The sequence below is a fragment of the Hetaerina americana genome, unplaced genomic scaffold (genome assembly GCF_022747635.1).
Source record: "Hetaerina americana unplaced genomic scaffold, ioHetAmer1.1.p SCAF_48, whole genome shotgun sequence".
In the NCBI taxonomy this organism is placed as follows: domain Eukaryota; kingdom Metazoa; phylum Arthropoda; class Insecta; order Odonata; family Calopterygidae; genus Hetaerina; species Hetaerina americana.
Genome location: NW_027287073.1, coordinates 685,514 through 829,692, shown reverse-complemented (window position 1 = coordinate 829,692; position 144,179 = coordinate 685,514). Strand labels below are relative to the sequence as shown.

At 38.0% G+C, this 144,179-nt stretch overlaps 6 protein-coding genes and 2 long non-coding RNA genes across 8 annotated transcripts in view; 5 read left to right on the top strand and 3 right to left on the bottom strand.

The window, feature by feature from the left end:
- Nucleotides 1–39,801: 39,801 nt before the first annotated feature.
- LOC139693379 (luciferin 4-monooxygenase-like) lies at nt 39,802–55,191 on the bottom strand. The gene is made up of 8 exons (XM_071591507.1): nt 55,075–55,191; nt 52,121–52,349; nt 49,825–50,200; nt 48,130–48,298; nt 43,822–44,121; nt 42,785–43,012; nt 40,507–40,672; nt 39,802–40,267 (listed from the first exon to the last, which is right to left on the bottom strand). The coding sequence occupies exons 1-8, from the start codon at nt 55,189–55,191 to the stop codon at nt 40,146–40,148; spliced, it is 1,707 nt and encodes a 568-aa protein (XP_071447608.1). The 3' UTR covers nt 39,802–40,145.
- Nucleotides 55,192–58,498: 3,307 nt separating this feature from the next.
- Nucleotides 58,499–59,086, top strand: LOC139693363 (uncharacterized). Its single transcript, XR_011702043.1, has 2 exons — nt 58,499–58,697; nt 58,791–59,086. It is a non-coding gene; the product is annotated as an uncharacterized lncRNA (long non-coding RNA).
- A 5,864-nt stretch (nt 59,087–64,950) lies between these two features.
- Etfb (Electron transfer flavoprotein beta subunit) lies at nt 64,951–73,876 on the top strand. Its single transcript, XM_071591514.1, has 6 exons — nt 64,951–65,066; nt 65,514–65,672; nt 67,013–67,171; nt 70,168–70,248; nt 71,877–72,017; nt 73,376–73,876. The coding sequence occupies exons 1-6, from the start codon at nt 65,016–65,018 to the stop codon at nt 73,544–73,546; spliced, it is 762 nt and encodes a 253-aa protein (XP_071447615.1). The 5' UTR covers nt 64,951–65,015; the 3' UTR covers nt 73,547–73,876.
- Nucleotides 73,877–78,146: 4,270 nt separating this feature from the next.
- Nucleotides 78,147–95,992, top strand: LOC139693384 (uncharacterized). Its single transcript, XM_071591511.1, has 7 exons — nt 78,147–78,559; nt 86,594–86,747; nt 88,502–88,759; nt 90,631–90,772; nt 91,662–91,877; nt 93,081–93,199; nt 95,688–95,992. Exons 1-7 carry the CDS (start codon nt 78,342–78,344, stop codon nt 95,745–95,747), a joined length of 1,167 nt encoding a protein of 388 aa, XP_071447612.1. The 5' UTR covers nt 78,147–78,341; the 3' UTR covers nt 95,748–95,992.
- A 9,867-nt stretch (nt 95,993–105,859) lies between these two features.
- Nucleotides 105,860–115,157, top strand: LOC139693392 (uncharacterized). Its single transcript, XR_011702045.1, has 4 exons — nt 105,860–106,103; nt 107,011–107,167; nt 108,511–108,817; nt 114,981–115,157. It is a non-coding gene; the product is annotated as an uncharacterized lncRNA (long non-coding RNA).
- A 12,768-nt stretch (nt 115,158–127,925) lies between these two features.
- On the top strand, nt 127,926–128,366 carry LOC139693378 (uncharacterized protein C14orf119 homolog). The gene has a single exon (XM_071591506.1). The coding sequence runs from the start codon at nt 127,926–127,928 to the stop codon at nt 128,364–128,366; it is 441 nt and encodes a 146-aa protein (XP_071447607.1).
- A 2,128-nt stretch (nt 128,367–130,494) lies between these two features.
- On the bottom strand, nt 130,495–137,787 carry LOC139693365 (zinc finger FYVE domain-containing protein 26 homolog). Its single transcript, XM_071591490.1, has 3 exons — nt 137,678–137,787; nt 134,536–134,854; nt 130,495–131,790 (listed from the first exon to the last, which is right to left on the bottom strand). Exons 1-3 carry the CDS (start codon nt 137,755–137,757, stop codon nt 131,587–131,589), a joined length of 603 nt encoding a protein of 200 aa, XP_071447591.1. The 5' UTR covers nt 137,758–137,787; the 3' UTR covers nt 130,495–131,586.
- Nucleotides 137,788–138,372: 585 nt separating this feature from the next.
- The window catches only part of LOC139693377 (uncharacterized), an 82,686-nt gene continuing 76,879 nt past the window's right edge, over nt 138,373–144,179 (bottom strand). Inside the window, exons 28-31 of the mRNA XM_071591505.1 lie at nt 143,551–143,738; nt 141,533–142,260; nt 139,753–140,017; nt 138,373–138,377 (exon numbers count right to left, since the gene is read on the bottom strand). Coding sequence (XP_071447606.1) covers nt 138,373–138,377; nt 139,753–140,017; nt 141,533–142,260; nt 143,551–143,738 — 1,186 coding nt within the window. The remainder of the gene's footprint in view (nt 138,378–139,752; nt 140,018–141,532; nt 142,261–143,550; nt 143,739–144,179) is intronic.

Genomic DNA, 144,179 nt, shown 5'->3' with positions numbered 1-144,179 from the left:
GTTAATGACTTTCATAAGTGTTATCGGGTTTAAAATTTGACAATCGTTCTTCATGATTCGCGCGACATAATCTCGATATTTTCAAATGTTTTCATTAGCCCTTCAATAAGTAACAGGGTTGCGATCATTTGAAAACAAATTTTAAACGAGATCAGCTAAAATACGTCACGTCACGACTTCCTTAAAAAGTATTACCTTATTCATTATGGTGCTCAACTATGATAACTCTTTCTTGATATCTAATAATTCATTATATTATATGATTTTTATATCTTGTCTACTTTTTTCTGCTACTTTTTTCTCAATCTTCTCTAATGTTATTATTGCTAAATTAAGTATAGTATTTGTTCCTGAGGCGAAGGAAAAAGGGGTGATTTTTTTCTCATCCAGTGCAGTTAAAAGAAACGATGAATCTGCATATAAAAAATCTCAAAATTTTCTATCATTTATTTATACAAATAAAATCTAAACGTGTCTTCGTAAGAGGTACAAAAATGCTAAAAAAGAGAACATCGGAACACGCAAAAAATACGGATTTTATTTAGAGAAAAATTCTCGGGATTAGGAATGAAATAAAATTGTTTTTTTTTGTATTAATGCCTGTGCCCTGGGAAGTGATGATTTATCTGCGGTCGAAATGGCTCCGCGTGTTGAGGGATAAAAAAAAGGGATGGAACTGTTCGGTAAACTGATAAGAGATGCCATCACGGTCGTTTTGATTACGAGACGCTAATGAGGGCGATACAATGGATTGAAATTCCAATTTAATCTCTTGCACAATCGAAGCTTTGCACCGCCATCTGAGATTGGATGGCGGGGGGGGGATTTCGATTGGGGGAGGACGAAGGAGAGAGGTAGGCGGATGGCTTTTACGACGGACACCATTGTTCCGTTTGCGTTTGCATAGCAACTCGAAAGATACGCTCTCCCGCCCCTCCCCCCTTTCCCTACTCTCCGAACAAATAGCGGGCCATGAGTGACGTTTAATTACCACCCGGTCGCCGCCAGCCTTCGAAAACGCAGCCATTGTCATCAGGCCTCTTACCAAAATCCGAAGTTGGCATGACGACGCCGAACTGAAAATTCGACCACTCATCCGTGTGTTTTGTTGCGAATGGGTCACGTCTAATATCGACTCGATAAATTTTTACGTTTAGTCTGTAAAATTAAATGAATGGGAATAATCAATCAATCGGTCAAAAATGAAGTTTTTTTTTCTCCTCACTAGAAAGCGTGTAAAAAAAATACGGCCTCACAAATCGCCGGGAAATAAGTATGAATGAAATTAATTTTTAATGACTTCATTTTGAACGCACAACTTGGACGGTTACGGAAATAAATTTATTTTTTTCCCCCGAGCGGAACCGGTTGCTTCATCCGCTTCTGAGTGATTCATTCACGACACCTGCGACTTTCTAAAGCCCTTGGCAATTAGGCTTCCCGCGAACGGACAAGGATAATAAATTTCACTGCAACCGTGAGACAGAACCTCTCCAAAATGGTAGTGGTGCCTTGAAAGTATGAATATACGGTATTCCCTTCCCCTAAGCCAATATCAACCCCTCCTATCTCCTCCCTTTCCCCTCTGACTCAGGACAGTGAACGACCTCGGCTTTGCCATCTTACTTCCCAGTCGAGTTCTTGTCGTGTCAAGAAAAAAAGACGGATTTAGACACCTGCGCATTATGTGACGCGTCAACTACTATGAGATTTAATGCCTATTCACCCTCATTCTCAAGGTGAACGTTCTACACCTAATCAAAGAAAGTGAAACATGACTTTGAAACGAAGACCGGGCATTATTGTCTGGCACTAAATCTGTAGTTGCAAAGGAATAAGACACTCGCTGACTTGGGGTAAACGACGAAAAAGTTCCACCTGGGAATAATCATCATAAAAACCTGCGCCAACACTATTGTTACTTAAACTTTTTACGTAAATTAAATCCCAGGTCATTAATGCTCGTAGGTAGGGCCTAAATATATGACGGCATTGATGCAAATCTTAACCATCTAGTTGTGGTAGAAGTTGTTAGTGGTGGAGACCGAAAGCTGAGGTCATTAGGAATAAGTGGGGGTAATTTGGGGAAGGTAGGATTTTCAGGGAATGCGGGGGAAGGGTGAAGAGAAACGCGGCTTCGGTATTACCCTCCTCTATTGACGGAAGGCACCAAGGGGTCACAAATTTTAACGTCCCACCCGACGGACGGCGTACTGCACTTGAGGTACTCTTTCCAAAAGACATCCCGAGTAAGGATCGGGGCACTATTGAAAAGTTCTGTCACCTCTGGGATTCGAAACCCAGGCACTCGGGTTGGATAGCCAGTACTCTAGTCCCTACAGTGAGTCGATTCCCTAAAAACTCTCTGTACTATTTTTGATTGGTTTAGTGAGAATTACAGATTGGACCTTTTCGCTGTCACTTCTGTTATCTCGAATCGCATGGTTCGCATTAGAAAGAGTAGGTGCTTTGGAATCAGATTGTGGTACATGATTGGTGTAGATTTCTTTAATTTTCGGAGATTTTGAAAGCAAGTATTTCCATTTTTGTTAATATTTGCTCGCGATTATTTTTCTGGAGTCGTTTTTTTTCCTCGATATCAATTTAATATGTGTATAGATATTGCCCGCATTCTCCGACTGGTGCCTGCAGCGCTCACCTCCGATGCTTTCACTCCCCCACCATGTACGGCCCCCTTCCCCAGCACACCAACCATCCCACCCCCTCGGGACCCCCTCACCTCCCCATATCCCGGCAAAGGCGGCGGCGGTCAGCCAGAAGCCGAACGCTGAAATAGCTTTCCGAAAAAATCCGGTCCAGAGGAGCGTTCGAGTGAGATGAAGGGATGGAGGGGAGAGAGAGATATATAAGGGAAAGACCGGAAGGTGGATGGGGGATAGGAGACCGGACACCGACCGCTTCCACTAGGGAGAGGGGGATGGGTAGGTCGACACGTGAAGGGGAAGCGGCCATTTTGCGCCCCGTGCGAATGAGGGGACACATATGAATTTACGAATCGACCATTACGAGGCAAATTACTAATGGAAAAAATACCAGAAGGCGGCCGGAAGTTTTAGCTTCCTTCCGAAAAAATCGCTTTATTGCATATTAGATATTTTATCCATAATTTGTATTCTCATTCGTCTTCACACTCAATGAATTGGTATTTCACTCTATCTCTCTCTTTTTCTTTGGAATTGAACAACAACGACAGCGTTTTTTTAATGATTTAGTTCTAATCCGAAAAATACAATGTTGGAACTTACGCATCTGATTATAAACTCTAAATAACTACAATGACAATCGTAAACGCTCGAATTCTGATTGGGGGAAGGTCCACCTAGGCGGGAATCGAACCAGTGACCTCTGTGCAACTGAGGGGGTTGTTCCGACGTCATTGGGGTCGGCGAATACACAAAACTAGTTCTGCGCTCAAAATGGCCAATGGCCAGCGCAAGGAATTCTGACAAGTATGCATCTTCTTCCTGATTCCAACACAAGCCTCATTTTACTTATTCTCTACACGCCAATGTCGTATGCGCTAGCAAAAAGTATGCTATGCCACCCTTGTTCTTCTTTCTTAAATTCAAACTATTCAACCGGTCAAAGGTTGTGAACGCGATCAAGGGATTATTATTGTATACGTATCACGAGAACTTCCACAACCCTTCAACATTTCCTTCGCTAACTTTTTCCACCTTCTTTGGATTTCCCCCGGGAACTTTCCCTCTTCATCGACGATATTTCAAACACCATCCTTTGTCTACCATTCTGTCCAATTCATTTTCTTCATTCCTCACCGCATTCACATCCCAAGATTCTCCAATCGATATCCATCCTCCTGACTCAAAAACCATTTATTTTCACATATTTAAAGGAATATATTTTAAGCGTAAGTATTTTCTAGTCTTAGTCTAGTCTTTTCTTCACGAATTCTAAGTAAATATGTAAATGAAAATAGTAACTGCAAATTCAGACGCCAAATCGACAAAATCATATGGCGCTGTAAAATACCATACATGCCATGAACTCAAAAAAGTATCGGAACAAACAAGCAATAAAATACAAAATGTAAAACCTGCCAAAGTTGACTATCGTAGCGGAGATCAAAGCTCTCCAACCTGGGTTTTGCTAAACACTTGGGTTTTACAAAAGCTTCAAAAGATAACTCGTCTATGGGACAGAATATTGAGATGATATTCAACAGTTTTATTAATGAAACAAATATTCATAACTGCCTATAACAGAACTCGCCGTCGTGACAGCTGCTTAAGAGCTTGGCACTGCAGCGCTACGGTTTGGCGGGCGAACTAATTAAGTCATTTAACCTAATTGCATTGTACGTATATGTCGCTGTCATGGCAAGCTGATAGATATCTGCTATCCGCAGTGAAGCGAGCACGCCAGGCAGACCGGAACCCAACAAGGTTATGAGAGAGACGTTGTTTATGCTCCGCAGCCGTTAAGCATAAATTAAAAGTCTATTTATGTGTCTTTTTTTGCATCTTCTATGAATAGTTTAAATATTATTATTCACTACTCGAATAGGATACCGCTACGATGGATATTTGATTGAAAGAGGGGAAAAATCCATTTCAAACAACGCGGGAACTTGTTCTAACCTTGAAAAGGAGCAGCTGAATGTGAAACGGCAATAAATTTTAAGCGTACTACTACAAACATGTCCGATGATCCAAATGAATTCACTCGAAAAATAACCAAGGTGTGGTAAAGAAGGTTTTAATTTTAATTTCACTCTGACTGTTTATCCAAAATTACTGTGTTTTCAGTGTAAACAGGTGGTGTAAACTAGCGGTTAAAATTCTGCAAAAATAAAGCCATTCGGAAACGAAGAACCCATCTTCAAAGGACTACATTTTTGAGTATTTCAAAAGAATGTGTAAGGATCTGTATACAGGTATAGTAAAGAGCTGTATACTACCTTGATCAAAAATTTCCCGGAATTTATTCAGAAAATTAAAAATACAAGTTTATTCATCTAAATCTATATTGTCCCCTTCAAAGTAATCCCCATCGACTGCAACACACTTATGTCAGCGCTTGATCCAATCCTCGAAACATTTTTTATATTCGGTTTTCGGTATGTCCATCTGTGCTTCCTGCGATTTTTCCATTACTTCCTCTCGGCTGCTAAAACGCGTTCCCCGTAATGGTTTTTTAACTCGATTGAACAGAAAGAAGTCACAGGGAGCCAAATCAGGTGAATTCGGTGGCTGTTGGATGGTATTTGTTGCATTTTTCGTCAAAAAATTACGAATAATGATAGCACTGTGCGACGGTGCGTTATCATGGTGCAAAATCCACGAGTTTTCTGCCCACATTTCTGGTCTCTTTCGGCGAATTGCTTCACGCAAACGTCTCATAACGCCCAAATAATACTCTTTGTTTACTGTCTGGCCTTCTGGCAAAAATTCATGATGCACTACACCGTTGTAATCCATGAAAACCGTCAGCATTGCCTTCTTTTTTGACTGAAAACGACGTGGTTTTTTTGGTCTCGGCTCATTTGGTGAACGCCATTCACTTGCCTGATGTCTGGATTGCGTGTCGTACTCATAAACCCACGTCTCGTCTCCAGTAATGATCCTTTTGATGAATGTGGGATCGGATAGTATTGTAGTATAGTAAGCAAAAATTTATGAAATTTGTATATTACGATAGTAAGAATAGCTTTGGAAGTATTTTATCGGGTTAAGTATAGCATTGCTTTCACCCCATTGACGAAATATTAGTGAAACAATGTGCTAAAGATATAACTTCTTGCTTGATTGGAGAAAAACATAATACATTGGTGGGTTTTTTTGACTTTTTCGGATGTTATAATATCAAGGCGCATGAATGACGTCAGATTACTGTGGACTGGAACTCATAAAGCGTTTGAAAATTTCTGAGAATGGATTTATCGTTCAACTGGACGAATCCACAGGTGTCGCTAGATTAGCGATTTTGCTCGCTATTGTGCGATGTGCTCATGAAATGCTGCTCAATGAGATAGGTTAATTTGCGAAAGCTCTTCCCTGCGAAACAACAGGCGTAGAATGTTATTAATTGAACTATTAAGTATATATCGAACTTAATTAAGTACGATATATCTTTGGATTCATGTCATCGAGTACAAATAATGGAAGCTATGGCAATGCTTGGTAATTTGATGGGCGTGGTTGCATACAGAAAACAGAAAAATCTACACATTAGGAACACTAGTATTTTCCCGGTCAAAAAGAATATTCTTCTTGGGTTCCTTTCAAAGAATATTTTGATACCTCACAATGGCTAGTGAAAGAAAGAGAACAAAATATTGATATATCGAAAGACAGGAAGATTTGGAGACCCCCCTGGTGTAGGTGATCAGTAATTTGGTCCCAGGGAAACATTGTTGTTGTAATTAGGTAATTATTAGACCATTAGTCAATGATATAATGTCATTATTGAATAATCTGGGTGCATTTGACCGATATTTAAAACGTTTTTTGGATATACTTATTATCAACCAAGTAATTTCTTCAACTGTCCAGTATTAACTGGTGCCCTGTCTGTAAGGTATTTATTCTATAGTACAGTTGCAGGCGATACTCATAGTTACAGGTTTAGTGGACCGAAGTTATTCTAACAGATGTTAAAAATTACGTGAATTTTGAGACCAGGTGTCATATCAGTTGCGTATTTATTGACCATCATGACATCATAATTTGAATCAATGATATATATGGTTCAGTTAACTGCTGTATCAAATTTTACTTATTACAGGTGTCATATTCATTTGAACATTTTTTCAAAGAAATCATAGTATCCTTATTGGTGGAGCGTTCGGCTTGCGAAACGAGAACCTGAATTATAATATGAACGTAATTCCTCATAACATATTAAATTTCCATGCCAATTGAGGTATCAGATTTTTCTTTGAAACCGCAAACAGCAAAAGTGAAGGATATTGCATTCATATTCTAATTATTATATTCCATCGACTATAGGAATTGATATAAATTAAGCTAGTTCACGCCTTTCAAGCTAAGCGTCAGTTCTGTTAGCTTAGTCTATTATCTTTAAGCTACTGAAACTTTTTGGTGCACTATATTTCTATAACATTGATATACAACCCTTGTTTTGTCCCCATATTTTCTCAGGTCAATAGAACTATCCATACAATAGTTTACGTAACACCATAATTGAAATAATATCCATGTGGTATTTGTCCTTTAGATTCACTTTTCTGTCGTCATTATAAAAGTATATGTATGTTTGTAAAACGTATTATGCTTGAGCTAGTCATAATTAGCACATTAGTATAGTATATGGTAATGTATACGAAGGAAGATTGGGCAGAAAAAACACTGCAGACACTGGCTAATAGGGTGACAAACAGACGCTATTTAAAGCAATTGAATTAAATTTCAAAGGCGGATTAGCCTTATTAATCACTAATTACATTTTTCTCAAGGATGTGGATCGAATTTCTCACAAATATTGATAACGTTTAATGGTAAATCGAAGAGTCCCATTGTAAACATCAAGTATGGTATTACGTATCGAACGGCTTTCGTTATGTGCAGTTGGTGAAAGACTCATTCCTCTTCCGGGAGTTTCTATGTCATTATCTGTTTGGGTGAAAACTAAAGGGAAACGCCTGGAGGTTAAATTAAACCTTTATAAAAATGTTCAATGAATTTTTAGGGACCCAACTGAAATGAAATATTGATTTATAATTCCTTTTTGAAAGTGATGTTATTGATTTTTACTGGAACGCATTTCCTCGCTGCAAGGAACGTGAATTTTTGCCTTCCACTTCGCAGTCATATATAATTTCTCACAAAAAATGGATACATTAAAACCACCATATGGCGAACAAATCGAGTAGATCACGAGTGCAAAAATATTTCCTAGACCTGGACTTGAACCACGAATCTTTCGACTTGCCGGGTCGATGCCTCCACCTTCCTTAAATCTACTGTATTCGTCTTTTATGTGTATTCTTATCCCTTTTCCTTATATCTATTTACATGTGAATGAATATATATATATATATAATAAATTGGACACCGACAAACAATATAGAAACACATAAAAAGATTACTCAAACGTTATGTCTTGATCTTTTCGACAGAATTCTGCTCCGTCTTCATCGGAAGATAGAGAAGTAATCATTACTTCTCTATCTTCCGATGAAGACGGAGCAGAATTCCGTCGCAATGATCAAGAAATAACGTGTGAGTGATCTTTTTATGTGTTTCTATATTGTTTGTTGCTATCCAATTTATTATTCAACACTTCCGCGTTACGTCGATGAAATCATCTATACTGTTGCTATGAGCAATCACCCTGTCATCTTCTGTCAACGTGCTCTCTCTCTCTCTCTCTCTATATATATATATATATATATATATATATATATATATATATATATATATATATATATATTCAAACGCAAAAAACCCGCTGTGCGACGAACAAATATTCATTCACGTGGATGTAGATATAAGGGAAAGGGATAGGAGCACACATAAAAGACAAATACAGGAGAGGTGGGCAAGAAATCTGCCGGGGGGGGATTCATGCCAAGTCCCCCGCTTCTTTGGCCAGGAGATGGCGTTAGGAAGCTGTTTCACCCACCGAGGGAGAAATGGACGACACAAGAGGAAAAGGACGGTAGGGAAAGCAATCATACAACGTCAAAAAGGATAGGAGCAGTGAGTTTCGTGACACGCATAGCCAGGAGACGAGCCCATTGACCAAATAATTCAAGCACGATAAATCCGGCGCATATATATATATATATATATATATATATATATATATATATATATATATATATATATATATATGCGAGTGAATGTAATCAATTTGTTGAGTTTATAAATTCTAATACACGCAATGCACATGTCATGAGTGGGAATATGAACGCTATTTTAAGCGAAACGGTCTCTATTCAATGGCGCTGGTGAAAGGATTTCTCAAAGTTATGGTAAAAAATACATTTATCCGAGGAAAGATACTGTGGGTTTCCGAGAAAGATCTAAAAAGTAATGCATAAAATGAAAATGTGGAGAACAGAGGTGCAAAGTTAAATTGGAAAAGAAATCAGGGGCGTTGGGAAAGTTCTTAGGAAGCCTAACGAGACATCATTTGCCTATAGGGAACGGATTTCATTAGAAACTTTCGGATCGCTTTCACGAGAGTGGAAATTTCGAATTCAAATACTTCAGCTTAATTATTTTTCAGTGAAAAACTATAAAAGTTTGGAACTTCATTGGAGATAATCACTGAAGCGACGCAGCTTTTGTTGAATTATTATGCAATGAAACTTTAACACATTTAAATGAAATAACGGTTAGCAACAAGGGAAACAGTACACAATGCAACGAAAATTTTAGAGACCTACATTTTTTTACGTAATATTGTGCCAATAAAATTGTTTCAATACGGACGTAATTTAGAGAGCTACAAAAAATGCAGCAGTATACAATTGCGAAATGCAGGAATTTTATAATGCAAAAAACATTCGCCTAATCTAGGGTCCCAGTCAAGAATGTTTAAATGATTTTAAAACTGTGCAATCCTGCTTATATCTAATTTTCCATTGCATTCGCAGAAATCAGGTTTCAGTACACGGTTCAGCATAAATGAATGAGCAATAGAGAACAGAATTTTCATGAATAACGGAGAGGCAGCACAAAGATTGACAATCTAATGAGAAGAAATTAAACAGAGTTAGTTTTTTCTTCATGACTGCCAAACAGTTATAATTGCTGAAATTTGGTACAATTTTTTTATCGTTATTATGGCTCCAGGTGTTAATTTTCTACTCAACGTTACCATATAACTATAGATAAACAACATATAAATAAATTTGTTGTGCATTAATTCATGTCTTGTGAAAAAATGTATTGATTTTAGTGGAAAATCTAGTGATGAAAAAATTATGGGCATTTGAGGTTCAAATATTTTGTAGTTATTTTAAAATTTGGTTTCAAAAATGAATGCATGTAGATGGAATCTTGTTAAATGTTAATGTGTGAATAATCATCGCCTCGATCGTGCGGGGGCTAACGTACTGACTTCCCACCCAGAGGGCCCGGGTTCAAATCCCGGCGGTGTTGAATATTTTTCAGAGTTATCTCGATCCCTACTTGAGGTGCTTTGTGGAGGGCACTTTGAGTGAGTACGCCGTCCGTCGGATGGGACGTTAAGCTGCGGACCCCTTGGCACCTTTCGTTAAGAGTAGGCTAATGCCGACGCCGGGTTTCTCTCCACCCTTCATCCTTTCCTATCCATCCCCTATGGCGCAAATGGCCTTAGCTGGCGGTCGCCTCCCTTAAATACTAATAATACTCAAGCTTGTCACTGAATTCGTGGGATACACATTATAAAGTATGAGCCAAACATAGTATTCCTCTTAAATTACGAGTAGTTAGTTATTCTACCCGCTGTACTATAGTCGAGGGTAACACATTGTTAATATGAAAAATGTGTACCTCTTCAAGTATCGGATATAATGGAGGAATTAATTCTGATGAAGGTTTTAATTCGTAGACATACAGTTGGATATTATTCCGGAGTACTTATTCTTCTTCTTCTGTACTTCAAGTTCCAGAAAAATCGACTTTTTCGTCTTCGCATATGGGCTTTCTGCCATCTCTCCTTAAGTCAGCCAGCGTCTCTCTTTGCTGAGGTTTTACATTCGTATTAGCTTGGGTAAACCTAGGCCATCCATTCCATCGAAATGCTCCTTCCATCTATCCCTTTGTATTTTCCCTCCTTCAAGTTTCATCGCAAATTTTTAGCTCTGCTTTTGTCTTCATCGCGTATTTTATTCTTTCGTGAACGTACTTTGATCAATTCCGAAAATATCATCTCGGTTGCTTGAGTTATTTTTCATTATTTGCGATGGGGAACGTATGTTTCCCGGCCAATCGTCATACGGTAATTTGTATTGACTATATTGAAAAAGTAAAAACTATCAACGGCCATGCGAACGCGACAACTATTATTATGCGAAATTATTGCAACGTTTGAGGGTAGAAATCAAGCAAAAGCGGCCGTATTTGGATAAGAAGAAAGTGTTGTTTCACCAAGACATCGCCCCAGCTCTCAAATCCGTTATTTCAATGGCCGAAATTCATGAATTAAAGTTTCAATTGCTACCTCATGCACCCTATTCGCCAGATTTAGCCCCCTCATATTATTTCCCGTTCCCAAACTTGAAAAAATGGCTCGGTGGTCAAAGATTTTCCAACCGTGGAGAAGTGATGTCGGCAGTTAATGGCTATTTTGAAGAGCAAGACAGTTCTTATTATAAATAGGGTCTCTAACTTATTGAACATCGCTGGGTAAAGAATATAGAGCTGAAAGGAGATTATGTTGGAAAATAAAGACATTTTTTTCCAAAATATTTGTGTTTTCTTTGCTGGGTCGGGTACTTCTGGGATCACCCTCGTAGCTGGTGTTTGTATTGACATACAAACGTCGGACCTCACCTATTTGATTGGTTTATTATTCAATATTTTTGTGAATTTTCACGAGGAATAGTACTCATGAATTTGTTTATACTTGTGGTTTAATTCGCGTATAAATTTGTAAAACATAAGCTCCACTGGCGTTCCATCCAGTTTCTTCGGGTGAAAATATATTTATTTTTTCATTTCAGCTTTAGGTATTTAGTGTTCGGTCCGGCATGACATTATTGGCCTGCTCGTTTTAACTCCCGAGTTATTATTGTCATTTTTTCTTTTCAGAAGGTTACGAACGCATCCAAAAATTGGAAACGTGACTATGACCATAAAAGAAAGGAAAAAATGGAACTTTAATGGTGGTCAACGACAAAGGAAAAGGAAAAGAACGGATAAGGTCACGTTTGACCCGAAGCCAATATTATCCGGATTAAAAGAACAAATTGCACCACATCTAAAGAAGCCGACTGGACGGCGAGCGAAATTTTTGTTTTATGACATTACCTAACAGGGGGAAATTCTAAAAAGACAAAGAAAGTTGATTGAAATGATGAAATATTTAAAGATAATAGTATTTTAAAGGTCGAGATTGAAAGGAGAGGGATAGATGTGCCGGAAAGAGGAAGGAAGTGAGTAGACAGCATGAAGGCAGGCAAAAGTCGCGAAGAAATGAAGTGATAGATGATGCAGTGCAAATAAAGAGGAACGCACGATATTTAGAGGTAGTATATTACACGAGGTCGTTGGATAAAGTCCAAAACCTAACAATAACAGGCAAAATACCTTGAACGAATATAGCAGATGAAATCCAGAATGGAAAAGTGTTAATGTATTATCATTCAGTATTGATTATTAAATAATTATGTTTTATGGTTCCACTTATGTGCATCCTCTGATGTGAGTACTGATTTTTCGAAGGAATTGATATAATACTCAATTGGGAAAGCCCCTGTAACGGGAATAAGGACTCCTCTGTTCGGAGGAGTCCTTATTTAGCAACGACGGCATTCGGGAGGGAAAAGCGGGCGGCCACGGTGGGGAGTGGGGGGGTGGGGTGTTAGAGGGTGTAGTTCGGTGGAAGACTTGACGGTCGGTGGCGAAGGGATAAGGATGGCCGGGGAGGGGAGGGGGAAGCGAAAGGAAAGGGGAGATAGGTGGCCCTCCATCCAAGTTTGGATGGAAACGGGACCGGATAGGTTGGCGATTGCGGAGAAAGCGAAGGGGGGAGGGGACTGGGATAGGGATGGGAGCCCTGTCAAGAATGATGATTCAAACCTTCGGCGCTTTCGAAACGATAAAAGGAGCGCTGCCATGGAGACGCGGGTGGGGGGGGGAGGAATGAATCGCAGGGAAGAAGGAGGAGGAGGGGAAATAGGAGACGAGAAAGGGACAGAGGCTGAATTCCGAGGAAGGGAACAAAAGAGGCGGGAAAAACTAAAGGAACGAAAAGGAAGTTTGACGAAAATCTCCCCCCATCTCTCTCCCCGCGCTATCTCTCCTTTGTTCTCCCCGCCGGTGGGGGTGGTTGTGTGGTTCGGGAGTTTTGTGGGGGGTGGGGATGGGGAGAGAGGAGGAGAGGGAGAAAGGGGAGATGCCGCAGAGGCGAGTTCCTGCTCTGGGATTCGAGAGATGGTATCGCGCCCGTGGTTATGCTTTTGTTTCATTCGGTATTCGGAGCCTTTAAAAGTGGAAATGGGGGAGGAGTGGGCGATGTGGAGAATAGGAGTTTGGCGAACGGCGGGGGAAGGGGTGTATCGATCCTTAATGGGAGGACGAAAATAAAAAAAAAATAAATTTCGGGAGTGGGGCTGCACATTCTATTGGACGAACGGCCAAAGGAGGAAGCGATTAGGTTAATGATCAAATCGGGCGTCCCGTCCCTATACTATATATTCCCCACTTCCCCTTTGTCCCAATTTTTTTTTTATTGGATCCCTTTGTTTTTCCGCCGTCGTGTGCAACTTAATCATCATTATCATTTTCGGGTAATGCGTTTTTAATCCGGGTAGTTAGGGACGAAACCATGAGGAAACTCATTCAATGGCAAGTAAAAAAAAGAATGGGGGGAACTAATGCCGACGATTTCAACGTCTCGGTGGATAATCTCCATGGAAAATATCCAATTTTAGAAATGGGATACATCGTACTTGATTCTAATTTTAATGAGGGCAATTCCAGTCTGGAAAATTTAATATTTTCTTCTGCATCGACGGCATTTAATTGGCCATGATCATCTTTTGCTTTGGTTGTGTAAGTATGGTGCAACTCTCCACGCAGTTCCGTCGAATAACCTCCCCGAGTCCACAAATTTCTTCAACATCTATCAAGGCTCCCCGTTTGCTTCATTTGGTCCCTCAAATGACTTTACTTCTAAACAATACACGTCCGTCCACAAGAGTGGTATCGCCTTTCGTGAAATATTAGATTTCCACCCGAATTTTATGGCTAGCCGATTAGTCATTTCCAGTGTTTTCCTAATTACTTCGCTGCCCACAGTTCAATTATCTATGTCTAACCAATACTCCGCAAGCCGCCGCAAGGTTGTAAGGGGTTTTAAGACACCAGTATTTTCACTTCAATACAATTACTACTATATTTATATGTGTATATATACAAATATTTATTTATAAAATATATACATATATATATATATATATATATATATATATATATATATATATATATACACACACATAAACACAGTAATCAACCCGAAGGTCGGTTTGGTAGGTAATGGTAGAGTTCACCCAGTACTAAGCCCGACGGCGTGTGAAATTCACACATAAGGGTAGGGGGGCCCAGTTCCTTTCCCTGTGCCGGTTATGGTTTCCCAGGAAGACATGGTACCCGAAAAATCAAATAGCTTGGGTGGAGCTGCAGGTGCCCAGAGTGCCCTGCCCGGGAATCGAACCTGGGACCCTTTGGTTCCGCTCTACCCCCTGGACTACCACGACCCATTTATACATATATATATATATATATATATATATATATATTTATTTATTTATTTATTTAATAATATTCCATGCACACAATCTCACGAAAGATCAAACAATCTACTATGTGAGTGTCCTTTTATGTGTATTCTGTTTTCTTTTTCGACCTATTGTGCCGCTATATATATATACAATATTTCATGCACCCAATCGTATTTACACGCACAGATATGCATGCCTTCCTGCTATAATAGGTTTGTTCGAGTAAAGTTTTCAATTTTGTTTTTTTTTAATTTAGAAAGTAGAAGTGGTTACGTCTGATTTTGTATTGTACGAGCGTAGAGAGAGTACTTGACACTGTCAATACTGGTATCTATCTATCTTTTATTATTTTCTCCCTTTATTTCCTCAGTCAGCCAGCATAACTTGGGGCCATTAATCCCCTGGGTGTCATTAGTATACTCAAGCCTTCTGTACCTCTCTAATAATCTTAAGTCTTTCCTGCTCTCTTCGAGAATCGAGAAATCCCCAAACTAATTCCCCATAGAATACCCATCACACTTTTCTTCTCATTCCGTAGCAATTTTTAACAATTCTGGTGGATTTTGTTTGAGATTTTTCCAACTCTTTAATTAAAATATTTTACCCGAGGATCTCAATTACTTGCCATGGATTCCAAGCGCATTTCTTCTTTAAGGATTTTTTACGATTTTCGAGTCATATTTTTTATGCATCGATGAGTTTCCTTCTTGTACCATGGGGAAAAGGAGAATACTCAAATCTCAATTTATTCAAGTTAGCCTTCAAAATTCCTCCTTTTTTTCCATATTTTGTCATCCCAATTTAATATTTGTATTTCCCTCAGCTCACCTCATGTCCTTATCTTTCTTTTATCTCCTTTTGAACATTCCGATTGTACTTTCTCATCGGATTTCAAACATAAACAAGCCTGCTCTTCTGATCCTCCTCTTTTTCGGGCATCTCCTATGTTTTATATTGCGAAAAATGCCCTTCTCCTCCTCAGGAGTGGTTGCTGACTCTTGAAGAGATTTTCTCTGAAGTATTTATTGCTTTCTCAATCTGGACAATGAATACTATGAAAATGGAGTGTGCATACAAATTTCTTTCTCCTCGCTTCCTCACCCACTCCGTTCAGACTTCATTACAGACACCCCGTCTTTATGTTAAGGGTCATTGTGGATAATTCCTCCGTTAAATGGCACTCCTTTTGTGTCATTTGTAGGAATCATAATGTTCCAGTTCGTTTTCTCGGCTGCATCATCCAAATCTACTAATGTGGCTTCACTAACGTAAATCCATTAGGGTTCTTCATTTCGTCATCAGGCTCTTGGAGGGGCGGATGGGTGTACCATATCATTAAGTTTCCCTACTGGATGTGGGTGGAAGGGGATGAGGTGGAATCTTACTTAATTTTCATTTTTGCATTATTTCAATCATTTCTGATGAATGAGTAATTTTGAATGGCTTCGATCACCAAAGAACTAATGAAAATTTCGCTTCAGAATCATTTAAATGATTTATCAGTCCGTTGAAAGAGTTTGGTAATGTTTGTTTCTATTGATTTGTGAATTTTTTCATAATCATTTGGTTATTTGCGGTGGTGTAGTTTTTCAGTTCAAAACACGTAAATAGAAGACAATCTAAGTAAAAAACTCTTTTATCAAACCTGGATTTTCTCTTCTTTATTTTTCTGAAAAAAGTCATGGTTTAATATGTAAATGATTTCGCCTATAATATGAAGGAGGGAGGAATTTATATCTAAAGGGAGCGAAATGGGTTTTAAAAAAAGCTGTGAATGGCTTTTGAGAAATTTAAGGAAAGTCCCTTACTAATTAACCCTAGGGACCGAAATGACTTCTCTTGTGCTCCAGCTTACCTTAAAGCCAAATTGGCATCGATAAAGGATTCTGCCTCATTGCATACGCGTTATTCTTCTCTTTGCAATTCTTGTCAAGATCCTCGACGCACGGTGCCATAAGGGCTCTTGACCCTTGAGATTTCATTGCATTTTTCCCCCTCTTTTTTTTGTATAAAGTTTCTTTTTGTTTCCGTAGAATCTCACAACACATTTTTTGTAACATATTTGCCAATGATTATCTAGAAGATTCGTTAATTTTTGTTCCTCCTACGTTTTAATTAGCAACAAAGTTGTAAATTTGATTTTCCACCCTTAATTTTCTCAAAACTTGCCTAGGTTTTTTTGAATCGGTGTCAGTGTATAGTGAACTTATCTATCCCTTCTGGAAAATGTCACATCTTATCATTAATGCAAAACTTCCGTCCTACTTTTGTTCTCAATTCCTGACATAAGTGACCCCCGCCACACGCCCTTGCGGTGGCTTGCGGGGTATTACGTATATGATGATGTACCCTCTATTAGGGTTTATTTCCCTGACTTTGTCTTTTCCCATATCATACTTTTTTAGCCCACCTTGCAAAATGTGTCACTCTCCCCCTTTTGAAACTTTTAAAATATCGTTTTCCAAATATTCTTACAGCATTCCGAGGAATGTATTTCCAATTGAATCCCCAATATCCACTTTAAAATAAAGTGAAGTCCGCTTAAGGTAGTGTATTTCAAATAAAATTGATAAAATACATCTCGACTGAATTCAGAGAACTGTCAATGACGACCTCGTTTGAGTTTTCTAGGTAATGCCTGGAAATGGACAGGAGGGCTTTGAATGCTCGTCAAATATCGTTTTTCGATATTTTACGTCGGTGAGAAATAGTTTCAGAATTACTGAGCGGGTGGGGTGGGGGGAGTTGTGGTAAATAATTACTGGTGGAGGACTTCGTGGAATCCGCAGTATCCAGGTAGGTTGAGCGTCGGCCTCTGACAACTCAAGAGTCGATAGTTGCGATATCTTTAGAATTCGATACACGCACTTCGGTATATCGGAAAGCAATTGTGGGAGCACTGTAGACCTAAAAGAACATTACCATTTCATTTCCTGTATGTTCAAACGTCAAAATTCGTTCAGAGCCTAAAACTCATAGTCCCTTAGCTTCTTCGTGTTATTCAAAACTTTCCCATAAGTCAAGGAGATGTCAAGAAGGAGACAATGTGCGCTTAATTCTAGAAATATACTCTCGTCGTTAGGATAAGATAAGCAACACCATTCCTAACTCCGTTTATCCCAATGGGAAAAATACTTTCTCGTGTCTTCTCCTATATCTAATATTGCCATTAGTAGTTATCGATTAAAAATAAATATTTTTCATGAGAGACACACTACCTAATACACGAAGTAGACTCCACAGTAATAAAACAGAAAGTTGGTATAACATTAGATGTCAGCGTTGTATAACTTAAGTCCTCCAATAATAATAAATATGCATAATATCAGCGTAATCCTTTATGGTAATTCTATTTTTCATCCTACTTAATTAAGCAAGTTATACATGAATCAACAGTTGCTACCATACAGAAAAATGTCGCAGGAAAGAACCCAACTTCCGATGTTTAGTTTCCTTCGAATTTCCTCCCTTGCACTTGACGAAATTATGTGACTAACTGACTGTAAATCCTTCGTTAAACGTTGAATAACTTTGCCTCAATGTATTGTTTTAATTCTATATGACACCACTGCAAAATGCAACTGCTGAAAAAACCGTTTCCAAAATTAATGCTGCTTTTAAAGAATTGAAAATGATAGGAAGCATTTGAAGGAGGAGGACTTCGAGTAAATATGAAGTAAATCGAGAGCATAATATTAGAAGGAGATGAAGAAGATATTTAACTGTCAAAGGGAGCCATCAAGGTAGTAAAAATATTTTGGTCCCATTAGTCATGTATCGGCAAGGTGTTAGTATGATGTAGGTTATGGAGTAATTCAGGGTAGAGGGTAATCTTAATGTTAGATGTGGTTCTATGGAGCAGAGTTATATCTAAGGAAATAAATGATAGAATCCTGCCAACAGTTATACAGAACATACTGACTCATGAAACAGTGAGCAGAACTTAAATAATGAACGACTGAGAAGGAAAATACAAGCGTTGGAGATGGAAGGGGATAAGGAGAGGAGCCAGAATATCCAAGTTAGAAAGGAAAAATGAAAATATTAGACAAGAAACGGACATAAATAATCAGTGGTACAAAGAATACAGAGACGAACTCCCCAATGCAATGTTCTGAGAAAAAATGAGGAAAAATGGCAATCGACTCTTTTAGAATATCATTACCATCAGGAACATGGAAACGTGGACGGTCTACAACTACACCTACTTAATACCCCGCAAGCCACCGCAAGGGCGTGTGGCTGTTATGTTATGGGTGGTATTAGGACACCACCCATAATTAAGAAAGAAAAAAAACCGTATGCACAAGCCACAAATTTATAATATCCACAAACAAAACATGGCATGCATTCATGCAAGAACACTTACACCCCACACACATACAAACACTCAAACTCAGGATAACATAGTGAGTAGTAATTACCTTGATGATGAGAGATCGAGGTTTGGAGGAGGAAGGCTATTAACGGCTGAGAGAACTGGGGGATGTGAATACAGGGTAAACACTGAAAAGTGAAAAGGTTCTTAAAAGTAAGCAAGAGTAAGAATGTGATTGGAGAAAATGCTTCAAGTATGGCAACGATAGATACGAAAGAATATTGTAAAAAAGTTAAACATTAAAACTGTTTGAAATTAAAAGTAATGAAAAATTGCGACACTAGACTAAGTAATAGGTGCGGTGTGTGTATCGCAAGATGCGACGTTGTATGACTGTTGCGGGATTTCCAAGTAAATCGAGAGGTGGGCTCACGCTGAAGAATGGGGAAGAAGGGGGCGCGTCGACCCTCGATCGAGGAAGGAGACTGTGGTCAACAAACCCACACAACCCCGCCTCCTTCTTCCGAGGGGGACAATAGCGGCTGTCCCCTTTTCTTCTGTCCGCACCGCTTCCATGACCCACGGACATAAGCGGCGCGCTGTCAAGATAAAATTTGGGCAATCACTTCTCACCGCAGTTCGAGGTTTTACCTCTAACGGTTACGTCCGCTCGTTTAAGGCTAACAGCGGGCCTCGATCCGTTTGCTCAGAGCCCCAGGTAGGAGAGAGGACATTTAATGACCGCCGCCTCATGCATTATTGACCGCGAAATACGAGGAATCCGAAAACAATCTCTGCCCGTCGTTGCTGCCGAGAACTGTCTGTTTTCTCAAGACGAAAGAAAAGGCGACTGTGTAACGGGTCGACTTTGGTGACACACATTCAGGATTCCGAAAAGGGATGGAAATAAAACTCACTGAGTTGACTCTGACCCGGTGAAATTACATAGTTATGAAAACGTGAATTGGTTTTTAATTTTTGTTTCGTTTCCTTAACCACAAATACACTTAAATAAAGCTACACGACCGGTATCGACAAAAATTCGACGTCATCTGGTGTCATACCTTAATGGTAGGCCTTTATGGTATGCCTTTTCGACATTAATGGAAACATTGGTGCAAAAGGAGTCTGGTTATGTTTGCAGGTTGAAGGGGGAAAGGGGAGTGAGATGTTATTTATTGGAGTTGGATTCTAGAAATATTCATAGTCGTTAAGATGTGAGGTCAAAGGAAATGTACTGATTAGACCACGTTTATAATATGACGCTATTGCATCGGATCCTAAAGAAGTCGGTTCGGTTGTCGAATTGGATTGTATGTAGTAAAGTGTGCTTACATATGTGAAAAGTTGTTTTAATAAACTTCGTGTCATATCGAAAGTATTAGACGAACTACGTTGGGAATTATTCAAGGACGGAAGGTGCAAATTAAATATTTTGCATATATTGGAATCAGGTATATTTTACGATGATGCTAAATATATATAACTAGCCCCACCGTGCTACGATAGGATATATTATAAAAATAATATAAGAGAGATCAAGTGTATAAACGACAGATTAAAGATTTAGTTAAAAGAACGATAATATATTAGAATAACTACCAACAACCGTGATAAGAGAAGGGAGTCTTGGAAATGTTTACATACAGAGTAGCCTAGTATGCAGTTATTCCCCTATATTTTATTATTCTCTTTACCTGCATCTTGTCTTAAATGCTTAGTATTTTAAACTAGAAATATCGTTGTTCATGTAAACTGCTAACAAAATTATTTGTAATATTAAAATATTTAACATTTCTATGGATAGTGGGAGGGAGATTGGATGAATCGAAATGCGTATTTGTTCCTATTTCTCTATGCCTATATCGTAGCCTTCAAACCATCGTTAGGGTGTGTGGCGGGGGGTGATTCCACAGTATGTTTGCAATATTTTAATTAAATTTTCCATAAATATTAACATTTTAGTAACATACAGTAGAGACAGCTTGTCAGCTTGGGAATGCATGTTTGGATGGAAAGAAGAACGGAAAAAAGGGAGAAATATCATTTTAAGCCGGTACAAGGTGGAAAGTTATATAGGACGTTAGGGGGTGAATGAAATTTGAAGAGACATAGTCTATTTAGGGATATTCCTCAATCTGCAGGGCTTTTGAATGTGTCGGAAGGATAATTATTTTAAGATTGGCACAAGAAAAAAAATTTTGGTTGAAATCAGTTTTCTCCTCAATGCGTCCAGTTTGATGGAACTGGAAGTGAAAAGCACTTCCTGAGACTCAGATAAGCCTTCGGGCGAGTCCCCTCATCCGCTCTTCTGAACGTCGCCGAACGTCGCTCTCCTACCGCCTCGGCCAATAGGGTGGACTCGGTAGAGGAAGCAACCATCCCCTCCCTGCTTTCTCAGGACCACGAATCAAAGTATGACGCTAATGTTTTGTCTTTCTTGCATCAACTTGGCATCACGAAATTGATGAGGAACTTCAGAAAAATAATTCACTTCCTCCGAGACGGCGTTGCCAAAATGGAATGAGGAATAAAGCAAAAGAAAATCAATGTGCCCACACGAGTTTTGGGTTCTAGGTAATATTAATTGGAACTTAAAAAGGTTTTTTCTACTCCAATTATTTTCATTTAATATTTGTAACTTTAATTGTATCAAACCAAAAAAATACCCTGTGCAGAACGTAGCAACTGTACCATTGTAATTTTGAGGAGACTGGATTATTTGGCTTTGGGGACTAAAGAGAAATTTTGGATATTAACGGAAGCATTGTCAAAATATGGAATATGTCCCAATCTGGAGTCAGTCTTAAGCATACAGCGGGCATATGAAGAAGGCATTAACTATAGATTAAACAAAGGCCGTAAAGGTCATACGACAACTAAGTGGAATAAAGTGGAGCAAAAGGAATATAAATCCAGATTGAGAAAATACTATATCACAATATCATCGAGGGAATTGTCCCCCACCATTAAGAAGCTTGTGAAATGAGTAAAATAAAGACTGGGGAGTGAACTGCCAAGCCTAGAGATTGATTCAATGAGAATAAGTTGCAGAGTTCTGACATAACAGAATATTCCAAATGAAGTAATCGAGGTAAGAACCTCGAGGGGAGGAAATGTATTAGATAGTGTAGGAGGAAGAATATTGTCTTGACGCAGAATTCAATGAAGACTGAATGAGGAACGATAATCTTTGAAAAACTGATTCGGGAAACTCTAACGGAGAAGAGGATGACCAAGAAGAAAAAGGACAAAGAAGTGAAGGAAGTCATGCTCCGCAGACAATAAAATGAGAATGACATTTATAAGAGAATTAGGTGGCTAGTAAAAGAAATTCATCATGTGTGGAAAGTCTCGAATGAAAGATATTTTTCTCTCTTGATTATGGGAAAATTTTATTCCACACACATGTTTGCTAATCAAAAAGGTTCTCTCTCTCTCGCTCGTGGCTTCTGAAATAAACGAAGTGGCTGATGAAAACTTGGGCTCAGGAAAGCAAAGCAGAGAGACCCACGCAAGGCATCGATGGGCATTAATTGGTAAAAGTTGGGAAAAAAGATGAACATGGCAGTTTGATGATTAGAAAAGGGAAAAAGGGGGAAAAGACGAAAGGGAAATAAAATGAAATTTCAGAAGAAGATTTAACCTTGGGGAGTGGAGGAGAGACCCATGTGTAGCGTTGTGGATGTGAATGGAAGATACGAGGAAAAGGGACAAACCTTAGCGACGTCGTGACCCCAGGACTCAACTAAGGGCGCTCGTGAGATAATCCGTTCTGATGACCTCCCACTCTGTGACCAGGGCGGCCTGAGGCGGGGGGTGGGGATGGAAGAGAAGAGGAGAGAGAGACTGGAGGTAGAGGTAGGGGGAGAGTGGAAGATGAAGGGAGGAAAAGATTTTCCTTAATGATGGATCACAAGAATGCTTAATACTTGTCTCTTAATAGACTTGGCATTTAAATGCAACAATTTCAGAATGAAAAAATCATTCGCCTTGACCGGGATTCGGACCCGGATCCCTCGATGTCCGGCGGAGTGCTTCGGCCAGTTTACCTGCGGCATCTCCTGCAGTTTCTTGGAATTTTTCAAAGGTATAAACAGCCTAAGTGTTTAAAGTTGGCTTTATCCTCGTGGACTGTGGCGCGTCGCGCATGACTACGAATGCCGGTGACATTGTATCGTATGTACAGTATTTCGTCACATCATCTTGTTCCTTTAGAGCCCCCAAAATGCTAGAGAGTTTAAGAGGACGCCTCGATAATTTAACGGGCTAAAGTATTCGGCCGGATATCGAGCGTTCCGGGTTCGAATCCCAGTCAAACTGAATGATTTTTACACTCTGAAATTGTTGCATTGAAATGCATATTAGCGGATGACTCCGTTAAAAGATACTGTTGCGGTTTCTCCCGCAGTTTCTGGGAACTCGGGGATTTAGTTATCATGATGGAGGAAATAAAAGTGAGGAATAATCAAATAACAATAAATGAATAAAAAACAATACCCTAAGTATAATCTATAAAAAATAATCAATCAGAGCATTAAATTGCATCTCCATAATTCTCTTTGCATCTATTCTCCGTTCAAGGAAAGAATAAACACGAGATTTAGGGTCAAAAATCTCCTGGAGGCGAATTGAGAAGACTAAATGGACGGATAAAATGAGAAATGAAGAAGCACGTAGTAGAATATAAAGGGAAAATGTCATGGGAAGCACATTTAGAAAAAGAAAAAAACAGGTCGAATTTGCACCTTGAGACAGCGAATGCGTAAAGAATACTTATAATTTGAGGAGAATAAATGGAAACGTCCCAAGAGGAAAGCCAAGGGATAAATGGATCGCCCAAATAAATAGAATTATTGGATAGAAGAGCTTAAAGGGGTATAAAATAATTAGAATGCCAAAGGATAGGTAAGTATCTTGAGGTAAAGCTACAGTCAACCAATCTTCGAATTGAAGAACTCTATGATGGATTTGACGCTAAAAAAGTTGGACTAGAGGTATAATTCCACGATATTTTTTCGGCCTCTAATTGCAAAAATACATTAAAATTATTACATTGCTCAATATCCGATCGGAGGAGTCTAATACACTGCCTATACGGTGACCTTCATGGGGCACATGAGTGAGTGGACAGCCAGGCAAAGCGGATAGGAAGCGGAGACGCTTAGTGAAAGGGAAGGAAGGCGTTGAAGGAGATTACTTGATGCGAGCGATTGCTCCGTCTCGAAGGATTGAGCTTCAAAACCGTTAAACTATTGACCTGCGGAGTTGGAGGCGAAGAGAGATGAATTAGTAGGGAGAGGGGTATATGTTGTGCGGTGAGGTGTTGGGAATCCGTGGGAGCGGCCAGTCGGGCTCTCTTGAAGTACGGACTACGAGTGGACTCTGTCCAATAGTAGTGCCCCGTCCAAATAGGAATGGTTCCAAGGTTATTGGAGATGGTTTCCCAGGCGGGTGAAAGGTATGCTGGAACGGAACTTACGCCACATAAGATAACAATCGGTCTGAACAAAATAGTCCCCAACTTCCTCTACAGATTGCTCCACTTACTCACTCAACACTTACGGAATTTCAGAAGGGCTTGATTTCGGAATAGAACGGGATACCGAGAGAAAATATGCCCGTTTTGTGGAGAAACGTTATGGATGAACGGAAATCGTCGCGCTATTATTGAATGGCATTGGTTTGGGAGACAAGAGAAGCGCGAAGATCGTATCCACGACTTTAAACTGTTAGATAATCTCGAGTCAAATGGTAATTCGAGTATAATGCTGGCCCAGTGAGAAAATGATCTTAGTTCTGCATTACGTTGGTGGACCGCAATGAAATTTTAACTTGAAATTCACTGCCGAGAATATGCCAATGTCACTAACCCTTTTTCCCTTGCACAATTCGAGATGACTACGGTATGAAACAATAAGTAACGGCAACTTGAACTTCCCGTATGCAAAACTTAATAAAAATAGAAAACATCATTCTAGTTCAACGGTAACACGTAAAAAATCATTCTAGCGTCGAACTGCATTGGTAGGGGAGGTCGCAAAAGAAGGCATCGGCAAACTGACACCCGGACAGATTAATATTTTATTATTACTATTTTTACTATTAAAACATTAATATTATTATTATCAATACTACCATGGTTATAATTATGGCAAACTAGTCATTATAATCATCATTAACATAATTGTTATTGCTGTTATTATTACATATATTATTGTAGTCCACCGTTGATGGTACGTTGTTGATGCTGATAAACCACTGCTATATTTCCATTTTCGTTTACACTGCTCGAATCCAACCATATTTTGGTATAAACTCAGATAATTCAACTGGCTTCTTTATATCAAATTACAGAGACAGGAAAAAAACTTTTTCTCTGAATCATTTATTTAGGCCTGGATTTCTACATATCGCATCATCGCCATCGAATCCTAAATCGGAATATATATATATATATAAAATATCTTCGAAATGGAACGCTCTTCGGCGACACACAAATATATAAAAAACACAGATGTAGATTTTTAGAATATAGAGACACAAAGAAAGGACACTCACAATTTGTTATTTTACGTTGCGACAGCACGGCTGTCGTCTTCAGAATCTGAAGACGACAGCCGTGCTGTCGAAACGTAAAATAACAAATTGTGAGTGTCCTTTCTTTGTGTCTCTATATTCTAAAAATCTACATCTGTGTTTTTTATATATTTGTATATATATATATATATATATATATATATATATATATATATATATATATATATATATATATATATATATATATAATGCTATAGTATATATATATATATGAATTCCGTCGAAATGATCAAGAAATGACGTATGAGTGATCTTTTAATGTGATCTTACATTGTTTGTTGCTGTCCAAGTTTGTTATATATATATATATATATATATATATATATATATATATATATATATATATATATATTTATATATATATACACACACACACACACACATATATATATATATATATATATATATATATATATAATGGGCTGATACAATATAACACAAATAGAATAGAATAAATAGTAACATTTAAAAGGACACTCACACGGTAAATTGGAGCTTTCCGCCCTCTCAGAGGCCTTCTTCAAGTAGTCTCACTTGAAGAAGGCCTCTGAGAGGGCCGAAAACTCCAATTTACCGTTTAAGTGTCCTTTTAAATGTTAATATTCTATTCCATTTGTGTTATATTGTGTCAGCCCATTATTGTGCCGCTCGTGTGAGTTTTTCCGTACAATCGTTATATATATATATATATATATATATATATATATATATATATATATATATATATATAATTCTTAATAATGAAAGGGCTGTCGGATAACGGACGTTCAAATCTTGATAAATTCACAACTGTGCGAAAGGAGAGTTACTTTTTTAAATATTGTTTCACATCCTTTTTATATTCTATTTCTGGGTAGTAACAACAATTTATTTTACTCTTCATTTTCTATGCGTTGTTTTTACTTTTCTGATCTTTACAAATGCATAACTCCGCATGGACCAGATAAATATCATTCCAATTAATTTCGGTAGAATACACTTTAGGATGTATATTTTTTTCCAGATATAACAAATACGCTTCTGCAAAATCAGTTTTCCCCCAAAAACAAAACTGAATATGTTACTTCAATCGAAATTATCATCGGAAAGTATTTCTACATCAATCATTGCCAACATTCACCGTGAAAATACTATTTCCCTTAAAAAAATTGAAGCGGTGTTCTGATTTTATTTTTCCTGTGCAAATGACACAGTGGTTTGACGCAGCAATTTCAGACGAAAACCAATCCACGATAATAATTAAAAACAAATTTATCCAACGAAAAAATTGCGAATCCACGGTTGATCAGCTATCTCCGCTGAACACCGGGGGACACGAAGACAAGAGAAAATGAAACGGTGATTCTCTTTCATTAAATCCCATGTCAATTGGTAATCACTTGTTACGAATTCGTCATTTGTTTCGGTGACAACTAGAACATACAGATAAAGCTTTATCGCGCATATACCGCGCAAACACACCCCCAGCCGTACATCCTCGTGACGGCTTGCGGAGTAAGATGTATTTATTTCATTATTGTTGCATTCGTGCATTTATGTATTTGCAGATATAAAACTACCAAATTGCGATGTTGGCTAGCATGCGCATTTGAGTGTATATCTTTTGTTGAAAAAAGAAGCAATAAAAAATATGAATGTAAAATATGTAAAGCAATTATGCAAGAACAATTCAGAATGGAAGAGATTAATATTTAACATGTGAAAGATTAAATTGGTTAAAATGGGGCAATTTTTTAATTTACTTGCCCCAAAAGGGAACGAATTGTATAGTATGAATGGCTTTATACTGATCAATTATTATTTAGCAGTGCACCGTTTAAGGTAGGTCTTAAAAGACGCAAACTGAGCGCTAGTACTTTTCTAAGCCTCGCCAATAAAAGACATCCTGGTAGCCCACCCACACTGCAATAAACCCTTCCTCAATTCCTTCTGCGTCCTATGTCCATTCCGTCCAAAAGTTTTTACTTTTAACGCCCCCCAGTCAATCAATCCTCTATCACAATACCTATTTATGCTTTTGTTTCGGTATCCGTCCATCATTTCACCTTTTCCATTCTTCTCCACACCCTCATCACATCAGCATCCAACCTACGCCTTATATTTTACTTCAACGACAACGTTTCCGCGCCATTCAAAACCACGTTCCGCATGAAATTTTTTACTATTTTTTTTCTTAACATCTTTACTCAATATCTTTGTCTTAGCCTCCGTCTTCTCCGAAAAAGCTTCTTTGTAAAATCAATTCTTCTCATAAGGCTCCCCACTACCTTGAGCATCTTCGTCCAAAACAATTCCTAGATAGTGATATTATTCCACCTTCACTTTTTTATGTTGTCCGATTTTCACATTTAACTTGGCCCTCCCCTCTTCCTCCGATTAGTTATCAATAATTTCTTCTAAAAGTTATCGTCATGAACGCACCCGAAATAAACGGGACAGTAGGTCGTAGAGAGAGACAATGGAGAGATGGCTGTGAGGGACAGGTCGCTTCCCGGAACAAGAAAACTCGATATATTTATGGATGTGCCGTAGAACCAAAGGAAGAAAATCTCTCGCGTGAGTTGTCATCCCCCTGGGAGAAAGAACACTTTTGAAAGGTTCCCAGATTCCAAAGCAAGATAAGCATTGGCACCTGGGCTGTGCAGATAGTATCGCGCGCAGTTCTGGCACTTCGTACTCACCTAGCTTCGACTCCGTCTTCTCTCTCCTCCCTTCACAACCAACACACAACCCTCCCCACACTTTTATCGCCTCCTCCACGAAACTGGCTCCGCGAGTATTCCGACCTCTCTCACAATCTCGAAATCTGAATCAACCGGCATTCAACTGTCAGATGCAGCTGTTACCCTACAACAAAGAAACACGCTCTCGACTCCCACATCCGGTCCAACTCTTCCTTCTTCTTCTTTCCAACCCTTCCGCCCTCCTCTCCTCATTGCTCTGGGTCGCGATTTTAATTAAGAGGGCGCTGTTGGTGATTAAGTGACATATGTCCATTCTTGTTCTTAGAAAAAGAATATGACCCTCCTCATGCCCTCGGCTAAGGTGTGCCACGGAATTTTAGATTGATGGACAGAAAAACGAAATTCGCCTCCGTAGTTGGTTTGAAAGGAAATAAATTAGCGTTCTGATTGAACTGCGTGTGAAAGCAAGTTCAATCAGGGTAGAAATCGGGAAAGGAGTTGGAGATGTTGGTTCCGAAGATAATTTTAATGCCCCAAGAGGCTAAAGCGATAACAAATTGAGTCCCTTCTTCGTCCTTACCATCATTTTTTGTGACAATCATAATTAATAGTATTTTTTCTTCTATCTGCATTAATTCCGATTTAATTTTTCCACTGTTTTATGTTTTTGCTGTTACATTTTCCAGTGCCAGGGCTTGTGCTTTGATGGCTCATAGAACTGTGTTGGTGGGAGCAATGATATATTACCAACTTTGCTGGCAACGAAAGGTAGTCCGCGAAAATTTTTCTTTATCCCAGGCATTTTTCATGTACACGTGTACTATCATTTAGACTATATTTTGTTTAGGCCCAGATTTAAGGAACAGCGTGATTAATTCGCGCAGTTTACTAGGATCGGGTGAGATTACAGAACGTGATATAGTATTAATTAAGTGGCGTTTCAATAGGAAAAAACAGGGAAGGGTTGGAGAATGGGAATGTGGGAGAATTAATGAACGAAAAGAAAGGAGTAGCATCAGGATGTAGGGAAAATTATGAGTGAAGAAAAGGTACAACAGAAGAAAAATAGGAACGTACCAAAAAAGGGATATCAAAACCGCAAACAAAACTATAGATAAAGTAAATAGGAAAAGGACAAGAAAACCATTAATTACAGATGAGATGATTAGGAGGATATATGTATGTAAGACAAAGAAAACAAGGAAATGTTACCGTGGAGTTGGTTAGAAGAAAAGATGTACTGAATAAAATAGCAAACTTAGGCGGGAAATGTATAGTGCCGAAAAAGCGTGGTGAAAGACGCAGTACGAGGAAAGTTTACTAAGGGAAGGTTATATTGATGCGCTCTAAAGGAGGGTGGAAGCACTGTTAGGAAGAAAGAATGGAAATTTCGTGCAAACCATAATGATAATCAGAGCAAATATAATTTCAACAAGATAAGTTTCAAAATAGTTGAATAAAATGCCAAGAAGAATTATATGATAAATGTATTATGCCAGCAAGCTTGGATGTAGAGAGGGATCGAGATGGTACGGGGGCTAACGTACTGACTTCCCACCCAGAGGGCGCGGGTTCAAATCCCGGGGGTGTTGAATATTTGTCAGAGGTATCTCGATCCCTACTTGAGGTGCTTTGTGGAGGGCACTTTGAGTGAGTACGCCGTCCGTCGGATGGGACGTTAAACTGCGGACCCCTTGGCGCCTTTCGTAAAGAGTAGGCTAATGCCGACGCCGGGTTTCTCTCCACCCTTCATCCTTTCCTGTCCATCCCCTATGGCGCAAATGACCTCAGTTGTCAGTCGCCTCCCCTCAAAACTACTACTACTACTACTACTTGGATGTAGAGAGAGAATATGACTTATATGAGGATTTATTACGTCCTGGAATACTTGATGACGAGATAAAACAGGCCCCTATGGGAAAAGGAATACAATTAAGGGCGTGAGAGTAAATAAAATTCCCGCAGAGCCACTTATGGGTGTAAGAAAACATGGATGGATGAGTTTTTATGGGTTAATGCGTAGACTTTGTGGAGCGGGGATTTGAATAGAAGATTTCGTCAGATCAATGTTAGTTCCCATTCCGAAAAAGGAAAAGGCAGCCTGATATGAGGACTAGGAAATAATAAGCTTGAATCCTGCCGCAGCTTAAGTGGGACTTGGAATCATTAGTAAGAGGATTGAGAAGAGAGCAAATGATTACTTTTGGAGGGATCAGTTTAGATTCAAGAAGGGGAGAGGTTCGCGTGATACTGTAGGAGTAATGTGGTCTATGATTAAGACGAACGTGGAATGCAATCATGATGTGTTTGTCTCGTAGTTTTCGAGAAGGCATTGGATAGAGTGAATTGGTAGAATTAATGAATGAACTGCATAAAGGAGGAGTAGAACGTAGGCTTAGACGATTTATCCACAATATTTGTACGTCTCAGACCGCTCAGTTGCGAGTGGCGGACGAACAGTCCATATTTAGGAAAATTAATTAAGGATATTTAAGGTTTAGGATATTTAAGATTTAGGAAAATTAATTTAGGATAATTTAGGATATATACAACAATATTCAAGGCACCGAATTTCATCCCTTTTCCCAATTTTTCCCTCGCCTTTATAACTATTTTCTCCCCATATATGTTGTTATATATGGGGAGAAAATAGTTATAAAGGCGAGGGAAAAATTGGGAATAGGGATGAAATTCGGTGGAGAAGCAATAAAATCATCTAGGTTTGCGGATGATGAAGTTTAATCTTGTCAGTCATCCAAGGGGTTGCAAAAGTAGTATTGAGCGCATAGGAAAGTGATTGCGATAAGAATAAATGTAAAATGCAAAGTTAATACGTTTTTTCGAGAAAGAGGACAACCAAATTAAATACTAAAATCGCATGTCATAGGCTAGAGCAGGTAGAAGAGATCACCTACCTCAGAAGTGTTTTGGACTGATATAGTCAAAGTAGGGAGGGACATAGGAAGAAGAATTTCGTTGGGCAAAGTTTTCAAAAGGAGAAGGGTTTCGATGACAGGGACATTGAGTAAGGGTGTTTAGAAGAGTATCGTTTAAACTTAAAAAAAGGACAGGGTTTTGTACGGTGCGGAAACATAGTCGTTGAAGCAAGATTATAGGCACAGATTTGAAGTCTTTTGTAAAATCGGTGTGGAGAAGGATTAAAAATCAATACATACAAATAGGAAAATGAGGAAGTGCTATGCATATTGGGGGAGGAGAGGGTATTGTTGAGAGAAATCCAGAGACAGGAAAGACAGTTGCGGAGCACTTTGATTGGGATTAGGCTGTTGAAGGCTGTGATATAGGGAATAATAATGGAAGGCAAACGAGGAAGAGGTAGGGAAGGGTAGGGATTTTGGATAGAATTAAGGGAGGAAGAATAAGAAAGTATAAGGAGGAAGTACAAGAAAGTTTTCTTATAAAGTTGGATGTTAGGTCGTGTTTTCTTAAGAGAGAGGAAAAGATATATATTGCTTTATCGCTGTATACTCTGTGTCCATTCAAAAATCCCTTTAACTGATTACCAACTGATTACCAAAATTAAAAATATAGTTCTATTTACTACTAAAGGATACGTCTTAGATCACTTGCAGTAGCATGCTTATATTTTTTTCCAGATCAAAATATGGGTATTCTCTACACATGTTTTCCGTGTAAAAAGAGATTAAAACCTCAATTAGCTCTGTGTTTGAATATTTTTGTATTCATCCTCCTTGTTAAGTTATTTTTTTGGCTCAGTGTAACAGTTACCATGAACAACTTAAACAACACTTTCAGCCTTCTTAGATCAATTGAGATAGTGCATAGGATTTATAACGAGATCTCTTGTCTCCATCTATCAAACGAACCTTGAGTTTGATTACTTCTGTCGGTGAGTAAGGCAAATTTCCTGGTTGTCACCGCCTTTGAAATTAATGGCCAACCTGTTTCTCTTCCCAACCTTATTGGGTTTATTGGAGTAACCATTTCCCCACCTCCGCCGTAATTCTTGCACTTAATCTTAGTGCGCCATAAATTACTTAATTTTATTCCTCTCTTTTAATTGTTTCTGTCGAGAGATAAAAAATGTTTTGCGGGTGAATTTGGCTACGGAGAAAGACAAGAACGAATGCAGTTGTTGATTATGACGAGAGATCGGTTTCCAGTGGGACGTTCTCAATCACTCGATCAACTATCGGTATTTGTTATCTTCTCTGAGTTCTCCACAACGGAAAATGTTAGTACGGTTGTCATGGTAGGTCAGGTTGAAAACACGGGAATTGCCTCTAAATTCCATGAAGAATTCTTCAGTTTAAACTCTTGGGAGAGATGTCCCATTCATTAATCATGGATTAAAATACAAATTGGCATGAAATACATTGTTGAAACAGTGGATATAATCAATTCAGTGGGTGCTGGTCATGAGTTGATCGCGAGAATTGACAAATAGCTCTTCCCAAGAAGGATTTGCTTGAAATATTGCTTGCACAGATTCAAGTTTTGCAGATTCAATCGTTGATTATGGAACATAAACGTTGGATTATCCGTGTAATTAAACATTCCAAACTGGTTAGGGGTTACGATTTAAATGTAATGCTTAAAAATATTGTCCATTTACGAAATTACTCATTTGTCTGACGGAAGTGTGTACATTGATGTCAGGAGGGAAGTTACCAATTTGCTTAAAGATTGCGTATTAGAGCTTTACCTAGAGGCCTACCAGTGCCGCCCACACCTCTGGATCTGTGCTTTGCCCGTCGAAAGTACCATTTAATCAAGAATGTCGCCATTTCCAACCACACTTTGCTCTGTGATATTATTCCTATTCGCTTATTTTACCATATTTTTTCCCAAGAGCGTCATCTTGAATTATGGGAGAAGGACTATTCAAAACTGTTCATGCTGCATAGAGTCTGAGTGGTAAACTAAGAGACTAGGTGTCTTATTTTATCACTCAGGAGGTGTGGTCTGCCGATATAGTGCCTGGAGCATTATATCGGCAGTGCGTTTTAGGTAGGTTTTGGATGAACAAAGACCTAACAGCGACCTAATCTCTTAGTTAAGAGATGCAACGAACAACGATACATGATACTGAACAACAATAAAATTCTTAGCTAAGAGATAAAAAGAAATTTATTACAGTTCATTCTCTGTCCATCTAAAGCCTACCTTAAATGTTAGAATACCAATAATAATAATGCAAGCGTACACGCACAACACACAATTCAAGATCATGCTTGGGGCAAGTTAACTGTGATAGGAAAATTGAGTTACAATCTTGTAAATCACAACTTCATTCCTAATAGTATTTTGATTCACAGTTGATGAACCAAAATGGTCCATATTTGTTACATAGAGGAGATAGGTACGTATACCTCATAACAATTCTTATTAAAAGCCTACGGAACAGAAGACACATTGTCAGATTCAGATGAGCTCCGGATGGGTAAGCCAAACGCGGTACGTTAAAATTACTCTCGAATTGCGGAAGTTTTGATTGCTATTTAAATTAATAGGCTTAATAGAGAAGCATAGCATCGGATTTGATTCTCAATTTCAACTTAATGATTTCGACCGAACTGCTTCGCCTTAGCCTTCACCCGTGACCTCAACAATGGAGCTCGCGTAATGTAGCAAGTAATGGGGAATCTCAAATTATTGAAAATTTGTTTTAAAAATTGAGAGGAAATCTATATTTACTGCTCAGAAAAATCAATTGCCAAAATATATTTTATAAACATCGATATTTCGGAATTTAATTCTAAAGCATGTAAGTTTTGCCTTTTTCAGTTGTAAAAGAATACACAGTTGTTCTTTGGTAGTGAAAAATCACTATTTTAAAACTGAGAGACTCATTAACAAATGGCTTGTAGTGAAGGTGAAATGTCTTTTTTTAAATGCATAGCATTAAACAACCGAATTATAATAAAGGTGATATGCCTTCTTATTGCTATTATAATGAAGCTATAGCCATATATTACTATTATATTGCTATTACGAATGATAATTAGCAGCGTCCATAAAAAAAACTATGTTGAGCGTTCTTTTTTCTTTCTCCATAAGTAGAGAAAAAATCGTGAAAAAATTGGACTTCCTGATTTTGACGGAAATATGCTTTGGACTCTCCTAAACACTCTTTGAAAATTTGTCAAATTGTGTCTGCCTCTGAGTGATTGTTTCTTGTGAGCTCGTTATCTCAAAAACTATCAATCTGAGGAGCACTAAATGTTAAAAAATAACACTTCTATTGAAGGTAAATGATCTAACAGATTATGAGATTCATTCCGGTTCTCAGATTAAACATTTTTTTTCACGGAACTGGGAGTAAATAAACAGATATGGTTGGACTTAAAAGACGCGGGTATCTTTATAAATACAAGACAGATAACTACACATAATTACCCATTCCCTCCACTTACGAGTTAACATTTGTCTCCAATTGAATTAGACATGTGTTGATGGCGTTATGGATGTGTATAAAATGTGCGCTTATTGCAGCGAAATTTCACAGATGGCCGAACGTTGCATGACAATAATCAAAGCCTTGGCCACGTTCCGGCCGGTTTTTCCAGGGGTCAAGAGGAACTGCATGCAGAAGCGTTCTCGGCGACCATGAAACGACAGCGCCGACGTTGTTAAAAGTGTGCTTGGCTACAGAAATATTATGTTGAGAAATATCACAAATCTCAGCTTTCTAATACAAATATTTTTTCAGGAAAAAATTGGAAGACTTTAGAATTCGAACGAATCACGTAACTGTAAAAATCCAGTGGCTAAAACTGACTTTAGAAATTGACGCTCTAGTTGAAATTTTCAGATTATCCGGAGTTATTAGAACCACCGTTAGCGCGATCTCTCAGGGGACTGAGAGAAAATTTCCATCGACCCTAAGTTTCCACCTTTGACTATGTCTATTATCAATTTTGGTAGACTAGCCGTCGACAAGAGGTGAGTACCACCGGTACTGCTGCTCTCAAGGAACAGTCGCCCCAGGTTAGAGGACCGGTGCCCGGGAAGGACCCAATTGCGACGCATCGATGTTTGAGGAGAGAGGACCCAGATTGTCCGTTAGTGCGGGAGGTTTGCGGAACAATCGAAGTTTACCGTTCATTTTAGGGTGACTATTTAGCCGGGGTCGCAAAGTGGCTTATATAGAGTTGGTGCCCCGTAGTCAACGCGTCCGTAACTTGATCGTATCGCCTGTTTTGTGACTTGAAGGAAGATCCCAGCAAGAATGATGTGCGGTAGTTTGGTGTCGGCGGCCATCGCCCTCCTCCTCTTCGTGGCGACGGCGGCCTCCGAGGAACAGGAGTCGGCCAGAGTTGTGCCCATCCAACAATGTGAGTATGAGCACCACTAAGTGAACAAGTAATTTCTCATTTGCATAATTTAGAATATGCCCTTAGTGCACGGGATCCTCATGGAGTTGAAAAATTCTGGGAAACTGCAGGAGATGCCGCAACAGTCCCTAATTCTCCTAATTCGTATTACAATTCAACAATCCCAATAGTTTTGAAAAAATCAGTCGCCTTGACCGGGATTCCAACCTGGAGCCCTCGATGTCTCCGGTCAGTCGTGATGAAGTCATTTAAGCTACAGAGGCGTCCTCTTGTGTATTTCCTTCGGCCTCACTCCTTCCTTTGGGTTTTGGCTACTATGCCTTCACCACTTCTAAACGCTGCCTCGCAATTCTCGTACTAGGATCTTGGCTTTCTTACTTTTGATTTTCATATTTCATCCTTGAAGTAACAGGTCAAATAATTTTCAATGGTATTTGCAAGCCTTTTGTATTTTCTTCTATTTCTGCGGCGTGATCTGCGAAACGCTGTATGTTAATTTCTTCCCCGCTCACCATAATTCCATTGATTCCATATTACTCTTGCTCGTTATTCCCTCTTCTATTTACGATTGTACTTATACGTTGAATACTATTCCGTATGAGAGAGCCCTTGTTTAACTTCTTTGTTTATTTTACCTTCTCTTTTTCTTCCATCATTCGAATTGTGGCATCTTGGTCCTTGTGTAGTCAGTAGAAGTTCCTCCAGTCGTTATGATCCATGTCAAGTGTTTCATGAATTACACTTTCAATTGCATTGTTTATATTAGAAATAGTATATACATATTGTATAATTGCGACTCATATATACCAAAGTAAATTTAATCGGAGTTCTTTCAATTGTTTGACGGCTTCTATCATGTTGTGCAGGGAAAATATCAGTAAAAGTCACTGAATAAGTAAACTTACTATTTTTACAAAAAATGTATTGCCATATTATTTTACGATAAATTTCAGCGTGAAAAAATACAAAGTTTACTTACTAAGAGATCATGCATTTTCAGTACAGCCTGGCACCATTGAATTTATTAGTACAAGTGTTGAATTCTTTAAGATTATCATAAGGGGTTACTTTGGGAAAACATTTGACTTTAATTCAAATAAAATTGATAAAAATTACGGGTGGATTTGGATACTGACATAATTTCAAATTCAACCCAACCATTGTTCCAGAGCTTTCAAGATTTTCTTTAGTGAGTAAACTTGTGGGGTTTGAATGTGTCGAAAGAAGGAAGGGATTTGGGGGGGGGGTGGAAATGGGATAAGGATGAGGGGACGGAAGTTCGTAAAAACACAGAGGAGTTGATGAGTTGGGTGGGATTGACAAATGGGGGTCATTGTGCATGGGGATGAGGAAGGGGGACGTAGAGAAAAACTATGAAACTCATTTTCATAGGTTAACGATTTACGGACATTTCTGACAGCTTCCTCCTCGTATTAGCATGTAATTTAAACGGTAAAATTTTGTTGCAAGTTTCTCAAATTATGCAGTATTTTATGCTTTTTCAAATCCATTTGTTATCCTTTTCTTCTCCTTTGCTATTTGCTATCCTTTTCTCCTATAATTGCATATCGAATCAGATAAAACACTGATCCGATCAGTAAGATGAAGTACGAGGTAAAGTTTAAGCTCTAAGGTGACCTATTTTTTTAATGAACTACTTGTGTCTTTAAACTTTAAACCTCTTATACTCCTCACCAGAATTTTTCTGTAAACATACACATTTTTACGGCGTCGACATCATGAATCCACGGTCGCCGAGGGCGCTTCTGTAAAGGTTCCTTTTGCCGATCGGAAAATTGCTGATTTTCTGTAGTTGAAGCATATTGGGTTTGTTTTCACAAGACGTTCGAGCTTCTTTGAACTCTCACAAGCCCATGAACGTAGTTTTCACACATCCATTATACTATTACTGTCTCAGCCATTTGCCAATGAATTTCGATGCACAAAGGTCGATGTATAAAAGTAGTTTTTATAAGTAGATGTGGTTCGATTTATTCCAATGAGGAAAAATCGTCCATACTTTATTTCCCAATTTGAAGCTGCACTTGAGAATGGTCTTTCAGATTTCATTGGAGAAGTTGTAGCAGTCTCTCGAACACATATTAGGGAGTAATGAATGGTGATTGTGAAGCTGGGTGAAGGAGGGACAGTCACCCTCGCCAAATCTTCATGCATAAAAATTTGATGATTGACATTTAGAATGAGATACCATTTCTATGACATGTTTATGTATGTAGTACTATTTTCCATTGTCATCTGTCTACATTAATTGGTTCCCGATATTTCTCAGGTCCTAAGCCTGGCCTCTGCCCGTACGTGAAGCGAATCGTCCCAGAGTTCTTCCATCACCCCACGGTGTACGCTCTCACCCCCGCCTATCCCCACTACTCCCACCCGCATCCCCCACCCCACTATCCCCAGCACTACTACCCCACACACCACTACCCCTCGCACCACGCACCACCCCACCACCCCCCGGCACCCGAGCCGCACCACGCCGAGAGGAGGGACGAACCCGAGCACCACCACTCCTCGCACCATGTCCCCACGCATCACGTCTCCCCGCACGATCACATCGAGGCCTCCCTTTGCGGGAACCTCTGCATCAACGACGCCGCTTGCCCGGGACAAAAGAAGTGCTGCCCCACCGAGTGCGGCTACTCCTGCTTCGACCCCAAGCACCTAGCCGAATAAGTGACCCCGAGACGTAGAGAGGAGGCGAGCGTCAACTACGAAACATTTTCATGTAATTTATTTCCAAGGTGAAATAATGAATTCGTGAAAGGCTGCGGATGTCCATATTGTCGAGAATAATGATGAAAGAAAGTAAATATACTGAAAGGAAATGTTTAGCAGACTGGAGAGCTTGATAAGTGTCATCAAAGGAAAATCATCCACAAAAATCATATATACTAAATCATTATATTAATAAATATTTATTTTATTTAAGATATGTATTCTTCTGAAAATAAAATTTGTTTGAAGGTGAAATGGTTCATTGTTTATTTCTGACTTTCAACGTGAATTCTTTCATTCTCGTATTTCTTCAGCATTCTTCAGTATATACTCCAAGACAACCTACCACTGTAGCATCAGCTTGGTTAGGTACAATTATTTATAATGATTTAACTTTGATTTTCCATTCTTCTTGAAGTGATGAGTGGGTGTTCAAAGCACTTGCTGCAATAGAAAAAGTGTTGTGGTTCTTCATTTTCTAAACCATTTTTGATCTAATATACGCTATGGTTTCAGACTTCACTTTGTGAGAGTATTTAGAATCCATTTTAGATGATTTTGTACTTTTTCACAAACTTCATTTTATGGTACAAAGCTTTTCACAAAATTTCAGCATTATGAGGTACGATCATTTGTACTTGATGATGCCGCAAGTCAGCGGAATGCAATGAATCTTATTAAAATTCTGCAGTAAAGTACAAAATCTTTTAATATGGGTGTATCTCTGATCTATTTTCAAATTATCTACATTTTTAATCCATATAATGCTGCGCTCCATCCAATATAGGTCACTAACCACCCACTCAAATTTCATTTCATAGACTCTTCAGTTTAGTCTTCTCTTTTAGTACCTATTGTCTCTCATTCGATCAATTTAATCATATGTCTCAGTCGTCTTCCTCTACCTTAACTGCCATCCTTCCACATTGTCTTCTTTATTAGGTATTACTTTCTTGTTGAATTGAGTATAATATATTTATGAAGAGAGTTTTAATTTTGAGATTGCCATTACTTTTCTAATACCATTTACACTAATAAATTCAGTAACTACAGTATTAGTCAGAATGTAGTCCCTCCTGCTGAAAATATTTCCCATCCTCTCCTCACTTTGAAACCTAATCTTCTGAATTTCTTTCTGATTTATTTCACAGAAAAATAACTTCCCCACAAAATGTCCAAGGAAATCATATAGAAAACTAATGGGCCAAGAATAGGAAAGTGTCAAAATGTAGGCATTGCAACAGAAGTTAATTAGGATACAAGTGGAAATTGAAATAAATAAAAAGTGAAAATATCAATAAAAAATTCATCATCTTGGCAGACGAGTTACAGACAAAAAAAGTGATATTTTTTTAAAGTGAATATAAGTTTAATTCCTTTTCTGTGCAAACTGAGACAGAGGAAGTGAATAGAAATTATTGCAATGCAAAGGAACAAAGTTTTGAATAACTAGGAGGGACAGAGTTAAACAATGAACAATCACACTTGAACAGAAAATATTGAGCTGACATTTTTTCTCTTATAAGAGATTTCATTTTATATGATGATGCTGACGATTCTCTTGCAAGCATATTTGGACAAAACTGAGAGGTTCATGCAGCACATATAGGATTGTAAAACCAAGATAGTGTAACATATGTTTATAAATTCTGTATTTTTATTTCCATTTAGTTATTTCAGTAATGTTTATTAGCTATCAAAAATAAGAAACCAAGCCTCAATCCCCAATCATCATTTTCATTTAACATGGCAAGGGTTAAAGAAACAGTAATTCCACAAGTTTATACATTGTGACGTGACAATGGTGTGAAAGATGGTTGTCAGAGGCAGATATCACCTAGTGATAATGCCCAGTATTAAAACCAAAGTCATGATTCAATATATGATCTAGTGCCATTAATGTTTCATCTAACCTTATCATGAAGGCCTTCCACTTAGTATATCCTGAGGAAATCCCCTTCATTTGATGTGAAAATGGTACAAAAACATTAACACTGTACATATTTTCATTTACAAGGAAGTGACAGTAAATTTAAAGTGAAATACTAAATTTTTGATTTCACTAAGGTCCTGAGCTCTCTCCTTAATATTTTCCCACTTGCTGTTTTGGGAATGGACTCCAGAAATCGAACACCACCGCGGAGTCTCTTCGGAGATGATACCCTCTCTGAAAGAAAATATGATGCATCCAATTTACTAAAAATTTCCTGGTAACAATCTGAAAATCATTTTAATTGTAACAGATAACTTAAGATAAATAATGAGTAAATGAATTTGAATATATTGGTATGAATGCATAGCAATAAAACACTTTGAAACCACTCTTTCAAATTTCAGGCAATAAATGAATAATTTGGTTGAGTGAATTGGAATACATATATTCAGTGACTTAGCTGATGAACACACTTTCCACAAAGCTGATGACATCAGCCTCAGAAAGTTTGGCCCCTTTCTGTTTTACAACAAATGCCTTTGGAACCTCCCCAGCTACTTCGTTAGGAATACCAATGACCGCAGCATCTTGAATCAATGGGTGTTGAAGGAGCAAACCCTCAAGTTCAGCAGGAGGAACCTGTCAATTAATTAATCATAGATGTCAAACATTTTTCCAAGCATTTGAGATAAATATGTCATGAAACTTAATTCTGCATTTTTCAAACACAGTCATGAGTAGTGGCAAACTACAGCATAAAGATGATTTATAATTTAAGAGAACTAAAAGGTAATGATGGAATTTTTTTTGCATTCTTAATGCTTATTGTAATACCCAATCCTCATCAACTGCTTTCATGTAACAGGGGAATGAAGCCTACTGACTCTCAGTCACTTTTAGATTGTGATTATAGACATATGAAATCCTTGAGTTGAAGGAATTATATTCTTAAAATTCAAATTATTTTGTGTAGCTAGATTTCTTGGGATGCCATAAAGTATTCATTAAACAAAGTAAAATCATATGGACATGGTAGTTATTTTAAGCCCAATGCCTGTTTCAGCCTGTTGCATCCTCCTGTACCTGAGTCAACCTCTCCACTTCCATTTGGAGTGATTAGAAAAGTGGAAAAAGGAATAAAGAAGAGTTGTATTTTTACAATTAATACGGAACACAGAAAAATGACTTTGGCTGTCAGCATTTGATTCTTATCTTCTCATCAAGCCAAAGCCTTGCCTTTTCAGTGAGAAATTTTAAATACAAATGCGTAGCCCTTTTCACATGATGGATATGATAAATTGGTGAATTCATGCCTGCCTCTGTATTATGACCTATCTTCAGTAGTCAGCCTGGATGGGATTCCGTAACGTGCATACCAGAAGGTTGAACTGGATGGCAAGATGTTGGCGGAGTTATTCTCCAAGACTATCAGGAGAGATATAATGTATGGATGTATTAGCAGAGGGCCTACATCACAGTTAGTCCAATGCATATTAAGTTTTGCAGCAGCACCATGTGTGAGATGAAATGAAACATTTACCATTTATTTTGGAATTTTTTTTAGGTAGTACTTAACAACGAAATTTTAAAAATCTGCTGTTTACTACTGACTCAAAACAGTGATATTATCTAAATTCGTAATAAAGGCAATTATTTTCTATGCCAGATGTAGGAAACAATACTTAATAGTAGGTTTTTTTCCGGTGAATTGGCTCGGTCAATGTTATCCATATATACACGAAAGATGCAAGTTTATTTTTGAAAACATTTTGAAGTAAAAAAGGGGTATCATATGGGCCGGGAAATATGCTAATATATATTACTATGCCACAGGTTAGGACAAATGTATTTTTTCACTATGGACAATTTCCTTCATAATACAGGGCCATTTATAGACATTTTTCACTGTACTTGGATGTCTATCATTTAAGATGAGCTTTGGATGGACACAGACTGAACACTACCTTAACTAACAAGACACAATCTCACACCCCGCACAACAATAAACCCTTTTTCAATTCTGAATACATTCTTACCCCCTCCATCCCATCCAACATGGCTATCCTTTTCTTCCCCCTACCTCACATGTCTAACATTCACCCCTCTATCACATTTTCAATATTCCATCCCCAATTAAAATGCTCTGCGCCCACCTTTCCTGCCTCATTTGGATTTCTCCCAGCAACCAACCCTCTCCTCTCCCACACCATATTATCTCTTCAGTTGCTTTTCTATTTGTTCATTTGACCTGTTCCATCCTTCTCTATTCCTGCACCTGAATATGTGCATGACCATCCTTTTATCCTTTGGGAAATCAACTCGTTTTATGGCTCAAGTTACCACCACATTCCTATTATCAGTTCTATTTTCCTTGTAACATTTTATTTCCCAATACCATTCTTCTTCTTGTGTCCCAAACACTTTGATCACCTTGCTCCAAATACTTCCATCATAAAATGTTATCTCCCGCATAACTTTATGGAATTTACACAGCACATTGAAATAATTTAACTAACTTTGTAATTTCACAAACACTTCCAATTTAGGTCTCACATGCTCCAGTCTTTGCCCTCCAATTTTAATGTTTAGCTTAACCTTCCTCATTCTCAAAAACCTCATAACATTAGATTTGTTTGTGTTGATTCTCCAATATTATTTATATGACAAAAAATTACAAGTGAAATAATGATGATATCTAATAAAAATATCCTTAAATGATTCTCAAAATATATTTCTGCAGTAGTGGCTCACCTGAAAACCTTTATATTTGATAAGTTCTTTCAAACGATCAATTATATAGAAGTGTCCATCGCGGTCATAATATCCAATGTCCCCAGAGTGAAGCCATCCATCTTTGTCAATCATGTTGACAGTGGCTTCCTTGTTGTTAATATAACCCTTCATCATTATGCGCCCTTGGAAGCAGAGTTCACCTTCCTTATTTGGACCAAGAGCCTTTCCAGTCTTCAGATCAACAACCTGTAAATGAAAATAACTTGTGCTAGAATTATCAAACATTTCTATCTCAAATGTAAATCTGATTTCATTAAAACATCTAGACTAGAAACATTCATGTAGAATGAATATCATGTTAATTCACTTCCTAGCATTGAATATTTTCAAGCATAAGGAAAGGACCCACAATCATCAACCCAAAAAATGTGGCTGTTGAAATTGGTAAGCCTCCTTGCCTTCAGTGGTGAAGTCATGCGTTTGAGAAAGGGGAATATTTTTTTTTATCTACAAGAACTACCTGTGGTTTCACAGCTGGTTTGGCCACTGGTATTAGTAAGGTATCCCACTTGAATATGGGGCCACCATCAGGTGGAGGACTTGCCATGACATTAAAATATGTCTCACCATTTCAGAATTGACATTACATATCATGATCATTTTTCACAACCACCTTGGTTATTAATGAATGACACCATGCAAATTTAGATTACGTCATGATCACAACAATCAACCCAACCAGAAGGTTGCTTTGAAGGGTGATGTTGGAGTTCACCTAATATTAACCTCTGTATAGCATGTGAAATTCACACTAGGTGTTAATAGGGATCAATTCCTTTCCCTTTGTGGCCTATAATTTCCAAGCAAAATTTGATACTTGAAAACTCATACAGCTAGGGCAGAGTAACCAGAGGCATCACTTGAAATAGAACCCAAGCCCTTTTGTTAGTAGCCCAGAAATCTACTCACTAGACAATTTGGGCCTCAGATTATGTGATAAAAACTGCATTATTCAGGAACAGTCATTGCATAAGATGAAATCCTGCTATTATTACCTTGGCCTGTACTCCAGGAAAGAGGCATCCCACTGATCCAAGCTTTTTGCCCCCAGGTGGAGATGTCATTACTCCTAGAGTCATCTCAGTGAGACCGTAACCTTGACGGACAAAACATGGAGGAGCACCAATCCGTGAACGATGGCGATTCATAATGCTTTCTACCTTTCCTTCAAGGTCTCCTGCCAAATGTGCTGCACCACAAAGTATTTCACTCACACTCGAGAGGTCATACCTTTCAACTCGAGGGTCTTTGGAAAGGAACACCATCAGAGGAGGCACTAAAGGCAGTGTTGTTATCTGAAAAATGTTTAAAGAGGAAAAAATCTTATGTGCCTTTTTCAACACTGAAAAGAATCCATTCACATACTGACATTTCATAAACCAGTTCCTAAAACCAATAGGTGAAAAATTTTCCACAATGGTCAAAATTAATACTTTCAAAATTAAAGAAGAGATGTGAATTTGGTCGAACAACACAACTTTCCAAACTCCACATCCATTAATTCAACTAGCAAAGAATCATTTCCATTATATTATGTTTGCTTAGGCACGCTGATGAATTTCTCTTTTTCCATCATTCATTTTAATATCATTTAGAATAAGTTGGCAAATCCAAATAGATTGATTTCAAATTAAATCTACCAAAGGATATGATATATTGATGGAAATTTTTGATTTCCACCAATTATCTATTGTAGAAATGCAGTGTAGTGAAATCAGAAAATTTTTCATGAATGTGAGGCAATTCTGTTCACTAATTAAGGAATTACTTGACTTTAGTAGTCACAACATTTTTTTGTGAATTAATTGTTTCTCATGAAATAGCTGAAAAAGTTTTTCATAGAGACAGCCATGTTTAAATAAGGTGCATTTCAATCTTATTTCAATTATCTTTTGATAATGAGGTGTATTTCATGCAGAAATTGTGTGAATCCAATATCGAAATTTCTTGGCTCAGGATAAAAAATGTGAATCCTCTGAGGTAATCCTTAAACTGTCAGTTATAAATCGGCAGAACTCGTGGATGAATGAATTCCACCAAATTTTCACATGAACTATCTTGTCCTTCCTGATCAATTTCTCTTCCAATGAATAATAATAAAAATATGTCTTCACTTTGTATATGTCCATGCAATGAAGGTAATAAAGGTATTCATTATTACATTTGAAGCTGGCATGACATCTGCAAGATAATATTCCAAATTGTGTGCTCCCATTGAAACCATTAACAACACGATTTTAATTTTTTCTATGGATACCAATTATTCTCTAATTTGCTTTTTATAATAGCTGTGTGGTAGCTGTGATTATAGTAGAGGATGCTCAATAACTTAACTAGCTAAATCACTTGGACAGAAATGGATATCCAGATTGAAATCTTGGTCATGGGTTTTTTCACTGGAAATCCTGTATTTTGGTGTGCATCAGTGGCTTTCTTAGTTAACCCCTCAGGCCGGTATACGAATTTAAATGGTTGGGCCCTGCTCGCAGTACTTAATTTTTTTTTTATTTCTCTTTCTACAGCATCACTAAAAATAATTTATTTCTATTGAAAGATTTATTCTAAAAATTTTTTTTTAATTTATCATATGTTGAAATGCTTATTTTTTTATTAAAAATTTTACTAACATCTTATTTCATATTTTCACTTCTTCATTCGTCTTTAAGTTTGGAACCTCCATTCTAAAAGTTCAGTTTTGTGTGATATAATTTGGAACAATCCTCTAAAAGTAGGCCTGCATTGCAGTCAGGGCACCAGTACACTGTGTCCCCCCTTTTACCTCGTGCTGAGCACACCTGATATCTTCTTTGAGGCCTGGACTTCTTCCTGGTCAGTGGTAACTTTTCAATGAAGTACCTCTCAACCAAACTTCCTCACTTGAACTTGCACTATCAGATCCAATGCTCACTTCGTTTTCTCCATTCAAATCCTCAACTTAACTATCATTTTGTCTTCACTCATAAAAAGCTTATCCCTCTTTGAATCCATTGGATGTTATACACAAGGCGTTTATATATACTCTTTCTCAAAAAAGAAATCTAACAGCTGAGACTAGATGGTGGTGCGGCCTTTTGCCTTTGCAACTGTTGTGATGAAACAAAAAGAAAGAATGATGCACAAATGGAACCAGATAAATTTGATAGGGAGATTGTATCAAGCAATAAAGGCAAATAGAACCTGAGGACAAAGCATAAATGCAAAGAACTCCAAAGAAACTGCGGGAGATGCCACAACAGTAACTTTTAACGTAGTCATCTGCTAATGTGTATTTCAATGCAACAATTTCAAAGTGTAAAAATCATTCTCCTTGACTGGGATTTGAACCCGGATCCCTCAATGTCCAGTCAAGTGCTTTAGCCAGTTAAGCTATCGAGACATCCTCCTTAACTCCAAAATGTCAGCATTTAGGAGGATGCCTCGATAGCTTAACTGGCTAAAGCACTCGACCGGAACCTTGAGGGATCCGGGTTTGGTTCCCGGTCAAGGAGAATGATTTTTACACTCTGAAATTGTTGCAGTGAAATGCAAAGAACTCGCTTATCTCATAAGGCTGGACTTGCTAGATTTATCTTCCTTATAGAGTGCCTTTTCATGTAGTCAAAATAGAACGGTTAGGAAGACTCACTATACGAGAGAGGCCAAGGGCAGCCATATAGATATTAAAAAAATTTGATGGCGCGGCAGAGAAAAATTCAAAACCAAAAGAGTATAGCAGGACATATGGCTTATGTCGATTCACAAATGAGGGCCTGCTGACTGTGACGTACCACGCATTGAGAACTGCGCAGAGGGGTTAAAGTATCTAACTGTTGCAACATCTCCCACAGTTCTTTGAATTTGAAAATGAAACCTAGCACAACATAGACCAGTATCAACAGAATACGTAATTAATCAAAGGTACATATTATACCAATTAAAACTAGGTTTAGGATGCTCTGTAATTACAATTTACTTATGTGTACATATCACAAAATTTTCCTTTTGTTTGCCTAATACTATTTATTTCTTCATAACTTTTGCCTTCCTTCTTACGGTTAAAAAGGCTTATTCTTTCCCATGCTGTATCCTGATTAATCAACTCTCTTTCTTCCATCACAATATTCCATATCCAACTATAGTCAATATTTCTTCCATCTCCTGCGTCATTCTTGTTCGAATTTCCCCAAGCAGCTTGCCCTCATAATCAACCCTATTGAAGAGCTCATTTTTTTGTATTCCTCTTCATTTATCTTATTGACTCCATTCTTCATCATATTCACTTCTAATAAGCCTCCTATTTACCCTCATACTCTTGACTCAAAGACAATTATTTTTCACATCTTTAAAGATAAATGCTCTGTGAGTCTTTTCTGGTAATTTTTTCATATTTTTTTTGTAAAGATGTGAAGATAATAACATGATATCAACTACATATTCAAACATCCAATGAAAAATATGCGGCACATTATAATACTGTAAATGTTAAACTGGAAGTTTCAGGACATCAAAATAATGTACATAATACAACCATTATAACTTACCACAGAGGGGCTTGTTGTATTACAGGTAATTGGTATATTTGGCCCAGGGAAGCATTATTGTTTGTAATCATATATTCAGTCGGCTAATGATCATCAGTGCTAATTGTCATATATGTACATCCACACAGAATTTATCAGGCGATGTAGGAAGTCAAATTGGCTTATATTGTATTTAGATACATCATGTTATCTTAATCCGTTCATTCACTCTTTACCTAATATCACCATAGAAATTCCCTGTTATGACTCCTTGCCCTTTTCTGCAAAGGTCACATTCAGCATTAACTCTAGATCTTGGTTGCATAAAGAACCATATTTTCCCATTTTTTTTGTTAGGAAGCCCTGTTTTAGGCAACAAGCCTCTTCAGGGAGGGGAGGGAGGGGAGGGAGGGAGGTAGGGAGGTGGAGAGCCTAAGTAGCTGTCAACATGGTAAAATCATGAAACTACAGAATAATAGTTAACTTAATAAGAACATCCAGAATGTTGTCTAAAATGTAAAATCTTTCAATTATCTACTGCCATCAACAAAGTTGAAATTCATGGTGTTATTAAAAAAACAAATGAACAATGTCTTTCAACAATATAAGAAAACAAACTTTCAGGCTAAATGATAACATTAAAAGCACCCTGAAAAGAAGAGAATTTGATTTCATTTGGCCAGCCAATTTCAGTAATCTAGGTACGAATATATGCCCGAACTCAATGCTATATAATAGTTATTTATTTCAATTAATTTGCCTTGGAGTGAAATCAAAAAATTCCCAGAAAAAATATATGCCTACCTTGTATTTTTCAATGGCTTTGAGAAAGATATCAGCTTCAAAGTGCTGCATGACCACCACTTTTAAACCTATAGCAGCCAATTGGAGTATTGTTAGCAGTCCATAGGCATGAAAAAATGGCATAAGGGCTAAACATATCTTCTTTTCTTTAGCAAATAGGTTCATATGCCTTAAATGGAAGGAAAAATGATGCTGTCAGAAATTATTTCTTAAATACCAATATATTATGATGGCCATAACCAGTATTAATTGTTCTAATATGGATATCATACTTTACTCTCAAGGTAACTCTAAAATATGGTGAGAACATAACAAATATCAATGTTTTAGATTAAACTGTTGCATAAAATATATGAAATAATCCAGAGAAATTATATATATATATATGGAATAGGAATTGTGTGAGCAATGAGTGAAGACATGACACATATGAGGTCTGTCCGGAATAGATCCAGCCATTCAATATTTTGAGAAAAATAGCCTTCATGGAACAATGAGACCCTAGTTCCCTTACTCCCCTTGGGACCTCACACACTTATCCCAGCCCCTAGTTCAATTTTCAAAACAATTGGCCATCAGCTGCCTCGTTGCATTTTCCTTATATCATCAACCAACTACTAGGAAGACTGGGCTTTTGTTTCAGGGTCATGGCTATAGACCCAAAACTCATCTCCAGTCATGACCTTTTTAGAAAACCTGGATCATTGTTTGCAGCTTGGAGCAAGATCCCTGCATTTGCAGCATGAAATGTTTGAGGTTTACGAGGTAAAAGAGAATGGAACGAGACAGCTGATGACCATTCCAAAAAAGGACTTTGCCAATAGTTTTGAAAGGTGGAAGAGTTGCTGGGGCAAGAGTGTGAGGTCCCAAGGGATGAACTTCAAAGGGGACCAAGGCCTCATTGTTCCAAAGGTAGGCTATTTTTCTCAAAAATGGTGGAATAGTTTCCAGACATATCTCATCTAAACTGCTATTTCATGACTGATGGGAGCATTGACTATTTTCAAGAAATATTTCTAGACTTGAAGATGGTATTAGAGACATAGATGGAAATCTTGAATGAGTGAATGAATTTGATTCTAAGGCCTTGGATTTGGGCATGCCATGACCTGATACAAGAGGCAGATTAGTGATGGAAATGGCAAGGAAATAGTGCTTGTGCTGGAAATATAGCATTTAGATGCCTTAAGCACAGAGACCATTCAAGGTATCTCCTTTGTCTCAGAATACATAATATCTCATCTTCCGAAATGGCAGGTGACTGAAGACTCTACAGGAAGCACCAATGTATAACATTTGCATTAAAAAAAGAGCACAGATTCAGTAGGAACAGAATAATCCACAGTGCAACTTAGCAATATTAAAACATGTGAAAAATGTTTAAAAGTAAAGAATTAACAAGTAAACAAAACTTCTGAGGTCACCAAAATATTTTCTATCAAAATATTTCCCAATCACCCATGCTTGCATTAGACCTGAGGCAATCTCTCTATCCCAATACCATTCTCCCAAAGGCTTGCAAAGGGTCAGGCCAAATGCTGGTTACAATTTCAGCTCTTGGTGGAAGCAAAAGTAGTGAATATCCAATTCCATAAAGATTAGACATTTGCATACTGTTATCAAACAATTATTACTCTAACCATTGACCAATTAGCCATAGCTGGTGTTATGATAATTTTCAATACATATACTTACTCGGTTTGCAATATATAGGCATAAATGTTTCGATGAGTGAGCATAACACCTTTTGGGAGGCCTGTAGTGCCACTTGAAGACATAATGAGGGCCACATGCTGGGACTGGTTCACTCTCGGGAGATCCTTCTCAATTGGAATGGATGGAATGAATTTTTCCACTGGGTACAGCAAATCGTTAATACTCCTCACAATTCCATTTTTGGAGGAAATCCCAGTTCTTTGGCTGTCAATAGCAAAATTTTGGATTTCATCCATTACGACAACCAATTTTATAAACTCTAAAACCCTGGCTGCTTCCATCAAATTCTTTAATGCTGACTTTGAGGCAAAGACTATTTTTGGCTTTGATATGTTGAGTGTGTGCTCCAATTCTCCTGAAAATAAAGATAATATCAGATATGACTGTGATAAAAACCTGTCCATTGTTAGCTGGTTTAATATGCTTCTTTGAGTAATGGTTAGAATATAATGGATAGGGTTCTATTAGCTTAGCATACTCTAAACCTCAATCTGAAAAAGTGCAAAATCCTTCATTCGGCACTAAAAAATTTAAAAAACAATTGCCGCAAAATTATACAGTTATCACTGAAATCTTGTTTTCCAAGTCAACATTTAACTATATTTTTGTTACACAAATTATCTAAACTGTTGGCTAAAGAATTATGGCCAAGTTATGGAGGCAATTGACAGCCAAAGTGACAACTAATTAATATACTATATATCCAAATATAAAATTATAACATGTTTTCCTCATTTACAAATGCTTCATATTATCCAAGAGATAATTCTTCCCCAAACCATTCATTCAATATATCCAAGTTTTCAAAAGTCCTCAAACTCATCACTCCCCCAAGATAATGGCCCAGGGCAGTGGTCGGCAAACTCATTAGTCAACAGAGCCAAATATCAACAGTACAATGATTGGCATTTCTTTTGAGAACCAAATTTTTTACCAAAAATATACAGGTAGGTGCATTTTTATTAACTTAATTAGGGTACTCTCAAGCTAGCCTTTGCAACAAAACATCCTAAATCTGATTGAGATATGTCTGTGGAGCTCAACCCCTCCCAACTCTACCATCCACACTCATCTTGTGTACTTGTATCATCTATATCCTTTCACTAATCCTCTCTTTATGTCCAAACAATCTCTACATACCTTTCTCAATCATTGACACTATATCTTCTTTCAATCCACAATGCTCCCTAAAATTAACTTTATAGATTTTACTTAAAGTTTAGTCTTATTTAAACTATACGGTAAAATTAAATTGTAGGGCATCCATGAAATTAAATCATGACAATAACTGACAAACACTAATTTGAACAATGTCCTTGCATCTCCTTCTAAAGTTTTGTTAAGTCAAGTTTGTATGATATTGTTTTTAATTTTATGCACAATTCCAGGTTCTCATCAAATAGTCAATTCAGCGATTTACTCTTAACAAGCGCACTTGAAAATGATTGTTCGTATATATTTAGACCCAAATGAGAAAAAAATAGATAACGATTGTTTTTCAGCTCTCATATAAGTCATATTAAACTATTCCTGGTTTTAAAAATCAACACATCTTCCTTCCCAAGGTCTTTCAAAGCAGATCACTTGTGCAGTGGACTAAGTTTGCTATTTCTGTTTAAACACCAAGAATTTCAAATTTCTATGGTGGCAGAACTTTTGAGGGGAAGCAAAACGCTTTGGACAGAGGCAGGTGGAATGGCCAACTTCTGGGGTGCAGTTTTTTGCCTCAATTTTCATCTTTCTTGGGGGGATACGCGTTTGAAAATCACTCATTGTGAAGTGCGATGGAAAGATACAACTTGACAATATACGTCGACATTTTATCTTTCTAGAAATATTTCCTTGCTTATAAGTCGCTTCAGAGCACTTGCCTAAAGATAAAGACACATAAACTTCGACTCCTGTGCGTAGGTCATGTAGTTTCAATCGCACTGTGTGTGTGTGTGTGCCAGCATGTGGTACTGTGTCGAAGAGGCCAACTCATGGGGCCAAAGGCTTGTCCCTCTTGAGCTTCAGTTTGCCGGCCACTGGTCCAGGGCATTTATAACTTTCACTGCTTCTTTATGTTTATGTGATATTATCTGATAGCCTGCTATAATTTCAAATTTTCCATTAAACACAAGTTCCTTCCTCAAGGGAATACCATAAGAAATTCAACATTTCCAATTAAACTGATGTAAAGAATTTTCCTTTCAAATTCACACAAACAGTAATAATAACTGCATCATTTTTTCCATTCCAACTGTGAACTACAATCCCTTAGGGTTCAACGTACTAGTGGTGTAAGAGGAGTTGATTGGTGCCACTGCTGCTCCAAGGTAAAGGGAAGACAAGACGGGGATGCAGTAGTCGATTGTATTCTCGGAGCAAATGCCAACTATGTCCCCCGTTGCCAAGTGACACCTGTTGGTTTCCGGCCTCCCATACCTCATGGTTTCAGCTAGTCTTAGGCTAAGTGTACAAATTTCATTGTAAGTGTGGCTTTTTCCAGTGACTGCATCTACCTGAAAAGTATTACAGAAAAAATGATGATACAATGTCAAGCTAAATTTACTTGAGATTAGCTTTCTTTTCTAAGCTAACATTTATTATTGTCACAGTCTCTGAAAATGGCTTCTTTAAACCTGCATATGTTATTCTTAAGTTTGAATTTCAGATTAAATCTCTTGCATAAATTGGAAGGATGTCTCTTTAGCAATGATGTTGAAAATGTATTATTAGCCCCATCGTACTACAGTAGGCAAACTAATATAAATAAAATTAGAGAAATAAAGTGTAGAGTAAATACATTTAAGATGACATTTTTTCCATGAACAATAAGGGATCAGAATAATATTATCCGACCATGCTAGGAGGAGTAATATTCAAGTCAATATTTATCTGGTGTGTATTCACCCCCTATCACACACCATAGTGGTAGCTTGTAGGGTACTAAAAATACTAAAAAAATCTAATTGAACACTTCATCCAACCTCAGAAATTTTTTATACAAGAATGGTAGTATATATATTTTAAGAAGAATTTTTGTTAATGAAGATTTTACAAAGAGGAGGGAGTTGTTGACAAGAGCCATAAGTAATATGTAAAAAATATTTAAAGAAAACTGATAAGGAGCATAGTATTGAATTTCTCTGAGCCTTGTTCATTTAAGTAAGATGATGAGCTTAGATTGAAGACTTCAAAGATGTGAGGGAGGCCAATGAGAAAATAAAATTAACAGAAAGGAAAACGAATGTGTGAGCAATAAACATTTTAGGGATAGAGAGGAGGTTGCTGGCAGAAATTCAAAGGGGGCAGAAAAATTAATGCAGGAGATGACATTGAATGGCAATGGAATCTCAAAGCAGGTGATATAGAGGGGGAATGTTGGATTAATGAGGTGGAGAGAGGAATAGACTGAAGGGAGGTAGGAGTTTGTAGGTGAACAATGGTTCATTTTTGTGTGGGATGCTACAGCTATAGTAGCATGATAGGTTGAACCTGGAAGTGTAGTAGAGATAAGTTTTCCTGTCATCAAAAACCTTTCTTCACCAGCTGACTGCTATTATATAATAATAAATTGAATCCCTGTTAACTGAAGACAAATACAACAAAAGGTCAACATCCTTCAATGCCAAGCTTAGAAATTGTTGCACCATAGGGTGGACCTTAATTAGAGGCAAAAACATTTTTTAATTAATATCTTTCAGGCGCCTTTTGAATTTCCTCTTTTTGGTTAGCAAATAAATCGTGCTATATATATTATTATAATCGGATAACGGGAAGACGTGTGGTATTGCACTTGAAAGTTAAATTTTTGGTATTTTTTTGTCTTTATTCGGTTCCTCCGCCCGTTAGATTCTAATGAATTGTTTTAATACAAGTACCATCACTTAATTTGATATTGATAATGATGTGTTTTGAATATGTACATCGTATGCCCGGTAGATAAAAAGATACGAGCCGGCAATTGAGGACGTGTCTTGAGGTTCGTGGCGTGCCAATGTTGCTCATAGCCTCCCCGATACTCGTTTAAATATTATATTATTGCCTTTCAAAAATAGTAATTATTGCTGTTATTTGTAGCATTCTGGGCACAAAGTGGCCACTTTGATTGCATTCGAAACCTGGTTCACTTCGAACTCGTCTAGGGCATTCTTCTCCTATTGAGATTTAGCGTTTAAAATATTTCATAGAAATATGATTGGGTTATCACAATGAGGGTTCAAAGTGTAGCCGCGATAAAAGTTTCTCGATCAAAATACATTCAGTTTATGTGAGAATTTGCGGTACAATCACGTACTCGATTTATCGCGTAGACGTAAATTTTGAAATGGTGGGCACAATTTGGGGTATTGCCTTTGAGGCTAAACTAGCTGGGAAGTCTATCAAGACTGGAATATTCTCCCAGGGAAAGAAATATGAATCCCCGTCCTGCTTCTCGTAAAAAGACAGTCTGTGGCACATATGGAGGCAAATGCTACTAAAACTATAAGAAAACGTCGTCATTGTCGTGGATAATCTTTTGCAGGTTTATTCTTTTCATTCCGATTCAAGAAAAATATTGTAACAACGAGATAGTTTACCTGTTTGATACCTGTGCCTCAACCTAGTTTACATGTTCAACCTATTTTACTTCGGCTTAATGAATTCTGAACTAATAACTACCGCACAGACTGTAGAAAAATCTTTGAAAAAGCAGCAAACGTTTCCTACTCATTTTCATTCCCGATGATTTCCTAATTTAACTGATTCATTTCCTAAAAACAATTAAATCAACACCTGGTATTTCACTCATAACTGTAAAGACCCAAGTGCGGTTTTCGGATTAATGCGAGATACATAAATAACAGTCTGAAGCCAAGAATAACGTATAAACAAGTGAAAAGTTAATATCTGAAATTCTCCTTCTGGAATAAATGTGGTGCTCCTCAAGTTATCGAGAGAGTTCTCGGTTTCATGAGACGGAACATCTATGGTCCGTTTCTCAAAAGGCAAGCCAACATGCAAGTCACTCGTATCAGAGACTCTCTCCAAAGCAAATTATCTCCCCGAACAGTTATCGACGTTCCAAAACATAGACTTTCAAGATTCTTAAAGTTTTTCAACTCGTATCAATAGAAATTCTAAGAGAACTCCGCGGGCCGTGGTTACTCGAGCGATACAGTTAATAATTATGAATCATTTATTAGCTATACGATACGATTACGAGTGTTATATTGTCCAGGGTAGTTGCTGCTCAGCACTCACTTGTGCAATTCCATCCCCGTGGGTTTTCAGCTTCTCCAGGAGGAATTCACCCAGCGGTTTACTCGGGTCCGCGAGAGGAACAGCTGGAGGGCCACTCAAAATGTTTTCGCTCGCCATCTTCTGAGGTTTCTCGCCAAACTCTTCAGTAGCAATGAGCGCGAGAGCAAGAGTGCTGTGGAACCACGCCGGCCGGATCGCGATAAGAGAGAAATACGGTGGCCCAGAAAGTGGCAAATTTCAGTAGCCGATTGCGTTATCACGAAGGGAAATCGGTGCCATCGCATTATCCTCCAAAAAGGAGGGAGTATATGCACGGGAGGAGGGAGGAACAAGGCAATACGAGCAACGGAATTCAATTCAGTCGTCCGCTTTCGGATGCATACGGTTAATACGTGCGCCACGAAAATGGCCACGATGGCTTGTGGCATGGCAAAAGTCATTGGTGTAATGAGGATATTAAAAAAACCTTGGTAGATTTCCCAAAACTTTATGACAGTACGACTGGTTTCATCACATTTGTCCATATGAAAGTTTTGGCGAGCCTTTTCTTAGCATATTTTCTCAACGTCCCTGTCAACTATTCACTCCTTGTGCCAGCTTCTTTGCCGAACGTATTTTTGTCATTCTCCTCCTCCCTACTACTCTGACCAATTTGGTCCAAAACAATCTTTGTTGATATGTAATATGTGGGACGCAAATGTGGATCCGTTAGTGCGACCTGTTTATGCTTTAAATGTAACAGCATTTTCCCTCAAGTAAATTCTCATGTAGTATTCGATTCTTCTATAGTTTTACTTAACTCTAAAATTGCCACTGGAGCAGCTATGACTCCGTAGTGAAAGCGGCGTATACTTTTGGGACAAACCTTGTGCATTCAGGTTACATAAACTAGGAACTAGGTTTTGATTATATAGAGGTCAAGACAAATATTTTGAAAAATGCTGGTTGTCTCTTAAAATTAAGTTTCTGGAGAATATTTCGCATTAGGATTTCCTAGCCAAATTGAAGAAAAAATATTTGAATCAATTTTCAATAGTTTTTCTATGGAAAAACTATTGAATCGATAATTCTGTTTATTGTTAAACTCATTTATTACCGCATTGACTTTTTATCCTAAAATATGTTTATTAGAATATTTTTTTAAGGTAATCTACCGGTTAAGGTAGGTTTTTGGATGGACACAACTACCAAACAAATATTTTATTACTCCTAACAAAACACAAAATCCATCAGGTCCCTCTTCATCTCTGAGTATTTTCTTCCTCCCTTCATCCCGTCCAACATCCCTATCCTGTTCCTTCCCTTTCCTCTTTTGCCCAACATTCTACCCTCTATCACAGTCTTCAACATCCCACTGCCGGTCAACACCCCCTTCATCCACTTTTCCTGCCTCCATAGGATTGCTCCCAGCAAACCCCTCTCTTCGCCCACCATACCAAGTACTTCCTCATTTGTTTTCTTCTCTGTCCATTTCACCTTCTCCATTCTTCTCCACACCCACATTTCAAAAGCCTCCGATCTACGTCTATCCTCCTGCTTCAATGACAACGTTTCCGCACCGTACATAGCTACGCTCCATATCAAAGTTTTTACGAGTCTATATTAGAATATAGAAGCACATTTTTACTAAAGATAGTATTACATATCCATTTTTTCAATATACAGATTAATACGAATATTATCAGTCTTTATATCATTTAAACTAATCACAGTATCATACGAGGGTGGTCCGATAAGTTTCCGACCTCAGAAAATAATGTCTTGTATCTTTGTTAGATCGGAAACTTTTCAGACCACCTTCATAGACTAAACTATTTCATATATTCTTAAATAAAATGACACAAATTATCTTGAAACAATCACTTACAAATGATAGCCTTAAATAATTAAAGCTTTGAACACGAAGAATTGGCAGAATTTAAACTCCTCTATGAACCAGTAATTATTGTTGCATCACTTATTACACTTATTATTATTACATTATTAATGGGAAAACCTTCCTTAGGCCATGATCCGAAAACATAAATTAGCGTAGACTATTCATATTTGAAAAACTAGACTAATACCTTTTCCTCTAAGTTTATAGTAGCATCGCAATAGATTTTTTGGGATACCAAATGAATGCGGGTGGACTCAAGAAGCGACTCAATGAGTGAAGTCTAAATTTCTACTACCTCCAAGTTTGAAGTAAAATTGAGCACAACAGCACTTAAACAGAAGTTCGTTTTCTCGGTAAAGCTGAGATATCGCAGCCCTTAAAATTAAAAATGCTGATCTTAATGTGTCCGACGGTAGTAATGATCGCGCTGACTCACAAATTCCACCAGCAACTTTAATTATGTGACATACTTCAATGAAACATAGCATCCATATCTTTAGATTGTACCTAGTTTGGAGATTTGAGGATCAAATTGGTGTGTGCTAGGTAGTGTACTGGCTTCCCACCTCGAGGATTCAAGTTCGAATGCCGTGGTAACCGAATTTCTCATACGTATTCCGATCTCTTTTCGGGTGCAATGTTTAGAGCACTTAAAGTGGAGTGTATTTATTTATTTAAATACTTCAATGAGGTGAGAATGAGGATGTAGTCCCTTCTTCCACCTAATCCCTAAATATTACATGACCCCCTTGCCGAAAAGTAGACTGATGCTGACACCAGGGCTTCTCTCCCCTAATTCCGGAACATCCTTCCCCTACCATGTTATCCACCTACCCCTAATAGCATAACGAACTTAACCGTCAGTCAGCTCCCCTAATAACCATTCTCGCCCAGAGTAGACACAACAATTGGCATAGGTACACATGAAAAATGATGTGGGATTCAGGAAAATATTACTCATGAGATTATTTTGGTAACAAAATAGAATTAAAAAAGTAAGATTCTTCTCTCTTTTTCTATTGATTATGAATAAAATAAGTCGTTAATATATTATTATTATTAAAAATACACATGTGCTGATAGACATTGCCAGGTGGCACACAAGTCCCAAATAATCGCAAAAGATAATAGATAAAATCAGACTTCAAAACACAAATCTCTTTAACAAAACAAGCGAATCCCAATCCCATTTAAAACCATTAATCAGCAAGAAAAAAAAGATAAATTAAAAAAATTAAGCCATTACATATAATACAATACACCACACATCAATCAAATTATTACATATATACCTTACATCTATTCTTAAAAGTATACACTCTGTTAGGAAAGGGCTCGAATATTTTTGCAGGTATATAATACAACCTCCCTCTCAATTACAGTTTAAGGACCTAAAAAGAAAGTAGATTCTACAGTGACTGTGTTTTTTCCATGCGTATTTGTATTCATGCCAAAGTGAAGACCCCCTGACCCAGTCCCCTATCGTCACCCTGAATATCAAATCTGTTTCACCTTTCAATTGTTAGGCGCGTGTTGTTGTTTGTGAAAATGGCGGAGAGTCACATTACATTGAAGATACTCGACAAATCCGGTAGTACTTTATCGGAAACCACTTGTGAGCTTACAGAAAAGAATTTATCATGTTTGATTTCCGGCCTTAAAAAAGTTCAAGCTGAAGTAAACGAACAGCTGACACGTTTGGTCGACAACAATGAAAGTGATGCTGCTCCCACAGGATGTAACGGTAAGCGAACTTTTACTTTCTAATTTGCGGTAGCACGACGCAGACCAAGTTTCCTCGTACATGTATGATATTTATTCATTCATAATTATTTAGGTGATGAAGACGAGAGTGAAGACGATGAGGATGGAGACCAACCTCTCGTGAAAAAGTTGAAGACGAGTTGATGATGGAGAAATACTGTTTGCAATTATTCCCTCACACTTAATATTTGGAGAAAGAGGTTGCAATTCAATGTATGTCAACATTTGTGTCGTGTATTTATATATTTACGCTTCGTTAAGAAGTTCGATCAACCCTCTATCAGAGTGTGCCATGTCAAAATCATGTATTTTACGTGTCCCAGATTGGGCTGTCAGGCTACTGATATTAAACACTCTCATAAAACTTTTTATCGCATAAAAGTCACTTGCAAATACGAATTGGAGCGTGATAACTGTATATTTTCCTGCAATCCAAGTTCTTTTATTGCGGAATTGGGTTAAAATTTAAAAAAAATGTCGCCAGCGAAGCATAAGATTCCAGTAAAAGTCAATAACAAGTGTTCATTTCCATCAATTTCCATTTCTAGTAAAAAAAAGTACATCCAGAACACTCGCTGCTGAAAAGTGGAAGAGAATCGACGTTCGTGTTTGCCATGCGCGTGCGAAGTACTTATATTTACGCGATTAAGACATGTTCAATGTTAGGAATCGGGTAAGTCTCCTCTGGCCAAGCCGACGCCTAAATCTGGTATTTTTTTTAATCGAAGGACACTGGGATGAATGCATGCCTCTCCGATGGTGTGTGAATATCAGTACCTTTGTGACGTGACTCTTAGGGCCAAGATTCTAAGTTTTCCTTAAGCAAGATCTTGGATTCAAGTTACTCGGCGTGACATCCCATTAAGGCTACTTACACTGATTGAAGGGCACTCGTAATATCGTATTAAAATATTTATTTATAGCTATCTCCAAGTCTCATTTGTTGTGACTACCTCTTTTGAATGAAATTGGTAGCTTGTGAGAGCATGCAGCATCATGGACCGTTTTAGCTAGTGCTAGTCAGTTAGAAGAACCAGTATAGTTTATTTTAGCAGTGATAATCACTGGAGAAAATCTTTTATTTATGTACCGCTTAAATTATTTTCAGTATAATACTTTTATGAAAATAATGAAGAGGTGAGTGACCAGTGGCTGATATCTGGAAATTAACGTGGTTTAATTCCCTCCAATGTGGAATACCAAGGAGAAATTATATCAATCATGCTAATGCTCTCGTGTTCCTTAAGCCATTCCCAAGTACTCCTTCCATTTCCTGTGTACTCTACCACCTTGAGCGACATGTACAGAATTTATGTGACATTTGCACAGTGTTATTCAATCCCTCCAAGTTTCTGTATTATATAGGTTCATGATATGTGGATTTGTGTACAATGGCTGGGACGTGTATGGAGTTAACTTTTTGTGATCTGAATTATGTTTGTTGCTGTTGTGTAAGTTTTGAATGATGATTTTTAAAAATCTCTGAATGAAAATGTGGCGGAACTACCAAAACTACCCAGGATCTCAAAACATTTGAAGTCTGTCACTGAGGGAATTAATGGACACATCCCACATCATGCTTAAGGATTCCCCCTGAAGACTGGAAAATTCTCTGTTAATTTGACTTGTCAGATGACAGCATTGATGTGGTATCCGTGGAAAATCTTAATTTCTTCTATCTTTGAATGTATTTTAAATAGATTTTTGTATTGCTACTAGCTATACGGCATCTGATAAGCAAATAAAAGTGCTGAAAAAATATAATTATGCCTGTGTGTTTGGATGGCTCTTCTTTGGTTGAATTTTCCTGTCGTTATTTCCTTTTCTTACATCCTAGATATTCGTATGGTGATCGGCATAATCATGACATTACTCCTGTGCCAAGATTAGATAGCGATGATAAGAGAAGCAGAAGTTAACTGTTTGCAGCAAATTTCTTTTGAGAATGCAGATGTTGTTTAGCAATAAATTATGATTTGTTGTACCTGGGGCCCTAAATTTTTACTTGGTTGTTTGCCTGAATATAAATCCTTTGGAACCAAAAGATCTTAAATTTATGCAAAGTTATGGGACAATTTAGTTTATGCTGTCAAAAAATGGAACTGGCTGTCGTTATCACTACCCATTTATTCATAATCATTGCTGATGGTGAAATAGCAAATTTAACAAAATATCTTAATTCGGAGAGAATACCTCATCCGTGAAATTATTAAGTGCTAGTTTTGGAAATTTAGAAAACAACTCCCTGGCTGTTGCAAATAAAATTTAATTAAATTGTTAAGAAGACCCTTGTAGGAAGTGAGATCGATGCACTGTATAAAGTCCAAGTTACCTGAAAAATTCTAAGTTTGGATAAAAGTTATTATTCATATTTATGAACATTTTTTCAACGCACTATGTGTCAACAAAGCATTGTCATGAATGCTTAATATTTTTATTTTATATTCATTGTGTAAGTCAAGTTTATATATATGGATGGACACAAGCTACCAAATAATTCTCTTGCCTCTCCTAAGAAAACACAACCCAAAATCCTATTTTACAATATGCCATTGCAATTCCTCGTTTCTTTTTCTTTCTGTCCACTTAGCCTTCTTCAAGCACATTTAAAAAGCCTCCAATCTATGCCTATCATCCTGCTTCAATGACCATGTTTCCGCACCTTACGCGACTACTTTCCATGTCATAGTTTTAACAAGCCTTATCTTAACATCCTTACTTAAATGTTCGTGTCATCAGTTTTCTCCTTGTGAAAGCTTCTTTGCCTAATTCCATTCTTCTCCTTATGCCCCGACTACTTTGATCATTTTGGTTAAAAACACTTCTGAGATATGTAAACTGTTTCACCTGCTCTAGTTTTTGCCCTACCAATTTTAATATCTAACTTTCATTTCTCTTCCTGGAGAACTGCATATTTGTACGTTTCACATTTATTCACATCTCATATCTATAGCCCTAAATTCCCAGTGTCCAAACAAAAATGCGATGACAAACTTAAGCATGAACATCAGCAAACTTATCTGTTCTAATGAATTGTCCACCGATTTTCATTCTTGTCTCCAATTCTTCCCATGCCCCTTTCACTACTTCCTCAACATAGGCAATGAAAAGCACAGGTGATATTGGATACTATCTCACCTCTTTTCCTGACACTGCCAAACCCATATGCCACTCTCACCTGTGAAGTATGGGACATCTGCAGATTGCAGATGTCTCCTCCATCAAACTCTGCAGGAAACAGACAAATATATCCTCATTATATTCTATGTTCCTCTCTATAAGTGACATTACTACTATGGCATCGCTTGTACCTCTCCCCTTTCTGAATCCAAACTAATCTTACCGAAGTAGTCATGGGCTTTGCTCTCCATCTTTTTGATGAACCACTGAACTGCATGAGAAATCAAACCTATTGTTCTGTAGTCCTCTCGTGATATAGCCTTTACCTTTTCTGGAATAGGAACTAACACTGATCTGATGAAGCCTTCTGGCCTAAATCTTCTCTCATAGATGCTACAAATTAGTCCATAAAAACGCTTCCACATTTTCCTAAACCTTAAGTAGTTCCACAGGAATGTTTTGGCCTTCATAACCTTGTATGATTTCATTTCCCTCAATGCCCTTTCTATCTCACCCTTGAGTAAGGCTAGACCTAAGCTATCTTCCTCTACATGATATACTCTTTCTATATCTGACTTTGCTGGCCCAAGTTCTTTACGATACATTTCTTCTTTATATTCCTTCCATCTCTCTTGGAACTTTCCTGGTTCAACTAATATTTTCCCTGACTTATCTATAACTGTTAACACAGATTTCCCCTTCTTACTTCCCGAGAGTGTTTTAACCTTCTTGTGTAGTGCACCAATTTCACCCTTCTCCAGAAACTTTCCTTATCCTTGCACTGAGTCTTCCACCATACTCATTTTTCTCTATTTGTTACCGTCTCTATTTATTATTCAACTCTTTATACTTCCTCCTACTGTATTTACATTCATCCATTTCCTTCATCTCATCCGTAATCCATGGTTTCATTGTCCTTTTTCTGTTAGCAGTTCCTGTAGTTCCTTTTGTAGCTTTAGATATCCCTTTTTTGATGTGTTTCCATTTTTCCTCGATAGCAGTCTGCTCCTTTCCCTCACTTATGATTTTTCTCTACAGCCTGCAGATCCTCTCTCCTTTTTCAATCCATATAATGCTTCTACATGCCATTTCCTAACCCTTCTCCCCTGCCTTATCTTTTTTAATCGAACACTACACTTCATGAGTTCTAAATTGTGATCTGAGTCTGCATCTGCTCCCAGGAAACTGTGAATTGATCACTCTGTGCCTAACCATAGTATAATGTAATTGATAACTTTCTGAGTCACTTTCCATTTTCCATGTTTACCTATGTCTTATGTGGTGTCTAAACCAAGTTTTGATGATGATTAACCCGTTTTCTGCAGAAGTCAACGGCTTTCTCTCTGTGGTCATCCTTGTTCCTAAATTGTAATCTCCAACCGCACAACCATCTCTTCCTCTGCATACTGTCGTATGCCTATCCCCCATCAATATCAAATGCTTTCCTGCAGAAACACGTGATTGTGTCCTTTGACTGATCAAATATCCTATCCACTTCTTCCTCATCATGATTGCTTAATGGCATGTGTACCTGAACAATGACAAGTCGTTGGTTCTGTTTTTAAATCTACTATTAATATTCTATCCATTGCTTGCTCTCTGTTGATTATGCTTCTTCCTACATTTTTATTCAATATTATGGCAACTCCTCGTTGGCTCTCATCCCCTCCGCTGTATATTACTCTATAACTATTACTCCAGTAATCCTCGCTATCCTTCCGTCTCACCTCGCATAGACCTAGAATGTCTATATTTCCTCCTCATTCTATCTCTTGCTTTATATTCTGTAACTTACCTATCCTCAGCATTTTCTTAACATTCCAAGTCCCTATTTTAGCTAATTTGATCTTCTTCTGTGCCTCTGCTGTTGTTTTTGTTGTACGACGATTTTATGAGAGGACGACCATGGAAGCTCCCACTGCCAGGCATGACACTTGGTTGATTGGGCTGAGTTCTGTAGTTGACAGGACTCATTTTCTCTATGCTGTTCATCATAAAAATATTGGGATGAATAATTTTGGTGGAATCCCTTTGCCTTTCTCAATAGTGCATTTGACATGACACCATCACTCAATGGCCACCCCACTGGGGTCAGATGCCTTTGAAGCTGTCTCACCGAGGACAGACACTGCAGCCCACCATAAATCTGGCTCTTATCCTTTGATCTATCAGGCATGGGTGATCCTTCCAAGAGCAACTATCATTGATCAAACCTGCACAGATCTTGGGGTCATTGGAACACACTTGCCCTTTTTAAGGTTGTAGTCCATGGGAGGATTAATTACCCTAAAGGCATCTCAATTGACTGCCATTCATTCGGTAATTTCTTCATTAGACCAGTGAACAGTGTACTACTAACTCTGAATATGGTCTTCTCTACAGCGTGATTAAATTTCAATTTGCAGCAGCCAATGAGTTTCTTTCCAAACTGGGTAAATGTTTTAAAATGAGAAGAGTTGTTTGATATGGAGATTTTGAAGTATTTTTGCATTAGGACTGATATAAGTAGTATTAGTGATATTAGTATTAGAGATATTAAAGCTGAGATAAACGGACAAGTAAATGATTTTATTCATCTCAGAAGAGTACAATTGGGCTGATGGAGAGATTTGCATTTAATCTAGAAGAAACATTTATAGGTGTATATACAAGATGAATCAACTGAATGAAAATTAATCAACGGTAACAAACGTTAGAGCATCTGAAAGTGTACCCCACGTTACTGTATGGAATTGTGTCTTGGATTTGGTAAAATATTGGCTAAAAACCTTGGGCATTGGTTTCAAGCAGGAGGTTTGTGGAAGAAATAGGATAACAATAAGTGGGCAATGTAAGAGTAAGGATTAAATAATTCAGTTAAAGATGAAAAAGTAAGTCACACCGTATTGATAGTTTATAATTGATGAAATCTGAATCACCGGAAAATCATACTTGTGTAAGGAATCTTTAAGTTGTACATGAAAGTCGGAATTTCCCAAGACTGCGCCATTACAATGAACTGGCCTTGAACCAATTGGACCGAGTCGAGGTAAAAATAAATGTTCATACATTCGCATCTACCAATGATTAAAACAAACGACATCTATTGAATCTTGCGCCTGTGGCGCTTCATGTACTTCCATTTTCTTTCATTTCGAAACCTCTCCGTTCTTTCTGCTCTGTAGTGAAGTTCGTAGTCATGGCTCGTGTCTTAGTTGGAGTGAAAAGAGTAATTGATTATGCCGTTAAAGTAAGGAACTAGCATGGTTTACTTATTTCTTTGTCATCTCATTGTTCACTTTAAATATTTTTTGGCACTTTCCAGTAATTAATTTAACCTATGGTTCAAAGGTCAAGGATTATTGCTTCAATTAATGGATTAATGCCTTCTAGCCTTGATTTCAATGCTAGTATGATCAATTAATGAAGTTATTTGCTATTAAAAATCAATTTCACGACATGCTGAACGAAAAATCACTATCGGGAGCTTGGTTGAAAGTGAAAGAATTTATTATGCTCTCCATTTTCGCCGAATGTGCCAATCACAAACCGATCTCTTCCTTAAAGGAATATTTAACTTTTTTAAGTATTTTAGTTTCATACTCTAATATATGAACCGAATATTCCCTATGTTAAACACTTGCACTGCCCAGTTAGCAGTTTGGCCTTGTATAGCGTTCTATTCCATTTGAATTAGGTGCGAGTGAAACCTGACAAAACTGGTGTCGTGACCGATGGAGTCAAGCATTCTATGAACCCTTTCGATGAAATCGGGGTTGAAGAAGCTGTGCGGATGAAAGAGAAGAAATTGGCATCCGAAGTGATAGCGGTGTCATGCGGTCCACCTCAAGCGCAAGTAATATGTTTAGAATTTTGTCATTCAAAAAGTCACTAATGGGATTTTGGATTCCACCATGTGTGAAGCTGTCCCTGGAAATCAGTGGAATTACTGTAGCTACCCTCAGTGGAGTTAAGTCGTTGCAGTTTAGTGTATTAAAATGTTTTGGATTGCTCTTAGGTTTCATGTCTAGTTAATATCATAGCTTGTAGTTTTTATGATAACCTGTGGTAGACTCGCAATCATGTCACAAATAGATGAAGGCAGAATGCCCTAGTGAAGAGGTAATTTCTTCCGAGAGTACCAATTACTAGTGCACAGATTTTTACAGACTGGCGATTCTCAGCTAATGCTCAGATTCTCATTTTTGTTCAATGTAAATGCACAGGTGAAGGGCGAAAGCAGTAATATTCTAATAGAATGGGGTGATGTGTTGTGTCGGTTTTCGCTCATATCGTTTATTAATTCACTAAGTTAATAAACTGAAGTGCATGTCAAGGTACTAATATTTATTTCAGCACTTGGACTCGGTGAAATGGCGCAATATGTAAATTTCGTGACCTTTATGGTTGACATTAAGTTTGGATGTCATCCAAGCAAGAAGGGGAGAGAGGGTAGGGAGATGGTTTTGGGTTCTTTGCCATGAACAATAGGGGATAGGGCATATCGTACTGGCTGCAACAGGAGATGAAATTGTAAGTACGAATAGATCAACTTGGTCATTTATGGAAGTTTTAGGAACTTGATTTCCAATGGTGACGATTTTCCTGGTATGTGTAAAAAGTTGGAAGAATCCCTTATTTTGAGACTGTGGGAAAGAAAGCCCTCTTACCAAATGGAGAAAAAAATAACTACCTTAAATTGAATTAGAATTTAAGAATGAGTACATAGGTTTGATAGCAATAATTTTTATTCTGAAAAAATACACAATAGCCTAGCAAATACAAAAATAACACTAAAAAGAGTAATTTGTGTGCCCTAATTCTAAATGTAGTGAACCATGTTTTAACTTACCATTTCAAGTTACTTTTTTAATATATACTTTCAGGTCAAATCACTTAATAAACCATAGTGTGATAGCTTATGTTCATTATCTAAGTTAGTTAAACATAAACCTTATCTTTTTCAACTCTACAGTCCTTAAGGGTCAAATCAAAGATGTGCAAATATTATGTTTGATGTCGGATTTTCAAAATCGTGGAGGTAATTTAGTTCATCTCGGCGAGTCCTGGAATGATTCTTATAAATACTAATGAAGTTTCTTTTATATTTCCTTATAACGTCATCAAATAAGGGTGATTGTCATCTTAACTAAGGTCCAGTGTCATGGGATTAAACTTATTTATTTTCATTGACAGGAGACCCTTAGGACAGCGCTGGCAATGGGTGTTGACAGAGGGATCCATGTGGAAGTGGCTGGCAGCGAGTATGAGACCTTGCAGCCACTCCATGTGTCAAAGATTTTGGCAAAACTGGCTCAAGATGAGAAGGCAGACATAGTGATTGTGGGGAAGCAGGTAAACAAGGATTCCACACCACTTCAGTTTCTGTTGTCTGTGCAACATTCCCCCTTTTGCTATGGTATGCAGCTTCAGAATATAAAATATCATAATTTTTGTTAAATGGAAAGATTTATTACAAGGCATATTTTGGCTAACTGAGTGATCATCAGGCACAAGACAACAAAATCATGATAAATATGGTACAGTACCTGTGCGTATACTTGCGAAAGAGGGGGGTGGAAGGAAGGAGTGGGTGGGGAAGGGGAATTGCCAGTGGATATAGAGGATTGTGTCACTCTGTGGGTGTGTATGAAAACTGATGCTGCCCCGATTATATTATCTTTCATGAAGTATCTTTCCAATTGAAAGAATTAATGAAATCATATTTCCCTCTAATAACCTGGTTGAGTAATGTTTTCCTTGGAAGGAAGTCTGACATCAAATTTGACATTATACTCTGTGTTGAAATGCACTGAATAATTGTTGTTCTCAAACTAATGGCACTCTTTGAATTAACTTCGATCTGAGAACGGACCTCACTAATTTCTAAAATCTCTGGAGTAATCAAACAGTGTGACCCTTGCAAATTCAGGGATCACATCAGGGAATTCAGCAAATACCCTGGCCTACTATGAATTCTTGGTTTTGGCCGACTTTATAAATAAGTCTCTTGGAGTATTAAGCATCTTTGAGTCAGCTGTTTTGTATGGTTAGGTTAATTCTTGCAATTTTTCAACTGCAGTTGGGTTCTTTATGTAAGCTTTTATTGCTTGTTCGAAGAATGAACTGCCCAGTTAATGTGATGCCACAGTTGCAAACTTATAGGGAGGGTTAATCCTTGGCTGCCGTTATTTTTGTGATGGGGGCTTACTGCAGCAGAAAACATGAATCATTACCGTCACTCAGCGGGCTCTAAAAGTTGCCTCTATGACTTCTAAGTGGACAGTTGGAATCTTAATATGTGACTCTTCTTTTTTGCAGTTATTATAAAACCTATTACAATAATGGCCAATTGTTTTCATCTTCGGCTTTATTACAATAATGACCATGGAATAATCTTGTCGATTTCAATGCAAACAGAGCGACTGTTTGTCTAAAATGTTTTTTTGCCTAATTTTATACTTGAAGGTGAATCATGTACAGGGTTTTGAGAAAATGATGGTAGATATTTGAGGTGTTGTTACTTACAGGACGGCTCCATTTCCTCATCTCCATAATTCCTTCTCCTCTCCTTCCTTTTCTCTCTTCTTAATTTTTCCGTAACTCTTTCCTCTTTCTTGTTTCACTGTTACCACCATTCTTCATTTTACACTCACATTACAAAACAGGGTGTTAGACAAATGATGGAAAATACTATAGTAATGGCAATGCAAAAAATGATTTAAAAATTTGTTAATTACAAAATCAAATGCTCTATTGTTTCCATAAAAATCAAGATTTTTAGCCATAATTAATGAGGTTATTTATGCCATCCTTGTTTGCATAGTTTGGACCAGTACTCACTGGTAGTGGCTTTAGAAGCTCAATTTTGACACTATTTATTGCTCATGGAAAGTAATTTAAGGTGATTTGGTGTTTATTAGGTGAAAATTATTTTGACAGAATATTATATTGAAAAGAATGATGTGGTAAGGTTTATACATTAATAGTTAGTTCATTAATATTATTTTTGATTTTACTTAAATTATTAATTATTATTTGTTATCATATTCTTTCTTTACATTAGTTAATTAGTGCTTTTGTGTTCTGTCGCTTTGTGCTTCATTCTTTGTTGGCATACTTCTTGCAAAGTAAACTGGGAAAATTAGGTTGAATCTACTGTTTAAGAGAAATGGTTTTTCAAAATTGAAAACAATATTGATGAAATCGCTAATTTATTTTTTTTATTGAAAAGAAATGAAGGCAAATTGATTGTTGTTTGAAAGGCATTCAGGTTGTATTTAAAAATGGTTGGTTCTTACCCATCAAGGGACAGCATTTTATAGAAGTATGTATTCAACCAATGGGCATTAATAATTTGAACATAGCATCTTGATTTTTATGGAAACAATAAAGCATTTATTAATTTCTAATAGATCTTTTTCATTCAATTTTTGCATTGTCATAACTATATAACTAATGAGTTTGGGGCATGTTGCCTTGGGAGAAAAAGTGCTTAAAAATGCAAAATCTTTAAGTATTTACCATCACTCTTGCTGCACCCTGTATTGTCAGGGGAAATAGAATGCATATTGTTGGTGAGGGTAATGGGTAGTTGGTGAGGGTGAGTAAGAGGAAAGGAAAAGGAAAAATGAGGAGGTGAGAAAGGGAAGGAAAGGAGAAAGAAATATGGAGATGAGAAAGAGGAGGAAGCACTTAGAATGGGAAAAGGGATGAAACAGGGAAAACAGAGGCAGTCGCCAAACAAAGGCAAGAGAGGTTTGACAGAATCATATGTCAATTCATTAAGTGTTACCAGTTGACCCAGAAGATGAGACTGTAACTGAATATTTGACAGACTAAATCCCACCTGCTTTATCCTGGTTGGTCCTAGCAAAGACCCTAATAACTTGGTCCATAGTCCCTAATAACTTGGATCAATTCCTTAGATAATTGAAAATATTAGGCATTGAAAATTATTTTTGTAATCATTCGAATACATGTAGGGGTTTGCACCATTTGAGCATGATATTGCATTGATATTTCATTTTCTGCCCATATTGACATTATCTATCACCACCACCATCACAGCTATCAACTGGTTGGTCAGTTTGATATGTCAAGGTAGAAATCTCGCAAGGTAGTACTCGGCCCAAGAGTATATGAAATTTACATGTCATAGTAGGGGGCCAGTTTCTTTCCGTGCGCCAACTGTGAACCTGTGCCCTACATCCTCTTGTCCAATGCTGTGCCCCCTGGACTACCATGTCCCCCAATGGCATCATCTATTTTGGTTTATTGTTATAAGGTGTGCAGTTTCCTTCAGTTGGTCATGTGCAACTTTACTATTCTTTTGCATTTTCTCTTCGCAGGCCATTGATGATGACTCGAACCAAACTGCACAGATGGTGGCCTCACTACTTGACTGGCCTCAGGGAACTTTTGCGTCCAAGGTAAGCCCTCTGCCTTGTTTTAGTTCTAAGAAGCTGATGAGAGAGTTCATATTTTTTATGTGAATGCTTTTAAATCTCCATGTCTTCTGGATTGGAATGATGAATACATTTGAGTATTGAATATGCTTTATTAATGACGGTCCTCATCTGTGACATCAAACCAGAAATTTTTTTAAGTTCTTTGAGTCGCTCTGAATATATGAAGTTGTTATATGTACATAATTGATTCAATAATCTTTCAGAAGTGTTGAAAATGATTATGAATTCTAATGCTAATCATTAATGTACTAAACTTCATGACATTAATGTACAAAATTCATGGACTCATAACTCCAATTGACTGTTTGATTTATACCTTTATGTCCCTATTTAGTTGTTAAACATGTATTAACCTTCTTTGTGTTGCTTACTTTCAGTTTTACTCGTGAGAAATTCCATGGGAGTTTAAATAAAATTTATCATCTTAGAAAAAATATTATGCTTTGTGAAAGGAATATAATTATTTATATATATTAACAAACACTTGTTTTATGAAGTAGAAAATTTATTATTTTGCTTTTCACAAGTTAAACTCCCTCTAATTGTAATACATTTAATGATTAATTACTTTAATTATTATATATGGATAAACCGTTGTATTTGTCTGATTAGAGGGTTAAGAATAATCTTTTTCCATCTTTGTTCATTGCACTTGCAGTTTGTTTACGGGTGATAAACATGAACATCAATTTATGCTTGTTTGACCCACTAATATTGTTCCAAGCTGATAATCATATTTGTATATATTTAGGACAACGTTATTCTCACTGTGCCCTGATTCTTGGAATTGGTTCTTTGGAATGATATAATAGAGTAGGGAATCGCTTGTGCCACTTGAAAACTCATTCATTAAATAAGTCATTAACCACAGTTATTAACCTGAAGAATATCAAAGAAAGTGTGGGGGATGCCGCAACAGTGACTTTTAATGGAATCCTCCGCTAATGTGCATTTCAATGCAACAATTTCAGAGTGTAAAAATCATTCACCTTGACTGGGATTCGAACCCAAATCCCTCAATGTCCGGTTGAGTGCTTTAGCCAGTTAAGCTGGACTGTGGTGCGTCGCGCACGACTACGAATGCCTGTGAAATTGTATGTATGGTATTTCATCACAACATCTTGTTCCTTTAAAGTCCCCTAAATTTCAGAGTTTAAGGGTACACCTTGATAGCTTAACTGGCTAAAGCACTCGACTGGACATTGAGGGATCCGGGTCTGAATCCTGGTCAAGGCGAATGATTTTTACCCTCTGTAATTGTTGCATCAACCTATATGAATCTAGGGGGCCCAGTTCCCTTCCCTGTGCCACCTATGGTTTCCAAAGAAAATCTAGTACCCAAAATATCACACAGCTTTTTTGAAGCTGAGGGTGCTCGGGAGGTGTGCTTTAGGAATCAAACCATAGCCCTTTTGGTCAGAAGCTTACCTGAAAGTTAAGAGGAAGAATTTTTATCTAGAACTGGTTTTAATGGTCCCCAGATACTGTTTCCATTCAAGATCTGCTCCATGGTAAGGAGTGTATGATTGTGAAATGTTTAACTGTACGATTTCAATAATGGAAATTCTTTCTCTCCCTCAAATTTACAGGTTGAGAAAACCGGGGATGGGCTGACAATAATTCGGGAAATAGATGGTGGCTTGGAGACTATCAAGGTGAAGATGCCAGCTGTCATCAGTGCCGACCTTCGCCTGAATGAACCTCGCTATGCCACACTGCCCAACATAATGGTGGGGGCCTTTTCATTTCTTACTTTCTGAGATAGTGCATTTACAATGTGTACAACATTCATTACAGACAATGCATTTCAAACCTTTAGGGTGGTTTTTGATGTTTCCAAGTCATTCGATGAGACATAACTAGGCATAGGCATTAAGTTACTGCAACTTTTGTGAGGGCACTAGGCCATTTGAGAATGCATCCTGCTGCTTTGATATTGGTTCTGAAATAAAAAACGGGGGTACACAGCTGAACAGTAGGATCATTGGTGTGTCAAATTTAGTGGCATACATTTAAATAAATGAGGATGCTGTGCCTTAAGTAAACCAGTGAAGGTTTATCCATTTGGTCCTTCAATCCTAAGATTTGTTGAGCATTGCTCCCTCATTCCCGGCCCAATGGCTGACTCCTCTGTATTTTGATAGATTTTTCATCTCACTAACAATTTCACTAGGCTTATGCCACTTGGAAATGTGGTTGAGAAAAATATACAAGCTAGGTGTTTACATGCTAAAACTCTATGCATTTTTTTTAACAACATAGTTAGCATTGATTTAGAAGTGTCCAAACAGGCCTGATTAAATGAAACTTGTGTAAACAAGTTCCTTAAGCTCATATAACTGAAGAGTGCATGTGCCATTAAAGATGTATGGCTAGCTTGTAATTTGGAAGCACTAAAATGGACACAGAGCTCTGAACATCTATTGAGATGGTCAGTATACCTAGTCAAACATTTATGCTGTCAGTGTAGTAGTTAAGTATGTGGCACTAACTGAAATGGCTTAAAAATTATTAGTTCTGGATTATTTCTCTGTGTATATGGGTTATAACATAGTAAAAGGTTCTGCTTTCAAGTAAATGTTTGAAACATTGACTTAAATCCATATGATATTTGTTTTAATTGATTATAAGTTTTTACAACAGCTTACCTCATTTCTTTGTCAGCAATTTGTCCCAATTCCAGTCGGTGAACTGCATTGCTCAATGAGTGAAAGACTTGTCACATCATGGATGCAACTTCTTTGAAGGACTATATTAATGTCATTGGCGTGGGCCCCTACAATAAATGATTTTGTTTTAGATTGTCTACTGCTGACATATTCCAATTGAGCAGGTTGGCCCACTCTACATTACAGCACATGTATTTGCCCAAATTGTGCTATTTATTCTAGAAGAATAACATAGATTTTGTGTGTACAGAAACACTTAACTAAAATAGTAATTCATAAATTGAACTTCCATTTATTTAGCAATTCCATTGATGCTTGTAAACCCTCTGCCATGCACCCTAGCAATGGTATTTTTGGTGGGGTGATGTTGATGTGTGGACATTATTTCACACCCACTTAAATGTTTTCTTCTTGAGCAGAAGGCCAAGAAAAAGCCAATCAAAAAGGTGTCCCCCAAGGATCTAGGAGTGGACACTGGCGCCCGCATTGAAGTGGTGAGTGTGGAGGATCCACCCAAGCGCCAGGCAGGTGCTGTGCTGCCAGATGTTGATGCATTGGTGGCCAAGTTGAAGGAGGCAGGCCATGTGTGACGAGGGCTAGGGTTTGCTCAACAAGATGACGTGACGTCTTTGATGAATTTGCTGCAGGAATTGCGTAGTCTCTGTCTCTCTCTCTCTCTTTCAGCCTAGATATATATGTAAGGGAAAGGTAATTTGTGTGATTACAATTTACAAGATGAGTGCAAGAAGTAAGCATAACAGACTGTCTGAAGGTTCACTACTGCCTACCTTAACATTCAAATGTAAATGTGGGTGAATCTGTGAAGAATTTCATCAGAGCACCTCACAACAATCTTTGTATGAAATAAGGAATCTATTGTTGGTTGTTTTCAATAAAGAAGATTTAATTTGTGTATGCATTGTATTGCATTTGTTTTTTCTTGGTGGAGGGATATGATGTGTGTGAAGCTTCGTTGTTGATTTTGAAATGAATCATTCAAGTCATTCAATCTTGCTGATACAGATTTGTTCACTGAAATTGCAAAACTAGTTGCACACGTCTGAAAATTCTTGTATGCTGAATTCCTGTGCCATAATAAGTTGGTAATTTTTTTTGGTGTTTGCATATAATTTCAAACATGGAGGAGTGTGCTGCATGATACTGATTGTTTCAAGAAAATGTGTTTACTCATACATAAGATATTAGTTCAAAACTTAATGCATGTGCACCCTTTATTGGTCTCTCTAACTATGCCAGTGACTGATAAAATATAATGGATAAATTAATTGCTTAGGTACCTTAAAAAAGGCCCAAAATTGTTAGTTAAACGATTATTTCAGAAAAAACAATATATTTTGTAGATTAGGTATTCTGTTTTATGTGAGGATCTCAGACATTTGAAGCTAATAACAGTTAATTTGTGAATTTTTGAGTACCTTTACTTAGGAGAAGAAATGGGCAGTATAATCTCACTGCCCATTCAGCACGGACTACAACCTTGACATGGTGGATGGGGTTGTGTGCTCTGATGACCCCTAGAGCTTGTTGTTGGGAGCAATGATATTTGCTCCTTGTAGGGTCGCCCTTTCTAAATAGGTCAAAGGGTAGGAACCTAACGAAAGTTAGTCCATATGGCATCTGCTCCTTAGTGAGGTTGCTGCAAAGGTATCTAATCCCAGTGGGGTGGACATTTGAGTGATGGTGTCGTGTTGAAAACACTTGAGGAAGGCAATGGGAAACCAATTGAATCATCTTTTCCATGATAATATGAACAGAACCAGAGAGATAATGAAACCTGGTATCTATGGAACTCAGCCTGCAGTAGCTAAGAATCTACCTCACTGGTATGACCCTCGAGTAGAATACTTCAAAGGTAAGTTAGACCTTCATTATGCAGCATAGGGGAAGTGAGCCAGTGAGGGATGGAAATAATATTGAACAAAAAAGGTCGGAAGAAGTGTCGTTAGAATATAATTAGTAGAAATAAAAGCTAAACCAACAAATTTGGACACTGCTAAGCTCTACATGCCACCGAGCAATCATAGATAGGAAGAATTAGATATGTTGTACAATCAGAGAATAAAATCGTGAGTGTTCCTGTTGGGACATACCTGATAGTGATGGGAGACTGGAATGCGACAGTAGGTGAAGGAAGAGATTGTAGTGAGGGTAGGGAACTACTGTTTAGGAACAAGAAAATGCCCATGGGCAGTAATTATTAGAGTTCTGCAGAAGATAGGTTCATCAAAAAGAACATGATTAAAGCACCTCAATAGGTAATATGGATAATACCTGGGGATTAAGAATGGCATCTGTTAAAATTTACTATAATGAGGCACAGTTTATGGAACAGTGTTATCAATTCACTCTTCTGGGGTCAGATACAGATTTATGTAAAAATTAAGCAATAATGAAGTGTTGCATCTGGTAGTAGTAGTAGTTTTGAGGGGAGGCGACCGACAGCTGAGGTCATTTGCGCCATAGGGGATGGATAGGAAAGGATGAAGGGTGGAGAGAAACCCGGCGTCGGCATTAGCCTACTCTTTACGAAGAGCGCCAAGGGGTCCGCAGTTTAACGTCCCATCCGACGGACGGCGTACTCACTCAAAGTGCCCTCCACAAAGCACCTCAAGTAGGGATCGAGATACCTCTGAAAAATATTCAACACCGCCGGGATTTGAACCCGCGCCCTCAGGGTGGGAAGCCAGTACGTTAGCCGCCGCACCATCTCGATCCCCCCGTGTTGCATCTGATTAAATAAGATAAAGCAGGGAAGATGGGTTAGCAAAAGAAATGAAGTATCAATCCAAACAATAGAAAAGGAATATCAGCAGGTTGTAGAGGAAATAATTGGTGAGGAAAGGAAGCTGGGTAAAACAGTAAAAATGGAGCATATCAAAGAAGGGATAGCACAAGCCACAAATTAAACAACAGAAAAAGAAAGCAATGAATAAAAGAGAAGATTAATTAAAAATTGGCAATTTTCCACAAAATAAATTTTAATACAACCGGTTTCAATGTGACTTCATCATCATCAGGTTCACCTAATGATGATGTAGTTACATCGAAACCAGTCGCATTAAATTTTATTTTGAGGAAAATTGCCAATTTTTAATTAATCATGATATTCCACCATATCACGCCTGAAATGCCTCTTTTCATACAGATGGGATGATTAGAAATATAGACAATAGAAGGAAATAGAAGAATGTAGCTACTGCGTTAGTTAAAAGAGTTAAATAATTAATTGAGGTGGAAAACAAACGGAGTGAAAGATGAAGAGTGAGGGTATGGAAAGTTCAAAAATAATGGGTGAAATTGGTGTGCTGCACATGAAAGTGAAAGTGCTCTCAGGAAGTAAGAAGAAAAAATTTGTGCTATCAATGAAAGATAAGTCAGGAAAAACATGTTCAATCAGAGAAGATTTAAGAAAGGTAGAAGGAATATGCAGAGAAACTACATGATCTTTACGTAGCATTGTGAAGAACTGGGGGGATTATGGGTTGGGAAGGGGTTACAGTATGCCCAGATGGTGGGCAAAGGGTAATTAGACTGTAGGCATTATGAAAGGGAGTGAGAAGGGGGCAGGGAAAGGGAACTGGGGGAGTAGGCCAGAAGAGAAGGAATTCTTTTAATGTAGAGAGGGTAAAGGGTCATGTTGGAGGTGTGGCAACTGGTAAGGATAAAAAATGTCATTCACCAAGCAGTTTCACCTTTTTATTTCTAATGACATCGAGTTGCTCAAGAAGATCCAGTCTAAGTCTTGGTAGTGCAGTATGGTAACTTCAAGATGGCAATTTTTATGTTCTACAATCCTTCCTCATTGGTCTTCATATGTCCCTAGACAAATGTGGCACTTCAAGTCTATAAGCACCACTCTAGTATAGTTTTTTCATATTATCTTTAGTATGATAGTTGAGACTTAAGGTTTGCACCGTTGCAAAAGGCTAAGTCGTAGATAGGCCAGCAAGGGAGGATATAATCCAGCAAATTGTTAATTTTAATCCCTAGCATAATATTCATTCTGGGGGCTACCAATTTTAATAGCCACCTTCGCGAATGCTCTTTGCCCCAATTTAAGTCAAAACTCTTCCATTTAAAAATCGTGCATTCCACGGTCGTCCATGACGCCGCCATGCGGCCTTTGATTAAACTGATTGCGGGTAGCTCAGAAAACTCGCTATTGCTACCCTTTCCACACACACGTCCCTCCTCTCTCGAGTAGCGGTGGTCGCCATGGCGACGGGGCATGATAGTCACCGTGGAGGGGGCATCTCCCTCGGACGCCGAAAGTCACGGGGCAAGTTGCTCCAGTTCTCAAATTACAATCCCTCACCACTCCTGTCATATCCTCTGTAAACCCGCCGCTTATCTCCCTCTGGATATGTCTGTGAACCCCACATCTACCGCCTTGGACTAAACCCCAAACTGTCTCCTCATAACCCTCGACGGAACCACGGCAACACTTCCATCGCAAAATGACTGGATAACAAAGTTCAAATATTTCGTGGACAGACATATTTTCTGGGAACAGGAGACCAAACAACAGTGTAACCTGTCGAGAAACAGTGGGCAGGGAGACCTCGTAGCAAGCGCGCGTCGCTCTTATCAACTGCCTCCGCCGTCGTCCTTGAGAGAGAGGGGGGTTGGAGTGAAATATCTTTCGGTGACGCACACGCTCGCTCTCCCCCCCCCCCAATTCGCCCCTCCTTCCTACGCCGAGAAAACAATTGCTGGAATAAGAGAGTGTTCAGACTTATCTCTTTTGTGGGGCTCTTGCTCGATGGGGCGGTGATTGTTCCACTATGCCCCCCTCGCGAGAATTATAAGGGTGAGCATGTGGTCTGTGAGGGGGCGGGCCCCCATTCGGCCGCGCGCTGCTCTCCAGAGAGCGCCCTTGGTACGTGCATGCCAGCGTCATCCTGTTGTGGTTTTAAGTGCCCGGTTGAATGAATGTCCAAAACGACTGTCTGACTGAAGGGTTCTGGCGGAGGGAGTGTCGACGGAAGGGGAAGGCGCTCTACTAGGGGGGGGCGGCGGCGGGGAAACCGCCACCTCATTCGTGTGCGCTCAAGGGAACGTTCTCCCTCCCCATTGAAAGGGGGTTGCATCCATTCATCCCTTCCCTCTGTCGTTCGTCGGAGGTGGAGCGACTAGGGGGGGGCGGCGGCGGGGAAACCGCCACCTCATTCGTGTGCGCTCAAGGGAACGTTCTCCCTCCCCATTGAAAGGGGGTTGCATCCATTCATCCCTTCCCTCTGTCGTTCGTCGGAGGTGGTGGTGGCGGCTACCGCCGCCTTCTACCCCGCCACTATCGCCTCCTCCCCCTCCGTGTCCGCCTCCGGCACGTTGTAATCGTCGGGGAGTGTCGCTGGGGGCGCCACGATGGTTCGGCAGCCGGCCCTGCCCACCCACGCCACCTGCCTCCTCTTCGTGGGGCCCTCCCGCCGGCCCTGCTTCGTGGTCGAGCGCTGCAGGGTACCCTTCGAGGAGCTGGGGAACTCAGAGGTTCTCATCCGGGTACGCCTTGCCGGCCTCTGCCACGCCGATGCTCGCCGATTCGTCCATGCCCCTGGCGGCGCCGCTGACTTCACCGACGCCCTGTGAGTACTTACCTGCGTGACACTCCACCGAACGAATGGGAGGTTTGATCATGGGCTCTTGCTGTAGTCGTGCCCCACACCATTGAACCCATCGACTCCCCTTCTAACCTAACATCCCCACCTGTGTGGGGTTGTTAGAGGAGACTCGGAGACCCTACGACTCACCACAGTGGACAGGGGTTTACTAGGGCGATTCAGGACACCTTTTCCCTGAATATAGTTTTCCACTCGTCGAATGACTCTAATTGAAGAGTTGGTTCACCTTAAAAACGTTTTGCCTCCCTTAGAAATGTAATGTTTATGCAATGTTTATCCAGAGCACAACAACCGTATTTTACGTAATAGTACGGTCGTCAGATCAGCTTAATCAGCAAAATTTTTGTAAAAAAAGTTTCAAAAACTCTTTCCGTACGTTTTCCGTGAAAGCTTTGATTTTTGCCACTTTTTATGTTCGAAAGTTCATGCGCGTGAAGCGATCATCCAATGGAAATTCCACTTTTGAAGCATGTTGATAAAAATTAAAAATTCTAGGAATAAATTTCTGTTTTTGTTTGCTTTTAATCTGTGACTGGATGCATTAAAAAAAAGGGTTACTCACTGTTTCACCACAACATTTTTCTCTATATTTTTTTTTTAAATTATGACCGCTGCAAGACGCGATCGGGTCAAGTTTTTTTTTATATAAGAATGTAGAGTGAAATCTCGAATACGTTCTGAAAAAAGTAAATCTCGCTCCGAGCCGCGTCCCTCCCCCCGCGGCAGATAAGATGTGAATGATAAGAAAGGGCAACCAGGTGAGGAATGTGGTCGCGTAAATGATGCCCTGATGTGGTTCTTGATGATTCGAGCTCAGAATTAGTGTTTTACTACGCATGAGATGTTCATGCGACCGATTTGGGCATAGCGGAGATTGGGGAGAATCATGCCAATTTCCTCTCCCAAGGAGGTATTTAATGGGAGGAACGCCGCCACGGCCTCCCCCTAGTCGGCACATCGGAGTGGGAAACTATCGTTATTTGCAATGCTCTCGAGAAATTTTGAATGCCCGACTATTCACTCCTTTAATGCGTTGAGTAAGGATGTTAATAAAATGCTTTTACATGGAGAGTAGTTATGTACGGCGTAGAAACGTGGTCGCTGAAGTAGGATGGTAGGCGTAGATTGGAGGCTTTAGAAATGTGGGTTTGGAGAAGGATGGAGAAGGTGAAATGAACAGAGAAGAAAACAAATGAGGAAGTACTTGGTATGGGGGGCGAAGAGAGGGGTTTGTTGGGATAAATCCTAAGGAGGCAAGAAAAATAGATTACAGGCTTATTGATCGGCAGTGGGGTGTTGAAGACTGTAATAGAGGGGAGAACGTTAGGCAAACAAGGAAAGGACAGGAATAGGATAGGGATGTTGGACGGTAAGAAGGGAAGAAGGATGTATACAGAGATGAAGAGCGACTTATGGAGTGGGATGTTGGGTTTTTTTTGTCAGGAGAAACAAAATATTTATTTGGTCTTTGTGTCCATCCAAAACCTACCTTAACCGGTAGATAACTTTAAAAAATAAATGCATCAGTGTTTCCACACTCTGGTTTATTTCCACCTACAAGGTGTGATCAAAAAGAGATAGGTCTGATTTAATAACTAGTTTATTTCGACGAATACAGCTTAATCTAACCTGTCGCCCTCAAAGTACATGCCTTGGCTGAGGACACACCTCTGCCAACGTTTCTTCCAGCTCTGGAACCCTGCCTGGTAAGCCGCCTTAGGGTTCCTCTTCAGGTCCGCTGTACAATTAGTTTTAATGTCCGCAATAGAGTCGAATCGGCGCCCTTTCAAGGTTGATTTTAACTTTGGAAACAAAAAAAAGTCTGATGGAGCCACATCTGGAGAGTAGGATGGCTGCGGGATCACGGAAGTTCCGGTTCTGGCGAAAAACTCTGTCACGATCAGCGCCGTTCCTCTGTCACACACGCTGTTCCTCAAGCTCCTTCATTGCTGCCGTTGCACACGGCGACGAACAGGTTAAGACACGTACCGCTGCTGCTGCGTAACGACTCGACGTAAAAAAAAACGCAACACCTCTCGTTTTGGTCGTCAGATGTTTCTCTAGATGGCGCACTTTGTCTAGTTTCGATCTGTTGAATGGTTTGCGCAGAATAAAATCAGTCCGGTCTTTTTTAGATCACACCTTGTTGAGTGCGCGAAGGAATGTAAGGCGTTGGAGAGTTAAGAGTACGCGGTCACAACACGGCTCCTCCAGGGGGTGTTTGTGGAGATGGTGGATGAAGGTGTTCGAAGAGCCGTGGTGTGACCGCGTACCTTAAACTAACATTTTTGGGGCGATTCGTGAAGATTCCGCTGGTTACTGAACAAAGTCGTCACATTCTACTTCATTGGCGCTCTTCTTAAGAATTGGTTCTCCTTGGCAAGAGGGTGCATGGATCCTACCACATAAATAGATGGCGTATTTCCGGAAATCATGACTCCGTATAATTGGAGAAAATTATAGATAGGGAATCTATTGGATTTCGCGGAGTAGTTCGGTAGAATTTTAGTTTTTGCGCCATGTAAAAAAAAGGGAGAATTTGTCGCTAGTTCCACCATTTACGGTTTTGAAAATGTTTTTACCCTAGAGAAACCATGGGATTCGATGTCAGGACTCTGACCTGACTCTATATTTTCTGCGCTAATGTAGATTTGGCATCTCCCCGATTTTAGATCCATTTCAATCCGGGAACGGAGGAAATGCAAGTTAAGAAATTGTTTTATTTAGTCTCGTGGGTCAACAGTTCGCCACTAACCCGAGAGAGCGAGCTTGCCCTATTTTTATCGGCCCGCGAGCGACTTCCTTTTTTTGACATGAAAAAAAGGATGAGTTGTGACGAATTTCGAGCATCCACCCCGGGGGGAATCAAAGAAAAGAGCTGGGGATGCTGTAATTGGCACTGAGGCGTGAGAATGAGCGTAGGAATAGCCCGTGATAGGTCTTGGTTTATCTCTGCCGGCAACAGAGGCTCCATTCTTTAGGGCGACGGCGGTGGTGGGTGCTCGGATTGACGTCACGACCGCGGAAAAGCGGCCGTGTTGCGATTCGCCCCGCTTTCCATGCAATTTGCCCCTTGGGACGTCATTCCACACATCCTCGGCGGTCTACTCGGTCAAATCCCATCTCGGCGACGGAGTCTTCTCGGGAGGCGTCCTCACATCATCTCTTGCATTTGCGTTAATGTTCGAGCGTTTCCTGTTAACTTTTTTAATAGTGATTATCAGTAGAGGGAATCGACGGCTTAAGTGCACCATTAGGTGATTGTTGGGTAATTTGGTTGAGGTAGACTCTTCAGGAAAGTGGGGGTGGAAGGAAAGAAATCCGACATCAGTATTAACCTACCCTCTTAACAAAAAGACGCCCAAGTGCCCAAAATTTACTGTCCCATTCAAGGAGAGGGAGGCGACGTGAAGTGTGTATACGTGGAACTACGATTAGAAAGAATGGTACTTCTGAAAAATAGTGATAGAAATTGGACATGGGGCTTTGTATGAGAAGACAGTAAATAAGTCACCCCTCCAATGTGATCTACCACCCACGTTTTGGCTTGTGATAAATTTATTGCTTCGATATGAGTTCAAGTTCTAAGGTCGCCTAATTTTTCTGTCAAACTACGTTCGCCAGGAAGTTGACACTTCTGTTACTCCTCAACGTGTTCTCACTGTAGACATACTTATTTTTCATAGCTTCGACGCCACGATTCTATGGTCGCCGAGAACACTTCTGTGGGGGTCTCCTAAGCCTGCTGGAGAAATTGGATTGTCCGTGGCCGAAGCTTCTATGGTTCGTTTGTAACTTGACGTACGGCCTTCTTTGAGCCGACTCGCACCCAAGAACGCACATTCTTCAATCTAGAACTTCATCGGTCTCAATCAATTGACGACGCAAGTGAAGAAAACTGATGATCACGCGCTGTTCTTGTACACTAAAACACGCTTATTTCTTTAGTGAAAATTATTCTCACTCTAGCGGAAGCTATACCTGCACAGTGTACGGTGCAGCCATCTGTGCTATATACCTGTATTTATAATTATTACTAGTGTATTTCAAGCTCGGCAACATTTTTTTGAATCTAGTTATCTATCATTTTCTACATCTACATATCTACTTCTAGTCCTTCAGAGAAAATGGGGTGACTTTATTACTTGAGCGCTCCTCGTATTCTTCTTTAAAAGAGGATAGCAACTTTAATAGAAACATGTTCGTATACAGTGTTTTTATATTAATTTAAAAATAGTATATGGAGTTTTGCTCCTGGGATACTTCATGGGAATTACAATTAGCTCAGAAAGTAAGTATCGTGGATTAAGAGAGAAGAAATTTGGTTCCGCGTATTCATACTACTGTAATTTAACCTTCAGTGTATGGGTGATTCCCTACCTAGTTTCTCCAATGCTTTAGACACGCTACTAAGCTCATTAAAAGTGACGTTTTACTTGGTCCTCTTCGCTGTAAACGATTTAATTAGGCGAACAAACCCACTTTACGAGGATTTTATGTTTTTTTCATGTGACATTTCGACATCTTTGATCCTGGAGGTATTCGGAGGTGAATTACTCTTTTTCCTAAAAGACATCGTTTCAAACTTCTTTAATTGTAATTCCAAGAACCAGGCATCGCACCTGCGCTGCATTGCGTTAAGTTGCTGATCACACTTGCAATCTTCGGGGCTGCCAACACATATGTAAACGACTGCATCGTCCGCCAATAAGAGCCGTCCACTTTTAACCACGGTACTGTTGTCGTTAGTTTTAAAAAAGGAATAGAAGATGACTGTTACTTGCGAAACTTCTGGTGCAGCGTCGGTTGCATTATAATTAGCGCAATGTATGTACCACCCTTTCTTTGGATACGATCATGTCAAGACTTTCCATTCTGGCGGAGTTATTTTCATTCATCCCATGGGATTCTAACTGTGTGATTATCTTGCCATAAGATTTGTTGCCGAAAGCTTTAGTAAGTGTAGAAAAACGACGTCAACTGGAAGATTTTCCCCCTAATACAAAATCTGACGATTTTTTGATAAAGAGAGATGATAAACTTTTTATTATCATATTTTATTTTGGGCTAATTTAATTTGATGTTATGTTATTAGCTTAATTCTGAACTGATGAAGCGTTGGGACATAAAATTATAAAATAGAATATTACCTCTCTTAGCATGTGTCAGACAAGGTACCAAATACCGGATGAATGAAGAATGACCGTGATCAGTTCTTTGTACAGAAAAGGAGAAGGGATACAGAGAACCAAAGGGGCATTAATAATATGAATGTAGCTTATAAAATATACATACGTAGTAAAAGAATCAACGGGAGGCTTCAAACTGTCTCATATAATATATTGTTAGAAGAACAAACTGGATTCCGGAAGAGAAGATCTTGTAGAGACGATTTTTTCATGTTGAACGTACTGAGATGAAGAGAGTTTAACCTAGAGATGCACCTAGTTTTCATAGATCATTAAAAAGCTTTTGGCCATAATAACAGAAATATGATATGATCAATGATGGAAAAATAAAATATTCTAAACATCTGATTAAAGTGACTCAGAGTATTTATAAAAATACCAGAAATTCTCATAAATGGAGGTGGACAAGGATTATCATGTCATCAATGTTGCTACATATATTTGACCTTTGATAGATTGGAAGGAAGAACACACAGCTTCAGGGATTAAAATTGGGACCCTCGGAGTACCCAAACACAATGATATTTGCCGATAATCAGGTTGTTATTCAAAATAAATAAGACAAATTGAAATGATATTGCGCAAACGACAACTGAGTAGCACATATGAATTGAAAAACTCTATAACAAAAACAAAAAAATAATTGGGATACTTATTAATATGTATAATTATTTATTCCTAGGGAAACACACGATAAGAACAATAATTATGAACGAAGGTTACATGCTAGAATAGAGATCCATTTTCCTATATTTTAGATGTGAAATAACCAACGAAGTAGACGAAGGCAATTCATAAAATTAACGCTCTCCAGAGGGAATGCCGAAGGATGAAAAGACCCTTAAAATGTTACGACCGAAGAGAAACTCAAAATTTTACATATAAAGTAATAGCATTTCCTTCTCTGCCACATGTATGAATCGGAATCCCAACCAACGAGACAAAAGAACGTAAAACAAATAGAACATCGAAAATGGGATTCTTCTGATCAATAAAAGGTTGTATCTAAGCAGATGGACTGAGAATTGCAGACATGAGAGTTAATCTGGGTGTTCACTTCATTACATACAAAATAGGAGAGTACAAAGCAGAACGGAAAGAACAGTTAATGCAGATTTAATACAAGGGAAGCAATAGATTGTGGGTCATCAGGGAAGAGATGGGTCAGAATATAAAGGACAAGATGGTGAAATTTAAGCCGGAATAGGTATTGAGCCTGATTCTGGTTAGCTTAATGTTTAACGATTGTTAGCTTAATGTATAATCATTATTACCTTAATGTTTAATTTATGTGCAGTACAATTGTCATTGAATTAACCCCAGTATTGCGTGACATATACACTACAGTTTAGCTAAAAATTCAACAATTTAATTTTTCGTTCAATATAATGCAACAATTTCAGCGTGTAAAAATCATTCGCCTTGACCGGGATTTGAACCCGGATCCCGGTCAAGGCGAAAGATTTTTACACTCTGAAATTGTTGCATTGCAATGGACATTCACCGGATGACTCCGTTATAAGTTATTGTCGCGGTCTCTCCCGCTGTTTTTTGGAATTTTGCACAATAAATCATGCGAATAGGAAAAATTATGATCACCTCCTTTTTACCAGCTCTCATATCAAGGACGAAAATCTCAAGTTGGGTCTCTCAGCAAATTGTACCTATTTCTCATCAATAAATCTTTCTTATCTAAGTGTCTGATAATCGAATTAACAATTATTAGATTCATGAAACCGTGCATGGAAGGTAAGTGCTTATTATTATTATACTTGAAGGGAATTTAGAGCCGTAAATATTTAGCGAGAATTTGGTGAAAACTCTTGGCATTTTCTTACGGATTTCCTTGTTAATATGACCACTTAATGCTTTAAATATAAATTGTCAAACACTTTTAAGTCAATATCAAAACAGCAATAAACAGATTACCCACATACACTTCGGTGCTTTAGGAGGGACGAATATTACCGCAGATAAAAACACGGGTTTAAATAGGGGTGAAAAACCACAAGGAAACCTTCGTGTGGAAACCGCGGATCTTGTGGAACCCGAACTTTTTTGAAATCATGAGATGTCGCGAGAATCCTTGACGTGGGAGGGGGACTCCGTGTTGAGAGCATGTCTTCCAACAATCCCATCTCCTCCCCCACCATACCCAGCACCTTCTCATTTGGTTTACTTTCTTCATTTCTTTACTGTCCATTTCACCTTTTCCATCATTCCTAATACTCGCACCTCTAAAGCCTCCAATCTATGTCAATCATCTTGCTTGAGTGACCATGATTCCACGCCCTACAAAACCGCGCCCCACGTAAATGTTTTATCTAATCTATTCTTAACCTTTTCACTCCTATTCCATGCCATCGATTATTTCCTTCTTGTGAAGGCTTCCTTGCCTTAATGAACTTGTCTGATGCCCCTCGTACCAAATTGGTCCAAAATTCTTCCAGGATTAGTGAACTGTTCTAGCTGCTGTATTCGACGCCCACCTGTTTTAATGTTTAACTAAACTTTCATATTTCTCAAAAACTATTTTTTTGCGTTAATTCTCATCCCATGCCAATCGCACTGACACTCTGATGCTCTTAGCAATGCTTGCTAACCCGCTGGCCGACTGGCTAACTATATTTTCCATTGAATCCATTCACTGCAAAATTAACAAAAATGAATGGTGGGTAACCAGAAAACTAGATAAAATGGTGAAATTTTCATGTTGATATCTTCATTTGCTGAGCGAATGCGAGTGGCAGTTTGGCACCTTTGATGGTCCTTGTGGGTGCAATGGCTTCATCCTTCCCTCGTTCTGCAGGATCCCCGGCCACGAGGCGGTGGGCGATGTCGTCGCGTCCCAGAGGCCCGGAGTGGACGTGGGCGCCAGGGTGGTGTTCTCTGCCTTCAACTGGTGCATGGAGTGCGACTGTTGCCGGCAGGGAGCACACGTCGCCTGCGAGAACGCCACCAAGGTTGGTGATACCTCACTCTCATGGTACTTTCTCTTGATATTATTTTTTAGTTTATAAGTTAAATTTTGTATGCCGAGATACTATGATTGATACCATAAGTAATGTTCTGACGTGGGTTCTGAAGAGATAGAGTATGATATTTTTAATGTATGTGTAACGTATATGCATTAGTGAAGTATCTCACACTTATGAAGGCGGTTAAGACCATCGAAATAAAAAAATGAGTGTTTTCATTTATATTTCTTTATTGTGCTTATTATTGATGGTTTATCATTCTTGTGACAGAAAGTTTGTGTTCGTGGGTGCATGTGTATACATGAACGAACCGTATACACGATTGTAAGGAATGTTACCCCTAAGCCGCTCAACAGACTCGTTTGAAGACAGTGGTAGTATAGTAGTAGTTTTGAGGGGAGGCGACCGACAGCTGAGATCATTTGTGCCATTAGGGATGGACAGGAAAGGATGAAGGGTGGAGAGAAACCCGGCGTCGGCATTAGCCTACTCTTTACGAAAGGCGCCAAGGGGTCCGCAGCTTAACGTCCCATCCGACGGACGGCGTACTCACTCAAAGTGCCCTCCACAAAGCACCTCAAGTAGGGATCGAGATACCACTGAAAAATATTCAAAACCGCCGGGATTTGAACCAGGGCCTTCTGGGTGGGAAACCAGTACGATAGCAACCGCAACATCTCGATCCCTCGTTTTTAGACATATGGTGGGAAGGGAAGAGAAGTGTTATAAGTAAAAAGGGCGTTTCCGGTGTTAAACGATGCAACTATTATTGGGAGTGATTTCAATGCGCGAAACACCTACACAATTTAAATGCCCCGTAAACAATATGCAAATCGACGCAACATACATGCGAATGGGCGACTGACATCCAAAATATTAATAATCACTCCAAATGATCAGAACTGAGCGTATGAAAAGGACGTCATCGACTTTCTGATATTGCAAAATATCGGCAGAGGTGCCTTGAGAACCTCGCTGAGACCTTCATTGCAACTCGTCCAACGATCTTACCAAAGGCTAGATTCAACCCTAAGGCTTTGCTAGGGTTTAGCCGACTTGGGTTTTTTTCCCTAAGGATTGTTATCAATTTTCTCCAAGACGAATCACATCATATTTAATTACTACTGTCTCTGTACGTGTATCATACACACTGCGCGCACTGTATTAACGGCACCAAAAAAAAAATTTCCCACTTCTCTCTGTAACCAACTAAACTCCTGGCCCCGGTGTGTCGATACCTTAAACACTCAACTTGTATTCCTTCTTCTTCCCGGGAACATTTACCACTACATTTTAGTATGTACTCAAAGAATTACATGATATCATAAAATAGTGTCACTACCTCTTCCCTGCATCTCAATTGCCACTGTTCCTTAAAAATTAAGGAAGAGAGGGAGATGGCGTGAATTATAGTGCGCAAACCCGCTCGTAAAGTATATTTGAAAGTGGTCTTATCGCCTTGTGAAACCGTGAGATCCCGCCACGACAGGAGGTGTAAGGGAGGCTTTGTAGCGACGACAGTACCGAGGAGAAAAACATGGCTAGAAAGTCCTGGGATTGTGTGGCCTTGTGACCCATGGTAATGAAGTGAAGATAGCATTTTAAATGCAGTTGAGTACAGAATCGTAATTGTTTTCCGTTTCTCAAATGCGAGTGCGCGCACTCACGAGTGCGATTGCAGCAGCGCGCCGTTTTAATTCATTCAACTCTCTTTCTCTCTTCCTCTGTGCATTTGGCAGTATGGCGGGCAGCCACCGTGGGCTCTGGGAGGCACACTCTCGTCGCATGTGCTGCTGCGGGGCGGCACGGCCGTGTGCGCGGTGCCCCCCGCCGTGCCGGACGCCCGGGCCCTCCTCGCCGCCTGCCCTTTGGCCGCCGCCATCGCCGGAGTACGTCGCCTCCTCCTCCTCCTTCCCGGGCGGGTGGAGGGGGGGACTGCGGGCCAGAGGGGTGACGACGGGGGAAGGCCGGCACCACCACCCACCGCCCTCGTGCAGGTCTGTCCACCCTTCCCCCTATCCCTCCCTCTATCTCTCACTGATGTCATTGTGGGTACTCCTAATCAAAAGTCCTTCGGCAGTCATCGATACACCCGAGAATTGGAGATAGGTGAAAACGTTCGCGATGATGGCATTCGATGGCCTACAAACATTCTAGCCTTTTGCAGTAACGCATTCCAATCACAGCCTAAGTGTCTGACAACAATTGAATCCAAAAATAACCATCGTTTTAACCAATTTGAATTATCGGCGAGCCATTGGCTGCTTATGGACTTGGGAAACGATCGCACATTACTATGCTTGTGCAAAGGTGGACTTGGAGGAACTCGGCAAAAAGGAAGATTAATCATAAAACCGTCTCAGTTGGAGTAAACCTTTCAGGTCTATGTTATAACAACAGCTGGAATTTGTAATACACGCCGAGTTCATAAAATTTTGAAATAATTTTCGCAACAGTTGTATTTAGAGGTCGTTAATCCCCTATGGCGAAAGGTAAAGTTAGTGTAAGGGTGTAAGACAGAAATATCCGTTTAAACTATCACCCATACAACGAGTAGAATATTAATCAAAGAAGGAGAAGCTCTGAAAAGATAGAAAGCCCATCTGGCTTAGATAGCCAACAAGGCAGATAGTTTATGTAGAAATGGAATATGATGTCGATAAGAATAGCTCAGGGCTGCGAATACTAGACTGCGAGATTAAAAGGCATTACAGGAATTGCAATTGCAGAAGGCTGTTGAATAGACAAATTCCCTTGAAGGACTTCTAAAAAATTTAGGGAAAAGTAGGAGACATTTTTGTGGGTTCATTCGTAGTAATTGTGGGGAAGAAATTGGGCCAGAAGAATATGCTAGATCCATTTGATACTGGGATACTGATAAACTGGGAACAACTAGTGAGCATTTTGTAGAAGATAGCAATAGGCTGGAGGGATAGGCGACTGATCTGGACTTGTCATATATCTCCGACTTCACGTTTCAGCTACTATATCTACTCGTACATCATTCTCTGCAAGGCGCCGCAATTACGTGCGGCGGGAGGTGTTAGGTCACCAGCACAGTCGACCTGTGACGGTTATGGTTTCCTGGGAAGATCTGGTGCCCGTAAAATCACATACCTTGGGTGGAGCTGTAGGTGCCCAGAGTCATTCCCGGGAATCGCACCCGGGTCCCGGGTTAATCTTCCTGGGAAACTTTAACCGGCACAGGGAAAGGAACTGGCCCCCTACCCTGATGCGTGAATTTCACACGCCGTTGGGCTTAGTGCCGGGTGAACTCTACCATCACCCATACCAAACCGACCTTCGGGTTGATTACTGTGTTTATGGTTTATCGTATATATAGGCTGTAGTTGGAAAAAAGTAGGTGGGGAACTCTTCAAAATTAAATTCCGGAACGTTAGTTCGCTAGTCAACCAAAGCATACTAATATCCTTCCCATAGCCTCAATATAATTCTATCTGGGCCAATATCCGAATGCCGTTATTTAGAAAAAAATTGATTTAATCTAGGCGTTATAGTAGTTAGCACGAATGATGACGTCGCTTGCCCACGCAATGGTGTGCTATTATTATTCCCTCTCTATATGAGCGTGTGACTATTGGGAGGGGGGCGTCATTCAATTTTATGAATACTTCAGGGGAAAGAGGGTACATGGGACGTAAGATCCGTTGGAGAGCGTGTATGCCTACTTTGGGGGTTGGAGTCAACCAAAAGAAATGATCAAGCGAATTTTGGACATTATTCTTAGCAGACCGCTATCCATTTCATTCGCTTGATTGGCAGGGGGGAAACTGTGCCTTTCTCGCCTCGACTCCCTAGGCCCTGGTGTGAGAATTTGTGACGGTTGATCTACTCCCACCGTTTCAAGGACTGCGGAGGCGGCCTCGTGGGCATCCTGGCGTGCGCCGTGCTGGCCGAGAGCGGCTTCATGGTGTTCTGTGAGGGAGGAGACGTATCCCGACTACGCCTGGCTGCCAAGTTCCGCGCAAATCCCGTGTTCAAAGACGCCGGTGAGTGAGTGCCTGTGCTTCCCACCCTCGAAGATTGAAATTTGGCGCGGGTCACGCTTGCGGTGCATGCGCTCTCAAAAGACGACAAGCGATGATGCTGTCCTGTGTCATGTCGAACGCGGTAAATTTCAGATCACGGCAATGTATACATAAATAAGTTGCTTTTCGCTTCAATTATTAGAAACTCCATTCTGAACCTTTCCAAATTAATCCGTAAGCCATTAATCTTTCTGTTGAAATAATTACGATTAGGTTAAAATCATGGGTTTCCAATTCATCCTTGAACCCTAATGCTTTCCCTATCAATAATTATGATATAAGTGCCCTAAAATCATAGGTTACGCCATAGGGTGTAAACCGAGTCTCTGCCAGTCATTAACTTTGTTGTTTATTTGTTCCAATTATCCCCTGAAACTTATCCTCTTGGTAACATACATAATTATTCCTCTGATTTTGCCATTCTTCGAGCTAATTGTATCGAAATAAACCAAAAGGTTTGATAAGTGCCAGCTGAGGTGATAGCATGCTAAATTATCATGCATGTCATCGCCGCAATGTCGTAAAAATTGATTGCGCATATCATTCAATGGTTGATTGGTAGGGATATCAATATGATTGCGGCCAACATTATCGTGTTAGATGTTGCCTCTTGAAAAACGAATGAAAGAACTAATTGTATGAAATGAACCTCTCTATACTTGTTTGCTCCCATCTCTTGCGAAGGAATGTCAGTGACAAATACGAATTCGATAATTATTCCCATGGGAAAATGAACGTACTCCGTCCTCCCAAGGCGCTTTAGAATGGCGTGACAGATCATTATTAGAGGCATTTCTTTTACCGTAAATGATTCCGTCCTTTTTAAACAAGCATCATTGTTGTTTCACAGGTCCGCTGACACCATCGGCTACCCTCCCTGACAGACTGGACGTTGTGGTGATGGCCTTCGGGGTCGATGGGGCCGGTAGTCCGAGGACAGCGGGCCCCCACGCTAGACTGAGGGCCGGCGGCTGTCTCCTCCTACTTGGGCAGCCACCCCCTGGTGGGGGGTCGGGCACAACCCTGGAGGCGGGCGCCATCCTAGCGAAGGGCCTCAGCGTCATAGGTGTGTATTACAACGTTTCAAATGGAAACTGTGATAAGTATCTCAAGGATAACTTCGGTCACTGGCTAACGTGCGCATAATATGCGAGCATTTTTACATTTTTATTTTTACTAATTCCTCAGAACATCTTCGGCCTTTGGAGTTCTTATGAATTCACAGTGTAAGGGGATGTTGAAAAACTGACTAAAGCGCTAGGCTGGAAATCGAGGTACTTGGGTTCGAATCCTGTGCAATCCAATGATTTTTTGACAGTGATATTCTCTTGAATTTTTAATATGTAACTGATGGGTTGCTTCCATTGACCTTTTAGAATTCCAATGCCAGGTTGAAGGAATCGCCTGAAGTCACACTGTGACTGAAGGGGCATGAAAGTAAAAAACTCATTGGTCACGCTTTCACGTTCGTATTTCATCTTACACATCACGTTTCGTTCTTCGGAATGGGGGAACTGCTCTTGACAGTTGGCAGCAACTCATTTAAAAGAATGTTAAATAAAACGGGAAAAGTAGTAATTGTCATTACCAGTAATCCCGAGAAGGCGTCATCGCTCTTCGCCCTCTTTCGCGGTGACACGCAGTGGGACCAAATCCCAAAAGTGTGCCAAAATTAAATTGTGTTTCCACAAAACTGGTAAAATATTATATTTGAGACCCTTCATTACGTATCTAGAGTGTGTATGTTAAATATATAATATACAGACTGACGTATCCAATAAGGTCACCAAAAGAGGATTTTGTCCTTTTATACAACTGACCAATGATCAAACTGTGTTCTGTTCGTTGCTATCTGTGTGCTACTCTCTCGTGTCAACTATACATCGTCCTCAATATGATATTTATGCCTTCCTGAAGTTGTAACTGAAAAGTTAAATTTCTAAAAAATTACAGGTTGGGAGCTGTTGTGGGATAGCATTCCAAATAGATTGGACACTAACGATCTTTGCAAAAATCTCCTTTAATTGCATTCAAAAAATGAAAAAGTACTAGCAATCGAGAGAATTGGTTGCAGTAGCACGTACGCCGTGATAGGAAAATTTGGATGGACGTTAATAGATAAAAAGCGATTTTGAGCGCTACTATCACGTGATAGATTTTTTTAAGACTGTATATTTTATTATGTAGATTGATTGTGATTTAAATTAACGAGAAGTTAAGTGTCCAAAATGTCCTCTTTCCTTTATGATGGACCGCTCATCTGTCGAAGGTAACTCCGAATACGAGCCGGATAATCTCCAGGATGCTGTGCAGTTTCTGGAGGCTACTGGAGGGAAATTCCCTTACGACGAGCTCCTCAGTCCGGTCTACGGAATGACCGACTTCCAGGTGAGGATCCCAGTTTTCGTCGTTTTTGGTATCAATAGACATGCCAGTTCAGTGGTCATAATGCTGAGCTACTAATTCGATGACCCAGGTTTGATTCCAGGTGATGCTTCTGGACAACGTGAAAATCACCCAAGTTATGTGATATTTCGGTTAACAGAATGCCCTGGGAACCCCCTCCCCCTACCTTGATTTGTGTATTTTACACGCAGTTGGTCTAAATACAGAGATTCTTAGCCAATGGGGGAATGCACACTGGGGGATTTTCAGGGTATTTAAGAGAGGAATAAGATCACTATTCAGCGTAATGTAATATTCTGTAGATGGTGTAAGAATCTATAAAATTGCAGTTGTTTTAATTTTTTCTTCGAAGTTCATGTAAAATTTCAATGCCATTTATGACAATCGTTTTTATAAGATGCGAATTATTTTTTAATCAATTTAAGGATCAAATTATTATTTAATAACCAGAAAGTGCAGCAATAATATTTATACATAGAATAAGATATTTTTCTCTCGCGTTTGCTTGCTAAGACTCAGCTTTGGCGTCGTCTGTGTCAAGAGAAAATTTTCTAATCAGATTACGTCAAACCTTAGTTCCCACCTGGGAGAAAACTCGAACGAGGTGGACACTGCAAAGAATGAAAAATATATTCACAATGCAGCAGTCAAGGACATTATTTATACAGTTATTCTTTTAAAGTCATCCCTTATCTAAAGGTCATATGCTATCGTAATATTTTTCATAACTATTTTAGAGACATGCCCAATGGGAACGTGCGTCAGGTTAAACGGAGATCAAGTCTGCGGCATGTGGTTTATTTTCAATTGAACTCGACTTAGGCATGGTGCCTCGGAGGCATGGTTTTCTCAGTACTTGTTTATTTTTTAATATGCTCACGCGGATTCATTGAAAGAGGATTTTCTCTTTTGTTCTCCTCATTAAACAACTACCAGGGCCCCAGCTGCTTTGGGAAATTAGTCATCGTTCTTTGAATCAGAAAATATTTTTGGGCAAATGAGATAATTTGGAAAATGTGATTAAATGTTTGCCCCTGCTGTAGAGATGGAGATCCAGTCGTGTTTAGGGCAACATCCGGATTTCAATGCAATTGGCCTCAGTAATTGAGGCACTTTGGAATTAAATTACTGCGAGTATCGGATTTCTTGCTTGAGTAAAAATGAGAGCTCTGGAAGTGACAGTAATATGATCCACAGTTAAGTACTAATCCTAAAAAACACTTCCAGCTTCATTGGAGGTTTTGGAAGAAGTAATACGAACTGTAAACTTTGTCAAAGGTGAGCTCTAATCGCAAGAATTTACAAACAGTTATGTATTGCAATGGATTCAATCGCTTATTTTACCCAAAAACTTTCGATTTCCTTCGAAAGGAAATGTAACTGAGGGAGTATTTGACCATAGAGATGAGCTCAAATTATTTTTTTAAAGTTCAGCATAAGATGAAATGTTACACTGTCTACATAATGTGTAATGGAGAATGCGCTTTGCGTTCTTCACGGCCTTTTTGTTTAGCAACTGAATTAACTGGTATGGCTGTATCAAAATATATTGTTTTTTCTCATTTTTTTTATTTTGTAAGTCTACTATACGACTATTTAATGACACTGTGATATGTTTTAAGAATGACTACTGTTTGTTATATCATGTCATTGCCACCCGGCTTATCGCCTAACAGCAATGTATCCCAAATAATAATAATAATAATAATAATAACTGAATCGATGAAGGGATACAAAAATCGTAAAATTCATGTCCCTTGAAACCTTTCATGAGCAAGCTGTTAATTTGAAAGATTAAAGCCGGTATCGAAAATAATTTAATGTTTGAGAAACTTTTGTCATGACATATGTGCGCGGTGAAATATTCCGGATGGTGCGACTTCTGACTAACGTACAGGTAGCTCAGAGGAAGAAAAGAACTCCTCCCTTAAATATTTGGCTTAAAATTCAATCAATCACAACTCAATTTCCAACTAATTTTACAGGTGAGCTTTACCGCTGACTATGAAAATCTGATTATTGTCGTTGTCAATATTTCAGTTGTGTTGGTTACGGTCCCCCGATTTATAAGACCTCCCCTGGTGGAATAATATTCCCGAATCCTTGCGTGTTCAAAAATGTGACGAACAGCTTCCCAAACTCTCAGTCGTCCGGGAGAGGCTTGTTTGCTCTTCCTTTAGCACACTTATGAAATATAGTATTTTGAACATGCCTCAATCCCTTTCCCATTATTTCGCAATGCATACGCATATTTCATACAGAGCTTTCTTACTCGTTTTGTACGTGCTTTCTGTCAGCGGAGAGACTTTCTATGTTGCTGACGATATCGCTTCAAGTGATAATGTATCGGGAGGTTTTTAAATGGAAGCTTTGCTGACTCATTTGTGTATTCATAAATATCGATGCGTCGTTGTGCCGTAGTGCACCGTCGTAAGGCCCACCCCACATTCCGCTTTTTTTTCATTTCCAGAGCGCTCTGGCCTCGGCACTGGACGGGAAATTCCTGCGGGTCGTCGTTCGTCCCAGCTGAACACTGCCGTCACTGCCTTCGCGAGAGAGCCCATTACAACCGAAAACCAGCATGGAATCCATCGGTGCTGATTTATTATTTGACGTGAAATTATCATTGCATTCACAACGACGCACATCGTACTTATGCTGTTTAAAGTTTTCACGGGGTATTACTTCTTGCTTGCCTCCTGGTCGTATTATGTCGTAAGATATTATTCTTCTAATATGGCTGCTCTTTAAGAAAATAAAATTGTCCCTAATTTATGCATTGTGTGTGACAGTTGGATCTCTGTTTTAACTTAATATTACGTGTAAACCCTCTTGGAGTCTCTTCCATTCTCTTTTCCTCTGCAGTGTTTTCGTAGAATGTTTGCTGAACGCTGATGAGGACTAAAATTTTCCGTTATCTCTGGCATGCTACTAAATACGCCGTCCGCTACGTTATCCCTCGCCAGATTTTAACTCGAGAAAGGCATGGTCGCCGCTGTCGAAATAGATACGTCGAAATTTGATGGAAACTCGTAAGAATAGGATTTTCTGCAAAAATTACTCTAAATGCATGAAAATGTACTGGTTCGAATTTTACTGTCATTTTTAATATTTTTGTCTATGAAACTGAAGGATTTAAATGGTTCCTAATAATAACGGTAAGTCTTTTAGCTTTAAGGGAGCTTTAATCACTGAAATATTTACTGAAACGTTATCCAGTAATAAATGTGAAACTCCAATAGCTGTAAACAGTTTACCTTTCTAAACAAAGTAAAAATGAAATTAGTTGGCTAGCGCCACAAGTCAAGAAGGGGTAAAAGGTAAAAAAGGATAATGAGGTAGGTAAAAGGGGTAAAAGGTAAAAAAGGAGAGGATAAGAAAGGTGAATACGAATACGTATTTCGGCCACAAAGTAGCCCTCTTCAGCGTACTGAAGGGTAATCGTCACTACAACTCAAGTCGAAGTGAGGAAGGGTAAGGGCAATTCGAAGAAAACCGATTCTTCCTTAATGGACGAGTGTTCGTTGGATAGGGATGAGATTTATGAAGCTGTTAGAATTGCGCCAACCAACATGCACGGTCACAGACATCGACAATTTTCTTTCCAAATTTTTCGAGGAAAATGGATATTAACAAATGTCGTACTCAATATTTCTGGGCCATCCTTTGAAACGTATAAAACGCGTCGGAAGCAGTCGATAGTAGCCTGAATGACGAAAATTCTGAAATAGCAATTGTTCAAAAATTTATCATAGTGACCCGTTGCTTTAAAATGTAATAATTGCACAATTTAATGAAGTAAATTGTTTAAAATCCTTTTTCAATGGTAACCACGAGTGTACGAAATGCTTTGCAAATATGATGAAATAAGATTTTTACGGAAACAGTCATCTTGAAGGTACAGCACATAATGAAGGATTAAAAACTGGAACGATCCATATTGATGAAAACCGAAAACTCTTTAAAGTTACGTAATATAATACCTAATTTCAAATACATATATGCATGTATGCATGTAAGCCTTTCGTTTCGAAAGAAAAACTGTCAGATAAGTTTTAGTTCCTATTCCGAAAAAGGTAAAAGCTACACCATGTGAGCACTACAGGACAATAAGTTTGATATCCCACGCAGCGTGAGTTACTCTCAGGATCATAAACCAAAGGATTGAGAGTAGGGCAAATGATTACTTGGGGATTATCAGTTTGGGTTTAAGAAGGGAAGAGGTACGCCTGATGCCATTGCAGTAATGAGATTATTAATTGAGAGGAATATTGAACAAAACCAGGAGGTATTTGCCTGTTTCGTAGATTTCGAAAAAGCGTTTGATAGAGTGAATTGGGAAAAACTAATGAGTATATTTCAGAAAAAAGGAATAGATTGGAGGGAAAGGAGGCTAATCCGCAACCTGTACATGTCTCAGACTGCTCAGGTACGAGTGGGGAACGGGGAGTCCGGTTGGGCAGTGTTAGGAAGAGGTGTAAGGCAGGGTTGCCCACTATCACCGTTGCTGTTCAACCTGTATGCAGAAGAAATGATCAAAGAGGCATGGGAAGAACTGGAGGTAGGAATTAAAGTGGGCGGGGAATTCGTAAAATGAGTTAGGTTTGCTGATGACCAAGCTTTAGTTTGTCAGTCAGCCAAGGGGCTGCAAGCATTGCTGAGTGAATTGGCAATTCAGTGCGACAGGTATGGGATGAGAATCAATATTAATGAAACAAAGGTTATGCGATTTTCTAGAAAGAAATAGGCCAAGCTCAACATTAAAATAGGTGGGCAAAAACTAGAGCAGGTAGAACAGTTAACGTATCTCGGTAGTGTTTTGGACCAACACGGTCAATGTGGTAGGGACGTAAACAGAAGAATTGCGGTAAGCAAAGAGGCATTCACAAGGAGGGAGGAGTTGATGACAGGGAGGAGTTGATGAGTAAGGATATTAAGAAAAGACTCGTAAAAACTCTGATGTGGAGCGTAGCTATGTACGGCGTGGAAACGAGGTCATTGAAGCAGGAGGATAGTCGTAGACTGGAGGCTTTGAAATGTGGGTGTGGGGAATAATGGAGAAGGTGAAATGGACAGAGAAGAAAACAAATTAGGAAGTACTTGGTATGGTGGGCCAAGAGGGGGTTTGTTGGGAGAAATCCTATGGAGGCAAGAAAAGTGGATGCAGGGGGTATTGACCGGCAGTGTGATGTTGAAGGCTGCGATAGAGGGGAGAATGTTGGGCAAACGAGGAAAGGTAAGGAATAGGATAGGACTGTTGGACGGGATGAAGAGAGGAAGAAAGTACTCGGAGATGAAGAGGGACCTGATGTAGAGTAGGATACTGGATTTTGTGTTTTGTTAGGAGTCACAAAATATTTATTTAGTAGCTGTGCCCATCCAAAAACCTACCTTAACCGGTAGATTACCTAATAATAATAATTAGTCGTATGATAATTTAAGAATAATGAGTTGTCAACGATCGTGTAAAATTCAGCATTTACACGTAGACTTTCTATGATGATGATTTAATCGTTGGTTGAAAAAGAAAGTTTTTAGAAGTCGGTGAATTCGAGCAGTAGTGTTGTTCGTTAAAGATTCTCAAATATATTACGGACGGAAGCATTGCCTGTAATTGATACAATGTTTTACCGAATGGTCATCAGCGGAAAAAGCGGTCAATGTTCGACGAAACAACCGGGAAGGTTATTTATAATTAATGAATTGAAGGAAAGATGGGAAAATTCTTATCTTCAAGGTGATGAATTGGCAAAATGTACGGTTAAAGTCACCTCCATGCAGAGTAATCAATCCTACAACGAGTACGTTGCAGAAACGTCAGTGCGGGCATCTTTATTACTCCCTTCATTTACATGTGTGTGAGCATTCACGCTTGGACACAGGAGGTTTCGGACCGCACCGTCATATATATATTACCGGGGAGTTTATACACTAGCTTTCACCAGCCCAATTGTGTTCGCGAGTATTAAAATATAAAACGTTCTGCCTACCTTCAACTTGGAAGTTACCGAGGATCTGTATACTTCATATAGCCTTACGTCATTCATTCCTCGAAACAAACAGCGAGAACAAGGTGCGGAGTGCACACTTTTAAGAAGGCAGTATATGTTCTTTGTTTTACTCCTGGCATAAATACCACTGTAAAGGCTGGATAAGTGATGACATGTCGGGCTGAGGGACGACGAATTGATTCCATTTTCGAAGAAAGAGCTTTGAGTATGGCGGACCGACGGATGGGAGCATTAAAAGAAGAATTGCGTGGGGTAGAGTATCGTTTATGAAGACGCGGAATGGCATGTGTTGATAACAGGAATCTTGTCGTGTAATATCCTTTGTCTCCGACGCATATCCAAAGGCCGTTCGGTGAATATTTCATTTTATAAGGACACTCTTAACTTTTAACTAATAGGACGAGGAAACTATGGATTACTGACGAGCAGGGGCGTATTCACCCCATTTGCCGCCCAACGCTATAGTCAATGTCTGCCGCCCCCTTAAGGAATTAATTTTCTAAACCAAATTCAATGTGTCCATAAGTTCCTCGCGCCTAAAAACAGGAACTAGCGAAAAAAGGAATAGCGTGATCATTCGCAAGACAATGACTAATGTAAACACAGGATTCGCGCTCCTGGCGGCCTATGGTGGAACCTTTTTTCTAAAAAAGAAAACGCGCGGGATTTTGAATCAATATGTTTGCATTAAAAAAATTGAAAAAACTGATGAAATAAAAATTCCGGGACTTGTGCCACCCCCTGGGAGCTGCCGCCTTACGCCATGGCGTAGTTGGCGTACTGGTAAATACGCCCCTGGTTATAGAGATGATCGATCAGAAAGATAGCCGAGAAAATGAAATGAAAGAATGTAAATATAGAATTAGGTGGAAGGATGTATAATAATTAAATGATTAATTGAGACGTTAACAAATAGAGCAAAAGAAGTGTGGGGCTCCTGTTTGACACAGCTTTCTAAAGATTGATTTCATCATAATGATAGAAATTCTATTTGTTATTTCTGGGTATGACACGGACCGCGAAAATTCATAATACTTAAATTATCATGAGACCTATTTTTAGTTATAAATAAGTTCCCCATTACTTTCACCACATTTTCTTGCCACCTTCATTTCCGTTTTAGAAATATTTATTCACTTCGTTTTTTTACCGATAAAAAAGTTCAATTATTTCCTATTCCCAACTCTTTCTTATATTTCGGAATGTAAGATTAATTAGGATTAGATTCTGCGAAACTAATTCATTCATATTTTTTCCTTTGAAGCCAACGAGTTACTTACCTTCAAATATGTATCGGTGAAGTTATCGTGATTACTTGGCTGTAAATTCTTCTTTGAATATCCACAAGAATATTACGCGCGGGAAAAAGGCGAGGAAGTGATTACATTTTCTACCGAATGGTTCTCTAATAATGAAATAAATTCAATTACTTAAGACATAATGAGATAGTTATTGATTAAAACAAAATCGAAGAAAGGTTAGAAAAAGAACCATTTCCTCACGTGATTTCAGGTGGATGAGGCGGTAAAAGGTACGGTCTAAGTCACCTCCATGCTGATTTATGAATCGTACAACGCCATCGTTGCAGAAACGTCAGTGCGGGCCTTTCAATCACTCCCAATTTTGGTTTGCATTCACGCTGGGACACAGGAGGCTTCGGACCGTACAAACGTTAGGGCGTGTCACGTTCCATAATGTCTGAACTTCCACAAGCCTGATAGTGTTCGCGAGTACTAAAACATCAAACACTGTGCCTACCCTCACACTGGATGTTACCGAGCGTTGGTGTACTTAATATAGCTTAAAGTAATTTGACTCTTGAAACAAATAGCAAGAACCTTGTGTAGAACGCGCTGATGTCAAGAAGGCCCCTCTATCATTCTGAGTACTCGAATTTCTATAAATTAAATATCTGTAACCTTCTCCGTGCCCAACATTTCACTGAGCTTAATAACTGACCCCAATACCGGGAGGGGGGGAATCTGACTGATTAGTTGAAAACTTTTGAATGACTGGAAGTTATCATACAGCATCAAGCAAGCCTTGGTCTTGGATCCATATTCAGAGGTCGTCAGGTAAGTTATCACTTTTCCGAAGACTTACATTTTACGTCAGTTAATCTCATTCCAAACATGTTTAGCGGTTTTGCTATGGTGAATAATAATTTGTGAAATTGAATTGCAACTTTCAATTTTTCGGAAATCATGCTATTTCCCATTTCGTACGACGCGTTTACGACAATGGCGATTTCGGGAAAATTAGTATACTAAGCAGTTGATTAGCCTGATAGATTCTTTTCCACAAAAATTTGAATAAATTCGTTACTGAAGATGCTGCATCATTCAACCAACTATTGAATGCTTTAAACGCGTTTTCTGTGCTTCTTGGCTGGCCCAGAACACTTACGTTAAAAATATGTTAGGCTTCTTTTTATTTCGTCGGATGGAGCATAATTAATCACTGTTTGTAGCTGTGGATTTTATCCATGGTCAACAAAATATGTGTTGACGACAGTTTTTAATAGATTGCTAAATTTTGTCCGTGGTCAATAAATACGCATCCAAGATAGCAAATGTCTTTGACGATAAATTGAAGTTGGACGATAAGTTCAACTGGAATGAGATAGCACAGATGGCTAGTGGAGACAATATTTGTGAACATGGATTATGCGTCATATTTGTTGGAAGCAAAATCATTTCAGTCTTTTAATTAATACGTGTTATATGAAACTAGATTTTTTATGGCTGATTTTTCAAATACTTATTAATACGACATAATAGTTTTTGGGTAATAGTAAAATTCTTACATAATGATGGATTTTGTTATAATAATCGGAATAAATAAGTGATAATTGGGGGTGTGAAATGGGAATCGGGAGTTACCGATCAGAACGTTTTTCAATTCATCCGTGAGATCTTGCAACGTGGCATCCCTCGAAGTCACATAAAAATTCGAACGTTCTTAAGACGGAAAAGATAAACTTACAAAAGAAAAGTGATTATACGGAATACTCGTTCATAAATGATGACTGTTAACGGAATAAAAACCCACTTAATACGTTTGACCACAACCCATAGAATGATATTACAAATTCAAACAATGAATCATACACAATTTTTGATGGAATCAGTGTAAAACAGACGCCAACCGTGCGGTGGACAATGCATCAGCCGCAAGGAATTGAAGGTACGCTCAATATTTACCTCGAACTAGGAAGCGGTATTTGTAATTCTAAATTTCTATGTGAGATAGTATTATTTACTGCATCATAATGTTTCAAGGAGAAATTTTGAAAAATATTTGCTTGACCTCAACGAAAATATTATAAGAAATTAACAAACTTTACTTCATTGAGACTGTAAGACCCGATGCCTAATACTCGGGGGGATGGACAGGAATAGCCTTTAGGATACTAATTCTAGTAGATCTATTATTTACAGTACCCGCATGTGTAGTAATATTCTTCATAGTGTTACAATTTTAATAGGAGGATTTGGAAACTAGCTATTTATCCTAGTACCCTGTGCTCCCGATAAAGATTTTCTACATCTTAATACCATGGAATGTTGATTGCAACCGCCAATACTAACTCTTTTAAGGACACAAAGATAGTAAAGTATCATTTTTCTAGAAGAAGATTGCCTGCTTGCCGAATGGATTTCCTCTTTGTAAAAATACATCTGAATGATCATAGGTAGCCAACATTTTTCCTTCCACGAAGGAGCGTTTTCGAGGGAGATCATGTAATAAATAAGGTCAACCGTAAACAAACAAATGAGTGTTTAAATATTTTAAATACCCAGACGAATTTATCGATTCGGAATTTGCTGTAAACGATGATTTTTATACGGGGTGGAAATAATAGAGAATATTGTGATTGATCAACATTCTTTAGACTCATCAACGCCAAACACAAGAATAAAATAAAAACTGCATAATTTACGCTTTTTCAGGTGATGATAAAATCTTTACAAACATTTACCATTATTTCACGGTATTAAGTAGAAAATTAATTTCAAACCACGTATGATATAGTGAAAGTTCTCAATTGCTTTTCTGCAAAGAAAAATGAAGAAACCTTGGAAGTAATTAAGAGAGACTAGATTGCTCAGGTTAGATGATTGAGACTAGTTGACCTTGGGAGGCATATATGTATATAGGTATGGAGGCATCACCACTTAAACTTTAAAATAGCTATTGCTCTTACTTATTCTTCGAAAGACTTCTGTGTACAGAAAGACGATTAATACACCCAAAGGAATCATTATCTTGCAGTACGCAATACCGATGAAATGTTCAATGGAGTACATGGGCGTGAAATCTGGAGGAAATATTGTCACCCATTCGAAGACCAAAGCAGCATTAGAAAACAATAAAACCAGGAAAATAATTGATGCCTTAAAGTTTCAGATTAGTCCTCCCCGTGTAATAGTTATCAGGTGTGCTATCGGTATCAGGTATATCAGTATAACACGTATTGTTAGCAGTATTCCAATGGTTTAGCGTAGTATCTGAATGGATAAAGGCAATAAACTCTACTGTTATCCTAATTCCTAACTCTCAGAATTCAAATCATCCTTGAAAATCTCATTTATTATTATTACAACTCATTCAGTATTCTTTACCTCCGTTGGCTTTATTTGAAATGCCAATACTGTTCTTTCCATTCCTCGTGTATTCAGCAATATTCGCGATATCACTAACTTCCGTATCCTTTTGCTCCTTAGAATCCCCTATATCCACCCATCTTACCCTCATCGAATTTCTCTCAATAGCAGTACGTATTTTTTCTCTATTACGACCAAATCTTTTGTTTTTTTTTTTCAATTTTAAATATATGTAGTGTATTTTCTCACCCCTTTATTTTTCATTGAGTTTTATTCCATGTATCCCAGAAACTCTTTGCGTATTTAAAACGTGGAAAATTGAACTCGGAAGTGAAGCGGGTGGGTGGTGTAGAGGGGATTGATGTGACGCTCTCCATCTGCAGCCTCGTCCCGAGGATTGATCGTGGCCCTCTGCTTGGAAGCCGAGTGGAAGGCATCAATCAGAGGTTGGGTGCTTTCTGGAGGGATATTTTCCCAAACCTTCTCCATAGCAAAATAGTAAACCACGTTTACATACATCTACACATTAACCCGCAAGGGCGTGTGGCGGGGGGTGCTAATTCACCCCCCGCCCCGTTGACCCGTAAACTAGAATAAAATCGCATGCACAACCAAATTCTGTTACCTCTACACAAATATTAGCTTGTTCATGCACTCGAAAAACCTCAATCGTACGAAAGAATGCATTTACATGCAACGATATTGAATAACAAGATACGTTCATTCAAATCATTCCGTAGAACTATAAAAAAGATGGGTCTATTAAATAGAAAGAATAACATGAAAGAATTAAAATGCAAGATATCGAAAAATATATACCCTACCAATACTAACTATCTCCTACGCGATAATTATCTCATACGAACGAAGTACGTGGGGGATCGGGATGGTGCGGTGGCTAACGTGCTTGCTTCCCATCCAAAGAGACCGGGTTCAAATCCTGGAGACGGCGGATAGTGGTATCCCTATCCCGACATGAGGTGATTTGTGGAGAGCACTTTGAGTGAGTACGCCGTCCGTCAGATGGGACGTTAAACTGCGAACCCTTTGACGCCGAATGCTAATGCCGACACCAGGTTTCTCTCCACCCGTCGTCCTTTCCATCTTTTTCTAATAGCGCAAATGACATAAGCTGTCGGTCCACTCCTATAAAACTACTACGTACGAAGTACTGATGAATAAACGACGAAGAAATAGTTTAATACTGGTGAAGTTTACTCTATTTCCACTATCGGAGCCAGATTTTTAACCAGCCACCTAATTCTATTCAGTGACGGTTCATTTTGAGCAAACCTCCAGCTGACACGAGTAGGCATTTGACTCGCCCTGAAGGGAGTCAGTGGAATCGTCGACGCGTCAATCGGACCCGAGGGAGTGAACTTCGTCTACACGGGGACGACGTAAAGTGGGCAATTATTCAGACGAAGGGATCAAAATCTCGCCGCAGTCTAAATGAGCTCCCCATAGGATTTAAGGGATGGAAAAATAACCTCAGATACTAGGCGACGTTTACTCTTTCAGTGTTAATACCTTACAGGACGTTTGTGCTCTGAATTATACTTGCAGAAAATTTGGATTACTTTTGATCGTCTAGATCATGTTCATTGCCCAAGATGTTGTGTTATTGGTCTTCTTGATAATGCTTTGCAGCAGTTAGTGGTTTTAAGTCTTTCAGCTAAAGATTATCTCGAAACCGTTTGGTTTTTATCCTTAACAATATCTTTCTCCTCTCGCGCAAATGTCATTTTCATAGGAAAAGTAGGAAATAAAATGCTTTTTTTTGTTTGCACTTAAGATATACCTTGCGTGCCAATCCCCAGAGTGGAACCTTGTGTTCCAATCAATGTTGTTAGATACTTTATTTTCGCCACATATTTGTTTTTCATTTCTCGCAGTTCCATGAACAAATGCTGGTCTCATTTTATATCCGTACCGTTTAGTGTTCAGCTGTCTACGACATTTTTTCGTCAACCTCATCCTTTCTTCTACCGTGTTATGGGTATTTCATTAACCCCCCCCACCCACCTCCCTCCTCTTTATCTAATATCCCCGGTCAATCTTCACCTCCCTCCCTGTCGGCAGCTCAGACCACCCCATTCTCTTATCTTCGCCCACCAATCCCCTGCGTCCGCCGAACCATTCTTCCCCCCTTCCCTTTTTCATGCCCTGGCCGAGAACTTATTTCTACGACGACGTCCGGTTGAGCTGGTTGCCGCTGGTGTGCGTAAGAGGAAGCGACGGAAGATCACCGATGCCTCGAATAATCAAGTAAGTGGTCATGCTTTCTTAATTATCGGTTATTTTCCGGAGAAACTTACTATAATAGCCGAATAATATTGTTAAAACACACCCGGGATCGTCGTTTTCTGGCTTGAACTCTAATTTCTCTCGTAAGCTTATCTTTTCTTGGATACGTAAATGTCATAATAATGCTGGTTCACGTTTGAAAGGATAAATGTGTAATTGTAATTTGTGTATGCATTCTGCCGTAACTAGATTAAGACATCGGGACACTTAACACTCGAAATTTGGGAAAGGCGAAATTTGGGAAAGGCGAAATTTGACAAGACCTTAACGAAGGCATTTGTATTCGCTTTTCGAGTGACGGTTCTGTTCAGACCTTATATTTTACTTCGGAGGACTAGGTTCCCTTAGAGTATTTCTTAAAGATATGCTCGATATTCTTGGAAATGTTTGCATAAGCGAATCTAGTAACTTTATATTCTGGCGTTATTTTTGCAGTCAAATTTCCCGTGCCCAGCATGAAAGTTCTTAACGAAATCGTGCCAAATGTGAATTGAATGTCATACTTAAGGAAGCGATTCTAAATATTTAAGTTATTGTTTTCGATGCGACTGGCTTTATTTCAGTTGTTACGAAGGTGTTACTGTCGTAATTGGAGTGAGGGGGATTGGGGGGGGGGTAGAATAATAGTTTCATGGAAGACAATTTCCAGTCTAGTTAAAATTCCCTTGCTAAGAGCATTGGTGCTTTGCTGGCTGAGTTTTAAACGTCCAGTTATTATTTTTAAGAATGTGCCTACTTGATTACACTAAGTCAATTGCCTATCACTTTGTGAACGTGCCCATTTTACGATGGTAAGAACTTAATCTTGGGCTTCATCAACAATTTATTTTTCCCAAATACTTATCATTTCTCATCTCACACCTTGCAGACGATTCAACTTCAACCTGCCGATCGTATTGCTTGGGCCACAATCACTTCCACTGCCGAAGAATGCATCGCCCAGCCATTCCATCAAAGCGAGAGGCACGCTTAAAGGGCAGAAGATGGATGACTTCCCTGATGCTGCTTGTACCTACTCCAGAAAGGTAACCCAATTTCTGCGCTTTAATCTAAGGCCTCTGTCAAATTAAACTTTTGAAAATTAAGTTAGATAGGATTGTAGTTTTTACCCGCGGGCGCAGCCACTATTCGAAGTAAGATGAGTATCGCGTGCTCACAGTTGATTACGGGATAAATTCTGCCCCTGAATTAATGCAAGAGTTCTGTGATAATTACTAGACTAATTATTTACTGCGTCGATTGAGGTTATCATATTTCCGCTCGTCCATCTGAAGGCTGTTGTCTCATAATCAAATCCATGTCAGGAATAAGTGCAAACAATGTTAGGTATTGCTATGCTTCCTGCCAAGTATTTTTCCTCACAATTTTTAGTTGACGATCTTTTTGACGAAATTAATGTATTTTTCTTAAAGATTTAAATCTTACGGATTTTTTTATGCATATTCTTATATTTCACTGCACAATAAAAGGCTATGGACGAAGTATTCAGTTGGTGTAAATGATATCTAAGAGGGCTTTTCCCGAAACTTCTTGAATTTTTTCTCTTGAATTACTGCTAATCTTATGACTAATCATAATCTTATCTTTGGAGACTTTTTGGAAGAATTTTATTGAGAATTTTATTAAATTTTCCTGAGAATTTTATTAAATTTTATTGAAAATTTTATTAAATTTTATTGGGAATTTTATTAAAATTTATTTGGGAATTTTATTAAATTTTATTGGGAATTTTATTTAATTTTATTTAATTTTGTTGGAAAGTTGGTTAAAATTTATTGAGAATTTTATTAAAATTTAGTGAGAATTTTATTAAAATTTAGTGAGAATTTTATTAAAATTTATTGAGTTTTAATAAATTATATTTAAAAGAAATTAAATATAAACTCTGATAGAAGTTAAGGGTTGAAATTTAATTATTATCTAGGTCTTGAATTTCCAATGCAGATTTGCATTTAACAGTACTTTACTACGTTAAGAATGTCTAAGCCAAAGCAGACATGTCGTGCTTAATTTAAAAACACTTGTTTACTCTCCATTAGTGTTTTTGAAGACTGCTGAATGATTTGAGGAAGTAAATTAATTGAATTAAATGATTAATACTTACTTCGAATCTTATGACATTACTTATGTGGCTTTGTTAACAGTTTTAGCATCATGATATGAGAAGTTTTTAGAAATCTTAAGATATTTCACTCATTATCTGCATTCATTGCACATAAATGGCTAGTTCTAAGAATCCTTTTGTAATTATTAATGCAATAATCAAGAATTGTTTCGCTATTTTTTTGTATTATTTTAGAATATGTTAATTAGGATAAAAATTGTCTTTAAGATTACTGAGCGTTTCGATTTTCTCTTCTCTAATAAGGTTGTTTCTCTGCTGGAGCGGTGCTACATTTCAAATGGTATCGAGAAACTTACTGTGGCTTCAGTTTGCTGATAACTGCGTGATGTTACTTTTGGATGTATTCCAATCTTTGGAATATTCGAAGAATCCTTGCGAAATTTCACCCTGCCAACGAAAGACCTCGAGTTTGCTGAATATCTCCAGATCGGAAGAGAAAGAAGACTTCAGATGAGGGAAGAAGGCAAGACTGGTTCCGGGCATCAGCTCATTGGCGAGATATCTCAGTAGTCTCTCAGCTGTCCTTACTGGACTTCGGCTCTTCGTAAAGGTAGTCAATATCACATTTATACTTCATTTTCATACATCAATTTGCTCTTCGAATTTTACTTTAAATTTAACTTTTTTTGCTTAAATATTTTGATTTTCTATTTTTTATAAAATGTCTATTTTATCTGAATTAATTTTTTTAAAGCTTTTTTTAAATCTTAATTTAATTATCTTCTTGTTTTCTGGTCGAAGTCTTCCTATTTGTTGTGTGCATGGGAACTTAGTTTTAACTTCGTAAATCAGGGAATAAAACTGCATTAGAATTAAAATTTTTCGAAAGCTTTGAGAAATTGAAAAGTAGAAGTAGTTCAGCTTTTATAACACACAAAAATATGATTCGCTATTATGATGTTTAATTTAAAATTTCGTCAACTTCATAATTTTATACATATCATTTTTTCCTTTTAATTTAATTTTATGCATTCAATTTTTTCCTTTGATTAGTAAAAGGGAAATTATAATTTTATTGGGTGTATTTTAGGAGACATTGGGTCTAAAGAAAATTTTGCTTGAAATGGCTTGAAAAATGTCAGAGATATCAAGCTATTAACTCATCCTGATTTTCTCCCAAGTCTGTAATTGTGTAAACAAATTATAAAAATCGATTAAAAGGTGTTAGTTCTTTATCGATTTTGCGTAGAAACTTCCTCATTCTACTAAAACGAACATTTTTTTATTTAAACTATGAGACAATTGGTTTTTCTCTCAGACTAATGCAAATGACTCTTGTAAACTTAGTTTTACCCTACTTCAGAGCACACTTTTTATTTATAGTTACTGCAGTGCAAAGGGGATATAGATGGTAAACTGTGAATTTTCGCTTCGCCTCCAGACAAGACGTATTCCTGCGATCAATTTTGGAAAACTTGATTGATAATTTGCGGCTCATTCAAAATCTAAGTGAGATGTTATCTGCTGTTATAGCCGACGTTTTCGAATCATCGTTAGACAAAAAGTAGCTGTAAATGAATGGCAGTTAATTCTTCAGGCTATATTGAATGTAAAAGCACGTGTTCCAGCCGTACCACGTTTGAGTAAAAATATCTTAAACATTCGCATTTAATGGTTACATGACCTTAGATTAACCACTTCTAATTAGCCAAAAGGAAATCTAATCTGCTTTTACTAAATACCGCGTATCACTGTCAATGCTTAATGACATATCGCAACCGTTATATTTTACCTTTATTTTGAGTTAATTTTGCATAGTTCAAAGATTTTTAAATTTGAAGGAAAGTGCAAAATACAAAACTAGAAATAGGCATTAGTGGGAATAACAAATGCGTGGACCTAAGTAAACTTTGAGGCAATCTTTAAATCTAATTTGAATTCTGGTATTATATTCAGATGTGCCCCTTAACTCTGCTTCTAATTCTTATTATCGGTGGGGATTGAATAATCTTGCTTATCCTTTTGATTAGATGCCTTTGACTTCCCATATAGCTTTTCTCTCTTGTTCCATCTTAAGAAGTTGTTTGAAAATGTTATATTTAGCTCCGTACTTTTTCTCGGTTCGAACTTGGCTAAAAATTATTTCGGATCCAATATTCATACGAAATCCTATGTCTGAAACTCATCCCCCCCCGTTCATGCGTATTACTTTACTGATTCCAAATTTAGTACAGTGTATTTAACACATTACTTATACCGAACGTTATCAAAAATTAGCATACCCTATGGTTAATTTCTCGATTGTACGTAATGACTGCATATACGCATATATTAGGAAATCCAAAGCTGTATTGAATGGCTGACAATAAATGAAGAGTTGTTTATTTAATATAGAGAGAGAGAACAGGTATTCGGAATAGTGTAGTTGCGACTGGCATGCCATAACTTAGTTTGGTTTCAAGGCTTATTTTTAGTTGCCAAGAGTGAAATCCATTGCGAAATGTTGATTGAATGCATACTTGAATAGGTTACCCAAAATTATTTCAGGATTAACATGAATCTTGGGAGAATCAAAACCCAATCCACTTTTTGTTCTTTTGGGGTCATATCTCTTCTTGGGTTATTTTCACGGTATCCAGAAGTGGCCTTCCAGCACAGAGAGCCACGTTTTCTAAACGGAAAACATTTTACTCATTCGTGGTTACCAAAGGGAATGATTTTAAGGAATCATCTTTCGTTTCAATTATTATATTTTTGGGAATCAAATTTATTCAGTCAGCGACCGTGATTCAATTTTCTTTCATTTTCACCTTAATATTTTAGTCAATATATTTTTTTCATTTTTTAACATGATGTTCCTCATATTTCAGGAAAAAATATGCAAATCTTAAAGCAATGTTCAATGAAATTAAAGAATGAATGCATTCATATCTACATTTATAGTTTCTTAAATGCTATAGCAATTTTAGCTGATTTTTAAAAATTAAACTTTGACACACTTAACTTCCTAATTAGTAATTCCTTTTTAGTCTGCTGTCGCAAATTGATTGATAGCTGCAACTTGTCTTGTATGCATAGAGAAAGTGAAATGAATTTACCTTCCGTTAACCTGATTTCAATTGAATTTTTAATATATACGTATCATAACTACAAATTAAGAAATACTTAATTTTGTTGTTGCATGATCGATTTTGAATCTCCCCCTGCCGCCCACACTTCCTATCTGGATACTATGTAAAATGCTGAAGGAATACTGGAACATCTCCAGATAGAGAATCCTGAACCTCGTGATAATATTTTTCAGCTTAGAGATTTTTTTAAGGTAATATGCCGGTTAAGGTAGGGGTTTGGATGGACACAACTACCAAACAAATATTTTAATACTCCAAACAAAACACAAAATCCTGTATCCTACTCTACATCAGGTACCTCTTCATCTCTTGAGTACTTCCTTTCTCCCTTCATCCCGTACAACATGCCTATCATGATCCTGCCCTTTCCTCATTTGCCTAACATTCCCCCCTCTATTACAGTCTTCAACATCCACTACCGATCAATATGCCCTTCAACCATTTTTCCTGCCTCCATGGGATTTCTCCCAACAAAACCCTTTCTTCGCCCACCATACCATGTATTTCCTAATTTGTTTTCTTCTCTGTCCATTTCACCTTCTCCATTATTCTCCACACCCACATTTCACAAGCCTCCAATCTATCCTCCTGCTTCAATGGCCACGTTTCCGCTCCGTACATAGCTACGCTCCATATCAAAGTTTTTAAGTCATTTCTTAATATCCTTATTCAACCTCCCTGTCAACTCCCTCCTTGTGAAAGCCTCTTTGCCTAGTGCAATTCTTCTGCTTATGTCCCTACTACTTTAACCGTGTTGGTCCAAAACACTCCCGAGATTCATAAACTGTTCTACCTGCTCTAGTTTTTGCCATCCCATTTTGTTTATCTTAACCTTTTTCTTTCTAGAAAATGGCATAACTTTTGTTTTATTAATATTGATTCTCATCCCATACCTGTTGCGATGAATTTCCAATTCACTCGGTAATGCTTGCAACCCCTTGGCTGACTGACAAAATAAAGCTTGGTCATCAGAGAACCTAACTGATTTTACGAATTCCCCGCCCACTTTCATTACTACCTCCAGTTCTTCCCATGCCTCTTTGATCATTTCCTCTGCATGCAGGTTGAACAGCAACGGAGATAATGGGCTGCCTTACACCTCTTCCTAACACTGCCCAACTGGACTCCCCGTTCCTCACTCGCACCTGAGTAGTCTGAGACATGTACAGGTTGCGGATTAGCCTCCTTTCCCTCCAATCTATTCCTATTTTCTGCAAAATACTCATTAGTTTTTCCCACTTCACTCTATCAAATGCTTTTTCGAAATCTACGAAACTCAAATACCTCGTGGTTCTATATTCCTCTCGATTAATAATCTCATTACTGCAATGGCATCATGCGTACCTCTCCCCTTCCTAAACCCAAACTGATCATCCCCTAAGTAATCATTTGCCCTACTCTCTATCCTTCTGTTTATGATCCTAAGTACAACTTTAGCTGCATAGGATATCAAACTTATTGTTCTGTAGTCCTCACATGATGTAGCCTTTACCTTTTTCGGAATGGGAACTAAAACTGATCTCACAAAGTCTTCCGGCCAGATTTCTTCTTCATAGATACTACGAAGCAGCCCATATAGCCCCTTCCTCCCACATTTTCCTAAACATTTCAGTAGTTCCGCGGGAATGTTATCCACCCCCACGGCCTTATTTAGCTTCATCTCCCTTAATGTTTAGTAATTAGCTTGGAGATTACCGTACCCGAATCGTTCCACAGACTGTCTACTTCTACAGATTTTCGAATAAATGTTTTTAAAGAATTGAGATATTTAACTCTTGATTGTAGATTTTAATGGCGTTTTCATGATATTACTCTTCACGTATATTTTTTAAATGTATTAATCATTTCTATGTGCGCGTATTTAAATTGTTTAATTAATTTGCAATTGAACTTACTATCAGTATGTATTTTTATTTTGCTTGTTTACAACGTTTAATTGCAGCCCTTATCGGCTTAACTAACTCGTTTGTAGGGCATTTGGAATTATTGCCATGTTTATCTTTACAAAAAGTTTTTGGTATGTTCTAGTTGGTTTTTTGTTTGGACTAGCTTTTTCATTGCATGCCAAATGCAGTGAAATAGGTGGTGAATGAAGTGAATAGGGTGCATTTGCCTGCATCAATAATTCGGGGGAACACTCTGTTATTTAACTACTTCAGTTAGCCCAAGAAAATATTATCTCACCATCGCTGTAAAACAAGTTGATAGTATAATTATCCCCAAAAGCTAGGTATCCTTAAGAATTTGATATATTTGAGAACCGTAGGAAATCATCTGGGAATGGGTTACTTGAAGGCGAATTGTCTGTGCTGAGACTGTAATTGAATCCATATTTAAAAGGAGTAGAAATTTTGTCCAGCTTAAAAGCCCTTCTTGAATTGACTGCATGCTTTCATATTTTGATCGTTTTGTGTTACATTCAATGTTACCTACTTAGAACATTTTTTATCAATCAATATCAGGAGCATTCTCCCTCAATCATGACACACCCAGCTTTTGAAAGTCTATAATTTTTTCCAGAAGTGATGTTACCGTGAAAATAAAGTATATATTTACTGTATATTTAAGTCTTCTCTTCACTTCAGTGCTTTTTTCAATAAAATATTCAAGGTGTTGCTGTATGGTACAGCTCAAAAAATGAATTTGAAAGAGTTCCTCCAAATTCTGGTAGAAATTCATCTCAATCAGTTCAAGTATTCCATTCCTGCAATTAATTATTTGTCACTTTGACATTGTAAAATTAGAACATTGTCTAATCATAACTTTAATCCGTAGGATTTAACTTTGCCAAGTAGAGCTTATATTGTCTCATCGAAAGTTTGAGACACCACTCAGTTGAATGTGAATGTGTTTGGATCTAAATATATTAGTAGATTCTTAACCGATGCTTTTCAGATAGTTCATTGATTTCAGCATTCAACTATATAAGCTACCGAATGCTCAGTCAGTTCATGCCAAGGAAACGACGTGTTTGAATAAATTTGAGATGCACTTAACTGCGTAGGATTGCTTTGCATTTAACCTCGTTATATAATGAAATTAAGCATCTTCCAGGGCTACGTAAATATTAAATTAATAGCACTTAAAATTATGCAATTAATTTAACAGCATTCTTGTTTGAAGTTAATTGGAGAAACCCTAATGTTGAATGTAATTGGCATTAGAAACAAGTGGGAATCTTGCCCATTGCTAATGTTTGATAATTTGTTCAAATTATACTAGCTACCGAAGGCTGTTGGTTTATGCCAAAGTAAAAAGTCAATGTTTGAGATATACAGTGCCTGCCATTAAATTTTGCCATTAATCTCTCGTGTTAATTTTCAACTAAGTTGGCATCTGCAATAATTGAGATTAGAATAAGTAGAATAGAAATTTGTGCTTCTTAAGATTAATACTTCCTAGGTAACATCAAAGCCTCAAAACAGTCAATATTTTTAGTACAAAAGATAACAATACTTTGTTCAATCACACGTTGGTCAAAGAATAAAAAAATAACTTATCAAGCCTTTTTATCATTATTTATAATTATCTTAAATGATTTATAGCTCAATCATGTGCATTACAAATCACTCTAAACTGTTGATTAAAATTAATTTAGAACCTGATATGCTGTTAAAACTGAAATTTTTTTTATCTTTACAGGACCTGTTATTAGCCACCTACAGTCTCCTGTGAGGCATCCTGTGTTGGCTGTAATGATCATGCACACAACTTGCCAAGTTGAACCACTTCAAGCTTCCTTTGAACGATGAAAATACTGTATGAGGTGCAAGGAACATATGTCTTAAGTTTTTATACTGCATGGTGCCACACCAATAAAGTGCCTTACTGTGTGGTACCATGCATTTTTTGCCTGTATACATGAGTTTTACTTGTTTATATTTTGAACTTTGTATTGGAACATAGTAAATAAAAATATTTCTATGTTAAAACTTTTACATTTTTCTCAACCCTGGCCATGGAATTTTTTGTTCTGGACTTAGTACAATTTTTTTGCTGTAGATCTGAAGAAAAATTTTTATAAAAATCAACTGATAAGCATTGGCAATCACAAATAAAAAACAAAAAATTAAATGAAAAAAATATATATTTCTGTAATTCATGTACAAAAATGTTTATTTTAAGGCGATTTTGCTACTTTTGAGCACAAATTTGGTCAAAAAATGCCTTAAAAATACCCTTAAGTCCTAATTTAATTAAAATCAGCTTCTGTCCAGCGTTGAGACTTTGATAATAAAAATTTGGATAGGGTTTTTAAAATATATTTATTTCACCTAATATTGATACATTCAGTTACAATATAAATGACAGAAATATTTGTCTTTTGCAACTGTCAACTAACACAAAACATGGAAAGATAAAAAAAATTGTTGAAAGCAGGTCATTCTCTTGTAGCAGTTAGCTCCCGCAGGTGGACAATCCAGTGTTTATAACACTGGATATCACCCCTTATCAATGTCCACCTGCGGAAGTTAACTGCCACAGAAATATGACCTGCATACAATAATTTTGTAAGTTGTTTCCATGTCCTGTTTATTGTTGACAGTTGCATTAACAGGGAACCTATGTTCAACAAAATAAAATTAAATTTGACATTGAATACAATCAAATGTGAATTATCCTCTGGTCCTTCCTGGTTTAAGTGCCAAGGGTGATGAGGGTAAAAAAGAAACTCCACACTTGAACAATAAAGAGTTAATATATTTTACGAGCATTGTTTTGATACTGCGCATAATCATCACCTAAGCATTAAAACCATGGTCGTGAAATATTAAATCTTTATTGTGAAAATATAAAGTTTATTTCTTACCCTCCTCATTAAGGAATCCCTTATAATTAAACCTGATGCTGTATTTTGCATTTGTCCCCACATGGAACAAGTCCGACATCACAGAACCTATGTTCAAAATAATAGAATTAAAGACTAAATCCTCTTGCGATGCACACTTTTAGTCCCTGTTGTTAAAGCACCAAGGGCCAATACTGTCTTTTGGATTTTGTCCCACTCGGCACAAAGAACTGAGTGCCAATACCTGTTCCTGAATCAGCAAATTGTGAGAAACCCAAGCGGATTGCAGTGCTTGACTGACATCCAATTGAATGAAGGTTGACTCATTTGCTCCAGCAATGATGACATGTAATGAAAGGAAAAAACATTGTGGACATTGTGAACACCTCATTTCTTAAACGTTTTGTTGCCATTATTTGTTAACTGAGAAAAATGCCATCACCCTTAAATACTTTGATGTTGATGTTGCATTGTCAAGATATAAATTGTATGCAATGTTCTGTGATTGGTTAAGGATTTTCAGGAAGATTTTTTAATGCCATTACAAATCTTGATGAGCTAGAGTAATACACAAGAGAGATGTCCTAGTCAAATGAATTTTGAATTAATCCTCTGGGACAACAGATGCAACAAAGTGGAAATTCTACTGTGGCAGGAAGGGTATGAAAGTGAACATGGTGATCATTAAGAGAATCTGCAAATATGGTGCAAACTATAACCTAGTATGTGAAAGAAGGTGGCTGATAATAGAAATAGCATGTTTTCCTCAAACTGTACTATTTGATAAAACATTTGTAGATAATTTGACACAAATATTCCTAAAGCATAATAATTTTTTCCAAGAGGTATATAAAACATGAATATATCATTCAAATTCCTCACCAGCACCCACGCTCAATGACTCTCAGGTTTAGAACCACTTAGTAAAACACAAACTATGAGATAGCCAAACAATATCTTCCCAGTAAAAGAAGATTACATGAACAGTCTTTGAACATATACCCAAGGAGTAAAAATTAAGAACTTTTAATTTAAAAAAATTAAGAACTGTAAATGCTTCATGAAGATATATTTTTTTATATTTTTCTTACTTAAAATGAAATCAACAACATTACCTATCCAGTTCACATAATTTCACTAATTCACGCTCATCAATTCCATGTAATTCTTTTGCTTTTGCTGCTGCCAAACTTTCTAAATTAGTCTTTAGTCTACGAAGTAGTCCCCCGCTAAAAGGGAGACTTAAAGAAACCTGATAATTCTCTGAAATTAGAATAGTAATTGCATTTGGAACTTTAGGCCCCATGCATTACAGAACACAAAAGGAAAGTTTGATGAATGTGACAGTTCAATTTTCACATAATTCCTCAAATATCTAAACGTCGAATGGTACCTTGAAGTTACGTTTCGTACAAAAGCTACACTTTAAAAATAAGTGAATTCTAATAATTACAGCAATACGCTTTACTATTAATCAATACCCTGGTTGGGAAGTTAAGTGAGATACATTTTGAACCTTAACAAGAGTTTGTTAAGTGACAAGAGCCACTATATGTACTGGAAATACTTATTATATAAGCTGGGGCCTGAATGTATCACTATTTGTCCAATGATTGTAAAATTATAATGAAAAGTACACATTTGAAATCATGAAACTGGCACTATCAAAGAGTAATGCAATTTAAGATGGGTGGACGATGGAGACCAGGATTCTTGAAGATGAAATTTCAAGAAGATGAGGATAAAAATTAGTCCAAGAAAACAAGGGGTTAAGATTGGGAGAAAAACTAATAATATTTCCTATCACAGGAATATTATGAATAATGCAAGAATGAAATTGAATGGAAATTTAAAAACGAAAAATCAATGAGAAAATGAGAAGTAGTCAAGTAATTAGATGTTATAAAGAGTAATGCTGTTCTTGTCAACACAATGCCGCAAATAAAAATAGGTCAGAATCACTGACTGAAGATATAACATCAAAAAGCGATGCTTTGTTACACGGGATGATAAAGTCATTTTAGTTCAATGCAACTATGCACATTTGGGTAAAGTGCCACAATGACAGTTTGGTAAATGGTGAATGAGAAATATGCACGCCATTGGAGAATTAAGGGTGATAGCATTTTAACCCACCATGTACACACAATCAATACATACAGGCAAAACAACATAATTAAAACATATATACATATAAACAACATGCAAAAGATTAAAAACAATATGAATCAATAGCAAGAATAGCAACATTCAACATAATTTGATACTAATAATGTCAAACATCATCTTAGATCATAAATATATTAATTTAACATTTAAAATATTTGTAAAAATATTAGAGAAATATACGAGCCAGTACTATATTTGGAAATTAAGATTTATATGTATTGCTGAGAAAGAAATGATAATGCATGATCCAAAAAATTGCTTCCAAGAAGGAGAAAAATGCATCCGAGCATATTGGAATCAAGGAAATGTTTTAGTAATGCTGAGCAAAGTTGATATATTATTTGGGTAATTTACGATGTCACGATTTTACCAAGAAACATAGGGTTGCACATTCACCACCTATAAGTGCCACTATAGTATCATTTAGTGGAATTCATTGCATTAATCTCTTAAGAGTGAATCTATGTTTGATATATTTTCCAGCTATGAGTATATCCAATGCCAAAACATAATTCAAATGAGATCTACACTAACCGAACTCACCGAGTGAGAAAAAAAGTTCCCCAGAGACCATTTCCAGAACGTTCAATCACTTGTTACGGGTAGGAAAGAAGTAATGATTCCAAACGGCTAATCAAGGTAAATGACTCCACATGGTGTGAAATACATCCATTAAATTAAATCTAGGATTGAGTGAGAAGAAGGGATGAGTGGAGAGAAAGGGTGAGAATGGGGTAAAAAGCAGAGAAGAAATGAAAGAATATCAGTATTCCACAGTGCCCCTTGAAATTGATATGAATAGAATGTGGAGAATATTAATTTTGAAGGGGTTGCAAAGAGCAAAAACACCTATAATGAACATTGTTGCCTAATTAGAAGAGAAAAATAAAGACAGAGGCAAGTGCAGGGCATTTGAGAAAGTAGAGGGAAGGGAAAGCGATCGGTAATAGATGCATCTCCTCTCACATGCTTGATGCGGAGTATTTTATTAAACATTGAGGTAGGAGAGATTTTTCAGAGTTCTGGTATTTCCATAAAATTTTATAGTAAAATAGGTATTGGTATTTAGACTGAAGAACATTAGCCGAAGAATTCCATTGCCGAAATTAATATTTTTAAGAAGGGAATCAATAACATTAATTAGCCTTCAACTTCCTCACATCCTAGCACATTAAACTCAATATCCCAATAGCATCAATCATTCTTGAAGCTTCAGATATTTCTAACCAACTGCATGTCCATCTACAACATATATAGTCCAGTTTTCAAAATTTACATGTCATTTTAAATTGACTAAAACTATGAAAATCACTTGCTCATGCATAAAGTAACTTTGAATGCTCTTCGACAAATCTCAAATTAAGTGTTCTATAGATGGTAATCAATGCATTAATAATTATAAAACAATTTGTTTACCAAAACTTCCTTTCAATATTCTCATATCTCTAATTCCTGTCAATTCCCAAAATGCCAAACTAAAATGGAAGCTCATTCAACTGCATTGAGCCAAACACTCAATCTCCAATTAATAGTAATGAGGTACCTCTTTTTGTGGGTCTAACAAACTCCCATTGGTATTGAATGGGAAGCTAATGTGTAAATTGAAAAACTGACATTACAATCCCTACTTCAAGTAATCCATTCGAGTTGCATATTCATATTTAAACAACTCTTGAAAATTTCTGTTCAAATTCAAACCATCTTCAAATATTTGCATAGTTAGCATAGTGGAATGATCCCACGACATTCCCTCCACATTCCTATTGTATAGTCTATTGTGTTGCCAATTGAGATGAACAACAAAAGGTGAAGTAACAAGCTCACCGTGGAGTTTTTCTATTTCAGTGAAACTGTCAGGCACTTTGAATGTAGTGGAGGGCAATGTTGTGCAGGGCCTATAATTGAATAAGGTTCAAATTTTCAAGGAAAGAACACAAAGTTGAACTGGCATATATTACAGTGACATTGGTGACAAGGTTCTTTCCCTACATAATAAGCGAGCAGCTCTCGCTGCTTTAAATTCAACGGTCAAAACACTAAAGTGACTGGTAAATTTAAGCTACCTATCTAAGTTAACACCAAAAATTTAATTTATGGAACTGTAAATCTCTAGTATATCCTATTGCTTGCTCACTCTTTCTCTATTCTACCAAATTTTTGTCATTGAGAATTCATTCGTTGCTACATCTGTTTCTTTGCGAAGCTCTGGCATTGCTGTACAGATTCATCCAGAAGTACTTTGATTGGATAAAGATTGATTCATGGGCTGAGGCTTCGTGGGAGCCACATGATAACATTCTTTTATTTATTAATTAGAAAAGGTAGCAAATCTCTAATATCCTCTTATAATATGTTTTGCATATAATAAGAGAGAGTAATATCAATTTCTCACACAGGGAGATGGAAGAGTTAAATAAATTCATCAGAACTATTAGCAATCAAAACTATTTGAGCAGAGTTGCATATTTTTTCATTAATATTATTAGGTAATAAACTGGTTAAGGTAGGTTTTGGATGGACACAACCACCAAAAATTATTTTGTCTCTCCTACGAAAACATAACCAAACATTCTATTCTATCACATGCTGCTCTTTACCTAAGTATACTTCCTCCCTCCCTTCATCCTATCCAACATCCCTATCCTATTCCTGCCATTATCTCATTTGCCTATCAGTCTCCCCTTTATAATAGTCTTCAACATCCCACTGCCAATCAATATGCCCTTCATCTATTTTTCCTGTCTCCTTATGATTTCTCCAAACAATCCCCTCTCATTGCCCACCATTTCTAGCACTTCCTCATTTGTTTCCCTTTCTGTCCACTTCATCATCTTCATCCTTGTCCACACCCATATTTCGAAGCCTCCAATATACATCTATCAGCATGCTTCAGTGACCTGTTTCCACGCTGTGCATACCTATGCTCCACAACAGTTTTAATGAGCTTTTTCTTAACATTCTCACCCAACATCCCCATCATCTCTTCCCTCCTCTTCGTAAAAGCCTCTTTGCCTAGTACAATTCTCCTTACATCCTATCCAACCCCTTCCTATTACTTAATCAAAGTACCTATTACCAGGGAAATAAGGAGCCAACTAGATCGCGAGCTACTCTAGAGAGACAGACAATATCTCGGAATGGTGCAATAAATGGGGATTAACACTTAATATAGATAAATGTGCAGTTTTGAAATTTTGGAATAAAGGAAGCGAGGAACAGGATATAAACTACAAAATAGAGGGTTCAGTATTGACTACGGCAAATCAAGTTAAATATTTGGGGGTTGTTCTAACACCACGCCTTTCATGGGGAGCACATATCAGGACAATATGCGGATCAGCTTTAAAGAAACTTGGCTTCATAAAACGGGTGGTGGGGAAATGTAATGAAAAAGTTAAAGAGAGGTGTTATTTTGCTCTAGTTAGACCTCATTTGGAATATGCCACAAGTATTTGGGATCCGTGGGAGAAAATTTGGCAAAAAGAATTAGATAAAGTCCAGAGAAAATCCGCTAGATTCGTTAAAAATTGTTATGATAAGAACACAAGTGTGACAGGTCTCTTAGGGGATTTAGGCTGGGAACCACTTGAAGTACAGAGAGAACAAGCGAGGCTTAGACTTTTAGAAAGGTTCAGAACAAACGAGTTTAACTATGACACTGAAGGAATTATAATGGCCCCACACTACTTAGGTAGATCAGACCACAAAGATAAACTAAGGGAGAAACCGAAGTAACTTTAGAAATATTGAAAACACTGAATTTACTAGTCGGAGCAAAGTTAAACACTGCAAAGCTGTAGGTATACTTTCAGGTGCATGTGTATGTAAGATGTAGATTGAGTGTTTGCATGTGTGTGGGGTGTAAGTGTTCTTGCATGAATGAATGGCACGGTTTTTTTTTGTGGATATATGATTTTGTGGTTCTTGCATGCGGTTTTTTTTCCTTTCTAAATTACGGGTGGTGTCCTAACACCCCCCGCCACACGCCCTTGCGGCGGCTTGCGGGGTATTAAGTAGATGTAGATAAAGTGTTACTTTGTCCAATTGGGTCCAGAACACTTCTAAGATACGTAAACTGTTTTACCTTCACTAATTTTTGCCCTCCTATTTTAATGTTAAGCTTAGCCTTTCTCTCTCTGGAAAATCTCATAACTTTTAATTTATTTATATTTATTTTTGTCCCCATCTATCACACTGAATTTCCAATTCACTCAGCAATTCTTTCCCCTTGCAGCCTTGGCTGACTGACAAACTAGAGCATGGTCATCAGCAAACCTAACTGATTTTACGAATACCCCGCCGACTTTCATTCCTACCTCCAGTTCCTCCCATATCTCTTTGATCATTTCCTCCACATATATCTTGAACAGCACCAATGATAATGGACAACCCTGCCTTACACTTCATTTCTTCAAGTAATATTCTATCTGTAGCTTGCTCTATGTTGACTACGCTTCTTCCTATCTTTTTATTCAATATTATGGTAACCACTCGTTGGCTCTTGTCCCCGCCGCCGTGTATTACTCTATAACCATCAATCCAGTAATCCCAACTGCCCTTCCATCTCACCTCGCATAGTCCTAAAATATCTATATTTCCTCTTCCAATCCCTAGCTTTATACTCTCTAATTTTCCTGTCCTTAACACTGTCCTAACATCCCAAGTACCTGCTCTAACCAATTCGGTTTTCTACATCTTATGTCCTAATGCTGTCAGTTTTGCTTTGCAAGGCTTTCATGAGATGATGATCGCGGAAGCCTTGCCTATCCCACTGCCGGGCACTACACATAGTCAGTTGGGCTAAGTACTATGATTTCCAGGAATAACTTTCCCTATATTGTCCATCATAAAAGTCTTGGGAATAACAATCGAGATGGTTTTTGTCATTAATACAGAATTATTCATTTTTTACACTTATCAGCATGTCTACACAACATTACATTATCATATTTATTACTTCAACTGAAACAAAACTTAAAGGAATGTAAGATTGTTGAAGTGGTTTTACAACCATCCAGTTTTCAAAGATAATTTGAAAATAATTCTTTTTTGCAAAGAATAATTTCTTTTTTACGAGTTACTTTTCTTTTTGCTTTATTCAAATATTAAAGTCTCTTTAATTCTAGTTCAAAACTAAACTAATTGGAAACTTTTTATGCCCCATCAAAACTTTTTAACTTCATTACATGTTTTACACCAAACTACATGTTAAGTAGGAACATTCGATTTCAGCTATATTGTGATAAATTATTTAAGTCTGAAAGCCAAGTTTATCAGGTAGATCGACTTTAAAATGATTTTAAGTTTTCATCGAATTTAACAAAAACAAGTATTTCCTCAGCAATATTCAGTATTGACTGCAATGCCCATTTAAAATTATTATTGATTGCAATACATTTGTATGTACAAAAGGTGAATTTGCCGTAAGGCCAGTCAGATATGAATTTCTTACTCGGGGAAGCAAAGCTAGTTTAAAAAATATAAATGAATGCCATTATCCAACAATTTTCTGAACTTCATTATGGTACACATGTAATGAAAAATAGTAATACATTAAAAGTTAGCAAAACTGAGCAGGAATTTTCCAATAAATATTTATAATGATCACCAAAACTTATACGAGGGTCATCCGGAAAGTAGTACCCGTTCGTGAAATAAAGACACAAAAGTAAATATTAACAAACATAAAAAATTTTATTTGAAAGAGGATACTTTAAACTACTTCTCAACATAATCTCCAAGCAAATTAAGGCATTTGTCATAACGTGTGACAAGTTTCTGTATTCCTGCTGCATAGTCCTTCGCCGCCAGCTCATTGAGATACGCGAGGGACCCATCTTGCACAAATTTTTGCATAATGCAGATGGTGTTTAACAATTTCATGAACAATTGTTCGAGAAACATTGGGAAAATGCTCACAGATGTCATCAATTGTGACGCGCCGATCGTTCCTCACGAATTCGTCAACTGAGCTCACCAGTTGGTCTGTAATGACAGACGGTCTCCCCGAACGCTCATCGTCGTGTGTGTTCCCCCTCCCCATGTTGAAGTTGCGACACCACCGCCGAACAGACGACTCGTCCATTACATTGTCTCCATACACCTCCTTTAATTGGCGATGAATATCACATGGGCGAACGTTTCTTGCATTGAGGAATTTAATCACTGCCCTCACTTCACAACTGGCGGCGTTCTCAATTTTTTTAAACATTGTAAACAATCACAGAAACAACACAGGCAATGCTAGCGTCACGCAACTTGGCTCAGAGAAGGCAGACAAGCCACTGAAGCTATCTGACCTCGTCCAGCGGCTACTCGCGTCGTCAGCACTTCATGCGGCACGAACGGGTACTACTTTCCGGATGACCCTCATATGTTAAATAGCCATCATCCACCATTCAAAATGGTTAGGCATTCACACATTTATATTCCATCAAAAACTAGTCACGGTTGTCTACAAAATGCAATATGCTGGAAGCTTCCAGTCTTCCAGGATTTATTCCATGTAAAGCCACTTTTGGGGATGACAGTTCAAAAAAATACAAAAATAATGAGCACTCGACATTTTTCAAATATAGCACCGACTCATTGGTACACAACTCCATAAGAAATCATTCTAACATGTTGAATGGAATTTATCAGTAATGTCACTCCTATACACCTTGTTTTTGTTACAGATCTTTTTAAATGCATTATTTATTTGAATTTATAATCAATAGAGCACCTTCAACATCTGGACTTCTAACATTGAGAATTAAGAATGAGAAAACAATTGAGATCTCATGAATACACAAACTAAATCCCTGAAGCTCTTATATTCATGAAATTATTTTAAATGAAAACTTTTTAATTTAAAGTTATTTAGTTATTTACAGCCAATAAACTTTACATGTAACTGGAGGGTTTTAACATTATTCAGTTTATTCCTTACATTAGCATAATTATAACTATTTTACCAAACAAATATTTTTACCTAAAAGAAAAATAGCTATCCTTTAGGTCACCATTTAAGATGATAATTAAGCTTGGGCACACTAAAATACATAACGAGTATGAGAAACTAATCACAAAGAAGCTTGCGACTATCTTATTGCTGAAAAAGGTAAAGTGATGGTGCTCTTTTTGAAGTGCCTAATAGCCATTATTTATTCATTATACATTTAAATAGATCCCGAATGATTGGATGCTTAAAAACAAAGGGGTGTTTACATGAGTACTTGAACTTGGGAAATCACTGAAAGCTACAATTAAATGACTAGTTTAGACAAAGTAAAAATGAAAGACTACTTTTAGGAAACGTACAATTCCACTTAATTTGATCACTGATTAGTTCTATCAATAAATGATTTACAAACCAAATTTAATTGAATTAAATATGGTTCTCCCATTATCATACTGCCCTCTCATTCAGTGTGCATTATTATTAGATAAAAAATAAGCTCATCCCAATAATTCCCAATTATATCTTTGTTTGATTATCTGAATTGAAATTGAATAAGTATTGAGTCCAGTAAATTCAAATGCAACAAAATAAAAACTAAAATATAACAGCTTACACCCTTTACCCAATTATAACAACCTGGATCTTTAACACACACATTGAGAAGGTACTGGACAATTTCAAGGAAACAATTATAAGGAATGTGAATGGGATTGCCATCCACAAATCTGAAGAATGCTTACCCTGTAACCTTACAATATAGCCTATTAGAAACCATGCTCTCCATGTACAGATATATTTTTTAATACAGGATATATCATCAAAACAATAAAGCACTCTAGTAACTTCAGTATTTTGGATAAAATAACTACATACACGTATTTAGTTTTTAACATGAGATTTATATCCAGATTTTTTAATGGAAACTATACGACTTAATTGCTGTCAGTCAATAAAAAATCTGTTGGTAATTGGGAAGTTAAAAAGTATTCTGAGGGGAAGTGCTATTATATCACTACAAGATTCTTGGCATATCAATGATTTGAGACATACCAATAGATGTCTGTTTGTGGAACTATAATTACCTTTCTTAAAATTAAATGATCGATCACCTGTCAGTTCATGACCGAGTGAAAACTGGCACAGATGTGTAACACCTTTGTCCGTTTATTACACGTGAATTGTGTTACACTACTTCTAGACATGTTAATTGGTAAATAATTGTGGAGAATCTACAGTTCTACATAAGGTAAATATGCAAAGAAAGGGTTCAAGTTAAGATAATTGCGATGGCGGAATTTATTAATTAGGTTGAAAATAAAAAAGTTACAAATTTCCCTCAGAGTTTAAGAATTTAAACATTTTTGGGTGCTACAGGTAATGAAATTATATTGGGAAAATTGGAAATACCAAATAACAGGAATTCATTATTCAAGCATGTTCTGGATAGGTATTAAATGGCGTCAAAATGTTCACAAAAAATTATTTAAAGGGAATTTGGTGGAGTATAAATACAACTGACTATTAACTACAGCTTTTGTAAATTGTAATGCTTTTGTCTTACCTAACTCCAACAAGCACTCCATCCAGTTATCTCCTTTCCTGAACATCTCCATCAATAATACGTCTATTTCTCTCACTATCAATATTTTACACACAGTTAAATTATTTTCAACGTGTTTTAATCTCTTGTCACCCCCGTGCAAGTAGTCCTGCCAGCCCTCAAATAAATGGGTTTTAAAACTTTTAAATGTACAGTGATACTCCGGTGTAACGAGCGACCAACTTTTCAGCGTTTGTGGCCGATAAACTCGGGGCCAACACGACGAAGAGGCGTTTTGACCAAGTTCGATCAGCCCTATATGACTACCTCTTGCTTTATTGAGGCGTCCTTGTCATCTTGCCAAGGTATTTAACTCAGTAGACATCTGGTTGTCGGCTTCATGGTGTTTTCACCACTAAAACATTTAAATATCCGCCGTTAGTTTTCACAGTTCAAGGTAGGTGGCCGCTCTTCGGCGTGACCACCCCTTAAATATTTTCAAAACAAGAAAATCTTTGCTTACCAAATAAAATAACCTAATTTCTACAATTAAAGAATGAAATTAAGAACACTTGTAGTAATCCAAGGATTAAAATGGAAATTCTTTGCTTAAGGCTTCTCAAAAAAGATAAATATATTTATTTTTGTGTGGCGACTCACGCTCCGTATGTGGTGACATGTAGCGAAGTGAAAGGACTGGAAGTTAATGCCGCCGGCATAATTAGTTGTTGGCACCCGATTGAAACATCCGCTCTTTCTAGTTTGCCGTGGTCTTCTACGATCTAAGTAGTGTAGCAGGTAACAAATTTTTAAATTCCTGTTTCAATATTACCTTGATTTAAAATCTTTGACATGAAATGTGGGGCGAACGACGCGACCGTTTGTTGATGTTTGGTAGAATCAGTATGAAAAAAATATCCTCATTTTACTCCGCGGATGTTCATTGCCCTGCTTAACTTCTCAGCTCTATTGAAACTTAATCCCTGAATTCCTCTGTGGTCCATTTTGGTGCACTATATTGATGTTTTTTTCTAGGAACGTCACTAGAAGCAATTTATTGAATCAATGGTTTTCGAGAGTCTAGAAGGATAACATAAAGTTCTTAGGACAACGAACACCTTAACCAAAGGTTAGACAACCCTAGACATGGGATCCAATGACCGATATCCAGTTCCAGCCCAATTGCGCTTCATGCTGTTGTGGTTCAAAGAGTGGAGTGAGATGCAAAGAGGAGACTTCCTGCCTATCTTGGCTCAGAAATTTTCCCCTCCCGGAAGCGTCAATGGAGTGGTGGCTGGAATGGAAGGAATTAACTGTCACCAAGGTGATCGGCCACCAAGTTTGTTCCAGTGTCGAGTAAAACTGTTTGGAGACTGGGTGACGGGTTGGAGTCAGGCAGACAAGGATCAATTCCTCACTGGCTTGAAAGAGATGGATCCTCAGTTCATTGAAAAGTACGAGGCGGGGTTCCACCTGATAGCATCCGGACAGAGCAAGAAGGATGGCGAGGAGGAGAACCTGAACCTTCCCCAGACCACTGTACCTCAGGAGGTGGAATCAGAAGAATACCTGGGAGAAGTGGTGTGAATTCGCGAATGGCGATGCTGGTTTTCATTTACATGCGGCTTATTGTGCAGCTAGGAGATAAAACTAACGGTATTAATGCGTACACTTTGTTGTTAACTATATAGTGAAACATTCCGTTATTATGAAAACATTGAGTGAGTGCTCTCACATTCTGGATGTTGTTTCATTCAGCATCATGATTCTGGCACATAATAATCCATGGCAAAACTATTCTCCCTATATTCTTCATATTATGTACTAGTCATAAGATATTTTTGTAAATTATTATAGAAAAGCAGTATTGACCTGTTTGTTACTCATTCCAAATCTTTAAGCAAAAACCTATTGTTTAATGGACGTTAGATATATTTGCGTCATCAGATTAGCAGCCATTAGTTTCACTGATTAAACTCGGTTTATATTTAACGTTTTCAAGCGACGACGAGTAATGTTTTACGTTTAAAACGCAAAATTTTGAAGATGACGCAACCTTGCTACAAACACATTTTGTTTGTATAATAAGTGCCATCGTTGAAATTATATATATTGGCTTTAGCCTAACGTCTTAGTGGTATGTTAAACAGAGAATCTCTTGCCCTCACGTATATCATTCAGTTGCCATATCTCATTTTCAATTTGGTTATTGTGAACCAACACCTTCGCACGGCATTCCCCAGATCTGCGCCACGTGAAAATTTTATTTTGATGTTACTGTAAATTAGTTGATTGCCATTTTTTCGCCTATTATTATATTTGGCGCCCTGGTATTAAAGTATTTACACTTACGTGGTAATAACTTCTCATTCCTAGACATTTCATGTGGATATTTTTTTGACGTTTGTACCTTTCAAAATGTTGTTCTTAGAGTCCTTCATGAATTGACATTCAAAGTTCCTTTCCAATCTAAACTAAGACTGCAGATGTGATTTTATTTCTGTTACAATGCTTAGATATTTTAGTATTTGTATTTACAAATGCTTTTATTTATGTACAAATTTTATTCCAGCCTACATGGATAATTATAAGAACCTTAATGTTGAACTCTTCGAATGGACAGGTTGTAATGGATTTATGAAAGCTTGGCCAATGGCATGCATTAATGAATACTCATTAACATTGGCAGGGCAATTTTAATGTACTGAATACACAGTAAGTTTGGTAATGGGACTTTAATTTATAGAACTTTCTTTGTGTGATGAAATGAAATAGTAGTATATTTTTCTCATGATTTTATGATAATTTTACTTGAATTATAACAATTGTTGGTCTGTACAGCAATAAATAAATCTTATTTTGAATTTATAATGAACATTTCATATCAATAATACATGAAAGTATTAATGTATACATAAATACTTGTAAATAAAATATGTCAACACTTCATTGTCATGTGTTAGGAAGACAAATATGAGAGTAACATGAGATTATATGGCAGGATTAAATTGAACAAATCTTCATCTCAGTGTGACAGCTTATTTGGTATCATCTGCCAAACATTTAGAGTGAAGAGAATTGTTCAAAATAATATGAACATATCACAGTCCATTAATGATGGTCACAATATCATCTTGAGTGTGGGCACATCATTAAAAATCAGAGCCATTTTGTGCCACCATATGATAACCCATCTCTTCACACCATGGAGTTTGTTCCCAACAAGGTGAAAACCCAATGCCTTGGATTTAACGCTTATGTGCCTTAATGTTCGGGAAGAACGAATGTGCAGGTTTGCAAATTGGGCATATTGCAAAGAATTATTGGTGTCTTAGTCGCAAAAAATTTAACTTCAGGGGACCATCATTGGAATGATCGTTTTTTTAATAAAATTGATTCGAAAGTCAAAAAGGTTCCAAATGATATGTTTAAGAGGTACTGTGTGAAAAATTCAAAAAGACCTTTTTGTTTGTCCTGACATTATTTACATTAAGTGTTCCATATCCTCTGTGATGTCTTTATTCAGTACAGTATTTTGCCTTTTTCGTCTAATATATCTCAACATTTCCATTTCCTTCCATTTATCGATAAAGATTACCGAGTGCAGTGGTGAGTCCTTTTTATTGTCAGTCTTTTTCATGTTAGCAGCAGTCACTAGCATGAAAAAGAAAGCTCATTAGATACATACGGGCAACTGTTGACTATTAATGGACAATTTTATTTTTTTCCTACAACTGATTTGTGCACTTTCCAACATGTCAAGGGTATATTTCTAATGCTTTTTGTTGAAATTGGAAATGTAATAAGACTTCCGTGACCTTATTTTCATAGTCTGGGACTGACATGATTAATGCCATTATGGACATTATTCTTTTAATCATGTGACACTTTAAAAAATTGTGAATTTATAACAAACTGTCAAAAAAGGGAAATTTCAGTTTACATATTTTTAAGTCGCCATAAGATATGCAATGTGAACTTGGGAACTTCATCACACATCACTTCTTCAAAAATAGTATAGTATTCCATATATCTGTTAAACAACTTTCTTAATTGAGAAGAGGAAATAAGAAATGTTCGATATTGTTTAAAGATAGAATTTTGGAATTCTTGGCAATTTGTTGTGGAAATTATTTACATCTGGCAAAGAGACTGGCATATTATGTATATCTTAGTCTTTATGGAGTAATTTACCATATGTACCAATCTCTGTTATTACTCCCATTCCTTGAATATTTTTCTAAGATATTTACGAAAATGTGTATATTAAGTTTACACAATAAAATATCTTAAATCATATGGTTGACGCATTTCCTATGACATTTGAGCATTATGAATAAGTGTTTGGTAAGTGCCAAATACTTATTATTTTGGTAACAACAGCCCATTAATAAAGTTAAAAATAGGTAATAACTTGCTTATCAAGTAACTTTATAAAGTAACTCAGGGTAATTATTTTGTTTATGTTTCGGCATGCTTTTGTGAAGGGTTAAATGGTAAACCGATCCAGAAAGGGTAATGCCTGGGTGATATGCAACTGCTTTTGATGGAGATTGCGTACTTCGCTGAGGCCAAAATTTTAAAATAAATACTAATCCGGATGAGAAACACTCAAATCACTGATGAAGAATTAGTTTAAAAGAGGGACCAAGGCTCGAGGTGCATTAAAAACCAGTGCTACTAGTAAAGCCAATCAATCAGTCCACGATTCCATCACTTTAGGAACAACTCCAATGCTGGAGGGCTTTGTGTTCGCTGGACATAGCACACCAAACAACAGATAGGTGTTGGTAGCACAGAGCAGACTTCACTTGGTGTTGGGCCCCACAGAAGGAGCACCTGCTTGGTCCCCCTTGGCCATTTCAAGTCGACGAAGGCAAATACGGAGAATGGCACTCTGGCCCAACCTCTCTGCCTCCTTGGCGATTCGCTCCACATCTTGGTTGCTGTTAATTTTTATGGCAATCAGGTAGGCATTCTTCAGCTGTCCGCAGGTTATGTAAGCTGACATCTGCAAGGAAGCAACAAAGGATGAGGAATACTGGGCTGGCTTATGTGGCAAACAGTTCAGCGACATCTTTCTTTCATATTTCCCCTTTTGAATGGAATCCCTCAAATCAATTCATGCACAAAAATCATATTTGAATCGTGCTGTAAAGGACCGACGCCATTCTACTAAATGAAATTGCAAAAGGATTATAAGAAGAATGAACTGATGCAAAAATCATTGACATAAAGAAATTTTAACTTTCATTAAAATCCTTTTTAAGTGAAAGAGAAAATTGGAAAATTACTATTTTGCATTTCTAATTTTTTTCCTTCAATACCACTGAAGTGTGGTTGGAAGTAAGCACATGAATGATTTTTCCCATTACAGCTTCATGTACATGATTATAACACCAATCACAACAATGCTCACTACAAAAAGTTACCCTTTAGTTTACTTGAAACAAAATATAGAAGTAATGGATGCAGGTCTGCAACATCACTGATGATGGGTTATTCTTAATAAGGAAAGAGGTTCTCCATTTTAAATTTGAAGTTTGCCATATTTCTCTACTTGTGAAATATTACAATTAGTATTATAAATATCCATCTATATAAATCTTACGAATTATTTAACACCTTTAAAAGTTGACAAAAAAAATAAGTTTCATTTCCGCTTACAGTGAATACTACAGAAGGCTTGAACATTTTTCTTTTTTATTGAATAATATTCCTTGTAATTACTGCAATGTGATAAGACCTTGGAAAAAACAGAAAATATCAACCAAAAGAGTACACAAGAGATTTCATTTTCAAGTTTCTTCTAATGTAAACAAAGGTCTTCAAAACCTCATGTGTCAAAATATCTTCCAGAGAATTTAAGAGGATGTGAAGCAAGGGGTGACTTTTTCCCTCCATTCTGGACTGAGGTATGAGGTTGGTAGATTCTGTATTATTGAGCGATACAATTACTATTTTAATTTTCATTCCACTCAACAGATTTCTTTAATCTGTCAATATTTAAACAACTTGGCTGACTGTAACATGGATTACTTTGCTAATTTACTCTTGTTCAATGATTTTAAACAATACCTGCAACCCTTACGAATGGGGAAAATTTATTTCAATGCTGAATATCAGTGAATTACCATAGCATACATAATAATATTTGTATCACTAGGTACTACTTGTTGTTTTCCAATTGAAGTAATATTGCATTTTATCACTTCTGGCTGAACTTAAAAGTCACCAAATGTTCTCACATGGTTGCATTCTTTGGGTTGACCCATAGATACAGGGATTAGCTGGAAAATAAGTGAATTTATTTGAGGAGCAATATGCTTTGGTATGTAGGATATGAGTAAGCTGGCCTGTGATTCTATAAAGCCCATTAAAAATGCTGAGAAATGGTAAGCCCTCACTGACAAACAATCAGTGGCAAAGTTCTCTGACAAAGGGGCAGTAGTCCATCTAGTAGACCATCTGAGTGATGTTGGAGACCACAGTGGACAGCATAACACTCATTTCAATGCAGTGTCAAAAATACACGTTTTTTTCCTTGAAAACTTATCAAATACTGGGGGTTCACTTTCTACATGTTAAGAAACATGTAATGAGCATAAGATATTTCAATTTTGCATACATTTTAGCCAAAGATATCCCATGTTTTGATGCATTTAGCATGTAAGCACATAAAAAATAACTATTGAATACAAAATAAATCTGGTTTTTTATATCCCGCTTCTATCATAGTCTTCAAAGTCACCATTGCATATTTTACATTAATTTGCAATACCAATTATATGCATTTGTGTGTCTTAAATTAAACTCTAGGCCATGACATGGGTCCATTATCCACATTCATACAGTTGACCTCAAAATCACTTAACATTTTATCTATTGAAACTTTGTGTTGATTCCCTATTCACCTCTAGTTTACTGGTGACTCAACATTTTTAATAAATGCATCAGCAGCAGGAAACTGATGACAAGGTAGGAATTGAGTGCAACTGAGAATTAGCACTTTAAATACGATCTCAGACATAACTTCACCATTGCACTAAATATGCTTGTTGCTACATTTTAGCTATTCAAACTTTTTAAGAGGTCGGTATTTCTTAATGAATTTCAATCAAAATATTCAAACTGGATTTCATAGTTTTAAGAGAGACAAATCAAATAAACGGGCTATCAGAGGGAAGGTAGGTGTGGCAGAGACAGATGAGGCTGCCTCCATGGGAGATGAATGAGGAGGGATGTTGAGGTTACTGTGATACACGAATAATTACAGTTTGTGATGCCTAATTTTCCCCAATGAACCCTGTACACTACCCCGAACAGAATTTGTTTTCTCAAAATGTCTCGGCAGTTATTTCGTTATGGCAACCTGAGTGAGAAAGATGGGAGTGGCGTGAATGACTACATTTGAGAAAACATGCAGCATGCATATTTTCTAGAAAAAGAATTGATGCATTACACACAGTATTGTAAAATTATCACCAATCATTACAATGACAATATAATTTACCCCATTTTATTATGGTTTTTTCAATTCATCTATAGCCATAAGAAACATTTCCACAAACCAGAAGTCTGATAAACAAATCTTGATGGCATGTATAAACAGATAGCATTAATGTTGTTCCATTAAGAATTCTCATGATATTTCTTCCACAAAAAAATAAACAAATGCTGAGATATTATTACTATGTTCAAAAGAAAACAATGATTTCCATGAATCAATGAGATAAAATACAAACACTCAATTCACCTTAGTGCTAGGATTGACAATCACTTTGAGGAGTGGGTCGATGACTTGACTAATAGCCCCCTTGCCCCCTGAGCGTTCCATGATAGACTCATCCTCAACTGCACACTCCACCTCCTCCCAGCCCTCCTGCCACAGGGTGACAATGGCCTCGATGTATGCCGCAGCCACATGGTCGCAGATGCTCTCACCATCAGACACTCCAGAGCTCTGGATGCAGGAGATGAGATGCACTAGGTCCCGAAGACGCCCCTCCCACACAAGCGTCTGGCCAGCAAGCTCAAACACATCCACTGCACGTAAGCTGTAGTCCTGGATCACCCTGTAGAGGATGAGACACAAATGATATGCACTCCCTCAAGAAAAAGAGAAAGAAAGGTAAAAAAAAACATATATTACTGATTTGACTGATCTAATATGACTGACTTTTATTTACTGACAGGATGCTGAAGCTCTTCTCCTGTGTTCATATGTGCACTAAAGTATATAAGCACAAAATAATTAAAGGAGAGCTAAATGCAACTTTGTACAACCCAAAGTAATAGCAATCACTTACCAGGTGTACACGTATTAAAAGCAGATTTCAGACACCAGATGGTGCACCAATACAATTTACAGTATAGGAATTTGACACTTTCGTTGTGGCATCAAAAAGGGTCAGACGTGCATGAGTGACAAATTGTAAAAGAGTTCGCATAGCGTTAAGTTGCTGGGTTCAATATGTCAAAATTGATACCGAACAAAGAGCATTCACGAACAGCATTAGTTTTGTTTTAATTTGAAGAAAACTGCTGCTGAATCAAATCGATTACTTTGAGAAGCTTATGGTGAACATTCTCCGTCACAACATATGTGTGAAGGATGGTTTTGGTGTTTCAAAAGTGGTGACTTCGATGTTGCACAAAAGGAACACGGAAAACTGCCAAAAAGGTGTGTTGATGCGGAATTTCAAGCATTGTTGGATAAAGATAGTTCACAAACATATAAACAACTTGCAGAGTAATTGAGCACTAGTTAACAAGCTGTTTCCAATTGCCTACAAGAGATGGGAAATATTCAGATGACCGGCAGATGGGTACCACATTAGTTAGATAAAGAGACGAAGAAACCCATGTGAAATTTTGCTTATAAAATACAAAAGGAAGTCGTTTTTGAATCATATGGTTCCTGAGGATGAAAAGTGAATTTATTTTGAGAATCCCAAGGGCAAAAATATTTGGTGGGGCTAGAAGGATGTGATCTATTATGAGCTGTTAAAACCTAGTGAAACGGTAACTACTAAACACTACCAACAACAATTGTTTCATTTGAACCATTCGCTGCTTGGAAAAAGACCAGAATACCAAAAGAGGCAAAACCATTTTTCTTCATGACAATGCTTCATCACATACAGCATCACCGGTTTACGACACGTTGGAAGCACTCAGCTGGGAAGTTCTACCCCATGCGGCTTCCTCATCAGACTTGGCTCCTTCTGATTAAACCTTGTTTGAATCGATGGGTCATGTCCTTCATGAGCAGTGCTTTGGTTCATATGAAGATGTGCAAAAAAATGGCTTGATGAATGCTTTGCAGCAAAAGGGAAAGATTTCCACTGGCGTGGTATTGACAAATTGCTCGGAAGATGTGACAAATGTTTTCCTAGCAAGTGGAGCATACCTTTATAAAGCTCTTTTTACCATTCTTCCTTTTTTTGGAAAAAAATCATCATTTCACACTTGTACACCTGGTAATGCATCACTGTATTACTAAATGGTTGGTATAAAAAATATCAAGAAAAGTTTTGGAAAAATGATTTATTTCAAATATTGCTATAATGCTTCAAAATTCCATCCATTGAGCGAATATATCCCTTGAGCGTTGACACACTTTTGCCAGTGGTTTTTGCCACAACCCAAAGGTTGCCTGGTTGGCAGATTTCAGAAGGTCCTTACCGATAAACATTCATGCAAGCTTCTTTGATGGCACTTGGGGTCCCATGCCAGTGCCTTTTGAGGGAGAATTTCACTTGTGGGAATAGGAAATAGTCCATTGATGCCAATTTGGGACTACAAGGGAGTTGGGGAATCATCAATTGTGATGTAGAGGGTCTTCACAAGCAGAAACTTGACCCTGCTCTTGGTCGTCCATCAAGACTTAACATGACAAGTTTAGTGCAGATCTTTCATGTAGCCAAATTTTCAGTGATAATGCTGTTGTCTTATCAATGCCAATACAATCTGCGATCATGCACATACTTTACTGACTGTCTGAATTCAGCACTTAACCCACACATCAGGAAAAAATTGTTACTGATACGTTTTACACAAACCTTGTGTATACTGTCAGTGGCACAATGAAAACATTCAGGCATATCTACTGTCATTCAAAGATAAAATTATCAGTTTTTTTTAGAGTTTTCAGTGGCACGACTTTTGTTAACCTACTGACAAAATTCAAAGCACAATTTCAGAGCCATGTTGTGAATATTTTGTTCTATGCCAGGTTATATCAAATAGGTCATTCCTTTTTTGTCCTGAAGGTAGATGAACGTTTACATATTTTAATAATTTTGGATAATTCATTCATATCATAATGCATTAGTTTGTTCAGAAATACTATTTGATATTTAACTCAAAAAACCAATTGTTTTTTTTATCTGCAATTAAAATAGTGTCTTCATATTCCATTATTTTTTTATTTATAATTTTTCGTATCTCAATACTCATTACTAAATACTACAATCATCATACAGGAGGAGAAAAACTATTGTCAAGTAACCAAGCTCAACTCCAGCCTTAAAAAGGACTTTAAAAAAACCCTAGTTCAATGAGAGAACAAAAGATGACAGCTTCATGGAACAGATTAGTATCGTGAACTCCAATGCAAAATAATTTAACGATGTCAATGCTTCCATTGCCACAGCATCAGTTAAAAGCAAAAATATACACACAATGATTACTGTAGAGTACTGATTATTCCCAGCGGCAATTATCTGCACAGCAATTGCAAAGTACAGAATTAAGCACGCACAGGTGATTGGAGCATTCTTGTTGATTTTTGATTTGAGCTTTCCCAAATGATCCATGCCCATCCACTCACCCTGAATGATGCACAGAAAAATGACCCTTTGATGAGGGAGGCGAGTGGTGTGGGGAGCACTAACCTGAATGCTATGCCAAATCCTTCTTCGACGTCCTTCCCACACACAATGGTGAGCACAGCCAGCTGCACCCTCTCCGCCATGCCTCCAAAGAGCGTGGGCAGTTTGGTGCCCCCCACTTTGGTCACCCCCCTGGTGCCCCCCACCTTGCTTGCCACCCTAGACACCATGGCTGCCACATCCCGCCCTGATGCCTCACAGTTACCAAGGAATTTGGCCACCTCCTCCTGGCGATGGATTGTATTGATGTGCCGGTCCAAATCTCGCGAGTCCATCTTCAGGGGGAGGATGGAACTCTCTGAGATCTTCCTGCGTAGAGAGCCCCCTGATGGCTTCCTCCCTGCACATGGGGAAATTATTCAGGTGAACCAATTAGATATCCATTTAGCTTTTTGTCATATCATCGTGTCACATCCATTTCATTAAATTCTTCAACATTGGGGTATGCAAAAATAGAACAATGAAAGGAGAATATTCATCTCGTTGATTTTTACCCTTCATTCTTTTTGTATTTATCCATTTATATGCAATTTAAGCAATTCATGGAATTCTTTTAGTCTGACTTCAAGTTCTTGCTTAGACGAACTAACATACACAAACTCTTATTGGGTAATCTATCCCTTTAAGTTGAAAAAAGCAACTACTCACTCTCTGGTACACACATAAAAATAATTTCCAACAAATGAAAATTTGAGTAACTAGTCTAAAGGAATAAAAACAGATGAAAAGCAGATCATGAATCACTTTTAAGATTGTCATACTGACACTGATTATTTCAGATATTGTTTTGTAAAGGTCAGATTCCAGATATGATTAGAAAAAAAAGAATGCATTACCCTCAACAAACAAACATCAAAAAGTATAGGAACACACAGCAGTTCCATAAATTAAATATCTCAGTAAAACAATCCAGAAAAATTACCTTGAAACAAAAATTGAAGACCGTTGACCAAACCAAAATATTTACAACAAAAAATACATCTTAAAACACACAAAATTATGCATTACAACATAGGCATTAAACAGGAATGTTAACATGGATCAGAAGCTATAAGTTAGATAAAAACAGGAAAAAAAAGTCGTGAGAAAAAAAAGAGTACAAAATCATATGAAAAATTTTGTGTCCAAAATGCACAGATGAAAAATATAGGCTGTAAGCAAACAAGAAATAAAATCTCATCAAGGCAAAGAACCCGAACATACTCACAAAACAAATATGCAGTTCAATTCTGCTACACCAGGAGTGAAGCAAAAACTGACAATACGAATTGATCAACAAAATTAAAAAAAAACTTAAACTGGCAAGAATTACAAAAGAAGACATCTATTTTCAAATCCAAAATACATAAGCGCCAATGATCAAGAGGAATAACTGACGAAAGAAAAGCAGCACGCAGTACAGTGGAACCTCTCTTGATGAGCACCTCACATGACTAGTAATTTGCATAATGTACTAAAATATTGTGCATGAAAATGGCTCACTTAACTAACAACCTTTCACATAACGAGTGACAGGGAGAAGGGAACTCCCTGAATGATTGTTTACCTGACACTTCAGTTGGTGATTAACACCCATTCCACCAACATCTTAGGAATTTTTACCCATGGTAAGAGGTATGAGAGGAGTTCTTAAGGAGAAATCCAAAGGAGGCAGGAGAAGTGGATGTAGAGTATTTTTAGATTATCAATGGGATGTTGAGGACTGCGGTATAGAGAGGAGAACATTAGTCAATCAAAGAAGGGGTAGGAATAGGATGGGCATATTTGATGGAATGAAGGGACGAAGAAAGTAAGTTGAAATAAAAAGGGGCTAATCATTGTGTCAGATTCCTGGCTGCATTTTGTTAGGAGACGGAAAAAGAAATGTTTTGCACTTCAGTCTGAATGCATCCAAAACCTGTCTTAAACAATAGATTACCAAATAATAATAATAACAACACATTAATGTGATTTACTGCTCAAAGACAACAATTCCCAATTTTAAAATCCAGCAGTATTATTTCCCATCACTGTAGACCTAATTTCATGATTTTCCTCAAATGGGCTCCTCTTCTAAAATTTCCTGACAATCAACTCACCTGGAGATGCTCGCATCCCAACAGATGATGAAATGGCACCTTCCACCCAACCATCCTTGGCCAGTTCATCCTCCATGTGCCGTTGTGCATTTCGTAGGTGTACACAATTCTGCTTCATCTGCGAGAATGAGGCAGCATCCCTGCAGTAGAACCGAATGCACGTCATGGCTGCCCTCACATTGTCCCCGGCAAACACTTGTAGCTTGTACAGCACTTGGAGCATGCCACGACGCTCCAGGGTGCGGCACATGCAACATAGATGGGGCTGCCAGTGTGCACCATGGCATGGGAGTAAAGAAAAAACACAATGCTGACATTCTCCTAGGACACATACAAAACTCTAATATTAAAAAAACCACTAGAATCAGGGAAATAAGATCACATGCTCATGCCAGTTTGAAAAATGAATTTGGAATTTGCAGTGATTCCGATTAAAGAACTGTATTTTAATGTCATATCTCGATAATTGGTATTTTGTGGAAATATTTAGACCACGGTATCTTAAGGTCTTATTCCGACAACTGTTCATGTATTTCATCAGTAGAATAGTTAGCTACACTTTCTCTACATACTCTCCATAAACTTTACCCATAACAGTTCCAGCAAAATTTGGTGAAATTCCTTGACAATTGTGGTTGAGAAAAAAATCACAGCTACTCCCAAATGAAATTTAGATTCATAACAATAGTTTTGATGCTGAGACTGATCTCACTTGATGATGACACTTTTTATCAAACCTCATATGACACCTTAGTCATGAGTAAAATTTATCTGGAATTTTCTGTGTTTACTCCCAAATCTAATCACTATGCCACAGAGGTATATGGGTTATATTACATACAACGCTGTTAAAAAGTCTAATATGGTGACAAACTAGCCCAGACAGCAGAGAAATTGGCTACTGAATAGAAGACTTAAGCGAAACCACAGTAGACTACAATCCATGCAGTATCAAATTTCTTTATCCTGCCCACAATTTTTCTACATACACTCGCAATGCACTCAACAATCATTCTTTTCAAACCCTGATAAGCTTCAATTGCACTCACTTTTCCACACCTCTTTCCAATTCTGCCCGATTCGAGTTCAACTCTTACTCAACCATTCACGTTGACTTCTAAAGCTTCTGTATTACAAATTTTCAATTTTCAACAAGTAGTAGAGACAATAGGAGGTGAAATACACTGTCAAAAGAAGCAACACACAAAGAAGGACATTGATGAAGGGTAACACAAGTAAAGAAAGAATTTTATAATGAATTTACCATGATATGGTAGCCAAACTTCGTCTTAAAGATAAAAAGAGGAAGAGTGTAGATCAGAGACTTTTGGGATGTTGGCACAAAAAAGAATGAAGAAAATAATTTAGGAAGAGAGAAAGGGTAATGACTAAGTATTACGTATGATGGAGGAAGAGAGGATTTGTCAGTCTACTTTTGTTGGGTACATAGAAGTGGAGAGGGCACACAGAATGGACCTTTCCGTGAGTTCAGGGTGGCAGCTATTGTAGTGCAAGTATAATTTTCTATTTTAAGGTTAAATGTTAATGGATGTATTGAACTTGCCATCAGAAAGGTGTACGCCTGAGTCTAAAAAGTGAAGTGAATCAAGGAAACTGAGTGGATGAAGCAAAGGGACGGAATGAAAATGCAAACTATTAATGAAATTTAGAAGGGAAGCTCAGCTGTGGTAAGATCTCGAGCATAATTCCCTCTTCCTCGGATCACAACATGGCAAGCAATTTCAATCATGAGTTGGCATGATGACTGGAGACTACTCACCTTCCAATGTTCAAGTGATGGATCCACGGCCTTCATCTCTGCTTCCAGCTGCATGACCCACCCCTTGCGGAAACAGCGCAGGTACACATCATCCAGGAATACCTCTGGGTTCATCCTCATGTTGAGGAAGTGCAAGAGGGCCTCCTTCATCTCCCCATGCCGCAAGTGGAAGTCCAGAACCATGGCATCTGAGCCATATGTACGCAGGTAGTAGAGACACTCTTCACGGACCTCCTCCGAGAGGGGTGGGCTGCTCCAAACAGGATCCCCACCGGTACGGGATGTCCTGAGCGATGGCAGAAGGATTATCCCCTTGGAGAGTGCATCCAAACATGAGAGGGACTCCAGCACCAAGGGGTACGGCTGCTGCAACGTGCGGCTGGGAGGGTCCTCAAGGGGGACGGGGAGAACCATTGACGATTCCTCCAGGATTTGAAGGATCTCAACGAGGAGGGAGGAGGTGGCTGCACTAGTACCCAGTGACGGTGACGGTTGAAGACAGCGTGCAAAGAGGGAACGTGCTCTCTTCCAGCCGCCCACCTTGAGGCAAGCCTTGCCCCATGCAGCCCAGATGGCAGCACGGCCCAGGCCCCCCTTGGTGGCCACCTCCAGCGCCAACTCCCACTGCTCCTCCTTGACAAGTCGGTCTCGGAGGCCTGGAAGGCCTCTGCTATTAGGAGGACGGCGACCCACCGACCCACTCCTTACCACATTGCCTGCCTCCGGACCTGCTGTCATTCACCCCAGATGCAGATGTTAATTAGCAACGAGCTTATTGATCCACACACACATAAATCTTTCTGTGATTCTACAATCTACTGCATGAGCAAGTTTGATTGGTATGATATATTCCTCAAAAGAGTACTAAATAATGAGTACCAACTGGAAGAATAACATAACTACAAATTGGTATACTTAAGTCATATCACTACAAGAATGGCCAATTACCCTATTCATCAGGATGTGTGTTCTGAGGTATGCTTTGATATAAATTTGCATGTTAGGTAACTAACTCGATCAAGGCAATAAAAGTTCATCCCCTTTATTCACTCACTTCCTTAGTGACAATAATAAAAAAATTGTCACCTTTTGCTTTTTAAATAATGGGTGGGTAACATAATTTTAAAATTATGGTAATCATCACTAGCTACAAAATACGAGTATAACAGATGTTGAAGAAAATACCGTAGATATTTCCAGGTCCATATGACTATCCTTTCTGTGATTGTGCCTTTAAATATAATGCAAAAAGCTATGTGGAGTATCAGTGATACTACAGGGATTACTGGTAGAGCTAATATTTTGGAAATATTACAATTTTAAGTCATTTACTCTTACTTTTTGAATTTTTGTAATCAATTGCATTACATGGTAATTCCATTTGGGATTTGCTTTCATCTATACTTTTGCACTTTGTCCAAAACTGAAGAATGCTAAATTACATGATCACAATTTTCAGGATAATTACATGTCATATTTTTCATAACATCAGCATATAAATATAAATTTCATTAGTTGACATAAGATATTGTACAATCATACTTTTAAAATACAATGTTTAGTGATCTTTAATTTCATTACCCAACATATGTTTTCTTTCTTCCATTTCTTAACTATGCCCCATATTCATGATACAGTTCCATAAATCAACCCCAGAAATAGTCAAAGAATCAGGGGAGAACATTAAAATTAACATGAACACTGAAACTTTGGGCAAACAACCTGACTATCACTCCTGAAATTAGCAAGAAGGTTAGCACTAGCTACAATGGCAAAAGAGATCACTGCACATTATTTTCAGTGACAGAAACAGCATGCAACAGAAATTGCATTGCAAATAAAATCGTGGTTAGAAACTCACCCTATAGATAGAATAAACACTTATCAACATCAACAGAACTGGGGCATCAGATACACTGAAGAGTGTCTACCATCTTTAAGATGACATGCTACTCACTGTTCTCCAGCCAACTGAAGGACATTCTTTGCATTTTACAAGAGTGTTTTGTACATCTTACCAGCACTAGGAGGTCCACCACTGTCTGGTGGTGCAAGCAGTGCTCCTGCCCACTCCCCAGCCCCTGCCCAACCGCTGCGTACCAACAGGTTAACCAGGCCAGCTCGACCAATCACACGGTCACACCTTTCAATGCCTGTCGTCATGCCAAGGCGTGAGTAGAGAACTTTTGAGGCAACTGCCAGGGACCTGAAAGGGGACAAGCAAGCAAATTCATGCATAAAACTTGTTACTTTGTGCCAATCCCTAAAAAAATATATCAGTTGTAATTGTACAAACTTCTGTAAACATTTTTGTGAAAGGCTCCAACAACAAATTAAAATATATCTAGACAGTTCACACAACCTACATCGAAGCACAGACAGTGATCAAGTGTTACATATAGGAAGAATTGGGAGTGAGACTGGTGAAATGGAGCAGGTGCATTAAAGCTTGGGGGACTGTGACGTACAAATGTTAAGAATTGGGCTCATTGTGTTCCATATATAAAATTTCATTATCATTATTATTATTCCATTCCATTCTTCTATCCATTTACTATGGTGAATTTTATTCTCGTGTTACTTTCAGTATCCTCTTCTGGGGTTCCTCTCCCCATGTGGGCATAATCTTCAAAATCCAAAAGAGGAT

Excerpts from the sequence above, each read along its gene's own strand:
- Etfb (XM_071591514.1), top strand. The coding sequence starts at position 65,016 with ATGGCTCGTGTCTTAGTTGGAGTGAAAAGAGTAATTGATTATGCCGTT. Across the intron at positions 65,067-65,513 it reads TAATTGATTATGCCGTTAAA|GTGCGAGTGAAACCTGACAA; the intron begins GTAAGGAACTAG and ends CATTTGAATTAG. Across the intron at positions 65,673-67,012 it reads GCGGTCCACCTCAAGCGCAA|GAGACCCTTAGGACAGCGCT; the intron begins GTAATATGTTTA and ends TTTCATTGACAG.
- LOC139693384 (XM_071591511.1), top strand. The coding sequence starts at position 78,342 with ATGGTTCGGCAGCCGGCCCTGCCCACCCACGCCACCTGCCTCCTCTTC. Across the intron at positions 86,748-88,501 it reads CCTGCGAGAACGCCACCAAG|TATGGCGGGCAGCCACCGTG; the intron begins GTTGGTGATACC and ends TGCATTTGGCAG. Across the intron at positions 90,773-91,661 it reads TCCCGTGTTCAAAGACGCCG|GTCCGCTGACACCATCGGCT; the intron begins GTGAGTGAGTGC and ends GTTGTTTCACAG.
- LOC139693378 (XM_071591506.1), top strand. The coding sequence starts at position 127,926 with ATGGGATCCAATGACCGATATCCAGTTCCAGCCCAATTGCGCTTCATG.
- LOC139693365 (XM_071591490.1), bottom strand. The coding sequence starts at position 137,757 with ATGGCGGAGAGGGTGCAGCTGGCTGTGCTCACCATTGTGTGTGGGAAG. Across the intron at positions 134,855-137,677 it reads GGATTTGGCATAGCATTCAG|GGTGATCCAGGACTACAGCT; the intron begins GTTAGTGCTCCC and ends CATCCTCTACAG. Across the intron at positions 131,791-134,535 it reads TTGTCAATCCTAGCACTAAG|ATGTCAGCTTACATAACCTG; the intron begins GTGAATTGAGTG and ends GCTTCCTTGCAG.
- LOC139693379 (XM_071591507.1), bottom strand. The coding sequence starts at position 55,191 with ATGGCGAGCGAAAACATTTTGAGTGGCCCTCCAGCTGTTCCTCTCGCG. Across the intron at positions 48,299-49,824 it reads GCCTATATATTGCAAACCGA|GCATATGAACCTATTTGCTA; the intron begins GTAAGTATATGT and ends CTTCCATTTAAG. Across the intron at positions 40,673-42,784 it reads TCAAATATAAAGGTTTTCAG|GTTCCTCCTGCTGAACTTGA; the intron begins GTGAGCCACTAC and ends ATTAATTGACAG.